Genomic DNA, 144,179 nt, shown 5'->3' on the forward strand with positions numbered 1-144,179 from the left:
CAGAAAATTAACATGAATGGAAGGAAGAAAAAACAGGAAGAAATCCCAGCTCCACCTTTGTACAGTTGTTGAAGCAAACCTAATAATTATGTTCAGATTCTCTGCAAGTGTGTGAGCACTGTGATTGCTACAGACTGGCTTCAGATTTGGCCTTTTGCTGTTGGAAGGGAACAACAACATGAGACGGAGTTCTTACACAGGCTTCAAGTAGATTAGGGGTTTGCTTTTATTGCACAAATTTAATGGTACAAAAATCACAGCCACACATTCAGGATGAACAGTCTGCTTAGGAATACTGAAGACTTTCATGGGCAGCTTCCTGTGTGGTATTTAATTCTGAGTATGTTATGAGAATCTTTTTGAAATGTTTTAAATATTGATGTGAAATAACTAAAGAAATGAATGAGATAGGACTAGGTTTGGTCAGGTGATGCTTGATCAGTGAGTTTTGCTTGTTGGTCTCTGCTAGGAGGTGTGGCAAATTTGTTATCAAGTTTAATATTGCAGGGAGGTTTCTAGGTGTCAGTAGAGAGGTATTGGAATAAAATCCCAATATTGCTGGGTGGAATGTGCCTGGGCTCGTCTGGCCCTAGTGCTCTGGACCAAAGGCAGCAGCTGTGGTGTTTCACCTCAGAGACACCTTTGGCTGGCTGGAAGTTGCAGTCAGGCACTCGGAACAAGTCCAGGCATGTTAGAAACTCAGTTTACTTCTAGTAGAAAAGGTTCAGGTGATAGTGAAGAGGAAAGAGAGCGGATTCCGCCGGAGGGTTAAATCCAGAGTTTATTCCAGGGTCACAGAGCTCTGAATCTTGGTAACAGCTCCAACAGAATCCCGATGGTCTCTGTGTCTTTTAAGCCCACAGGGAGGGGGGAGGGAAAGGATAGGTGAGCCACCAACCAGGTGGGAGGGGGAGGGTCTCAGGGGACAATGACACCTGGACAGGCCAATGACCCCAGGTCTGAGAAGCATCTTTTGAACTCCTGCCAATCACATGACATCCTTACTGGAATGTGGAGCTTGACGGACATCACTTTGGAAAGGGGGCAAGGGGATGGGAAGGGAGAGGTTGGCACACCTGAGAGGAACTGGGACAGGATATTGCTTCACACCGCAACAGAGAGGATCACTGGCTCTGGTGATAACCACCTGGGAAAGGTGATAGAAACTTGGAAAGTTTTCAGGGTGCCTCTGCAGTGACTGTTTCTGTTCTGGATGGCTGAACAAGGCTATTTAACCAATAACAGGATTTAACCTAGGAGTGTTGGTGTTCCATGTTTTGTGAGACTAAACCAACCAATCCAGAGTTCCTTGGTATGTCTGAGATGGATATGGTTTTGAGTCCAGGAGACTTTGAGGGGAGGAATGTTCAAAGAGGCATTGGGTACAGTTGTTTGGGTAGAATGGGATGGCTGCAGCCAGCTTCAGCAGGAATTGTCAGTCAGTTCACAAGAGGACACTGTCAGAAGAGAAGGGAGGTTTGGCTGTGGTGAAAGCAGCTATGATTAGCTGGATTAGACATGTGAGAGGAGAATGTTGTGTAATTAATTTCTCTCCCTTTGTGCTTGTCATGGAAGATGGCCCTGATCAGAACTTCTCTTGGGACTGGGGGTGTCTCACTAAAATGTGAGCTGACTGGGTGAGTATTTCTGTTAGGTTTCAACATGGAGTGAGACAAGTTTGTCTAAACTTCCTTCATGATGAGCTCCAGGCTGTAAATCCCTAAAGTGGAAGGCATTAAACCAGTTGTTTTTCTAGACTATAACTGTGTGTTACTTTGGGGGTAGAATTCCACACTGGAAAAGGTAAGAAGATATTTAAACAGAAAAAAAGCTATACTTGATGTATACTGGGCAGTCCTAGAGCAGATGCAGCAGTCAGAGGTACATGTCTGTGAAGTTTTTGAGAACTGACTGATGTGGTCACTTTTCTTTTTCTCCAGAGGAGAGGAATGAGATACAGCTGGAATTTCTTTGCTGATGTTGAATAACATGGCAGGCTTACAGATGTTTAGGTTGAAAGAAAAAGATGATGTCAATGTTACACATTTAAAGCAAACAGGGACTGTTCAGCTGAGGAGAGGCATCCGTAGGGTTCCCTGTTTATGAGCTGTCACCATCAATTGTGTTGTGGAGTGCCTGAGCTCATGGTGAACATCAGCCTAATGTTAAACACATTGACTGCTGCTTTGTGAGAAATTCCCAGTAAGGCTTTCTTGTTGTCTGGGAAGACTTAACCATTCTAAGACACTCTTAGAAAGCATCCAAAGGAGGGCTACAAAGATGGTGAAGGGCCTTGAGGGGAAGTGTGAGAAGTGGCTGAGGTCACTTGGTCTTTTCAGCCTGGAGGAGACCGAGGGGAGAGCTCATTGCAGTCTGCAACATCCTCACAAGGGGAAGAGGAGGGGCAGGCACTGATCTCTGCTGACCAGTGACAGGACCCAAGGCAATGGCCTGAAGTTGTGTCAGGGAAGAGTCAGGATATCAGGAGAAGATTCTTCACCTGGAGGGTGGCTGGACACTGGAACAGCTCTCCAGGGAAGTGGTCACAGCACCAAGCCAGAGTTCAAGAAGTGTTTGGACAACACTCTCAGGCACATGGTGTGACTCTTGGGATGTCCTGTGCAGAGCTGGGCCTGATCTTTGTGAGTCCCTTCCAACTCAAGATATTCTGTGATTCTTCATGTAAACTGAACCTGTAAGTCTACAGAAATGTGCTGTATAAAACTGTGTGTGCAGGGTTGTGTGTATTTGAACTTGTCACATTGAGGCTGCCCTATCTGTAAGACCCCTGTCCTTTATTAGACTTGCTGTCAGTGTCAATGGGTCACCAGTAAGACTGGGTTTTAGAAAGTGAAAAGTTTTAAAGAGAGGCTGATTTATTAGGGCTTAACTGTAATACATCCAGCTGCCAGGAAGTCCAAGGACTTATTTAATGTGGAGACAGTAAATGAAGGATTTGGAACAGGACTGAGGAGGCTTTGCTGTGAGTGCCTCCGCTGAGCTGAGCAGCTGTAATAACCTGCAGTACCTTTGTAGTGAGTGCTTTGGTCAATGTCATCCAGTGTTTCCCTTCTCTTGTCACAGTAACCAAGTCAGTGTGTTAGGTGCATCATTTGCATGAGCTTTGTTCAGGGTGCTGCCGATGAAGAGTAGGTGAAACAGGTGTACTTTAATTTCCAGCTGGTGTCACTGTACTTACACTAACTCTAAAGGTTTCATGGGGGTGTAATCTGAAGCTGTGGCTTGGGGTTTGCAGGACCTTCCCGGATTGCTGCTGCCATCCCTTCCTGGGGGTATCCACTTAGGCGGTCCTTATAAACGTCACTGGCTAGCACAGGTGGAACACAACGTTAAGGATCTAACCATTTGGGTAGTTTTATTTAAGTAAAATAACCTGTGGAGGTAGGAATGACTTCTGGAAGTAAGGTTGTGAGACATGAATCTGGACTAGTGCCTTCAGCTCAAAGATGAAAGGAATAGCTAAAATATGGGGCAAGGGCACATGTTTTGGAGGCTGGTCTGCAACTGTGTCTGAAGACTGGGTGAGTGGGAACAGAACAGCAGCTGGATTTGCTGCTATGCCACTGGTCCTGTCTAGATCACCTCTGCAATTATAGGCATGAAAGGTTTCTTTGGATCAATGCAAGTAAATTTGGGGAGTTTCAACCTCACATCTAGAGCATATAAAGCCTTGGAGGAGTTGCTGTTACTCTGGTCAGGCTCAGAGTATCCTGAAGTTCTCCTTTCTTTGGTAAGGGTGGTCCTTACTGTGAATAAAGTTTCTGGCATGTTTGGATGTAGCTTGCCTTGCTATTTCTTTTATAGGTTTCCAGAGGACCCCTTTTCCCAGACTTCTAAGTGTAAATTTGATTAAATGTCAAACAGAACTTCACCTGGAGCACAAGGGGAATAGAAATAATAGTTATTGACTTGGCTCTTTTACTGTACTGCTGTCATGAGTTAAACAACTGAAAAGCCCACTGAACCCACACAGGCTCATTTCTGGCAGCATTCATGATGCAGCACTTGTGTGCTTGCATCTTTGCTCCTACAGGGATTGTCCCATTTGCCTGTTTAGTATCTGGATGATACATCAGTTTGTTGCTCATGAGGTTTACCACCAGATGCTACCACAGATTCAAAAAACATTAATAAATTATTTTCATGAGGGGTGGTGGGAAAGAATCCCTATCATTTTCATTTGGTTTTTAAAAGCAACATTTTTCTGAGTGGCTTTTCTTCCTTTCCCCACTTTTCAAACCAAATTATTCTGATGTAAAATGCATTTGGCATCAGAATCTTAAATTGTTCATTTGTTGTGCTTTTGAAAACACCCATTTGTGTATTTCTGAAAAGGACAGTAAAGCTTGCTACTGCAACAGTTTGCACTGGAAACAGTACTTGAGGCTCCCAACAGGAAGATGATCCTCGGGGTCGATGCTATGAGGTGTGTGTGAGAAATAAGACAACAAAGGATATTTGCTTTCACAGGCAGGAGAAGAGTTTCAGTTTCTGTTAATATTTCAATATTGTGGGAAACTTCTTCAAGGCCACTAGTGTTTTCCCCTTCAATCTGCGGGGCAAGAATCTCTATCTCCAGTTCAACCTGCAAGCCTGCTGCCACCTGGGAGAGACAGAGAATGACTCACAGGTAAGGTGCACGTTTCGTACATGGTCCCCTCCAGCAGTCCTTGGAGCTGGTGGTTGATGCTCCAAGCCTGTCAGTGTTAGAGGTGTTTGGACAGTGTCTTTAATAGTATTCTTTAGTTTTTGGCTAGCCCTGAAGTGGTCAGGCAGTTGGACTAGAGGGTCGTTGTAGGTCTGTTTCAAATGAAATAAAATACTCTGTTCTAAAAAGAACATAAAGGTAGGGAGGTACAAAAGGGGCAGATGTGAGGAGAAAAGAAAAGAATGGAAATGATTCCAGCCATCTAGATGGATTTCTGTAAGGCCTTTGACACAGTCCTCCACACCATCCTTCCTTCTCAGTTGAGGCCTTCAAAGATTCCTTCCAACCCACACTATCCTATGATTTCAAGTACTGAGTTGTGGCTAAGGCTTTGGACTAGGAGGTTTGACTTGCATTCTGGCATGGCCTCTCTGCACAAGTCTTTGCTTCTTGATTCCATGCATTGGCAAGATATTGCCTGGTATTACGTGGATGCTGTGGGGACCACACTGTGTGGCCAGCACTATTTCTTCAGAGATAGCATGCAGGTAAAAAAAGAGACTGAACAAAAGCAGAAAGAATGAAAGCTTCTTACTTAGTGAGACAATGTGCTATGGTGCTTTGCTAGATAAAAAACTTAAGGTGGAGAACAGTTGGAAGCAGGAGAAGGAAGGATTGAGGCAATAGTTTACTAGGTTCAAATCCTGAGGGTATCAGGACAGGAAGTTACGTCAAGGCATAAGACAAAGCAGATATAACAAACACCCTAAGCAGAAGGCAAAACTCAGAGGCAGTGGTAGAGTAATACTGTTTGCTTTGAAAAAGCTCTCTGTAACTTCACTGCTTGACTTGCTGCTTTCCACTGAACTTAACATGTGTATCCCTCTGCACTCTGGCACAGGCTGAGACTCAAGTGCATGGCATGCTTAGCTGAAGGCGGCAGAGGGACAATGGAAGACAGCATCACTTCAAGTAACCTTAAACAAAACTGTGTACCCTGGCAGCTCTATTCCCAGACAGCTGCTGTCCCAGAAGGGTGCCCTGACTAGCCTGAGGGCCAGCTGAGTCTAGAAAAAACCCCAAAAGCTCTCCTCTGTGACTTACAGGTCCTGGTGTGTATATCACTCTCAGTCCTGTGTGTGAAGGTGGCTGCTTCACCCGAAACCTGTGAAAGAGAAGAGAATCAGTCTGCCAGAAACTGTTTGAGGCAGGAGAAATCTCATCTAGGCTGCCTGCTCTTCCTCTGTTTTTTTTTAAATGACAGCAGAATTTCTTAGCTCATCCTTTCCATCATAATGTACAAGCTGGATACAGCAATTCCTGGGCTTCTTGCCAAGGCTCAGGTTTCTAACAAAAAACCCCCAAAGGAGCAGATGAATGGGCCAAAGTAAGCCTTCAAAGAGCTTGTTAACACTGCCTGGTCCTTAGAATGTGAAACAGCAGCATTTTAATTCTGCACATTGAAAGGTAGCTGGAGTACAAACAGCTTCTTGGCAAACACCTGTGTGTTGCAGACCCAAAAGTCCATAAAAATCTTTATTTAATATCCTCTGATGTGATTCTATTGCAGAAAGCATGATACTGGTATGAATTTTGTGCAAATAATCTTTAATTAAATGGTACCAACTAAAGCAGAAGTTTTACTCCTCATTTCTTACTGATTGTTTCACAGCTGAGATTCAGTCCTTTTGTGAACTTCCTACTGTTCAGATTTTTAAAGATCATTAGATCAGACATGACCTTTACTTTTGCATTGCTTTGGAATGATCCCGTAGATTTCATTCCCCCCTTACCAGCATGCCCTTGCACCAGAAGCTGTTAAAGGAAAGGCAGAAGGAGAGGCATTCCTAGGATATGGCTCCATCTTATGGAAAGCTCTGGCAGACCTATGAAGTGGCTGTCAGAATTCCTGTGCTTTCTCTGAGTGGTGGGTCCAGAGAAACTGTACTTGACTTTTGTCAGGATCTATTTGGAGAGATAAAAACCAGGGTACTAAGAATTCAAACTAACCTTGAGAAGTTCACACCAACATTCTTCATGATTACAGTGGTTGAATAGGTGCAGCGTTCCTTTAGCACTCCAAATACCACCCTGGGTGGGATGAGATGGAAGCTGGTAAGATCCTGTCTTCTTGCAACAGAGGATGTCTTGACCTTTCCTGAGGCAGGATCTTCTATCTTTGCAAACAAAATATGAGACAAAGAGAAAGTTGGTGGCCATTAAGTCAGGTAGAGAATTACTTAACCTATATTTAACCTCTGTCCACTCACCCTGAAGAATTGCAAAAAGACATCCTAATATGAGTAAAAACTGAAGCAGTACTTTGAATACTGTCTGGAAATTTATATTGGTTTGAGTTTTCAGATGCATGAAGCCATTGAGGTGTCTCAGGGAAAATGGGGGAAGCTCTGCTCTTTTGGAAACAGAGCTTTCAAGTAGGTGCCTGATGCAGAATGAGTTTTTCCTAGCAGTTGAGAGGAAAGGTACTTCTAGAACTGCCAGTAAACATAAATAAATTGCAACAGCCATGTTAAAGTAAATACATTCAAAAGGCCTTCCAGTATTGCTCCAGGGTGAAGATTTTATGGAAAAGAGATCACTCAGAGGATATGAATATTGACAAGAAAGATGTTATTTTTTACCTTTTTATGTGGTATGGTGTTTGGTTTGTTCACCTGAAGGTATGATGGTAATATTACTTTCTCTTTTCTTATTTGTCCTGTAACATCCACCATCACACTTGGAACTTTCTGTTGAAAGGCTGTCTCTTCTGCTCTTGCAGCCTCGTTTAAGTCTGGAAGGGAAAGATTTCCAAAAGCATGAAAAAGTGACAGATGGATTGAAATTCATATTGCAAATATTGTGTCAGAAATTATAAAAAGATTCCAAGCTGCTCCATCTACATTCTAGAAGGCAGGTGTACCTGTTGTGCTGCTGGAATCATCACCTTGTTTGGAAGGATCCTGCAGGGGAAGGCCAGATAAAAGTGACGAATCACTTGTTGTACCAAGAAATTCAGCTGCTAAAGGGAAAATAATGGAATACTGAGTCAAGTGTTTTTTATGATCACCATCATTTTCATAAACATGTGAAAAACAACGTCAGTCTTTGGCACTTTAATTTACACAGTCCTGGAAGTCATACATAAGCATGACAGGCTGGGAAAATTCTGCATGCAACGTTTTGCTCTACTGGGCCACAAGGATCTCAACAATGCCTAATGTGTGATTAGTCATTTCTTGTTCTCTTCCTAACAGAACTATAAGCCATGAAGGACTAAAAGACAATCCAGCACAGGTCTTATGGTGATTGAAAATGAGGAAATAGGGGAATTAGTGGGGGTCTGATAAAGCCCCACAGAGGACTATTTTTCCTGATATGAATCTTTGCTGTGTATGACTTTTAATCTCACTGTATGATTTCTGTAACTTGTCAGCCTGCTTTTTAAACAGAACTGAAGTATTCCTCTCAGATCTGAAAAGCTGAAGCCTAAGATAATGATCCCTCCTCCCTTGCTTCCTGTCATGGAGTCACTGCTTTCCTCCTATCTTTAGCCTGCATGTTTCCTAGTCCCTATTGCTTTTGCACCAGTTCCCTCTTACCACTGAGTTTCATAAAGAAATCTCCCATATTTTTCCTACAGTCATACTAGTTATTTTCTAAACTTGGCCTCCTTGGTTCTTGCTCATCCACTCCTAACTATTATTTATTCCATTCAAGTTTTTCTTGAGCATTTTTTATCTATCCACTTCTCAATCATAGCACAATTCTTTAGCTTAGCATCCAAAGCTGATGGCTCTTCCACATTCAATGATGTCTGCAAGGGCTTCTTCCTCCTGATACCAGACAGTCAATTACCTCCACTGGGTTCCCTTATCAGCCAGAGAGGACCAGTGTCACTTGTTTCTTTTCGAAGTGGAGGAAGCTCCTTAGACAGTGCTTCCAAATCAGGAAACTGGGGAAAAGGAAGAAAGAGGGCTTAGGTTTCACAACTAAACACCTAGGAAAACCAGACAGCAAACACCCTCTTCCCCTTGCAAAAAAACAAAGGAAAAAAGATTTAAAAAAAGGAATGTAAAGGAAACAAGCAGAAACGAAGTGGTGCCTATAAAAGAGATAGAAATAGTTACATCAGATTACAACCTACATTTCTGAGTAGGCTTTATGCACTTACAGCATTTACCAGTAGAAAAGCCCCCAAGATCATCTCTAAATTAGGAGTGTTAGTTTTACTTTTTCCCTTTCTAATAAGCAAGGAGAGGGGTCTGAGGGGTAAGTAAAAAAATCTGAGGTTGAGCTTTGCTCTGAATCAGGCTCTCTCCAGAGTTTATGTAAGGAATTTTATAGAGTTTGTACTCAGTGAACATATACCATCTTCAAGATATGTTTCCTTTATAAGGGTGTATAATTTCTAGTATTAATTCTGCCTTTTGTAATGGTTTGTTGAGATAAACAGAGGCTGAGATATAAGCCCAAATTGTCTTTGGGAGCATGGGAGATACTAGCTGGCCTAACAGACTTCATCCATTTTTCAGCTGCATTACCTTTTCTTGGTAGAAGCTTTTGCCAAATTCAGATTCAAAATATGGAGCAAAAATTCCATTTATCAGTGCTGCAAATAAAGCCTTCTGTTTATCCAGCTCTTTCCTAGGGATGTTTTTCATGTTGTTGGTAAGGAAAAGAAAGAAAAAAAGCATTATAACTGACTTCACCCTGTTTTTCAGTATTGTGCATCAAGAAATGGATTTGGTAAAGGCAAGTGACATTTTCTTTTCTGGTTCATCACATGAAGCAATATTCTTGCAATTTGCAATTTTCTTGGAGGTGAATTAAGAATTGACTGGTCAGAATGCACACGGACAGTGAGTTGCCTGCTATGGGGAGCTCCTCCTGAGAACATACTCCATTTCTCTAAACCTCATGGAACAAGTCTGGGACTGCCACTGGTGTCTTTCCAACCTTCCAACAAACACTTCAAGCTAAGAATTGGTATTCCAGATGCATTGCTAAAATTTTGAACACAAAACTCATCTAATGTCACTATTTTACCACAGAAAGACTTGACAGCTCTGTGGATACAGAAGAAGCTGTTCAAACTTCTGAAGGTAAGGTTGACCAGAGTAAAGATCAGTCATGTATTCAGCTTGATATAGCCCAGTTTTACACTATTAGAATTTCTCTGACTTTCAGGATCTAATATCAGCTATGAAATGATCAGTCTTAATCATACTGGAAGTTTTAACACTGGTTTTAGAGCCAGAATTGCACATGATGTCTTGGGTGTTGACTGCTCAGATTTATATATTTAAATTATTTTTTTAAGAGGATCCAAAACAGTGTGAAATGCTATATTAAAATGTAACTCTGAAATTCTAAAAGGCTTTTTTATCTCATGCAAATTAGAAAATAATTACAAAGGAATATGGAAAGCCTCACATGGAGTGCTGTGTCCACTTTTGACCAGTCTGGTGCACAAAAGGGCCACAAAGATGATTAAGGGTTTGGAAGACCTTTCATGTGAGTAGAGGCTGAGAGAGCTAGGACAGTTTTGCCTAGAGAAGCTTTGAAGCACCTCCATGTGAGATATGTCTTGGGTTCTATTTGAAAAAATCACCTTTTATTTGTGGAATACCTGAATCTTAACCTAAAGCATCAGCATTTGAAAATATTAATATACAATATTTTTTACACTAGTGGCAGAACCAGAAAACAAAACACAGGGCTTCTGACTTCAGCCTTGGTTTGCATAGTGTTAAGTTAACAGTAATGCTGCTGGGTATTGGAAAAAAAAAAGACAAAAGAAAGAGACTCAAACCATTTATTCAGCATTTTTGTTGAGCAGAAAATACCCCATTATTTGCAGGCAAGCCATTGCACCATCACCCAAGACCTGGTGAAATCAATAACATTCTTTACAAAAGCAGATTAGGCTGGCTCATAAAAGAACTTGATCCTACTAATATTATTACCTGTTCTGTTCCAGTTTGCTTTTCCACTTCGAGGCTGCTCCTTCTGTACTGAATCACCCAGAAGAAAAAAAGAGACGTGGGAATGAGAAAACTAGTAATCTTTTATAAATACAAAAATATTTACTAGATAAACCAGAAAGAAAATGCTTTTTATGAGAGTATGTTATGTAAACACTTAAGGTGGCCTCTGACTCAGACTTGTATGGTTTGCACAAAAGTGTTTGCTCATATCTGCATTTTTATTAGATCATTCAATCCAAGGAACATGCAAAATCTTTTCCCAACAAACTTTGAATTATCTTTCAGATATGTAAAGAGAGCCAAAAAGGGACAAAACAATCACAGGACAGGACAGTAAAACACTGCCATATGTATCTAGGGATCTAGATCCCAGTCCTAAATGACAGCCAGTAAAGCACAGTGCCTTCCCTGTGTGCTTGGCTTCACCCTTTGTGTTATTTACATTTGCAGCAGTCCTTGCTGTTCTGTCCTACCTCTGCTGCTGGTCCTCTCTTTGTGCACTGCTTGCCCTCCCTGTGTGATCCTGGGCAGGAGGAGCCACTGCCTGCTCATACAGCTGGCTCACACGGGCTGCAAGGGGAAGGGCATTACTGAATGGGTGTGCTCTGCTGCACAGTGTTATGAAAAAAAACCATCAAAGGATATTTTTAAAATGCATCTTTCTGCCACTTTATGGAAACCTAACAGAGTCTTTGTTACTTATGAGGGAAAAGGCAGAAAGAACTTCATTCCAAAATCAAGATCAGAACGTTAACAGAGAAGAAATTGAATTCAATATTGAAAGGACAAGAAGCAGATTAAGTTCACACTCTCACTCTGTATTTTATGACATATCTTTATATTCTTTCAAGATACAAATACCTGTGAATAGGAAAAGTTGCTGACATTCAGCCACTCTCTAACTGGGGTGCTCTGAGGTCTCTATCCACAGCTGAAGAAAATAACATGGGCTTTCAGGGACCCTTATTACATTTAGCTTGCTTAAGCTTGCTTGTGCTTAATTGAGGCTGTGAAGCAGCCATAATCAACATTCTCATGGAAGGAACTGCTAGCTCAATATGTATAATGGAGAAATGCCAGCTTTTCCACATTTAATATTGTGACCAGCTCTGGGGCTTTATTAAAGAGTTGCCCTGTCCTCTGACATATTTTATAAAGTGTGTTGTTTACTTTATACCTTGAAGCTAAATCATGGGTCCAAAGAAATTTCCTTGGCTGAAAAAAAATTTCTGTGGCAAAATTTAGGAGATGTGAGTATTTGAGAGATATGGTCCTATTAGACTATGACAATATCTCTTAGAGTTCTGGGAATTACATGAGTTCAAACTTCAAAATGTGGGGATTTATTTTGGTCAGCTTTTTCACCGCTAAATATGATTTTATTTTGCAGCTTTTTCTATTTTTACCTGTTTCAAAGAGCTTTTCTTTTCCACTGTCTTCTTCATTAGCAATATTATATTAAAATTGCAGCTTCATTTAAGAGGAAACTGTTCAGCAAGCATTTGTTGCAGCAGTTTCTGTTTATTTTGTACAGTATGACGTTTTTGACAAGTAGAAATACTCTTGACAAGGAAAATAACACTTTAAAGATGAGCACCACTATGGGATAGAATGTAATGAATTTTTCTACAGAAAAGGCTTATGGGTTTTTATAAAGAAACAGCTTTTATTTGTACATATTGGAAATATTAATCAATGTTACTAAATATCTTGTGAAAACTTTAACCAAAATCTGTGATACATCGCTCCATCTTTTCCCTTAGCCAGGTGAATGCAACCTCAACACGTGATGGTTTGAGATTAGATTTTGAAGTGTAATAAATAACCAGGATTTACTTAGTTGCTTTGAAAAACTTGTCTGAAAAGTCGTTAGTTGCATAAAAGTAGCCAAGTATTGTCATAGTTCTTACACCTAAGAAAACTCACTACGTGTGAAAACGTGAGTAAAAATGTCAAATACACATGCCTAAAACCAGCAATTATTTTTCAGAGGTACTGGATCATTGATGATAAGAAGTCCTAATCACCTGTGAAAGTCACACAGAAGTATGTGCATAGTACATAGAAGAATTCACCTTTATATTGCCTCTTTAAAAATAATAGTACAATACCTTTAAACTTATTATGATACTTTTAATTTTAAAAGCACAGGTATTCAATTTTTTATTACCTCTATCACTGAGCTTTTCAGTTGACTTCTTCCACTCAGGGAAGGACTGCAATGAAGAAGGAATAACTGTGACTACATGAGAAATAAAATTCACAACAACAACATCTTATTCAGAGAATTTATATTATAAACAAGTGCTATCTTGTTATCCCCATTCTTGTAGTCACATTGTCAGGTATTTCATTGTGTCAGAAAACATAAGCTGGGAAAAAAGGATGTGAAGTACAATTTCCCTGTTCTAAACAAGTACGTGTTTCCTTCTTGATGACCCACTGCATAGATAGCTTTGTATTTTATATGGTTACTTTTTATTAGGTCAACTAAGCTAATTCCTAATCAAATTCAAATCCTTCTGCAAAAAAATCTGAACAAGATATACTTATATTGTATTAAACTTAGATTACAAACAAGTCAAATGGAAAATGTGTTCAGGAATTTGCAGGCTTAGTTACTGAGGAGATCTCATGTGGCTTGCTTACAGTAAAGTGAATGAGGGTTAAGAGGCTCTAAAGTGTTTCCTTTATTCTCATGCTGTCTCTGAAGCAGTTAACTGGAAACCAGAGCTCCTGACCAGGCAGTCTGGGTTGTAACAGAGTTATTGGAGACTTGGGAGCAATGTGACACTGATTCCTGGGTCACAGCAGGTGCACACTGAGACTGCTGCTCACAAAAGAGTTGTCCAATGTGAAATCTGTAACTGGAAATGAAGGTGCTGAAGGCAGCCAGGACAATCAACAATAATCAGTCACTAGACAAGTTCACTGGATCTGAGCAGCATGTGAGGTTCAGCACCTGGGCCTCATTGAAGTAAATAAATGTCTGCCTAGAGGATAGATGCAGATGGAATTACTGACAGATCGTTTCTTTGTCCCTCTTTCCAGAAAAGCTGTGATCCTCTTCTATTTACCCACCTTTCCCATTACCTATTCCTCTCCTTTTTCTTTTTGTGCTCTAATTATCCATGAAAATTCACAGATTATATTTAAAAAAACAAAATGCTGCTCAGCAGTAATAACAATATTCCTCCAGACTGTTTTTGTATTATCCCAAAAGCAGGGCTTAAATTCTTACTATGGAGGTGGCTGTGGTTGAAATAAAAGTCTCCCATGTGCAATGACAACAGACTAGAAACATTTTTATCCTGATGTTGGGGGATATTAAAAAAAGTAAATTACTGGAAAGTAATTTTGGTCTGTGTGTTTGGGAACATAGCATTCAGTAGAGCCAGACTCTTGAACTCTTTTGAGCATTGCTTCCCCAAATGGCAGCAGTGCCCAGCTGAACTCAGACCAGCTGAAGGCTGAGTGTGGCTCTGCTTTACCATTAACCTACACCAGAACAGGCACTGTGCTGCTCTGACATTTGCTGGCTTATTAATAGATAATGTGTTTCAAGGCTCACATTTCCAATGCAATACAAGGGTTTTGTTGAAAGAAATACTTAAAAATTTGATTTTTCTCACTGTAACCTGTTCAAGGAGACTTGCAGCATTCTCCTTTTCCTCTTCTGTTCTTGGTTCTTTCACATTCATCTCTTCCAGCTCATTTTCCTGCTTTAAGATGTTCTCTATATATTCCTGGTGGAAAAATGAAAAAGAAGAATAAAGATGTAGATGTAGGCTTAAAATAGATATTTACATTGACATAATCATACCAACTGCTACAGAAAAGAAGCACATTTTTTTTCCCCACATCTCTTTAAATCAGTTGGAGAGAAAAAAGGGTTTTAAACCCACCACTCTGCCAGAAAGCTACATGCAGTAGCTTTACTAACAGACAGGTTTGTAGAAGCAATCTGTTTCCAGTGCCAGTTCTTTTTCACTTGTTTATATCTCTTTAATTTTATAGGAGATGGAGAAAGGAAGCATATTTTCCTTAAATCTTGATTTTGCTCTGACAAAGAGGAGGTGTGGCTAAAGATTTAAGATACTTCATTCTGGAAAAAAAAAAGAATTAGTTAAATATTGATTTATGAGCAATGAGGGTACTTTCATTGCATATTTATGCAATTATTACAACTGTTTTTTCAGTGCTAATTAATTGCAGTTCTTCCTTCCCAATGTAATAAACAGCATTCATCTTTCTCTAAAAATCAACAATAGATCTGGGTGATGAAGAGACTTCCCTTGCCATTTTGGTGTGGAACTTTTCTTACACTGTTTGCCTTTGAAAGATCAGCATGCATATTAAAGAATAATTTTTATATATTTATAGAATGAAAAACTGTAACATTTCATTCTGATAGACTTGAATATCTCAAACATGTCTGGGCTGGCCAGCTGTCAGTGTTTTTCTATTGCAAGCATGTTTTCTTTGAAATGTAATGTGGGGAAAAAAAAAATTATATAAATGGCTACAACATACTACTACCTTCACACATGTCACACGCTGTTAACTTACAAATTCAGTCTGCAATGCCATTATCAAGATAGGTTAAATGAATAAATTACAGGACACATATATTTTGTTATTCTCTAATTCTTAAGTAATAATGGGGTTTTGACTCTAAAATCTCTTCTAAGAGCATCTTCACAATGTGAATTAAATAAAGGAATGTTTTATACCAACACTGAGAAGGGCAAAGCTGCTCACTTTTGGACACAATCTCAAAACACTGGCATGGGAGGTCTAGCTTGTACCCTGCTATGAACAAGTCACTAATGAGGGATGACCACAAACCTTTTCAGAAGGCTACACAGCTATTTCCTAGACATGGATAGAGTAACAAACTCAGACTGAAACCTGGAAATGCTCAACATATATTTATGAAAAAAATACATAACCAAGACCAGAATGTGTCTCAGTGACCAAGTTAATTGCAGAATTATGGTGAGCTAGAAATTCTTGTTCAGATTTATATATTAAAATTTTTAAGGCATTTTGAAGGAAAACAACCCCTAAGTAAAATAAAAGCGAAGTAACAGATATCAATGTTGACAGCAAGGAAATTACATGTTAGAGTACTGTCTGTGATGTATGCTGGATTGGATCTCATGTATTTGCTCAGAAAACTAGGTTTCATAAGAAGTAAATGAAACAATTGAACTTTTTCAGAAAAACACTTCCAGCACCTCTCTATGTATGAAATAATTGTACTTCAAGCATAGTAGATTTCTTTTTCTCAGGTATATACTATACATTTATCACACCCAATTTGTCTACTTGTTTGTTCTTTATTGCTTACTGGAGGAATGAATAAATGTGGTCAAACTACCTTGAGGGAAAGATGCAGCTTTTCTCTTAGTTCATCATAGAGTGGCTTATACTGGAATAGTTGGCGGATCTGCAGTTTTTTGGGACATTTTCGCACAGGGACTGGCAAGGACACACGTGCTGCTCCAATGCTGAGTCCCTTCCAGGCACACCTTCTGACTGGGTGACCTGTGATGTCCCCCTGAACAGAGAGGAGCAAACAAAAAGAGCAAGAGGCTTCTTACATTACCCAAAAATGCACCTACTGGCAATATGTCTCAGTTGAAAGGCATGTGCTCTCCTTATAGAATCATAGACCTAGACAAAAAGCCAGTTGATTCCTAGGAACAATTTATCTATCCTAAACCATCTTCATCTGGTAAGATAAACTCCCCTTAAAATTGCTATATCCCCTCACTAAGTGTAAAAGAATGGGACCATACATTCCCTGACACAGCCTACTCTTTGCTCTGTCTGCTTAATAAACTGAATTTAATATTCACACTGTTTAGGGCTTCATTTCCCCACAGAGACAAACATCTATTGCTTTAACATGAAAAGACAGTTTTGAAAAATTATACCTCAGGAGGAGAAGATTCTTTCTGAGTGTCTTTCTGTAGATATGGAGGAACAATACTCTCTGGTTCTTTCTTCATTACCCAGGGGGATGCTTCAGCCATAGGGCGGAGGACAGTAATACTTAAAACACCTGGTTTAAAGACACATTTTGCTAAGAATCAGTTCAAATTAAAAAACCACAAGTGTCTCAGACTTACAGAAGAAAACACCTATCTACAAAAAAAATCTTATTACTAACAGATAAAAGTCCATGTATCCATGGCTACAGATAATATCAGATCACTGAGCTGATTATAGAATAGTGGTACAAGTTCAGATTACTCAGCCCATTTTTAACAACAAACTGCTTATGCTACTTGCTTTGATTCTTGGTTAACAGCTCAGTTGTATAGTGTGGGGAGTAGCCCAAACAAGGAAGAGCAGAGCATTGACCCATGTGTACTGAATACTAATCTCAGAATTAGTTCAACAGATTCACAACATTCATAATTCTACACTGTATTTTATACTTCATGCCCTGATCACTGGATGGATTCCATTAGAGACTATTTATTTGTATTGTTTGCATAAATTTTAATGTTCTTCAAAATATTTTTTCCAGCCCAACCCAAAAATTACTTAATCTACTATTATCTATTCCACAGGTGACCTTCAAAATGGATATCACAGCTGAGGTACTTTGTCACAATGATACAAAATTGTGTAGCTTTGCTGTAAAGGCAAATAGAGCCAATATTGTGAAAGGTGGAGCAGGAAGTCTGGAAAATCAGATGTGCTACTATTACAAATGATTGCTGGTTGTAAGTAAATTTTCTTGACTGGGATTTTTACTGGGTATGTATGCTCTCCATCTTTCTGATCTTTTAATCTTCTGCATTTTTCTGGCTCTCTTCGTGTCCCTTCTTTTTTTCTTTTTTTCCCATGGCAGAATGACTTCATTTGGTTTCTGCAAGGGGGAACCAGTCATTTGTGTGAAAAAAAGTACATTTAAAAATGTGCCACACTTTATAAGAGTAGTAAGTGGGAAAGCTGTTTTATGTCATATGCTTATGACATAAATCTGTGACAAATTTCTCTTAGGACTTTATGGCTTGAAGCAAACTTAACTTATCATCCCCTCATATTCAGGGGAACCAAACTTTCTTCTCTTTTAAAGGTATTTTTTTGTTAGCATCTACCTGTTACACTCAGTGTCTTTTATAGAAACACAGCTGATCAAACTACCTTTACCATGAAAACCAATAATTCCAGGACATAATTTCTTGCATTGCTACTCCATGGTGGTTGGTACCATGTAGTATTGGCTATTCCAGTAATATTTTTTCAGCTTTTTAATATGTATCCTTTCCAACTGACAGCCTAAAGGTCAACATCAGGGCATCACTGTCCTCATTGCTACATCATTAATGAAGAAGGTGATATATTCAATTGTTTAAATGACAAACACAAAGAATATATTTATTTGGCAATGACTTTTATTTGTATGACTGGGAGTGGATAAAGATATGCTATTTTTTTGTTCGCTTATCCCTTACCAGTGTCCTTCAGTTAATTCTCTGCTTCCCAGAGTTTTTCCCCAAACTCCTTTCTTTCACTCCTAGAAGTGTGGATCCTTATTTACAAGGGTAAAAACATTTTCTGCTCAAATAAAAGTTTTGAAACTTTTCAATTCTTTCTATTAGTAGTCTGTCAGAGAAGAAACATTTTCTACCTGGCTGTTCTTGTACAGGATCCTGCAAGACTGCAGTGGCAGGATCACTGCAGGCCTCAGCCATATACTTGTGTACATCCTTTGTTCTCAGGAGCTCCGTTCCAGAACCGTCCGCAGAGATGATGAAAAACCTGCGCAGCCAAACACACGCACGGGGCTCTATCAAGAGGGCAGAACTCCAACATGATGGCATCAAATGTGCTAATGCAGAGTACTGAACAAAGGGAGCACAAATCCATGAACCCTGTAAAATACTGTGTAGTGAAGAAAAGAAAGTGTTAACCTATGAATGCAACACAGTTTACCTGGGGACATGCTCATTATCGGTGATAGATTTGTTAACATCATCTGCTGCTGAGCTCTTGTCCTCCTTGTCATCATAGCCACTGCTGGGAATGCACACATCTGTGCTGCCATCAGCCAGGACCTACAGCAGAAATAATGTGAAATTACTTGAGCTAAAAGATCCTTTTAAAACAGTGACTTGCTGAAGAACTTTAACATAACCTAGCCCAGTGAAAGAGACAAAAGAACACATTTCACACTGAGCAACTGGAAACTCACAGGAAAAAGAAATAAAGAGAAAAATTGAAAAGACTGTAAAACCTCCAAAACATTTCTCAAAAGACATGCTGTATGATAAATACTAATATCACATGCTGGTATTTAATAAATTCCCAAGAACTGTTACACAAAAAAACTCACTCACTGGTCAAGCCAGGTAACTGTATACTCAAGACAGACATTTATGTATACCTACTGAGTGAACTTCTACAGTATCTTCCTTCTTGAAAGTACTGTGTGCTTATTAACTAATGTGACATTAACATATTCAAACAAGATAACTAACAATGACCTAAGAAGGAATGATAATGCCTTTTTCAAGATACAATTTAAATAAGGGTGATTCAAAGGACAGTCCATTAACTGAATCTGACACACCTAGTTTTTAATCCTCACTTGCAGAGCTGATTATTTGCTATAGTACAAATCATGCTAATTAAAGGAACTTTAGAGGTGAGCTAAATTGTAAACCGTGTATTCTGTTTCAATCTCTCTAAAGAGGGATAAATATAAAAAAAAAAGGATATCCATCACTTAGTCAAGAAGATATCAGAGACCTGATTCTGGCTACTTTAAATATTACAATGTTACAATTTGACTTTGAGAGAAGTTTATAACAGAATGCAGAAACTTGTTTTCTTCCATGTATTTTACCTTGAAAGTATTTCCTTCAGGATCCATCATCTCACAAATAGGGCTGGAAGTGTGTTTCATAATGTATCTCCCTGCTTGTTTCTCTTCTTCCTTGCTGCTGAAATCGAAAACTTCATGGCTATAAACTGCTGAGCAATCTTCATCAAAGAAAAGAAAGCCTCCCTTGCTGGGTAAAACCTGTGACAGCAAAAAGGGAAGAGATTCAATCCTCAAAGGTGAAAAATTTAATTTAAAGATACTGTGAAAATGAAGAACAGATACAAATCAAGTGGACAGCTTCCAGATATTCAATATTGAATCATCCACTTCAGAGGAATCAAAGGGGAGAAAGAAGGAAGATGAGGTCCAAGAGGTAGGCTGATCTGAGTCTCTGTGATATTTAACTTCAGGAAATTTAAGACTGTGATTTAAATATACTGTACATTTGTGAGTAAGTACCTAAACACTGTCAGAGTATGAAAGAGATAGAATAATAGGGATTAGTGAAGACTATAGAGAAGGGAGGCAATGAAGGTGAGAGCTGCTAATGGCAGGGGACTTGGAACACAAAGATTAAACGTCACTGTCACAAACTAAAAAGAATTCCCACCTGATATGTTCCCTGTGGCTTTGCTAGAATAGATGTCCCATCTCCAAAGATAGTACGACAGGTCCCATCCTCACAATTTGTCATAACAGTAGCAAACTCAGGATTCTCTACTCGTGTTCCTTTAAGCTTCTTTGTGGTGACTTCTGAGGGTTCATCTAAGATTTAATGCAGAACAATGAGACAGGAACACATGAATCATGGAAATGTCTTAGGATTCCATTTGCTTTTTCTCTCATAGTGCTGGATCTTTATCTTTTCAGTTCAAGACCTTAATAAACTTCATAGCATCTTTTATCATATATTTTTATGTTAGGTAAACAATATGCAATCTTTTAAGTTCTGGACTGTGAATTCAATATAGGAAAACCCAACAGTAAAAAATATCTGTAACTATCTGTAGCTGGCCAGGAAAGTACACTCTAATGTATCAAGTATGGTACTAACCATAATGATCTGGATACTTGTAATAAACAAGGTGGATCACTGAAATTCTTTGTGCCTGTAATACAAACTCTAAAATGAGAAGAAATTCCTATTCAGCAACACAAATCTTGGAAAACAAATGAAAACAGGCATGTTAATCTGGTTATTGCCTTTCCATTGAAGAGATGGGTCAGTTCAAGGGATTTTGACTTTTGAAATCCCACAGGGAGATGTCCCTGAACATTTTCTGCTAACTCAATAATGATCTTTCCCTACACTGTGTTTGAACAGTCCAGACACTCACACAGTAAATGTCCCCTTCATTTTAATTAAGGAGGACAGGACTTGTCTTGCAAATGAAGCAGTCATACAGAACACACCACCAGCCAGAAGAATCACAGATGACCTTTAGCCTCACTTGTTTCAGCCAAATACAAGTTTCACTTTTCTTGGCAGGACATTTTCCACAGCCATATTCAGATATTTAGTATCTCCAAGGTTGGTGAGTCCATGGCTTCACTGGGAAATATAAGGATGCCTTGGTCCTTTCATACCTCTTCAATTAAAACTCAAAGCAACTTCCTTGTTATTATTAGGGCAGGGGAGAGAGGGCAATGAACACACTAAGACTCTGTCACTGTGGTCTCATGGTGATGGAGTACCACATAGGTATGAAAGAAGGAAATTTAATTACTTGCAACAGTATAATTTTTGCACTGAATATACTGCTGAAAGAAAGCAAACAAACTAAGCCTAGACTGCACTAGTGGATCTGTTATCTAGGCTGCTAGTATAAGCCACCTTTAGTATATATTTTGACAACTTTCTGTTTCACAAAATATGTTAAGTGCAAGAAAAGTAAGCGCTCCCCTTTAGATGTTACCTGTTTCCACACTACCCTCTGGTACAGAAAGGTCTTCACATTTTTCATAAAAAGTTGTGATCCTGGTACCATCAGCATGCTCTACTACTCTGTTACCATCTGGCTTCTCAACAATTATCACTTCATCTTCTCGTACAGTCATAATCTGAAAAAATGAAGGACTACTCATTTATATTGGCACTGTGATACTTGTGACAGCAGCAACAACAATATAAGGGATCAGGACTGAAGCTCTAAAGAATCTTGCCTACCACATGGTCATCTACTTGAGAGACAGAGGAAACACATTTTCTTCAAAATCTAAAGCCACTGCATTTCTAACAGTGCAGTAACACAACCTGTAGGATGTTTTTAAAGAATAGATCCTACAACTTATATGATGGTAGCCCTGTCTCTTAGCTTACAGACGGTGCTACAGTATCACCAAAACAGTTAATACCATTCCATCAGCTGGGTTCGTGGCCTGATACATTAAGAGTGGCTTCAGATCCATTCTGGTGGCACCCTCTGTGCCCACTAGAATGCCTAATGGAGTTGTTGTTATCCAGGTTCCTGCCTTAGGTTGTGTAGAACTGGCCTTTTCAAACTCATCAGACTTCTGTGACTGTAATGATATCTTGTCATTGCCTTTTCCTGCAGAAAAAAAAATCTGTATCAGACTTGATTTTCTCTAAAGCAAAAGACAAAACCAGTAAAGTTCAGAGTTTGTGAACATTGCTTTTGACAGAATTGCAAAATGAACCATTTAACAGGCTAGAAGAAAATTACAGCTCCTGCTACTCGAAGACATGATCCTGAACTAGCCTTATCTAATGTGCTTCCTCACAGAAAAAGTAAATAGCATGCTAATGCCATTAGTCCTATGGTGCATCAGAAGAAAAGGATTTCATTATGAAAGGCAACTGGAGAGATCCTATTAGGAATGTTATAGAGAACTCTTGTCTCCCATATTCAGGAAAAATAGACACAGTGTATGCAAAAGACAAGAGTGTAGTCCAGAGAGCAGGCTGAAAGACTTAGAGCAAATATCAAGCAAAAAAGCACCCCCGAAACCAATGAGATGAAACTCTTTACTAGAAATTTGTCAAGAATAAGCAGAGGAGAAGAAAGGTGGGGAAGGTGAAAAAGTGATCATAAATAAAGGACAAGGAATAAAGGACAAATACTGAGAATTCATATTAGAAAACCATTTGTCAGAGTTGTTCTCATCTTTGCAGATATCTAAAGGAATATCCTAAGAAAAAGGACTGGACTTGACTCAAAAAGTCTCTTTTTGAGACACCTTTCTCTTTGATGGCAATTTTTATTCACCTATTTCCAATAAATTTTATGTTAATACGACAGGTCAGAATTATTCTGTGTACTAATTAATACTGACCGTGATCTTGGACTATACTCTGAGGTAGGAAGAAAACATTATTTGGTTATTTCTCAATCAAACAAAATACACTAAGAATGGCTATATTACCACCAAGCACATGTCCATACAACCAGTTGATAATAACCAATAGTAGGTGCCTTGGAATACATGGAGTGAGAAAGAAAAATGTATCCTCTGTGAGAGAAGCATTTCTTAATGCAAAGACTAAAAAGTAAGACAAAAGTAAGGATTTAACACTACTGTAGTTACAAGGATTTCTTTTAAAAGACTTTGTGTTCACTCTGATACCAATGAAGTTCTTACACAAATTTTTACTATTAGAGTCCTACCATGTTAGAAGAAAAATAAATTTGGAGTAGGAGATGATTTGCTACAAAGGTAACATAGAAGTGTGCAGCAGCTGAGTACAGATAAAATTGCATTTTCACAGTCAGAATTTTCAGATTAAAGAAATATGCTCTTTATTAAGTATCATCAGCCCTACTAACTTTATATCTGTCCAAAACACAAGAAATATTACCTTTCTTAGCACTGGTGTCAGATAAATGGTCTGATTCTGTTAAGGGAGTTTTCCTCCATGTTTCATCTGTAGGTGGTGGTAGGACAGGACCAGAATCAGGGCTATTACTCACTGCGCCATCAGCAAACAGAATCTACAGAAATCAAGGACATACTAGAGGTTAAAATAAATTCAAACACCAATAGAAAGTCTTAATGTGTCACAAATGCGATAGTCATTAGAATACTGTGGGTGATGAAGAGGAAAAAAGTAAAATCTCTCAGAATGAATACAAGAAATAAAGAAGCTATCTTGAAGATAATTAATAGAACAGACTCTTTCATTTGGAAGGGACCTACAATGATCACCTGGTCCAACTGCCTGACCACTTGGTCAGAGATGACCAAGTTAAAGCATCTTGTCAATGGTGTTGACCAAATGTCTCTTAAACACTGACAACCTTGGGGCATCAACCACCTTTCCAGCAAGCCTGTTTCAGTGTCTGACCACTCTTCTGGTAAAGAATGCTTCTCAATGTCCAGTCTGAACCTCCCTTAGTGCTCCTTTGAGCCATTCCCATGTGTCCTGACAGTGGATTCCAGCGAGAAAGGATCAGCACCTCCCTCTGCACTTCCCCTGTGAGGGAGCTTCAGAGAGCAAAGAGGTTGACCCTCAGTACCTGTCTCTCCAAAGCAGACAAGCACAGAGCCCTCAGCCACTCCTCTCAGGATGCACCTGCCAGCCCTTCCACCAGCTTTGCTCTTCTCTGGACTCACTGCAGGACTTTCCCACCCCTCTGGAGTGGTGGTGCCCAGAGCTGCTCCCAGCACTCCTGGTGAGGCCGCAGCAGCGCTGAGCACAGCGGGTGATCCCCCTGTGCCCGACTGTGCTCTGTGGTTGATGCCCCCAGGACACGGCTCCTGCCCTCTGGGCTGCCCGGGCACGCCCTGCTGGCTCTCACTGAGCTGCTGATGCTGCCCCCAGCACCCCCAGGGCTCTTCCTGCAGGGCGCTCTGCAGACACTCCTGTCACAGGTTGTACTTGTGCCTGGCATTACTCTGTCCCACAAGTAGCTTCCAACAGTTGGCTTTGTTAAATTTCATCCCATTTTTCACTGCCAGAAAATTTCATCCCATTTGCTGCAGTCTATGGCTCTAATTAATGGGGACTCTTTTAATAATAAAAAGGCGTTGTAAAAATAAACAGTAAAGATTATTCTTTGACTAAATGGTCACAGGCTAATGACTTTTTTTTGGTAGCAGTGATAATGCATCTATATTGGCATATTGATCTGTACTGAAATATTCCACATGTCTAGGACTGCTGTGAATTTTTTAGCCATTATGGTAGTCAACAAAAAGAAGTCTTGGTTGCTCATCAAATTATATCTGGTTTCTGAGATCCATTACACTCATCTCTTGATATGCATGTTCTCTGTGTGTCAGATAAACTCTAGAATTATTCCAACCATCCCTAAATTAATTTATAAATACAGTAAAATGTAGAAAAGAAATGGACAACATATAGAAACAACTCTTGAAATTGTTACTGTAAGGAATTATTTATTTCTTCTTTTTTGAATGCTTATCATATGCAATAAATTTCTGATGACTCATAGACATTAAGTTAATATAAAGAAGGATGCACTCGTAATCTGTTTAAGCAAAGACTACTGCAAAATCATTTGAGGCACGTAAGATCTACATTTTTTTTTCTCTCAGGAAACAGTATGCTGTGAATATACAGACATACAGCAGCTATTTCTGAAATGGATACATTTCTCAGGAATCCTGGCAAAATGTTTTAACATCTAGTGTGATGAATAAATGTAAAGAACTTACACTGGACATTGTGGTCTCCTTAGACAGGAGAAAGAAATTCAGGAAATTAGGAATTATTTTGACAGATTCTGAGTCAAATTAGATGACTCCTCTTTCATCTGTTTGCTAACTACATGTAGAGTCTTAGAGTTTAAAAAAAAGTTGCTTGCGGATTGATTATAATATTTGCAAAGATAGCCTATATCACCTAAACTGTAACAAAATTCTACACAACAAAAATATGTGTAAACAAAGCAGGTACTTAGGAATATACAGACTTTCCCCCTGAAAATTTAGGGTATGTAAATGTGTCTGCAGGAGCTCATGTCTTTTCTAGATCCCATATAAGTGTTTAAACTAAAGAAAAAATATGAATGCTTTCATATTGCCAAAAATACTCAAAGCTGAACTAATCCACACTTCAGAAGCTTAAGTTTAGGAATGCAGTTCTCTGAACCATATTCAGCTATTTCCTAATCACAAAGTTGCCTAAAACCTTTTAGTGCCTGAAATTTTCATACTTAAATCTCCCTAAGTTCTGACTCTGAGCAAAGCCAAGAGTACTTTAGTCTTGACATGGCTGCATAATTCAATATTACTTAACTCCATCATCTACAAACCGGACACTTCTTGATCCCAGTAGACAAAAACAAGTTTAAGGGTAATCACCTTCCATTACAATGAACTGTACTAAATTGTACTGCTTGCAATGAATTCTACCAAATATACCTGGGTAGATCCATCCATCAGGTGCTTTATGACAGTTCCTTGACTAGTGATGACTCTTGACACCTCTTGTTCTTTTTGCCTCGCAGGAGGTAAATAAAGATGAGAGTCCTTTACCTTTTGGGGATAACTCTGTCTAACCAGAATTTCCAGAGGAGGCTGCTTAGCCTGTTCACTTTTGGTGTCTTCCTGCTTCATTTCACCTTCTGTAACCTGATGTTCCTCCTCCCCACCTGACATAACCTCTTCCTTCTCTCCACTTGGCACAACCTCTTCCTTCTCTTCTTCATCTGCTTTGGCCTTACTTTCCTCTACCGTCTCTTCCTTTGCTTCAGTGGCAGTGGCTTTACCTTTCAAATCTGAAAGCAAACTTTGAATTACTTAGTACTGCACAGCACACATTCAAACAGTGCTACACACCCAGCATCATGGTGTCAACAGAAGATGTGCAACTCTAGGTAAGACTAATCCTCTTTGCCTGAATCTGTAATCCACAGAGTAAAAGACCGACTCTGATTTCAGAGCAAAGGTCAAACCAGTCACCTACTCAGAAACTCTGCAGCCTCTTGTGAAGGTGGCTGTCTTTCCAAATGAAAGCAAGGGGAATTTTAAGATGGATTTCTTATGGATGCCAAATTTTTGTAAGACTAACATCACATGAGAGGAATTCCCTAACAGCCCATAAAGGTGACAAAAAAAAAAACCCAACAGAGTTTCATCATATTTGAATTTGTATAGAAACCCAATGAATATATTCTGTCTGCTTTAGCAAGTAAATTTCTTATATTAAATGATGGCAGTGTTTTGAGTATGCTAAGGGGTATAATTATGGTAATTTTTTTGAGAGACTCCACGTAAGTGTCTGTAATTGCTCTGTTCACCTCAACTACTCAGCATTTCAACTTATGCTTCTTGCCAAACTATGTATGTTTGAGAACACTCTGCGTGTTCTTTACTTCATACCCAATTAATCAGATCACATTTACTGAGCTTTACAGATTTGTTGTACATAGGTATTAAATGACATCTGTACATGGCTGTTTTTAGAACTAACTAGATAACAACAAAATTCACATTTCTCTGCTTCAAAACCTAACAGCAGGACTAAAAACCCCCAAGATTTACTACAGTTTAGAACATGCATATATGAACCTAACAGTGATTTTCAAAAACACTGCAGAAAAAAATTGCAGAATATTTGTCAGGCACAGAAACTTTAAAGTATCCATATACCCTATCAGTCTTCTAAAAGGAAATCCAAAGACAAGGGCAGAAAGGCTTATTCTGGGTGTTTTATCTGTACGTACTGGATGGCATAAACCAAAGGGCTTCTGTGAAATAATTTCTGTTTGAAACAGATTGCATCTTTTAGAAAAGCAACAAAAAACCCCCTGACTGTAAAACAACCAGCAGCAGAGACTCCATCACAGCTTTGGTTAGTTTTGTTAATCATTCTTACCATTTATGAGTGTAACATTTTTACCAAATGAGTATAACTTAAACCTAGCATAAAGTCCTAGTTTTCAGTTTCAAGCCCCTGAAAATTGTAATAACTTTGTATACTGTGTTTACAAGCTATCACCAAAATTCTGTTTTCTTGTACTTCCAGGCTGGCACCAGCCTTTGACCTTTTCTTTGGTGCTTAAATGGAGTTCTCTGGTGAAATGAGCTCATTATAAGATATATCTTCTCCTGCTTTAATCATTCTTGTGATTCTTCCCCGAATCTTTCAAATTATTAACATTTTGTTAAGTACATATGCTTTCAAAGGAAGTGCAGACATGGGTAATGTAACTATCTTCCTGCTATCACTCAAGATTCCTCAATATATATGTATTTATTTATTGAATTTGCTTGTTCTTCTTTAGTATTCCAATCTATGTGCATATTCAAATGATTATCCAACATGACTCCCAAGGGCTTTTTATGGTTGCTAAAGGGCTTTTTATGGTTGCTACTTCCTTCCCCTCAATCTTTTATGTTCAACAACTTGTGATTCTCGATTTCATATTTGTTTTAATAAAACCATATTATTTGTGTTGCAAATACTATGGAATAGACATTATGACAGACAGTATTCTGTCATAAGAGTTACATCTAAACCCAATCAATGAATAAATAATTTTCTTCTGTAGTCTTAGCTTCTCTGAAATTCCTTACTTTGCAGCGTCTCAGAAAACTAACCTCGAAACCTTTCACCAAGGAAAGTTAATACAAGTCCATTGGGACAGGAGACATTCAAACTTGGAAAAGCAGGAGCATCTGGTATCTCTTGTATTTGGGGAACTGGTTCTTGCATTTCCACCTACAGAATGAAAAATTAATTAAGTTCTAGTCAGCATTTTAAAATAATAAAGAAAAAATTAAAGTACAGATTTAGTCTGCACAGATTCTGTTTTAACAGTACTTTTTTTTTAGTGCTGTTTACCACTCATATTTAACATTTTCAGAGTTTATGGATTCAGAAGTGGAAACATTAGTTATTTTCTTTGATTATGCTATCTTTCATTCACCTTGAAGAATCATCCCCTCAAAAACCTATGTTACATCGGACTACACCATGCCAGTAGTCATTAGATGAAAAAAGTTTTGGGTTGCAGACATAGGTAACAGAGAGAACTTGTCCTGGTATTATCCCATATTCTTGCTTTCCAGGAATAGAAATACAGGGGGGAAACGGCAGATGTTTTGCCACCTGTTTTTCAACACAAAAGATGCTGTATATTTTACAGTTAATTTGCATAATATTATTGGTAATTAGGCTACTCTCAATACCCTAAGATTGTAGTCACAGCATCGTGAGGTAGAAGTCACAGAATAGGGCAGAAGTAACCCTCAGTTGTCATCTACTTCTCCCTGTCTAGTGGTAAAAACAATAATCAAGTATAACTATACTGTTAATGAAAAATTCTAATGTAACGCATTCTAAAAATTTCCAGGGCTGGAGGTTTCCTGGTAAACTGTTCCAGGGCTTTACCTTGCTTTGCCTTACTGACATTTTCCCAGAGATTGACTTGAATCACTACTGCAGAAAATTAGTTTACTTCTAAATACCTCTGATGATACAAGCTCACATAATAGATGATGGTTATTTTTAGGTCTTTACAGAAGGCTATTCTGTATCTCAACTCAAGATCAAAGAAACCCAAACTAATTATTTTAAATCTTTCCCACTGGTTAAGTTTTCAAGACCTGTAATCTTTCTTCATGCTTTCCTTAAAGCTTTCAGAGTGGCTCATATTTTTCTTGCAGTGCAGTATCCACAACTGGACACAATACTCCAACTGAGACTCTACCAGCTGTAAAATAAAAATAACTGCACATGTTTAGCAGGCTCTACTCCTCTGTATTTACAACTCAGTGGTCTTTGCCCTTCTCACAGGAAGATGGCATTGTTGACTTACGGATAGCTTCTGATCCATGACAACTTTCAGACCTTTCTCTACAGAACTGTTACTGACACAACTGTTATCCATTCTGATTATTTATATGTAATTGTAGAACCTACCTCTTATTCCTACTGAATTGCATCCTATTTTACAGACCATGTCCACGTGAATTTGTCAAGTCCGATTTGGATTCTAATCCCATTCTCTGAAATACTTGCAGACTCACACAGACAGGTGCTGCATGCACTAATATGAATACTCTCTATGCAAAGTAATTCCAAACCAAGTAGTTAAAAACCTTTTGGTTTAGAAGTCATCCTGACAGATTTTTAATTATAGGATAGATTTTTCTATAGGGTTCATTTGTGCCATACAATTGGTGTATGTTATGCTGAGTGCTGTTTGGCAACTCCCTACACCACTTTCCACAATGAAATTAGGTAAGGAGCCCTTTTTGTGGATATGCACAGAATCTGTTTTGCAACAATAGCCACAGTGTTACTTCAACCATGAGGCACTAAAAACTACTTCAGAGCAGAAATTCAGAATGCACTTTCCAAAGATTCATCCATACTTTCCAAAGACCTGTACTATGACAGAAGTACTTCAGTTAAAGGCTAAAGTAAATTCCTCAGATTGCTGGTCACTGGCTTGTTACCAGGTGGAAAGACCAAATTACAGAGCAAGATACTGCAAACTGTCTTCAGTAATTTGCTGGTTGGTTTGACTTTTGAATATTGGTTTTGGGAAGCCCAAAAAAATTCTACTTGGTTAAACTAAAAATTTAGCTGAGATATTAATAATGAAACTGAAATATTAATAATGATAGAATGGTTCAGGATGGAAGGGACCTTAAAGATTGTAGAGATCCAACCGCCTTCCATGGACAGGGATAGTTTCCACTAGACCAGGGTGGTCAAAGCCCCATCCAACCTGGCCTTGACCACTTCCAAGGATAGAGCATCCACAGCTTCTCTGGGCATCTGTTGCAGTGCCTCAATCATCTTCACAGTTAAGAATTTCTCCCTAATATTTAATCTTAATCTTTCAGTTTAAAGCCATTTCCCCTTGTCCTGTCACTACAAGCTCTGGTAAAAGTCCCCCTCCAGCTCTCTTGCAGGCTCACTTAGGTACTGGAAGGCATGTTCTAAGGTCTTCCTGCAGCATTCTCTTCTCCAGGCTGAACAACCCCAATGGTTTCAGTTTGTCTTTGCAGGGAAGGTGCTCCAACCCCCTGATAACAGCTGTAACTGTAAAGCCAAAATTGACAAAAGAATGTGGGCCATGGCAGACTCACTGCTTTACATCACAGAGCCATAAAGACTAAGTTCATTAACAGCTGCCAATATGTACATATGAGAACTGAAAGAGTAAAACCTATCCTTAAGAGCACCACAAATTGTTAGGAATTTGTAAAGGCACAGCTCAAAGCCCTCTGAGAAGAATATATGTTCCTTTTACAGAAGTTCATGCCTTTGAATTTTTGTTTTGTTTCTTTGGATTGGATATTGTCTCTTCTCTCACCTTTTGTTCTTCTTTCTGTACCAGGTTATCAGGTGGTGAAGGGGCTAATTTGCGACGGTTTCCTTTGGCAGAAGCTTTTACTGATTTTCTTCTGTCAAACTTATCTTTTTTTCCTGAAGCTGGTGTAATAGCAGCAACTGTTGGAATTACCGTCGGAAGATGAACAGAAGGGACGTTCAGAATTCTTGCTAAGACAAGACCTGTTTCATCATCTAAGGAAGGAAAAGCAGGATTTTCAATGTAATGAAACTTCATAAATGTAGATGGCCACATTTTATTTTTTAAAAAAATTTTGTACACTGAATTTTACCTTAGAAATAATAACCTCAGTGGGAGAGTTTGTTATTTCAGATAGAGGGACTATATATATAAGAGTATTTAGAAAATCTTTTCACAGACTGACAACTTATTAGCCTAAAAGACATCTTGAAACTATTGCTTCCCACAAGTTGTCACTTGGTTGTCACCTCAAAAATAAAAAAAATACTATTTAAAAATTCTTTTTACTTCCAGAATACTTAGAAGTGGAGACATTCTGAATCTAGTATCTGATAATCACTGTGTTCTGCTTTATCATGGACTGATCCAGCACAGATGGACTCTACAAATTTTGTACTACATATGTCTATTTTGCTATAATTCCTCAGAAAGATTCTAATGATCTAGACTTGATAAGACTCTTGCAATTCTTCAAGCCAAGCACTAGGACAGCCTTCTAGGCATGTCAACAGGAAGTAGTCATGTTGCCTTTCAAAACAATTTCTTGAAAATAAAAGAAATACAAATTTACATTTTTGGTAATTATTTCTACAAACTGACACTTCACTTTCATAAAAATGTCACCCATGCCTTTATTTTGGTTGCCCCCCAAAATAAGAACATGGTGTCTGAGAGTAACAATTTAAAAGAGTGGATTGTCAAGACTGAGATAAAGTGCCTTTAGAAATCTTGAGAGAGACATAAAATTCCAGAAACTCACATTCACATGTCTAGGACATGAAATTGTGCTCTCATGATTTTGTCAAAATATAAAGAGCAAGTGCAGAGGTTCTATAGTATCCAGAATCAAAAGCCCTGCAGGTGCTCAAGCAGTCCCAGATTCATAAAGAGACAAGAAGATTATTTCTAACATAAATGTAAGGTGATTGGAAATTAACCTTTGATAAGGCTGGAGAAAACAAAGAATAATTCAAAATTTGAAGAAATATTAACATCTGCCCCCCAAAAGAAAAAAAAGTTGCATAAAGCTGGAAAACAACTTGAGTCCTTTTGTCACTTTAGCTTCCCTAAAAGGAAGATGAAATAGGTAAAGTATGAAAAACAGTAGGAAAAATGTGAATTAGAGAGTTTCCAGAAAACTATTTCAGTACTGCACAGAAAAAGGGTAATTTGCATACCATTTAACTGATCAGTGGGGAGAAACTGCAGTTTTCTTGGTATACCTTTCTGCATTAGGGATGGATGGCATATGAGAATCATCTAAGAGAGTATTTCTGGTCAGAATTGTTCTGAGCACTTGGAATACAAAGACCCATGGGGGGTTTGGCATAAGCAATGATCACAGAAAAACTGCAAGCAATCAAAGAATGCCAGTAAGCAGTGCTCTAAAGCTCAACATGGCAAGGATTATTCTAATGCAGAATACGATGATTATGGGGAATGTGAATAAGCCTAAACATCACAGCTGACATGTAGGTGTTTAATCAGACATGTCTCTCTTTTATGCCAAAATCCAAGTTTTTGCAAGCCACTATTGTGAATGCCCTTTTGACCCAAGTCTATTTTTTAGTAATTAATTTGTAAAATATATTTGAACAATTAAAACTGAGTGTAGAGTTGAATGGTTTACCACAGTCCACACAAAGATGCATTCAATTAAATGTTTTCATATTTTAAGAGCTGAAAAATGCTGGAATTATTTTCTGATCAGAGAAGGGTTTCACTTTTATCCATATGATGGTTTCAGTGGCCTTCAAACGTAATGGAAACAAAAAGCCAAAAAGCTCTTGGTAAAAGCAGATGCTGTTTTCACTGTGGTTTTCTGAAGCAATTGCTTCCAGTTGGTGAATGTGTTTATTGAAAGGCTGAGAGAAATCCCTCATTATGTCTGCACAACTGTAACCTACAGTCCAACTCCTAAAGTAAAATGAAAGTTCCATAATCGCCTATATAAGTTTACAAAAATATTATTTCTTGGAAAACCAAGAAGACTCCTCAGCAAATCACATTTTCTTTGGCTCAAATTAATTGGCTGATTTTGCTTGGCTACTTAATAACAATACTTGCACTGCTCTGTTTTCACAGTAAGCAGAAAAACTTGGAGACCTCCCTCCATTTTGAAAATTGAATCATAGAATATTCTTGACAATGTAATCTCATTTTGAGCCTTGCTGAAAATTCTCTACCATGTAGTAACAGCTGCTGAGAAAGGAAGAATTGCATGCAACAAATTACTGGGCTAAGAAGTGTATGAAGGAGAAAAAAAAGGGGAAAAAAATATTCCCTCTATGGTTCTCAAATATCCTCTTCTATTTGCTTACTTTACCTGCTGCCTCCCCTGTAGGTCCATAATAGCTCAGAGACAGCTGGATTCCATTTTCCAAGGTGGCTGAAAAAGATCCAAACTTGCTCACAGCTTTCTTTTTATTTTTCAATTCTTCTAAAAAAAAAAAAAAAAGAATTAATTTTAAGGACAGAAATACATATCAGAACCACCTGACCTGTAAACCAATGGCTGGTGTGAGAAGTGGAACCTTAGTGAGGATGACTAACCTAAACAGACTAAATAGAGCAGGGAATACCAACATTCCATTCTTAGGGTACAATATAATAGTCAGTTTTGTGCAATACACTTGTGGTTTTTTATCCAGAAATAGAATTCTAATTAGTTAGGTGTGTAAAAACAGGTTTAATAGCAACAACTAATGTGAACTCTTATGGAATTTAAGCCGCAAAAGGACCCAGTTCTGGAGTTATGGATCCTTGTTTCTTGGCTGATAAGAATGTTAAACTGCCCATTTCTACTGCATGTGGCCTATGCACTAATAAAAATCACAGTCCCTCACATGATGTCACAGGGACAGGAGCTGAACTTCAATTATCCCCGACGGTATCCCTTCCCTTCCCTCTGGATATTCTATGACTCTCTGTGTGTACTTTGAGGAGAAAGTAAAAGAAAGGACAAAAAAAGTTGCAAAATTAGATTCCAAGACAGGTCTGGGATTTGTAAAAGTGGATCAGGAGTCAAACTCACATAGAGGGGCAGATCAAGGTGCCATGTGATGAATATGTCATGGTGAAAACCACATGAACTAGGCAAGATACACCTCCCAGACCCTTGGTCCTACCTTGCCTCTACTTCAGCTGCTGCTGCCTTAAAGAAACATTCTATTGGTAAGAGAAAAACTTGGGATTTCCCATATGGGGAACATATGGGAAATATGTTAAAATGGTGAGGAGTAGCAGAGAAGACTACAAAAGCAGGTTAAGGCAGGCCAAGCTATCTCCCAAACTCAACAACATGGGACACATCCTGAGACCCTGTCTGCTCCAATTTCTTGTCTATCATTGCAATGCTTATTGCTGAACACCACCTGTAGGAAGATGTTTTGGAATTTTGACCGCTTCACATATTTACCATTGTTCCATCCAGCCACTGTCAATATCAGGGTGGATTGATTCTTGTCTTCCCTAATACATTTGTATAAGGTGCTCCTGTTTACATGGGAGGAAAGCCTTGCACTTGTGTCCAGTGAATACAACTTGTCTCAGATACTCACACACTGGTTATGCCAGTACAATCAGGCAGACCCCACAATGATACAGCTCAGCTGTCAGAAGTGCAGACAAAAAAAATCTTTTCTGAAGAAGGGATGAAAATTTTGTATTACGACAACCTACAATCACATTGGTGGTAAGCCAAAGGGAGAAGCAAGAGCAGGACGTTTTCTAACACTTGCGAGAGACAACTGCTCACTTTGAAAATTAATAAAGGTCTATTAAACCTTAACAAAAATACAACAAAAGGACTACATAAGGGAAAAGCTGCAGCGCTGGGAACTGCCCCACACGCATACCAGGTAGCTGGTTCATCTTCAAGACAGATTCTCAGTCTTTTATACCCCTGGGGGTTGCATCAGCCAGCCCTGGCCCCTCCCCAAGTCTGTCAGTCAGTTCTTCTTTGCCATTTATCGGTGGAGACTGCTTTCTTGTAACTTTATTGGAGGTCAGGTGTTGCCATGCCACACCCCCTAAGCACTCCCTGAGCTTTTCCATTGCCAACTGCCCCATGCAAGGGCCACATGTGCAGCCTTCTTTCTACCTGACCTAGACAACCCCAGCTGTCTGATGGTCACAATACGGGGGGGTGGAAGGGAACTATGGGGAGAACAGAGGACATCTAAACTATAACAACATAACTATACATCACTAAAGCTTTTCTTAATATTTACACAATAGCCATCCCTTAATTGCGAGAGCAAATCATCTCATTATTCATCTCTAACACACTGATAAAGAGAAAAAGAGCTAATATGCATAAGTTAACTTTTTCCAATACTCTTCAGTTTGGTGACAGGAATTCCATAATGTTTTTGGCAAACATATACACAAATTATTATAAACTGGCTTGCTTCTTGGAAACACTCTCGCCTGGGTTCAGAAAAGATTTGGATTCAATGCTTTCTCAGTATGAACAATATATCAACCAACAGCAGAAGCTGCTGGATTGCAGAAAGATCTGTTTTCAAAGCAAAGGTCTTGAGGAGGCAATAATGCTATGGTCATCTGACCCACAAAAGGAGGTTCACAAAAGGGGAAATCTTCCCTTTCATTGTGACTTTGGTCAGTAATGAGGACTTTACTGACTTTGGTCAGTAAAGAGGACTCATTTACTGAGTCCTCCACTAAAGAAGAAAACTATTTTCTTAAGGAATGGTGATTTCCTTGCTTTGGAAAAGAGACTGGTTTGCACATGTTGACCTGCACTGTGCTTCTACATCTTGCTAAGACCTCTTTATACACTGCTTAAGTCAGCCAACTGGATTTTTACTTTATTTTATGGAACACTGACTTTTCTTACTCTCTGCCAATAGTAACAATATATTTTCTGTTAGCTGGTAAGTTTTGCATCCAATTATTAAATATGTCCAACTATTAATTCTTTATATCAGTGACATCAATCCAGTGACCTGAGGTAATTTGCTGTTCTTCATTAATTTCTTGTTCTTCAGCTTCTTTGAAGTTTTCCTTGGGGTCTGTGACATGAATGAAGAAATTGTGCTTGTCTTTCATTACTTTCACCTTTATCAAAGTTTCTGTAAAGCAATAGAATACTATTATTGCTTCCACTAGGCTTCAGAACTTATTTGCACCCAAATAAATGGTGTACCTGCTACTTTAAAGCACTCAAAAAAAGAAAATTGCTTATAACTGTACTGAATCATGTAGTAGAAAACCAAGGCGACAAAATTAAGGTTATCTGAGTTAGACTAAATATTTTAAAACTTCCTGATAATTAAATCAGAGAGTCTGCAGAAGACTCTGTGGCTTAGATATATTGCATTTGACTGGAAATATAATTTGAACTGGAAATATGATGCATCAGTTGCCATTGAACAAATAAATACGAACTGATTTTTCTGCATTTCTAGTTTTCTGGTACTTCATTTATCTAACAACTGTTAACATATTACAGGTAACTGTAAAGATTAGTGGTGATACAGCCTAATATGGAATTTCTTTAACTGAATTTTTACTGCTGAGACATGAAAATGCATTTATGGATTAAGAAATTATTCCTTTAGTTAGCACTGAGTCAAACCAAAGCATAAAGAAAAAAAGAATCACTTTTTACAAACTCTATCTTCTCTACTTGAATCTGTCCTCCATCGGATGGGAAAAGATATTGATTGGTTCCTGATACTTGAATGATATCCTCCCCTGTATTGTAGCCATGAAACTGGAAAAAACAAGATTTAAATTATCTGTAAATGAGAAAGGCAGTACACATGAAAAAGGTAAATGAAGGACAGACCATCAGGATCACACTGTACTGCTCAACATCTTTTGCTTAGCTATTGAACTAATATAAAAAACCTTGAGCAAATATCTAGCATGCTATAGTGATATCCAAATAATTTCCCAGTTACTAACTGATGTAACTTGTTTAATGTGAAAGCCATCATGGAAACTGAAGAGCAGCAAGTAGACCAGTGGTTTAACATACAGTGTGACAGAATGAGAAGTTCTGATCAAGTACTATGCCATGGGATCACATAAAGGTCAGGTAAAGATTCAGCTTTCTACCCTCTAGGTTTTGGAATTCAGAAACTGTAAATCTAATTAGACTGCTATGCCTTCCAGAGTGCTACAAGATGGAAAAAAATACGTGACCGTATTCAAATAAGTCCAGACTGAAATGCCATCTATTTCTGAGTTTGAAGTCTGTACTTAAGCAAATTTAGACTGAATTACATTGATGTGTGCAAGTTTTGGATGCAAGATAGACTGTACAAATATCAGATGGTGCAAACTGCTTAAAAACTGAACAAAACTAGTGAAGAGCTCCCTCTGTTAGTGCAACAGGCAGAAAAAGGAGAGCTGCTGTGTCCATTGAACTGTCTAGACAGGAGTTCCCGGGACTGCTAGGGACATGAAGCACAATTACTGTTTAGATTTCATGTGCCTTAATCTCTAAGAGCTGAGCTCTACATTTCCTGTGGCACACATGCCAATGGAGTTACTTTATGAAATATGGGAAAAATATGTATTTTAGATTAGGGCACTTCAAGAACATGAATTTTGAAAGAGGAAATGTAAGAAATGGTGATTTCCAGTGTAGGCAGTCAAAATTTCAACTAGGTCTAGTAGTTCCTTACTATGGAAGGTGGGAAAAATTCTTATGTTCCCTTTTCCTATACTCTCCCACAAAAATCTCAACATGATCAACTTATGTTTGCGTTCATGTCATATTACACTAAAAAAAAATTAAATAATCTGGTGTAAGGTAATCTTGAACATCAAGAACTGCTTTTTAAAACTTTTAGAAAAGGATCTGCTGCTGAAACAACAGAGGTAACAAGACCCAGTTAGGCTTAATTTGCCCTGAACTCAAATTTCACAATAGATAATAGCTCTGCTGTAATCTTGACTCTGTATATAGTTAACACTTTTCTAATGTGGTATAATAATACAACTCCTTACCTTATAAACTTTCTCAGAACATGTTTCTGGAATGCTATGATCCTCCTCAAGTTCAGCAGCTTTTGCTGACTCATTTTGATACTTCTCTTCAGAACGTCTTCTGTTTGATTCTTTATTTCCTTTTTTACTTCCTTCTTTACTTCCTTTTAAATCCTGGCTTTTCCTTCCACTTTGCAATTTTTCTTCATTTTCTTGTTCTTCTTTTTCTTTTTCTTCTTCCTCTCGTAATCGGTCCTGCTCAATCTTCCAAGCCTACATTCAACATTAGGAATTAAACAGACTGTGTTTATCTTTGTACTACAAGATATTTCATATGTGCATGCTGAAAAGAGTAAAAGCAAACAAAACCAAAGGAATCAAAGTTCTAAGCTAAAACATGTTTCAAAACCTGTCAAAAGTCTCACAATATTACGCACCTAATTTTGGATAAAATTCGTGATTCATTCAATCTACAACAGCAGCCATTGTTGACCCCACAGGAAATGAATCAGGTGATTATTCATATCTTACATAATCAGTCACAGGAAAACGATTTTGTTGAATACTTTTCCACAATGTTTACCACCAAACCACAATGCATCATTGGTATTGGTTTATTTATCAAATGCAACTGTTAGATAAAATTATTTTATTATTTTACAGAAAGAGGAATGGCTTGTCAACGCCAAAATTATCAGCTTGCATTAGAAAGACATTTGAGATTTTCTGGAGTATTTAGGGTTTTGTAGCACTTGATAGTCTAAACATATTGAAGGAGAAGTGTTTCTGGGGAAGAAACGGCAAGCATGGAGAGTTACAAGTCAGGCATCAGCCTCGATTGAGCTGTGACAGTTAACCTCATTTCCTGTCTACATTCCATATCAGGACTTGAATTGCACAGCATTATACACTGTGAGGAAGATGAGACATAATATGTCTGTGAGGAGTTTAAAAAAAAGCAGGAGAATACAATATCAATAAAACTAGATTTGTGCAGATTAATGGATAGTACCAATGCTATGACCAAAACAACTGTATACTTAATCCCTACCTCAGCCAGAAATTTATTGTGTAAAGCTGCAAGTCAATTAATCTGTAGTGAATGGTCATGGATCCATCTATAAAATGGGATTCTCTGACATAAGGGAACTCTGAGGTACCATACTGACATTCCCTAATTTCAAAGAGCTGTAGACAGTGAAAGTACAGTTGGGTACACAAGTATTTCCATGAATCTGGATCTTATCTTCTCATACCTTTAAATCAGAAAACTTCAGTAAATAGTAGGATATTATTCATAACTTTCACTTCCTAGTACTTTAACTATAAATTACTTTGGAATGCCTAGTCTAACTCTAAACAGTCTTCTCTTAAGAAAACAACCTAACATGACTCACAATCATTAAGAAATAAATTAAAGAAAATAACATATACAAAAAATAACAAAGAGCAGAAAAACAAAGAGGACTCAGCCAAGACTTACCTTTCTAAGAAAGCAGTACTATCTAGTCCATTTCAGAAACATAAATAATTTTGCCTCACCTTTAGAGAATCTTCTCTGATAATGGGACTTGCTTCATTCTTGGATTGAGACTCTATTACATTCTCAAGTTCAGTTGTGCTGCCTTTTAAAAGTGAAAGGGAGAATAAGTGAGGTTATAAATACAGGAAAATAGAATAACTTTTAAAAATGGGGAAAAAAAAGATGTGCAAGTAAATAAAAATGTATATTTAAAAATAGGGAAAGCATAATAGTACAATAAAGCAAACCTTAAATATATTTAGAAATAAAATAGAAAGTCTGTTTAGGTTTGGAGAAACTTGATTCTCATACCTGGGGACTAAATACAGTAAATAATATACCAACAATGTGTCTAAAGACTGGCTCTCTGCTTCTTGCTATTGAAGGCTTTGCTCTGGCAGCATTTGTTTGTTTTTAACTGAGCCAGAACAAGCTCAATACCAGAGTCATAGACATTACAACCTTTCAGGAGAAAAAATCCCAAATAAATGCTATCTGAATCTTCAAACCTTCACTAAAGAAACACTCACCATATCCTTCGTTTACTATTACAGTTTTACAGCATCTATGACTTATGAAAAGAGTATCTTCTATAAGTGTAGTTTTTTACTATCATTGGATACCCCATATTTACCTTCTAGAAAAGGTAATTTAAACTCAATTAAATTAACGCTATCAGAAACTTCTAGTTAAATGACTTTATATGATAAAGTAGAAATTGCAGTGTCAGTGAAATTGAAAACACCTAAGAACACTGTTGCCCATCTGCGTGTTCCAGCCAAAGGTGATTATGGCCTTTCAGCAAGTACTCCATGAATCATAACTGTCATGAAGCACCACATGAGCAAGATTCAGTCTAGCTCCTGTGACAGCTAGATATGTACAAATTATGATTTAGTAGTCATAACTGTACTTTTAGTTTCCAAACTATAATCAGAGGTGTTAACTGAGTTGAGGAGTAATGTTTCTATTTTTGTAAATGTTAACTGCTAGTCCTGGGAGGCTTCAAAGTGCATTCTCAAGAAAGGTAAGAAAGCAAAGGTTAAGTATAAACAAATCATTGTTAATACCATTTAAATATACAAGTAGAAAATTTTGACAGAAGTTCTTTTTTGTCAGTAGTGGTTTTCAGATTCTGCTGCCTGCTGAGCAGTTATTGTATGAACTGCTTACAATTTTCACTACCAAAATTGTTGCTTGTAATTCAAGTTTGCTCTGCAGTCTTGTCAATTCAAGTTTCCAGTTTTAGCTTCTAGCCCACAGCTTCAGACTTCCAGCTTTTATCCTGCCCTTTAAAAAGGAATTTTCCTGAACCATGTTGCCAGCTTTAACTTCTGCTCACCTCTTCCTATGTTCAGTCATCTGAACAGATACATATTTGCATGTAATCCTAATCTCATTAGATAAACACAGCTATCAAAAATGTAAATTGATACTAAAGCTGTCAGTTTTCAGAACAGAGAAAGATGTAGAATATATAAATATATACATTTAATTCATTCCAAAACACATTTATGCCTATATAGATGTCAAAACAGTGTCATCCTATGAAAAAACATGTGCAATTCTGCTCTGAAAAAATCTGTGTCTCAGCACTTAGAGTGAAAAATTAATTTCCTAGAATACAATAAAAAGATACCTACTTTTGGCTAAGTAAAGCCAATTTTTTTAACAGCACTGACAGACAGTCCTAGAGGGCCTTCTGCCATGGCTTTTTCCAGTTTAAAAGACTCTATTTCCTTACCCATCTTCTCTTTTTGGTATTTAGCTTCTTCCTCTTTCACCCAGTCTTCAATTAAGTTGGCCACCAGCTCAAGATAGTTCCTGAAATGCAGAATAACCCTCTATATAATATAATACAGTATTCACTAATATGATTTCAAGTCAAACAAGATCACTTGGCTTCTCAGTTTCTTATACAATTATTATTCTATAATCCTTGAGACAGGACTTGTGTTTGAAAGGATTACTCTCAGTTTTTACAGGAACTAGTACTTTTGCTTGTCTGGTATTTGCTTAGTACATGTTACACTTGGAATTCTGGTTATCCTTTCTGCAAAGAAATGTAAGAAACTTGTCTGCCAAAGAACACCCGCTAAAGAAAAATCCAGGAAATCAGAAAACTTAAAGGCATTCAGTTCCAAAAGTTACTGACTCATTGTCATCCTAACTGTTTTGCCACTGAATAACTTATTTTCTTAGTTGTTTTTGATTGATGTTGATTTTTAAAATATGCTTTACTTGTTTATTCAGAAACTGAAGTACTGTTTTATATAATGCAAGCTCTTCTTTATTGGTGTGTCAAGAAAGGTGTTTGAAAATTGTCATCCAAATCCAGATGAGAGAATCAGTGTACCATAACCTGCCATGAATTAAGAATATTCACAAGTCACAATTAAGTTGAAGTGAGAACTGAAAGACAAACTGATCCAGAGTTTGCTGCTGGCATCTGCACTTGCATTGTCTCATTTACCAAAGGTGTCTGAAATGACTACTAAAGTAGCTCACTGTAAACAACTGCTTTCAAGAAAGGAGGAAGCTTGGGAATCTTTTATGCAACTGCCACTCAACCCCTCATTTGGAGTTTTATCACAATTCTTGAAAGTAAAATTCTTCAAGTGTGCAAAATTGAAAGGAGCTTTTGAAGAATGCATCAGATTCACTTGCTGAGTATATATAGTATCTTCATGATATTTTGTATTTACAAGTTCAAGATGATTCAATTGTATTCAAAAACTCTGTGGAGTAGAGGCTTTTGGGTATGAACATGCAGACAATACAATCAATTCTTGAGCTCATATCAGTTTTAAAGTTTTTCTTATTGCAGCAAGAGAATTAATCTTTCCAAGAGACTTAATCTGTAGGTCATGCACACAGGCTGGAATGCACAGTACAGGTACAGCTACAAGATATACAAGACTCTCCCAGCTTCTTCAATGTAGGTGGAATCTGCTTTGGGAAACTTGCATGGAGAAACTGGTGATCATATATATATACTGAGTAGAGAGAAGGTTATTCTGTTTGTATCTGAAGAAAAGTGCACAAGCTATAAAAACATATGGTGTTGAAAACAAAAGGCAGAACTAGTCTGGAACATAGAGTTGCCAGTACTGGAATAACTTGAAGATGAATATATATTATAAATAAAAAAGAGACTATTAGTGTGGAAAATATTTTAGGCCAATGAAACAGTCATTCAAAGTCTAAAATACACATTCTATTAATATGTATTCTGATGTCACTACTGCCAATGTCTGACTCAGAAGCATTTCTCAGAAAGGATTATTCTTTTCCAGTAACTTGTGTAATGTGTTTACTATGAAACTATAAACAAATGTCATTAAGATTAACTTTGAGCAAAATAATGGTTTTGATAATGCCTGAATTCATTCGGCTTCCTGATAGAGCGACCACTTATTTCTAATCAGAATTAAATTGTTTTATATACACACCTATCATTGGAGGTACATGTGTCCATGCCTTTGGATTCCCTTACTCAGTGGCATCCATTAGATTTCACATGCAGACTCCTGCTGCCTACCCTTTAAACAGAATAATTTCTGAATTTTAGGATGTTCTACATGAACTACAGGACCATAAAAAAGAAGGAAGGCAACTGGGATCTCCAGGAGCAAAAGCTGCTGCAACATCAGAAATTTTATTTTCTCTTTGCATGAGAATTTGCTGTAACAGGACTTGCTGTAATCAAAATGAAATTATTCTGTGATTCTGTAACCAACTGATTAGCAGATAACAGATTTATATTCCAGATAGCAACTATGAGCTGTCACTCTACAAAGATAGTCTGGAGTCTATAAGCTGTCCCAATAAAGAAGTAACAAGTGAACACAGATAGAGAACTCTTATCAGAGAAATTGTCAAGCACTGCATCTATTGTGCATTTGTAACTCTTCTGTGATGAAAGTGTGATTCTTCAAGCTATACTGAAAATTAGAATGATAGCAATTGTAATAAAATCAAAATCAATAAATTGTAACTAAACTCATCAGGAGTCACTTATTTCATACAAAGGCAAAAACAAGTAATACTACTCTTAATTAATAAGTAGAGTTTGTGCCCATTTCTGGCAACTCAGCAGGATCTGGAAGCTAACTGCAGGCAATAGCTTGAAGCACTCCAGGTATTTAATGAGTGTCTTCCACAGAAGTGTTATGTTGCTTGGAAACATACACTAGCAAATATTTATGATACTTTGTCTGGAAATCTGAAATGATCTTTAGAAGTAAGGCTGAATAAAGTCTGAAAATGTGCTGATTATTTTGCAGAGTATAGGCAGGTATCAGTAACACATAACAGAAGCAAAAGAGGACCTATAGCTCTGCAAAATTTCTAAGTAGCATATATAGCAGTGATGTTGAATATCTCTAGGAAACAAGAGCAAAGCCAAACCATCTTGTCAGCGTTCATGCCATTTTCTTTCGGAACTCCTTGTGCTTTGAAACTGAACCTGGTGAAATGTCACTGGACAAAGCAGGCATGCCCTAAGCAGAAGTTATCTTTAATGTCTAAGCCTTGTTTCCAGGGGATGTGGAAGAGTAAGAAGTAGAAAGCAGAGAGTTATTTCATCCTCAAATGAATTATAATGCAGATAAAATGCATAATTTCTCCTTTAGATGCAAAATTAGCAGCTTTTCTTTTGCAGGTATCAAGAGTCTTTCCCGTCTCAGTTGCTCTTGACCTATTTCAATGAATGCCCTTTCAAGGTGACCAGCCAATCAGAGGTTTTACAACCCCAGAGATGATCAGTGGTTGTTTCAGGGACAAAAGGTTCCTGAGGAGGTCTGGTACCTCCCTCTGCTTCTACAGCACCCATATGCTGTTGGCATGAGGCGTTACTCAGCGTATGCAAACACCAGGTGACACTTTAGATGCTCTGGGGTGTGTGACCTGCTCTCTGGTGTTTGTTCCAAAAATGTACAGGTCTCTTATGGGTCTCATGTCATATGTGTCAACTCTGCCCAGAAAACTCAAATGCACCAGGCAGCTTTTTGTGGCACCAACTGTTTATGTTTAGGAAACTTGAATTAGGCAGCTAAAGTCCAGTGTCACAAAGAAGTGTAAGAACTGCTGGCAGAGTCAAGAGCTCTGGCTGCCAACAGACTGCTGTGTAACAGCCCTTGAGACCACTGACCTTATGCTTGGGTCTGTCTGAATGCAAGACCCAGCTTTACTTGAACATACCATCTTTCCCTTATCTTTTGGGGAAGATTTCAGTTGCTGTATAAATGCAAAACCACTGACCACACATTTAGTCGATCTGCCCAACAAAACAGCCAGCATTTTCTCCAAGGAACTTTGAATTTCTGCTGGTAAATACCTTATGGCTCTAGTCCTAATCACTGCTAACCACAACACCCTGTTTTCATGGCAAATAATTTAAGTCCAAATGCCTGGAAAGCTGAGAGGGACCTACAAAGAGTTCCTTGACTGAGAGCAAACATACAAAATACAATACAAAATACAGCTTCAGGAAGGTACATTTTCCCCATTTAGTATTCAAACCTTTCAAATGTATACAGCTATCAACAAAAGTTTATTATAAAAATTCCCATAATATGATTAATGAGGCACTTCACTCAGAAAAGGATACCTGCAGACAAATGGTGGGGGGGGAGGTATTTTTATACTGGATAATTTGTTTGAAATTTTATTTGATAAATCTAATTAAGTCATAGAGCACCAGAGTGACATTGTTAAAGATACCTCAGCTGTCTCTCCATGGAATTGTAACTTTTTTACATATCAGTACATGGACAGTTATTCTATTTTCAGTCAATTATTTGGAATAGTAGTTGCATCTACATCATCATTTATATCACTGCTTCAGTGCAAAAATGTGTTCCAAAATAAATGATCTACTAACAAAAGGGCTAAAGTGGACATATCAACCTCTTGCACACCTCTAACTGGTGAGCAGGTATTGATAAGGAATTAAGAAGTATGTGTCATTCTGTGGGAAAAAAATTTCTAATATTAACAAAGGGATTTGAACTTTTCTCAAAAAAAAATCCCACTAAATCATTCAATTTATGTGAGTGATTAAGTTTCTATTATATGTATATATAATAGAAAAACCTGATAAGCATGTACTTAGAATTATTTTTTTAATATTCTTCACCTGAAATGTCCTACAATTTTCTTGATGTGGCATTTCTAATAAAATTTTGCATGTATGTATACATTATTTACATTTTTATACTAGATGATAAGGATCTACACTCTGCATTATTGTCACTCAGAAAAGTTCAACAGAATTCTGTTGATACAGCACTGTTTTTGACTCACATGACTTTCTTTCCCATAAATGTGTCACAAAGCCATATCTTAATTTCAAAGCTTTGCCCTAAGCACACCCATGGAGGCTTTAATTAAAAATTACTGTGGAAGAGACAGGGAAGATAAAATCCATTACCTGAATCCCACATCAGAGTGCAGAGCAATATTCCAAGTCTCTTGGCTCAGACGATGTTGGTTCATGGGATTGTGAAAAACCATTAGTAAAGAGTTATCTTGGGTATGATAAAAGGAATCAATACACCTGTATTCTTGGGATGCTGTATGAAGAACCTGAAAAGGAAAGAAATAAAGGTACATCCTTCCTGCAGAGGGTAGCATGTGTTCGGAGGCTACCTAGCACAGCTTTGAGCAACAGGTGCTCCAGAACACTCTCCTGCAAGATGTACCCAAAGCATTTGGATTCCAGCAACCTGAATTGTTCAGGTAGGTGGAAATTGAAACTGCATTGCTATTCATGTTGAGCAGAGATATCAACTATGCTCCACCTTCTGATTAACCATGAATGAAAAAGTTCAGCTACACAAATTACAAATAAATTAAAATATTAAACAAATACTTAAACAAGTTTAAATAATAAATAAAATACTTAAGTAAATAGCAAATAAAACCAGAATTATCATATACCAGATAAAAAGAAAACTAATTTACTTTTTTTTAATTTCAGTTGAGTTTACTTGGTATTCTATTTGCCTTGTCATGACCTGCACATCTCTGAGATTTGCTGTGATCTACATTATTCCACTCTGCTCTGTACTGCCCCATCATTTTCAATATTTATATTGCCTGCAGGTTGAAACTTATTTTATAGTCATAGGTAGAAGAAAGCCTTCTTATAAATTATTATTTTTCAGAACTATGCAACTGAAGGTTCTAGAAGGATTTGTTCTATGATCTTTCCAGGAACAGAGGTGAGGCTGATTAAGTTGGTAGATCCCAGGGTCCTCCTTTCTATCCTTTTTAAAGATTTGCAAAATGTTTCTCTTTATCCAGTCATCTGGGACTTCACCTGACTGCCATGACTTTTCTTTCAAAAGGTTATTTGCAGCTGCAATAAAATGCTATTTTTAAATTTTCCTTCAGTATATTTTTACTAGACTCACTAATTATTGGTAGTTGAAGTAGTATTGGCTATTTATGTTGCATAAGAAGGCATTCCCCATGCACTGAAATGCGTGACCAGACTTTAAAATTGTCACACTTAAGTGGTGCTGCAAAAGTCCAGGGAGCATTTCCTTCACCCATGTATAGCACGTGTCAGGATCAAATAAGAATTACAACCTATGAAGCTCAAGGCAGCACAGGAACTACAAAATCCACTCCTCCAAGAGGATGCCTCCCAATTCAAGCCAACTACACTTGAGCATATCTTTCAGATTTGTCCTTCTGTCTTTCTGCAAGATAAGTTTTTAGTGTTTAGCTTGCAAGATTTCTAGAAATAATGTTTTTAGCCCTTAAAGGGTGAAGTACTGTAACAACCAAATTTTCTATTTGCCCATAAAACATACACTGCATAGGCATTTGCAATGTATGTTTTCTCATCCACTGCACTGAATCTCAAAACTGCTAGAGAGGATGACCCCTAAGGGCAAGGGTATTGTCACCACCACACTTTCAGCTAAGAGACTTGCTGCCAAATAGGACAGCTCCAGTTTGGCCAAGCTGGGAAATAAAAACCTGTTACAAACTAAAATTCACACAAAGAACTGAAAAGTAGCTAAAGCACAATGATTTTTGGTAAAAATGAAAGATAAAACTGAATCAATTACTGAGCAGAAAAATACTCTGAACTCCACTACTATTACTCTATATAGGGTTCTGAGGGAGAACTGTATAGATGAAGTTGTCAGTTCAAAGATACCTGATGAAGAACATGTGGTTGAAAATGCTCTTCCAAACTCCAGTCTGTCAAGCAACGCCTCTGTGTCTTTTTTATTTCTTCTAAACTTGGTCCGAGGCCATGATTTTCCAGACTCACCTCAAAATGCAACAAATCAAAACAATGAATATCAACATTTCAGTGTCAGTATTAAACTGACTGTAATCTTGTTGGATTAATAGACAGCACCCCATGTTGCATCACAGTTAACTGCATAATGATGCATATGTGCAGACCCATATGGCACTGTTTAATAAAAAATACAATTACTCCCAAGCTGATCTGGTTTTAGACTTTTTATGACAAAATAATCTAAATACTTTTATTATTAGCTTATATGTTTTTGAGTTCTGTAAGCAATCATGAGTATTCAAACATGTCCTATGATGTAATTTTAAAATTGCTATGTTTATTATGGGATGTATGGCAAACAGGTGATTCTGAAGATGCCAAACTACACAGTCTTCTAGTGTGACACAGTTTGACAATTTCTTTTAGACTTTCATGTTTGTATTTGACCCCTGGTATTCAGCAAAACTAACACAGAATTATCATTAACGTCTTCATCAAAACCTGTCACCTTGGAATTCAAAGAAAGTGATTGCACAGTTCCTAAAAGTTATGTCAGTATTTTCCAACCATCACAGAATTAACATTTGCATGCAGCATTGCAAAGGAATCCCCAGCAACATGGCCTGGCATTGAGCAGTATCTTCTGTTGCCTCATATAAAGCCTAGTTGATTCCATTTCTCACACTTGCCATTTCAGAATAAAGACGATCCAATTCTACGTTCAAAAGAGGATGAACCAGATCGTCTTCTTCATCTTCGTCACTTGTTTCTGTATAGCCTGCAAATGAAAGCAGAACTTAAAGAATTGTTCCAGAAATTTCAGCCCTACTAAGGTTGGAGTAGTGCAATTTCCTTAGTCTCCCTGATGAGATTGACATTAAGTTGAAGCTTTCTTTTTTCACACTTGTCCTAAAATTACATTATCAGCTCTGCTATGCTTCTTTACTAAGAGAGCACTTTAAAACCCAGTGTCAACAAGTGCCAGATAATAAAATAAAATTCAAAGAAAAAAAAAAGACTTTATAAAACCCATTCAAATCATCCTTTCTATCTGACCCATGCTGGACCACTAAAAATAAGTAGCCTCCAGAAGAAGTAGCCTCCAGATTCATAAACAAAGAACCATTTTTCTTCATACTTTAAAAAGCATTCCTTTGCACAGACGGAATTAAAATAAAAGGGAAGAATAATTGTTCTGGTATTTTCACATATTTTTGACAAATGGAAATTTAAAAGTTTAAATTAATTTGGTTTACAGATCCATAAGCTACTGAATATTAGCTCTCCTAAGGATCTGACCTGCCATTCCATTGTTGCAATGAGTATCTGATATGAACAGTATCAAATGAGGACTTTAACTTCTATATTCTCTTAATTAAAAAAAAAAAAAAATCCTTTCAATAGAATTCTTTATTCCCTAAGTTAGGGCAGAGGTCACTAATATTTGATCAAAATTCACATGTACAGGAAAATTACTTTTTCTGGTGGAAGATATACCACAAAATATTTGTTTGTAAGTGTTTTATAACCAGCTCAGCTTCCAGATATACATCTTTAGGCTCTGCTTCTCTTGGAAATTACTCCTGTGTACTGACTGCCTTTAGAAGATTGAAGAAACCTGAAAGTAGATGTTTTATCTTCCTGGTATTTGCTTTTGTGCTGCTGAAGTGCTGAAATGTTGTTATGCTTGTAACTGCAAAATTTAATATCATGACTAGTACAAAAGCAAAATAAAATAACTCTAAAAATGTTCCCTAGATGCAGAAGAACAGCAGATAAGCAGGACTCATTTTTGTCTGCTCCAGCCTTCTAAGGAAAGGATCCCGTCTATGCTGCTTGCTTAGACATCTCTATTAGGAAAGCATGGACTATATCACAAAGTACTGCATCCAGCTCTGGGGCCCTCAGCACAGGGAACACAGGGACCTATTGAAGATGGTCCAGAGTAGACTCAATGAAGGTGATTGCAAAGATGGAGAACCTTTCCTGTGAAGACAGGCTTAGGGAGTTCAGCCTGGAGAAGAGAAGGCTCTCGGGAGCTCTTATTATTGTGGCCTTAAAAGAGACTTTCCAGTGAGAGCTGTAGTCATAGGATAAGGAGTGAAGGTTTGAAAGGAAAGGAGGATGGATTCAGACTAGGTATAAGGAAGACTTTTTATCTTAAGGGTGGTGAAAAATGGGAACAGGTGTCCCAGAAAGGTGGGGGATGCTCCATCCCTGCAAGCACTGGAGGTCGGATTGGACTCTGAGAAAGCTGATTTAGTTGAAAATGCCTCTGCTTAATGCAGGGATATCAGAACAGATGACCTTTAGTGGTCCCTGCCAACCTAAACCATGATTCTATGATTCTTTGATCGTGAACCTAAAGGTATAATTGCTTAAAATCACCTAGTTTCTACTTTTCTTGTGTTCTGAAAAAATAATCACTTTATTTTAATGTTGCTTTTTGGCCAACACACCTCCTTTAACCAGGCCAACAACTTTTCATTATGCTAGAATCTGCTGGAGAAAATGCAGAACTTGAGAAAATTCATTTTGCATCATCTACAGTTTTTAATGCTGCAGTACGAAATAACTCTTGTCTTTATTCTAGTACTCCTATAGAGTTATACAATATACAGGATATACAATATTTGAAAATTTGGTGACTTGTGCAAGGAAGAAAAATCACATCCCTGCAATAGCAAATGATATGGTAAGACAAATAGTGGATTCAAATTCTTCAGGAGTAACGTAAACAGAAAGCTTTTTACCAGAGCTTCTTGGAGTTTTCCCATTAAATTTCTTTTCCATAAGGAAGAGTTGTCTCAGCTGTCTTGCAAACATGGCTGGATTATCCCAAGGGATATAAGACTCTTCAGAATCACCTCCAACCCTAGATCCAGAGCTCTCCAGGAAACCAGAGTCACTTAGCTCAGTCAGCTTCAGGCTTTCAAAAGTAAACACTCTGAAGGCTCTTTCTACTTCAGCCCAACTCAGAAGTTCTAAAAAAGAATTACAATCATTAACTGAAAACGTCCTTACAGCTCAGCAGAAAATAAATACAAGACTATTTAAGTGTATTGTTCTTGGCAACTCCGCAAAAGCCAACAGCAATTTCCTTAATGGTACTGGATCAACTTATGTGGGCTACATTTTACACTGCATTCAAAGTTGAATGCTTCCAAATTGCAAAATGATATGCCTACCTATTAATCCATCTTAAATGAAGTGGTTCCTACATCTGAATACCTTCTGGCTCATTAACTTTATATAAATGATGGTGATTTTAAAATACTGAGTAGACTTTATCAGGTCAGTTAGCAATTAGTTATTTTCAATTCATGAAATGTTTCCATTATCTGTAACTTCTCAAAAAAGTATCAAATTTTTTTCCTCTTCAGAAAGACTTTTACACATAACTTAAACATAATTTATAGAAGTATGCAAGGTGCAAAGGCAATAATAAATCCTGTTTATGCTTGTATGCATCTGTGTCCATGTAACAATGATAATCATGCAAAGGACTGAAGGTTGACAGGTAGTACAATGCCCAAATCCCACAAAGAATATCTTTAGTTTGAAATGTTTTCTTTTTAGGGTGGTTAAGCACCTAAGCGCATCATGTATCTTGAGAATGTTGGATCGCTCATCTTCTCTTCAAATTAATCACCTCCTTTGATAAAAGCAAAGGCTTTGCTAGCTAAGTTACCAGTTGGGAGAGTCTGGCAATACAGTATGGCCCAGTGAGGATCATCAAATTCAATACCCATCAGCCGGAAGACTGTAGCAATAGTGAATACTTTAATAGCTTACTGTCCAAAATGTACATACCAACAACTAGAAACAGCACAGCAAAGTGTAAATTAATCCACCACAGGGAATTCAGGATGAAAGAGCTGGGAAAGTGCCTTCAAATCCTGTGCCTTATATGATGACATGAATGTAACCAAAGGGATTTAGATGTTTATATTTCTTAATAACCTAGAGCAGACTTTTGATACTACCTCAGGATATTTTTGTAGTCTTGGGATTGTTTCCCAGCGTATGTCATGGTGGGAAGCACACTCCAAGAAAAGGTAACTGCAGAAGTGATTATGGTCGGAGAAGTGAGTCTATTTTTGGTTTGATAGAGGGACTGTTATGAAGCAGTTTCATTATTAACACCAAAAGCTTGCACATGAATAACACTATACACAATGTATTTCAGAATACATTCTGAAAGTTGTGTATTGTTCTATAAAAATTGTCTACCTAAGATACATGTGCTTTACCTCCGAAAGTGAGTTGATAAATCAACACAGTTCACATCAGTGTCTCTCAAAATGCATTCTACATCCTAGGACCAAAATTGCAATTTTTACTGCTGTTTTTTTCCCCTTAGAATGAGTAATTGTTCGTATGTTTGCAAATATAAATAAATAAAGTACTTCCAAGATAAGTTCCAGCTCTTAGTTATGCAATATTTAACACTCATACAGTTGTTCCCATTAACCATGAAACTGAGGTTTGAAGTTAGGGTTAACTTGTATAGGAGGCTATAATTATATATAAGCAAGAATGTGAAAATAGGAAATTCTGCAAAGGTTTATTTGGCAGCTTTAAAATCTTGCCCCAAAATTCCTGCTATTTGAGAAAATCATCAACCAGAAATAAAAGGAATGGAAATTATATCAATGAAAATCATTTTACCAGTAGTAAAATAATGCATGAGCTCATGAACTCTGGCCAAGCGTTTAGTGTTGTTTTCAGTTGAAGGAGGGGTGAAATGGATAAGTTCTGTAAGAGGCAGTTTATCCATCATTTCATGCTCAATCTTTTCTGGATTGAAGTTCTCTTGGGCCTGGAACAAAAATCAAAGTACCAGAATTAAAGTAAACTTTCACACTATTGACTTTCCAAAACTTATGTTTGAATAAAGAAGTCTTTCTACAGCAGAAGACATTAGCTTGTGCTTAAGCCAGTTGGACATAAACTTATATTTGAACATGTGCCCACAGTGTGGTTTTGAATCATGGTGTCAGATACTGTAGGCAGAAAAGTATTAGACACATAAGAGAATGACTGACAGCATAATAACAGACATTTGTTAGAAATTATTTGTCTGTGCTAGCTAGACTTAAAAATACAGAAATAGATACTGATCTGTTCAGACTGGCAGCAGGTACCTTCCATGCATCTTTCAGCTGGTCTGTGCTACTTCTTACAGTAATGAAATCAATAAACTTATTGATCAGTCTGTGATGAGAGGCATCCCTCTATATCCAAGAATTTTTTTTTCAGAGGTAGTGGTATATTTCAGTTTCACTCTTTTTAGTATTACACATTTATGGTACCTTTTTCTTCAACTGCGTATTCCAAATGTTTGTACTCTACTCTTACCTCAAACTTTGTGCTATATCCTGAATTTCCTCTTCAGCAAGTATATAAAATACATCAAACTTATGTCTCCTAAGAGCATCTCTTATGTTGATTACTCAGCCCTTCCTTCTGCTTGAATATCGCCAATGTGTCAAACTTCAGTTGTTTCTGAATAGTTTTAATCAATGGTTGTCAAAGTATTCCCCAGATAATTTGTAATCCAGGAAGCCAGGCAGATACACCTTAGCTGTGAAATCTAGAACTATTATCACTTTTATTATCCTCAGTGAATTTTTAAAGTTTAATGGTAAGACTACGCCTTGCCTTTGGAAAAATTCAAGACATTCACAGTGGTTTTTTGATTCAGAAAGTCTGGGACCTGTTACTTTGCAATAATCCCAAACTATGCAGTCCTGAACCTTTCTGCCTTTGTTAGAATTTGGCAGTATCTTGATTACATGCTATGCTGCAACTGTTTAGCCAACCTGAATACATTTGTTGTGTTCATTAATAAATGCTATGCATTTTCTTCTACTTCTCAACATTTTAGTATTCAGTCCAATCTCCATGCTAAATAACCATTAGCAAGTTAGCAGCTCATTTCCCATAGTATCATCAGTGTTTAACAGCGAATCAACAGTTCTGTAATATCTCTCATCTATCCAAACATTCTCATAAATAATGCAAATAGATCACTGAAATCAGTATGTTTGTGCTCCATGTTTGTGAGGTGCCCTCCATCAGTAACTCATTGCTTCTTAAGTAAATTAACTTGTGTTGGTGTGTCCACCTCTGTGGAAAAAAGCTCTAGGATATGCTGTCCTGTTGTGCAAAATCAGCCCTCCTCCCCTTCTTGAGCATTCATGGCCGGTGAACTTTGGAAATATTTATATATAAACAGGTTGTACTGTACCTTCAGTCGGTGCAACCGCTGAGCCAGGGCATCGTGGTAGTTAAATAAGAGAGGGTACTCGGGGGGGACCGTCTCTTGTGCATTGTGTTTAGGAGAAAAGTAGTCATACAGATTCTGTTTACAAAGAAAAGGAAGAGGTATTAAACGCCACTAATGAGATCTGTCATTTTAGGAAATGAATGAATGAAAGACAACACAAACCTTTTTTTCACTTATAGGAAGGTAAAGAGAAGGAAGGACAGAGATTATATGATCTGCAATGGCACGATGAAGCTCATCTTCCTGAGGCTCTAGTGACACCAGACTTGGTGGTGGAAGGTCTTCCTCACTTGCAATAACCTGGCAAATACAATATATGTTAGCTTTCATCACAGTATGACTGCTGCTTAACTTTACCAGAAATACCAAGCAAATCCTGCTATAAGCTAAGCACACAACCAAAAATTCTGTGAGGGAAGAAAAGCCTAATTTTTTTCTACAAGTAGCAAAAATACAGTTTTCCAAGTTAGTTGCTACACAAAGCAAGGATAGTGGAAAACAGAATTAAATGGTTTCCCTATTAGCTGCTTTTGCAAGGATAAGAAGAAAAATATTTCCAACTTGAAATGTTAAGGATTGTTAAGGAACTCAGGTAATTAAGAACTCTTTGTCTATAAGGTGCTGGACTTTATTCTTACCCAGTCTATTTTCAGGACAAGTTACAAAAAGAAAAAAAATCCAAAATTATGCTGAAATGTTACTCCTAAAAGAAGGATTTCCAAATCATATTGTCTGTTTCTTCTAAATCATAGATTGTGCCTGAATTAAACAGAAGTCAGATCTGTCTAGCACTAGCATTGATGCTCTTATGTTAGGCTCGACCTAAGACTTTTGAACTGAGTAAACCAACAAAAGTTCAGTATCAATAACACTGCTGAAAGACACAAAAACTTGTTATTGACTTGGATAAGAAATTGTACCTTTCTCCTAATTTGATTATATTTGTAGTCTTTAAAAATTAATTATGGAGTAACACTATATATATACACACATTTATATAAATATATAAATATAAATAAATAAATAAATAAATAAATAAATAAATAAATAAATATATACACACACATATATATATATACACACACACACATATACAGGCTAAGTGGACAACATGAAAGAAAATAAAAGTTTGGAGTTTTGACCCCTTGGTATTGAACCTCCTTGCTCAATGCCTCAATGTACAGTCTCATAATTTAGGTTTAAACAGATGGATTTATTCATCTTTGACAATTCATTATATTAGGTCTAGGGCAAAATAGCCACAGAAACTAAAAAGAGAACATTCCCACCTGTTCCAACATGCAGCTCAGCATTAAGGGTACAGAAAAGTACTCTTCAGGAATTTGATTCAGCAAGTCATTGTAATACCTCATGTCCACAGCAGGAAACAGAATAGAAGTTTCTTCTGCTATATTAAGAGATAAAACATTACGGTATGTTTGTTTAGAAATTCCAATTTATAATCCAAGTCAGTTCTGCATGTTTGCAGATAATGCAAAACTTGGAGGAGCTGTTGACTCTCCCAGAGGCAGGGAGGCCCTGAAGAGAGACCTTGACAAATTAGAGGGCTGGGCAACTATCAACCTTTTGAAGCTTAAAAACCAGAAGTCTTGGATTCTGTGCCTGGAATGAGGCAACCCTGGATGTACAAACAGACTGGGGATAAGATGCTAGAGAGCAGCACCACAGAAAGCAACCCGGGGTCCCGTTTGATAGAAAATTGAGTATGAGCCAGCCATGCACTGGCAGCCAGGAGGGCCAGCTGTGTCCTGGGGAGCATCGCACACAGCATCGCCAGCCGGGCAAGGGAGGGAATTGTCCCGCTCTGCTCTGCACTGGGGCAGCCTCACCTTGAGTCAGGGGAGTTTTAGGTTGGGTATTAGAGAAATTTTCACCCAGAGAGTGGTTGGGCACTGGAGCAGGCTCCACAGGAAAGTGGTGAAAGCCCGAGCCTGACAGTTCAAGAAGCATTTGGAAACTGGTTTCAGGCACATGCTGTGATGTTCTATGCGGGGCTAAGTTGGACTCAGTGATCCTTGTGGGTCCCTTCCAACTCAGAATATTCTGTGATTCTGTGAACCTTCAGACAGTATTTATTAAAAAGAGTCTAACAAAGTTAGAGATTGGACAAAATTACTGAGATCTTTTAAATCTGAATTTGACTAGGAACAGATAGAAAATGTGATTTTTCTAAAGAACTTGGTTATCACCACTCAGACACTTCCACATGCGTTCACCAGGATACACAACATCTTCAGCTAACTGCACAAATAATTTTGAGGATTTGTGCTGTCAGATGAATGAATGGTTTGACAGAGGGATCAACTACAGATGGGTGCTTTAACCCTTTAAACATACTTTCTGACAAAACTATTGTTGGTAGAATTTCTTCTGGTTTCCCCTTTTTCCTTGTAGGTGACATCTGTGGTGCTGGTTGCTCCTAAGTGAACAAAAGTTAACATAAAAAATCATATAAGAAACCATAAAACAAATGGGTATTGCACAAATAGGTGGGAGAACTTAATTTAATTTAGCTTTGGTTACTCACCCTAGACTACTATGCTAAACTTTTAATTGGAACAAGATAGTAAGAATGTAGTGCATGTTGTAATAAGCGACTTTCTTCTGCCTACAACATTTTGCCTACTATAAATAAAATAAGGAAATAGATCTTGCATAGAACTAATAATCTTTTTTTTTGGCAGTTCACAGATCTGCAACATTGCATAGTAGCTCTGTGCAGGCATATTGATTTTTTAGACACAAGAATGTATCATCAGACACTATTTAAGAAATTTCTACACTTATGATACATTATGCATATAGGATCCTTCCCATTTCCCTTTTCTGTTTCCCCAATGCTCAGCTATTTTTTCAATTTTTTAGGTTTTAAATGATAAAAACAAAAATACAACTTTCATTCACTGAAAATTATTCACAGAGTGATGGTCCAAGATGAATTTTTGAGTCAAAGACAGGCAATTCTACCCTATAATTAGTTATTCTCAACAAGAAGAGAAGGGTCCTTGCCTCAAATGAAGATGGTTGTGTTGATTTGGTCTCTGGTAACATAGGCACATTAATAAACTTGGTGTTTTCCAAGTAGTTGCAATGCTGTCTTCTCCAGTCCAGGCAGTCATACATCAAACAAGCAATGTGTTCAAACAGCACAGTACCAAATGCAAGCTATGAGAGAAAATCAGAGACAAAGGATGAAAAGTGTCTATAAAATGTCATGTAACTTAGTGACAGCAGTCATTAGCTCTTTAACCAGCAGATCTGCATCTGTTTATAAATTTTCCAAAAGACTTTTTTTCTCCACCAATTCAGTATGTTTTATAGAATTATTCTAAAACCTCCTTCATTTTATTTGCCTTAACACTGCCACAGCAGAGTATGGACTGTATATTGCCAAAGTGCTTTAGTTGTTATAAAGTCTTACTTGTCCTAACAGTAACTGTTCAAGGTCTGCTATCTTGCAGATGGAACTTTTTTTGGATGGGAAGGAATGGAAGAGAAAAATTAATTTTGTAACGTATCTACATTTTCACTAGTGATCAACCTGCAGCATATTTGCAAGTTCAATCATTTCCCTGCTCTAGAAGAATAAAAAATAAAACCCTAACCAGGTAATTAATATAATCTCATATTATTTTCTTTCTTTCTGTTACCCTTTGGAAACAAAGAAAGCCTCAAGAATGGCATTCTGAAATCCACAGTTGTGGGTGAAGGAGTGTCGGCATACTGCCCAAATCTCCAAAAGGAGCGCGTTGTATCTGCAAAAATCTGACAAGGTAAGAGTCATGGTTCTTGAGGTCATGTACTGTGGTTTTCACCAAAGCTTGGGAGGAATAAAAAGAATAATAGCAACTGCTATTTTAAATATTAAATGTTCTTGTACAAATACTAATACCCTGTAGGAGACCACATGAAACACTCAAGTTTCAGCAGCTTTAATGGATGTATTCTTCTCCTGTACATCTTGAACTTTGTGGAAAGGATGGAATTATTATAACTCTTAGATGATTTCCGTAAAAAGCCCTTTTTTGAGTGATTTTTTCACTTTTGTGAATTTAGGGCAAGTCTCTTTCACTAAGAAGTTTGCCTCTAAGAGGTGGCTAACAATATTGAATGTCTCAATTTTAAATTTCCTAAAATAGAATATAGCAAAGAAGCACAACTGACATTAGGCACTGAGAAAAATCACAAACCCTTGAGAAACATGAAACATCTACTTTCCTCAACTCAGTGCCTCTTTATGACACTGGGAAACAGGCAATCCCAAATCACTATAAGTTATGGAATACTTGATTCCATTTTCATAACATTTAAAGACTAGAAGAGACACTTGGGAAAGAAATTCTATTTGTGAAAACAGAATGTTAATTAATATTCTTGCACCTTTGTTTTCCCAGTTCAATATTCTTCTGAAGAATGGGTTAGTATAACACCTTTTCATGCATATATTTGTATATGTAAGGTATCACTAGAGCACATAAAAGTTTTATATAAAATGTTGGAGTGTTTTCAATGCAGTCTTTTAAACAAAACAAGATTTTTTACAAAAAAAAAATCTGCTACTCAATGGTATCCAAGCAAAGTTTAACATAATTACAATTTTGTAATTCAATTTGCCTGGTGTGTCCTCAGGACATAGATTTTTATCAAAAGTTTTTAAGTCTAACCAGACTACAAATACAGTAGGTTGAATTATAGCATGTTGCCTTATTTTGTTTTAGCAGTTTTTATTTTTTACTGCTGATACTATAGATTGAGAAATACTGGACTCTTTTACTTCACTATATGTGAGAATCTAGGATAAAAACATTTCTAATTATTCACTTTCTCCTTCAGTGCCTGGTAACAGTCCTGACTCAGCAGGCTATAATAAGTTAGAGCCATTATTTTTGACAAAAAGTAGCAGTACTGAGTATGATAAAGCAATATCATATATCAAAAGATATTCTTGCATTCAGGTAATTTTTTCTCATGTGACTATTCTGAGGTGCAGTAAGTAGGCCTGATGTTATGAGGACAAAAATATAACTTCTGCGTTATTTCATACACACATATGACTCTTGAACGAGATGGAAACATGTTCAATCACTTTAAAACCTCAAACTATTTTACAACTCTTCTTCTGTGGCCTACAATATAAAGAAACCCCAAATCAGGCATTTTTATTCAAAGGACTCCTTGTAAACAGATGCTGAATGAAGTTGTTGGATACATAGGAAATAATTTTTGTTTAAGATTACAAATATAGTAATTAATGTGGTTGTGTTTCAGAGAAGACTTGAGATTAAATTCCTAAAGTGTTCTTAAAAGTTACAAACCCTAAAGCATGGCATGCACTGTAAAAACCAGAGTGTACTGACCAGCATTTCGCTGTCTGACCAGTCAGGGGGAAAGTCACTTTCCTTAACTACGTAATGAAACCTGGCAACATCAAAGAGACTTGATCCATGCTTTCCACTGTTCAGAACGGGCTCCAGGAATTTCCAAAATGTTTCCAGGTCTTTCTTAGCTTCATCTTCCTTTCTTTTCTCTGCTTCTACATCTAAAATATATAAGTATTTGACAAATCATCATACAATGTCTCCCTTTAACGTAAAGCACAAATCATGTATCAGTCTTCTCTAAGTATTGTTAAAGTATTTCCATTCTTAGAGTCTCAGCAAATATCTGACACCCAACTTGGGGATTAAAAATTATCCCCACTTATATTTTGCCATCATTTACTATTCCAAGTACAATGACTGATCCTGAAAGGAACCTGAGGGGCTCATCTGGCAAAACGCCTCTGCTCAAGCAGGGTCACCAGGAGCAGACTGCCCAAGACCATGTCCAGATGGCTTTTGAGTACCTTCAAGAATGAAGACTCCATGACCTCTGGGCAATCTGTGACAGTGTTCAGTCACTCTCACAGTAAACAAGTGCTTCTTTGTCTTCAGGTAACACCCTCTGTTTCAGTTTTGCCATTGCCTCTTGTCCTGTCACTGAACACAACTGAAAAGAGCCTGGCTTCCTTTTCTTTGCACATTCCTTTCAGGCATTTATAGACATTGATGAGTTTTCTCCAGGCTCTTTCTTCTCCAGGGTAAACATTCACAACTCTCTCAGCCTCTCATATGAGAGATGCTCCAGTCCTTTGAACATACTTGTGGTCATTTGATGGACTCCCTCTGATAGCTCCTTATCTCTCCTTTACTGAGGAGTCCAGAACTGGACACAGAACTCTAAGTATCACCTCACCAGTGCTGAACACAAAAGAAAGCTCAAATCCCTTGACCTGATGCAGCCTTGGATACCATTAGCATTGTTTGCTACAAAGGCACAGAGCTGGCTCATATTCAGCTTATTGCCACCACCCCTGAGTCCTCCTGTGCAGACCTGCTTTCCAGCCAGTCAGTCCCCCTCATGAACTGGTGCAGGATTTAGCCCTTGCCGAATTTTATGGGGTCCTGCCAGACCATTTCTCCATCCTGTTGAGGTCCCTCTGAAAACAAGCACAATTCTGTGGTGTTTCAGCCATTCCTCCCAGTTTTGTATCATAAGAGTACTTGCTGAGGGAACTCTCCTGATCACTAACAAAGATGTTCAGCTGGACTCATACCACAAATCCCCTCTGATACCCTCTAGGCCAGGACATTCAGCCAGTTTTCAATCTAACTCAGTGTTTGCTTACCCAGCTTCTTTATGAGAAGACAGTGCCAAAGGTCTTACTGAGTCAGAGCAGACAATATTCACTGCTTCCTCCTCCTCTACCAAGTCAGTAATTTTGTCATAGAAAGTTATCAGGTTGGTTAAGAATGATTTCCATTGACAAATCCATGCTAAATGACCAACTCCTAGTCCTTCATGTGCCTGGAAATGTTTCCAGGATTAGCTGTTCTATCATCTTCCCAGAGACTGAGAAGAGTCTGAGTGGCCTTTACATTCCTGAGTCATTCCTGCCATTTCTGAAGATAGGAGTGATGCTTTCCTCCAGTTTTTTCAAAAGTAATTAACAGTGGCTTTGCAGTGACATCACAGCCAGCCCCTCCTTACTCCTGAGTGAATCCCATCAGGTCCCATGGACTTATGTGTGTCCAGTTTGTTTAAGTTATCCCTAACTCAATCCTTTTCCACCAAGAGACTTTCTCCAGACTTTCACCCTGTCTCTAGGGCCTGAGAATTCCAAAGGCCATTCATAATGACAACTTTTTTTTCTTTCACGGTCCTTTAGCCAGTCCTTATAGGGAGGCTGTTTGCTGGATTGAATAAAATTTATTGGTTTTTTTTTTTTTTTACTGTAGAGTCCATAATTCTATTCTCATGACAGCCAAGTAGCAGGGAATAACTGCCTCCCTTGACATAACTGCTGGCTATGTCACTACAGCTCAGGATAGCCAGCCATCACTGATGACACATATTTAGATTGCTGCTTACCAGCATCCCAGTTCAAGAAAGGTGTTAACAGACTTGGGACAGCTGAGTAGAATTACAGAGCATTATTCTGAGGCATATTCTCCTGTGGCTGGGGCCACAGTCCCAAAGCAGCCAACTGTTCACTTTCCTTGAAATTACCAAATGAGCCAAGTTTTCTTACCAGTACACTTCCTAGCAATTCACAGAAGGATGCATTTGCTAAAACGTTCTTTGGTGGCTACTGTGGCTGCAAACTCTGCCTGCTGAGCCAGTCCCTCTTTCTACTGTCCAGTTTTTGCACTGGCAAACCATTTGGTTTGACGGCCAACCAATGGCAATACTACTTTGGCACTGGCAAACACAGCTGCTCAAAGGTAGCAAGCACAAACACAAGGCAAAGACAGGGAGAAAAACATAGCCGGTACAGTCATTTCCTGGATATAAAATTATCTCCTTTTTAGATATTTTTTTAAATGACCAGATTACCTTCAAGTGAAATTGAAGATTGTTTTTCAAGTTTAGTTGCTTCTAAGTATATCTGCAATGGCTGGTAATTTTCAGAAGAAATTTGAATTACACTTGAAATGTTAATCCCAAGGTCAGTCAAGACAGGCAACAACTGAAGATTGGGAAAACCCAGAATGATAAAGTAATAATGAGCACCATCATCTGGTTCATCATCTGTTCAAAACACAACAAAAACAAATTGGAGTAAGAACATTCATCAGCTAAACAAAATAAATCTTTTACTCGACTATATGGGGTTATGCAAATGAAGGTAAGAGAAACAATTATTTTATACTTTAATTGGGAAAATTACATATAAATTCAAAAATTATGTGCAGAAGACTCCGGTCTTCTGCACCAAACCACCTAGAACACAGCAGGAAGAATACAAGTCAGAAGTAATAATTGTTTGGAGAAAGACCAGGAGAAAAACTGCAGAAGCTGATTATATTGAGAATGTTGTAGCAGCATTTCTGTAATTGCTCCTCTCAAAGGAGTTTAGTGTCAGGACATATCCACATGCTTTAATGGTAGTTTAAACTATCCTATTTCATCCTGCATAAAGCTGGACATGGAGCATACAAAGAGTAAGTTACTGTATCTTACATGAAAGATTACCTAAGTCCTAATAATTTTCAAAGGATTAGCTGCAGGTATCAGCTGACTCACTGCTGACTCCTCCCTACCCAGCAGGTTCATGTTCACTAGATGGAAATCTTGGCAAAATCCTCATCAGCTGGTAATACCAGCACACACTAGTCCTTTTAGGTGGCAGGGGCATATCCAAATTCATATTAAAACGTAGATGAGGAGTTTCATTGAGTGCCTGTTCTATCTGGGTTTATAATTTATGTAGAAATATGCATAGCAACATTTCAGTACCAAAGCAAAAGGTTAAGCATGATATAAGTAGAAATGAACTCTCTAGAAGCTCTAGAGTTGTGTAGTTTTCTTTTATTGCCTTATGGAGAAATACAGGCAGTAAGACAGGTATCAGGTGATTTAATTCATCCAGTACAGTTATTTATCTTAAGTTAACAGAAACTGTCTGCTGGAGGTCCTGTATCTCTCCATCAATGCTGAAACACATAGAGTTAGTGCAGACAAACCTACACTAAAAGCAAATTGCAGCTTTATACTCTATTTAGCATTGAGATCCTTTCTTACTAACACATCACATGTCCAAGTGCTTTACTGACTCCTCAGCTTGTGGGACTCATTTGTCCAAGGCAGGAAAAAAGGTAGCCTGGCACTGACATCTGCCTGTGCTCAGACATATGGCCAGGGCTGTGCAAATGCTGCTGCCACCTGGACCAGCAGGCTCTCTGTTGCTTGTAATATTAGCTAAACATAAAATAACACAGAAGTTTAGAGAGACTGACTGAGGAAGCAGCCACCACAGTCCAGCACATATATTGCATAAACCAAAATCAAAACCAGAAGAAAACTAGCAAATTATTTCACTCCTAGTACCGAAAATGAAGTACTTAAATTTATGTCTCAGTTACTGCAGGAAGAAAAAGTATGAGCCTATACAATTACTGAATGTTAATTATTTTTAACAAAAAAGACAGGTGTCTGCACAGTCACTTACAGAGATCCAAAAATTCCAATGCGTACATGCTGAAGACTGCCTGCCATTTAAAAATTATAATTATGATTATGCTAATAATCATGACAAGTGCATAACAATCAGTCAGTTCTAATTATCAGTGACTAGTCCATATGCAAAAGAGGAAAGACATCAATGCAAGTTATCTCAATATTACTCAAAAGCAGAAATATTTAATTTCAGAAAGGTGATAATGTATTAGGGATGAATGATAAAATGACTGCTAGCTACCAGAAACAGATATAGACTGTCTTTGAATTTAAGGTATGTTCTTTTTTTCCCCCTCTTTCTTTATACAGCTATATTAGAACAAATATAAAGAGGGGAAGCTTAGATTGGATGTAATGAAAAATTTCTTCACTGACAGGGTTGACAAATTTGTCAGCCATGTCAGAAACTATAGTACAAGAAGAAAGCCACCTTTGGATACTGACACATTTAATTATTCTGAAATCTTTCTCTAGCATAAGTTTTCAGTAGGATTTGCTTGGCTACTTTATTTTAGTCTTACATATGCCCAAACACTTTGATGTTGACATGCCACAAATAACTTATCTGTATTTTACTTCTTGGACTGCACAATACATCCTAATACTGAGCAGAACACAGTGCCCTCTTCAAATGCAAAATGGCAAAATTTTGATATTGCCAAATAGATCTTGAATTTTCAACATGGAACAAAACTAAGTATTCCAAAGGTTTATCAGGAGTAAATCATCATATTTTACATACCAATGTATTTGCCTTTCACTTCCACTTCTCCCCGTTGTTTGAATTTGGTGTCCTTTTTAACAGGGGATGATGACACTGACTTTTTTCCTTTACTATCTTTTCCACTTGTCTTATCAGGAGATTTATCTTTTTCTCTCGCTTTCTCTTTTTCTTTTTGCTGCTGTTCTGCCTGACAAGATGAATAAATGAAGTTCTCATTAAAGCCTTTGTGCAGAACAAAGGTCAGACTGTTGTAAAACTTTAGGTGTTCACTTTTTTTATTTTCACTCTTTTCCCTCTCAGCTGCTATAATATTCATGTGGTGGAGCTGTCTTGTTTCCTCCTCAAACACACATTCAATTATTCATATGCTCTTACTCAGTCACAATGCTAAGACTTCACATTAAAAAGGAACTGCAAGAGGTAGGTAGATAAACTACCAAACTAACAAAATGCATATGGGTAGAAAGATGAGTAAAAAACCCCTGTGCTTTAGTTACTGCCACTAGAGTGCTTGCATCAGCCAGAAACCTTCCTTGGGCTGAAGGGAAATATGGCAAAAAATCAGTATCTGTTAATATCTTTAACATCTCTGTTAACACTCTTGACTATGGTGTAAAATGGTACCAGCACTATTTTTCTTTGATGTAAATATCTGTCTAATGTAAACTAGAACCAAGAGTCGTGCGTTCATTTCACACAGGATATTACTCAGCCATTCTCATTTTCTTCAAACAAAAACACCTACATCAAGCTCTTCCTAGTAATTTAAAATACAGGACGAAAAATGGTATGTAAGTGTCCCAAAGCCTCACACTATAAATCGAAAAAAATTGAGACTTGGTCTGAAATGAAAACAATAAAAAAAAAATTAGGCTAAAGTAGGTTCTGTAGAGCAAGAAAGTGTCCACCTTATTTTTGCCCAGCATAAATACTACATTCAAACTATGCAGAAATTACATTTCAGGATTATAAAACTAAATAAAATAAAATAAAAATATTAACTTAACTTACAGTTACAATTCTGCTGATGTCACTTTAAAGGCTATTAGAGCAATTAGGAAAGCCCTTCATGCAAATTAGAGAGGGCAATTAACTCTATATAGTTGCTTTCCCTAGATCCAGCTGAAAAGCAGACTTTCCAGCTGTGGAAGTTGTATTTAGTTCAAATTCAAAATCAAAACAGGAAATCTTTTCCTGCTTTTCCCTTCCTTCTTGAATTTCCTTTCTGTAAAATTCAGAAATGTCTTTGACAGAATCTTGAAACTATTTCCACTGTGTAATGAAGGATTTGGAGGCTTTCATTATTTTCTTTTAAATTTGTTCCACCTTTGACATTTCAAATTAGAAATTTTGATTGTACTTCTTTGAATTCTAAGCTGATGAACACATCAAACAGATGATACAATCATCATGCCACAAAGTTCACAATCAACTTGATCTATTGCATCTGCATAATTTTAAGTAATTCTTAAATGAGCAGAGACATTTATGGACTTGCCAAGATTCTAACAAAGAACATTACTTGACCTAAATACTTAAGAGAGTAAGAGTCTCTCCTTTCTTGGACTCTTGCCTTTTCCTTTCAATGTCATATTTCTCCTTCCCTACAAGGTGCAGCTTTTTGTGGAGTTTCTAATAATCCATTAACTTCTGCAATTTTGTTATTTTAAGCTTCACATTTCAAAATTTTACTACCTCAAACAGTTTTCTAATTCAGAGACACTTCTTCTCTTCTGCATAATATTTATGCCTGTCAATTTATGACAAGCTCCTGCTCCTAATGAAATACAGGATGCCTTATTTTTGGTTATTTACATGTTGTATTAGTTCTGCTGATCCATTCTATTAACTGGTATCTATTTAAGAAAAAGACCCATGGACAGATATGTTTGCTTTCTGAGAACTGATTTGTGAGTAAAATCCTGTTTTCAACACCCAGATTGCTGGCAACAGAACTTGTACAAGCTAGTTGGAAAGGATTAAAAATTCTGTGGCAGCCAGTTTTGAGATAGAACTCTAAATTAGAAGTCAGTTTCTGCCCACTCTGTATTGCAGAGCATCCTCATATCTAAGAGCCTTCCAATTCTTGACTCTGTCCTTTAACGGCTCCACTTGTGTTTGCCTGTCACACATTGATATAGATACAATTCAAAGGAGGTGACAACTTTTGCAGACAGCTTGGCTAAAACAGAGAAGTAACTGTAAGTGCCAGAGACTCTTCAACCCTCAACACTGACGATCCTCCAATTAACCAGGGAAATAAAATTACAGTCACAAGACTAATTTTGCTAAATCAAAGCTCTAAAGACTCCCTTTTAAAATTGAATTGCCATTAAACTTCAAAGTTTTGTTTGACAGTTTACTTACAAGAATTGACTGCTGTCTAAGAAAAAAGCCATTTTTTCTCAATTCACTATTAACAATCTATTCTACAGCTTCAGCCTCTCAATTTCTTTTCAGATTGAAAACACATTATTTTTCTCATATTTTTCATATATTTCTATGGTTTAAATGATTGTTTCCTAATAAATTGAATTCTATGGGAACAGGGCACAATTTTAATGGAGTCACCTAACATTTAATGTTCTTGCGATTGTGTGCTACACTTCATCCACCAACTTCTCCCACCAGTAAAACTACTGATAAAGAAATTTACAGATTTTTCAGCTATACAAAACACATTAAACTATTTTCTGCTTTCATTTTTTACATGCACAGACTGCTTAGGTCTCCATATCATCACACTCCACACTATAGTTTTTGATCAATTAACAGGGTAAACTTACTGCAGCAATTGTATGACTTTCTGATAATTAACTGACTTCCTTCAGTTTCATGAGTGTTTGTTGGAAAAGGACTATAGCAAAACCAACTGTCCAGTAAGTTGTTGAAATGTACCAATGACAACTCCAAAAGATGTTAGAAATAAATTAGAGGTCTGATCTGTGATTCTGTGCAAGCTTGGTGAAATTCCTCCTAGAACAAATAAGCAATCTGTCTGAGACAACCTTGGAGCTAGTAATGACGACCTCGGAGACAAATGGAAGCAAGTTTTAGGAACACTGGAAAATGTGGTACCTGATTCTGAGAAGTGGACTTCAAAATATGCACTGTTTTGAGAGAGTTCAGAGCAGAGGAACATGCATAATCAAAAATGAATAACTATGGCACATATTTGGGTTTGTTTAGTTAAATATGTAATAGATTTCTGTAGAATGGAGTGTAGTGTTGTCCCCATACACAGGGAGAACTCAAACAGATTTAAATGAGAGTAGGGTTGGTAGGATCAGAAACCTTTTTCAAATGCTCACGTTGCAGAGATGGTTCAGAAATAATACTGGTTGCCATGGAAAAGCAAAGACACATCACTGGAAAGTTTTAAGAAAAGGTTCAACAAACATCTGCCAGGAATAGTTTATGTAAATATTATCCTGCCTTAGTGCCGGAGGATGGAAGAGATAACTTCTCCAAATTCCCTCCAGAGAGGAGATTCATAACAAGAACTCTGTCATAGTCTGCTCAGTGTCTATCCTTGATACCTCTACAGTAACAACCCCTCCCGCCTTTACCTCAGCAGGGATACATTCAGCAGAAGCCTGTTCCTAGCTCTATTTTCTATTGGTCCTAACATTCAGCTAAGATATACGAGCTCTCACTCTAGCAAAGACTTCTTCCATAGTGTTTTTATTTTCTTTTTTCCCCCGTGTTCTCACTGGCATTTGAGTAATTGAGAACTTCATGAACAAAATCTAATCAACTTTAAAAAATGTTTCTAATCACATTTCTCCCTAATTACAGTTTTAGAAAGCCAAAGATGAGAAGAAAGCTGGATTTATGGAAGCAACACCATAGAATAGAAGCGTCTTCAAAAATGTAATGTTCCTAGGGCATACTATAGTACCTTCTTTTCCTCATCTCTTCTCTGAAGAGCCTTCTGTTTGAGACAAAGCAACTGAAATTTCAACAGCTTTCCAGTTAGTGTTACAGGAATTTTCTCACCCTGGTCCAGAAAGGCTTTGGCTACTTCCATCACCTGCAAAGGAAAAAAAAAATCACAACAAAACTACTACTTGCATAGTTTTAATACTGCACTTGACTCATATATATTTGCATGCTGAAATGAGGAAGTGCTATTTCACATTGTACCATGTGTGGGTCGAAATGGCCACATTTCCAGAAGAAACAATGTATCAGTAAGATACACCACTATTCTTTGGTTCCAAAGACCTCAAATAAAGTTATTTCAGCTATAGTATGTGATAAAACTAGAATGGAAAAAAACTTCTATGATTTATGAGAAAGTCAACAGACACAGAGTTCTCACAGGAAAAGGTAATTCTCTTTAGGTTTTAAACAAAGAAAAAACATTAAGCAACTACATATTATAAAGCAATAAATTAAAAAGCACATAACAGATAGCAAATCAAGGGGAATAGTTTGCAGTACTGTTTACAAAGTGACCAGTGTCTGAGGGACCAGCCCTAAATGAAAGATAAAAACTTCTTGAAGTGAATTTGAGAGGGTCTGTCTTGGTGCAAACACACCCCCTCCCTGTGTAATTCTGATTCTGTTGGTATGCAGCCTAATTGGGGTGAAATAAGGCTATTGAGTTTTTTTAGGGTGATGACAGCAGCGGGAACATACAGCTGCATTGTCCAGATGTGTGGCATTGACAGGCTGTTTTATGACTATGTTTTTTACAGCTTGTTTCCACTAAATTTCATACAACTCACTAACATCTGGGCCGTTTTCCTTGGAGCCTCATAACCACTTTATTTACTGCGAAAAAAATAAAATAACATAAAAATACCGTTAAAAAGTTGTTATATGTTTCTTTTCACTTGTGTTGTCTCTGTAATAAAGTTCACCTATGTAGGAAGCGCTGTTGAGGAATAATATAACCATAATATTTTCTTACTTTTGTTTTTAAGCAACCATCAGCTTTATTTATAACCATGGGCTGAATTAGGTGTTACTCAAATGCTCTGACATGTTTCTCTTTTCTCCTCATGGAGCAATTACAGTTGGGCACATATGGTGTCAATTTTGCTTGCTAATACTGAGACAATGAAGGTGCACACTGCATCTCACTGAACTGTGTCTTGTCTAATGCAAACACCACCATTAGCTTTGAGCTTTTGTAGATTCTTGCCTAGTTTAGAAACTTTCACTTCTCACCTAAATGTAGCCACTGAAATGCTTCTCTGAATAAAGCAAAGCCAAATCAGAATCCAGACCATTATATGCCAAATCATTGTTTCATGCAAACAAAAGCAAGGAGCAGAAAAAGAAATGTTTTAAAATTCAGATCTACTCCAAGTTGCATAACAGGGAGACAAACCAAAACATATGCATTTCAAAACCCTTCCAAAACAATCCTGCTCCTGCAACACAAATAAATCTAATGATCTTAACATACACAAAGGAAGATACATCATGATTAAGATGAGTTTTGCTTTGCATGTTTTGTACTCAAAGTAAGACTGGTCACTAGCTCAACAAGCCAACCACAGAAGGCTTCCGGAAAGACCCACTGACATCAGAGCCACAGAAGAAAATCGAGGACATATTAAGAACAAGACTTAAAAATTATCACACACTGTGGGCACACTAGGAGCTACTAGTTATTCCAACAAAAAATAGTCGCCCAGAGCTAGGCACACAAATTGGTGCTCTGAAAGAAAAAGACATTGGTAGAAATATCATATCAGTAGTTTCCCTTAGAGAGAAAAATTCTCATGCATTTTTTTTTCAGAATTGATGTTAACAATGCTTAAGTGATGCTTCTCACTGGTCTAATGCAGATGAGTTGCACATTTCTTGAAACACAGTAGAGGGGAAATGGAGGGATTCTGGAAGGATTCCTGTAAAGCGTATATATAGTAACTCAGCTCAATGGCAGTTTCTGATTTATTGTTCATGGAAGAAGAAAAAAGTGCTTAGATTCTTAAACCCCACTCTTCCTGAGAATTTTAAAGCATTTTACCAGTCAAAAGCAATAATTATTACCATAATAATTATTCCTATTTTGTAGATAGAAAATACAGGAATGAAGAGCCTTGCTGAAGTAGAGTGGGTAGGAAGGACAAATTGTCTTATGTGAGCCATGAGAAGCATAACCAAAACTATTTAACAGGAATACATTCCATGACTGTGGAAAGAGGTCACACAAATAAAACAAAGACAGAATGAGTGCACTACATTTGGCAATACAAAGAAAGCAAGTATCTTTTCATGCAGAAATGTAAAATATGGTTTATACAGGAGGAAATTAAAACCAATCCTAAGGACAGAACATAGATCAATCCATGCACAGTAGATAAAAAGAAATTAAATTTATTACACATCCATGTTTACTTCATCTGTGGTCCTGTGCCTATGCAGGCACCTGGCATAAACAGTTAAAAATCTACAGAGCCTCAAGTGAAAAAAACCCAAACAAACAAAAACCTCAAGACAAAAACTGGGTAGGAATACAGAAGGAAGTTTTTCAGCTTCTATGAAGTGGATTTGTTACCGATGGGCTATACTTCATCCCACCAGTGATGATCTTTTTCTTATGTGAGAAACCATGGAAACTTGGATGGATAAACTTAGTTAGGTAGGGCCTCTTTTCCTCTAAAGCAAGAGGAAACGTAGCATTCCTCACACAGCAGGGGTCACACTGGTGAAGTGCAGAAAGGCTTTGGTGATGCAGTATTTGATCTCATATGGTGGCAGTATGAAGCACGCAGAGATTTAGCTGTCTAGTGCAAAGGGCATGTATTTGGAGCCACCCAAACACTGCATGAGTGCTTGTAAGTGACCCTACACTACTGACAGATGTCAGCGCCATTGAGATAGGAGATAGGTCTTAAAAGTTAGGGAAACATTTCAAGCCAGAGTCTTTGTGCTATCTTTCTTTGAAATGCCTCTTTTTCAAGATACAGAACAATTGTGGCTGCCAAATTATAATCAGAAAACCTTCCAAAAAGATAAATTAGATTATAAACTTTCACAGCTTTATTACTACCTGGCAGCAGTAACATGTGAACAGTGGTCAGCCCACTTCACAGTGTAGTTCTCCCATACCCAGAGTGAGCTTTCTAAAGCCCTGTCTTCCCTCTTGTTCTTGAAATTGTAAGAAATCCAGACCATCACATATGCCTCAGACTCATCAAACACTTCCTAAAAGAAACCTAATAGTTCCTAGAAGAACCAAATAAGTAAAATCCCTTAGTTGCTGACACATTTCAAGTTAATTTGAAGCAGGGTAGTCATCAGTCAAGAGGGTCTATGGATTACACAACCAAGCTGGTAATTGCTATTCAGATGTATTCTCCTGAGCAAAATAATAAAAGCACAGGAAAATGTGATCTTGACTTATTATAATCCGCTGTCAGTCTTATGAGTCCTTCACAAGCAACTTTTAAGACAGACTAGGAGACAAAAGCTGCATGCGTCATACTCATAATTTGTTTTTCTAAAGAAGACTTCTTTACATATACTATTAAATACTTCTGACTCTGTCATTGTCATTTCATTGACTAAAGCATACCACAAGCAATCATTTTGAAAGAATACCAGGAAGGATCTGAGCTAACTGAAATAACTTTTGTTTTCAGATGACACCTCCAGTGTGTTGAAAGAATTCAGTTTCTCATATTAGACCATTCACCTGAGTTCATTTTAACTCTCAGAACCTCTTCCCACCTATGATGTCAAAAGACCACTTGCTTAATCATTATCTTTTACTACTGACTTAATGACTCACAGTACAAAGAGATCTTAAGGACTCACATAAATCAATAAATCAATTGCATATCTGAGCAGAGCTCCATGTAATGCTTATGTATCCACAAGGTAGACTGTAAAACCTAAGATAAGCCAAATGAGTCATCTTTGTTACTCAGTGAAGATGTATTCCAGAGAATGAAAATAATTAAAGAGGATTTGATGATTCCTTGTACCCCACAGAGTTCTTTTCAACTCAGCCTACTAAAATGAAGCAATACTGAGCAAATATGAATGCTGTTCATGTGCTAAATATCTTCCTTTCTATTGTGAGAACATTTCTCAAAGCAGAAGCAAATGGCTGCTTGTACTCTAGAAAAATAACTTGTCACTCATATGAGTGAGTCTGTTTTTTGCCAAAACACAACACAGCTTGATCTGGTTAGCAGAAACCTATTAGAATCATCCATTGTTAGAAACTTTGTTCTCTAAACCTCTCTCTACAGAAAATCTGCAACCTGAGGGGATATTTTAACTGATTTAATCTCAGGGATGCTCTATGAGAATTTTTTAACACACATGTACAGCATTATGTCAAGTACTTATATAGTGTTTTAAGAAAAACAGAAATGGTGAATAACCTAATTTCAGTAAAAAAGAGAAAATACATTACATGAAAATAAGCAACATAACAAGATTAGAGATCTCATACAGGAGCTCCCACTTGGGATGTGCACCTCCTATGGCTCCCTGACCATTAGTTCCTATGAAAACCTAACTGCTTTAAGGGATACAAATATCCAGTGATTGGAAAGATCAGGCATAAGCACTGCTTTCTCAGGAAGGAGTTCTATGCACAGGGAAGGTTTTCTCACATGACTTTTCATATATCTGTTTTCTTTTAACACTGATTGGGAGGCAATAGTTGAAAAAGCATTTAAGTGATTTCAGAAGAACCCCTACAGAACCCAGACCCTTTTAGAAAAAGAGGACAGGCCACTCTGTTGTGATTTGTGTTCAGATGAAGGGATATATTGCTATGAACAAATACTGAAATGTTTACATTTCAGTGGGATGAATCTGCCCAGTAAATCTTTCCATTATGGCACAGAATATTTTAAGCTTCTGAGAACTAAATTGTCTCCAGCAATTTCAGCCAACTGAATCCACACAATGAACACCACAAAGCTAAAAGATTTAGTCATGCTTCTCTAACATTGCATCTGGCTAGGAAGAGAACCCAATCAGAGGTGGAACAAAAAGATTAAGAAACAAAATTGCCTCATCAAACCTCGTGCTGGCAGAAGCCATCCAGCTACATCTTGACAGAATTTTCTAAGCCACGTCAGAATATTTGGGCCAGGTATTTCCAATGGTCTTGTAGACTGGGCACCAGAAAACTGGATCTTTCCACCTTGGTTGGTCCAGCTTTGCAACAGGGCTTTGAGATTTTTTTGTTTAATTTGGAGACAAAGGATTTTATGATTAGTTGCTGTACTTGAGAAGAATGTCATACACGTTATTGTCCTTAATGAATCTATTACAGTCCCCCAAAAACTCTGAAGACAAAGAACCAGAAGACAGCATTGCCTTTGGCTACTTCAGAGAGTCCCTCTAGCACTTCAAGGATGACATTCTCACAGACATAATTGCTGTTTCCTCTACTTACACAGAGATCTCAACAAAACCTGCACAGAAAAAGCAGAAATTTGATATCAATTTGTATGTAGGCAGGAACTCTAATAATCTGTGAAGGAAACCCAAAGTCTTATCAGTGTTCTAAAGCAGATTTTAAATAGGTTAATGAAATTCAAAAGTTTATCAAATGTCTTCCCTAGAAAATATATTTCTAACAATTTGAGTATTACGAATGGCCTCAGGTCAAATAATTACAACTAACAGTAATAAAATAATAATGCTTGTTTCTAAAATCCTAGCTTTTGGACTATGAAGAGTCACTACTCTGAAATGAAACTAGAAGATGTGCATGTCAATTGCCTCATTTAAATAACAGAACATGACCGCTAGGACTTTAGGAAACAGAATTAGAAAACACAGGTCGTTTTCCTGCTAAAGCTCTAGACTTTTTTCCCCCAGTTTTAACATTTAAAAATGTTGGTACTTCTTAACATGACACATTGCTCCTGGAAAGGGATACTGAACTGGAGACACCCAAACTAACTGTGAACAGTTACAATTTACAGAACTGCCTGCTTCATAGCAGCAACGGTTTCCTCTCATGGAATAATTAAATCTGAAGGGAAGCCATACAATTTGATAACTAAAAGGACTACACAGGCCACCTGATCATGCAGTGGCATCAGATGCTCTGACAATGGCAAAGGCTGATGCAAAGACATCTTAAACCAAAATTAACAGATTCTTTCCCCAACATCCTCTTAAGTAGACTGACCTAAATACCAGGAACCAGCAGACATAGTAGATAAACCCTCCTCAGAAGATAAGACACTAAATAATTCAGGTAAATACACCACCTCATTTAGTGGATCATTCATAAAGCATCCTATATTCTGTAGTATAAACTGGTAGGAGCTTGGTAACAGATAGAAAAGAACTGAAAACAGATGAGTAGATAATGCCCGCAGCAGGATTTAAAGTCCCTTAACCTTCCCTGAAGCCAGTACCTCCCTAAAAGGCATATTCATTTAACAACAATTCCCAAGTGTACACATTAAACCCCTGCGTATCCACACAGTGTAAGGGCCAAGTCCTTGTGCAATAAAATTCTCTTCACTTGCATCCACACAATGCCACTTGACAAAGGCTGACTGGAAAACTGCTCCATTTTATTATGACATTTAAGAGTGCAGTATGAAATTTATTTTGTACTGGAATGAAAAATAAAATTAAGTCTTTCTATCCTTCTAACCATTCAGCATGGCTGCCAAGGTTGTTTCTGTCAAACCCTCTCAAGAAAACAATGACACCAGATAAGTTTTGGCTCCTGAGCTGTTCCATTTTACACCAACTTCTACAATTATTTTTGTTCAATTGGAATGAAAACAAAATCTTTCTAACTTGGATTAAGAACAGAATTCTATTGGCACGCATATATAGAGTGAGGTTTGGTTTTGATAGGGCTATCTTTACTTTTAAGAAAGCCTAATCTTGACCACAACCTTTTTTATGGTGTTGTGTCAAAATCTATACACTTACACAAAAATAGGAAAGCTTTGATTATATGTTTCCACACAAAATTAAAAGGCTTTCTTAAAAACACTTCTGACTAACATTATGTTTGAAACAGTTTTCTTAAGTGCCCTATATCCTGGCTACTACTGGGTTTGCTTTTCTGCCAGTGGCAGACAACTCTTCTGAGCTTGTAGTTGGGTGAAAATATTCCTTCCCATAAGTGTTATGTTCTGACATTAAAAGTCCCCTTTCATCAAGCTAAACCCAACATTTTTGATTTTTCTACCCTAGGAGTTTATTATAATGAACACAAATAAATGCATACTCGATATCCCTAGTGCTACCCTCCTTATTCCTTTTTCTGAAGATATTGTTAGACACAATGATGAAAGTCTAAAAAATGGGCATAGACAATAGAACAATATAAGGTAATAGAAAGGTATAAGGTATATAAGACCTACTGAAGAAAGGATATGAAAGATATTTAGAAAGAGAACATCTATTCTTAACTTTTTTAAAAATGAAATTCAGGCCATTGGGGTGAGTAATAGAAGGTAGTTTTGAATAATTATACACATGCATGCATATTTAAAAACATATATTTTAAATATATCTATTACCTAACAATAATTACATATAAAAATAATATAATTATACATATTACAATATACAAATTTATATAACATTTCATGCTACATCAGGAGCACCTATCCCAGGAAACACACACTCAGTTCCAATCTAAAGTGGACCTTCTCTCTACATCATAATGTGATCAGTGCTTCAAATAATCTTACTACAGTGACATTTACTTCATAGGTCTACACTCTACACATTCCTAACAAAGCATAAATTCACAAGATTGCTTGAAAACTGCTTTACATCCACTGCTTCCTGGCCAAACTTACTTAACTTTTTTCAACTTGGGCTTGTTAATTGTTATGTTTTACGGTCCTACAGAAGTTCTTCATATCTTGGTTATATATTTTGTTTTGGAAGTGACAGAAGAGGAATCTGTTTCATGTACACCCAGAAAACTCAAGGATTCTTCTGTATCTGCTACGGTCTATTGGCTATTAAGGCAAGAAGTACTGTGAACAATATGCAATTTCTCAAGGATTATGGCATCACAATCTTAGGGGGAAAAACAACAATAACAATAACAAGAAGCTCAAAGGAAAAAAACCCAAACATGTACAACATAAATAATTTTAAAACAATAAGATTTTATTTCTAACCAAATACCTTTCAGTCCTTTAAATGAGCTGTACAAAGCATGAGCTAATTAAGATTTAAACGCAAGCACTCAACTGAACTGGATTTTAATAGCAAAACTATGCATATTATGCTTGGCAAAAGAAGGATCTAGTTTGGGGATCTCCTTGGTTTGTTATTGAAACTGCACAACTAGTTGATATCTCAGTATGCCTAGTGATAAGGGCTGGCTGTAATGTATCTTGACAGTAAGCCTGGAGCTTCTCCTGCTTTTATCCATCCAAAGGTTTGAAGTTTCTGAGCTGACACTGCTTCCCTGTCAGCAAGGAGGTAAAATAAAGTGAGGCTTTGTATGATAACAATCTGTCATGCAGATCTGGAACAGGAGAATCAAACAGGTCTTGTGCACACCCAGTGATGACAAAAAGTAGAATGATTTGTAGTCAAAATTTTGTATTATCTTCTGTTTAAATATTTAAAGTTCCAGCATGTGATTTGAAATCTTATGTTTGCTTGCTCATAACATGTGAATATCATAGATAATTCACATAAATCAGGTGGGATTACAAGATCCTGGATAACTTAATAGTAACTTAAAAGTCCTTACTATTTCAGATTCAATGAAGAAAGAAAAAAAATAAGAGACAACAGATGCCAGCAGATATAAGGATGAGTTTTTTTTTTTTTAAATGTATCAGACAAAAAAAAAAAATTAACATGGCATTGGTCTGGTATTGAATCAGAACACTGATCCCAGAAACCCACCGACTCAAAAGAAGAGAAAGACTGAGCAGGCAGACTAACTAGCATTAGAGGTGAGGTATAATTTAATCAATAGCATAAGAGAACTGTGTAGCCAACAAGCATTAATTCCTTTGTTTGCTAAAATGCAGAGATAATGAAAAGCTTTGAATGATCTTGGGACCTCCCACTACCAAAAAGCCCAGAGCAAAGAAGGACTAACAGGGTGCTGCTGGATCCACGGGTGGTGTTATTTTCTACTTGAACTCTCTCTCTCTCTCCCCTCTCTCTTCTATTTCTAATTAATTGTTAAATAAAATCTGTACATATATTTTTAGTATTGCTAGATAAAATCTGTACATATACTTTTAGACAAGTAGGTCTTTTTAGAAAAATTGTACGTTAATAAATTATGAAATCTGTTCATGTATTACAGGAAGCATAACATTTTCCCTTTCATATATAAGGGAAAAAATTATTCCTCAGCGTCTTTATGAGAGAATCAGCCTATCATCATTCAATTAAGTGCTTAAGTACAAAATTACCAAGCAGGACTCCTACCCCCATCAAGTCATGTAAGAGTCAGAAAAGGTGTTGGACACCTACTTCTCCTGGATTTGGAAATCTTTTAGCTACATATTTATAAACCCTGCCCTGAGCCTTTTCACTTTGTACAGTAAGAGTAATATGAGATACGAAACAATGAAATGATAGAAAGCTTGAAGGGGAATAACTTGGAGCAGACAGCAGGAAATGTTTTAATATGATATAATTAGCCTGCAGTGTATCATGAACCATTTGTTAAAGGTTCTTGACTTCAAAGCACTGCAGACTGCTGCACTGAAATTTATTAAAACCCCTGCATTTCAGTGGATGCAAAGTGTAAGACCAATGGCATGGGTAACTACATCACTACTAATACCAATAATAACCACATTACTATGCATGTAATTAGCCCCAAATTCACACACATGTTACATGCCAGATGTTCAAAGACCACTGAATGTCATGAAACTCACAATATCTCTAAAAATGAATATGGAAACTTTTGGAAATGGCAGCACGTTGAATCCTGCCACAGAGAACAGTATGTGGAAATGATAGAAATGCTGCTCTCAGAAGAACTTTTCACAAGCCTGTGTTTGGGCCAACCTTGTATTTGTTTATCTTTGCTAGTGGAAGCAGTGAAACTTTGCCTGCTCAAACTGCACATAGAATGTATGTGAATATTCAGGAACAAACTCTGCCCAGAGAGGTGGGATCTCAATGCTGTGGCAACATGATCGATCTTTAATTTGCTACAGCCTGAACGGAAACTGAGTCCAAGCAAAAGGTCAGAACAGGCATTTTATATTCTGTGTTAAAGGAGGGGAGGAAAAAAATGTCTTTGAGGAGTAAAGTAAGTAGCTAATGAGACACAGCACTGACAGCTGGAATTTAATAAGTGTCCACTTCACAAGTAAAATTGCTCTTAGTAATTAAATGCAGGTATCATACAAAGCTTCTGCTTAGAGCTAGACTTCAAAATCCTTCTGTCAAGTAGGACTGAAGAAGTTTTACATACCAGGTAATATAAGGGTGAGTTTGCCTGGGAGGCTAGTCCTAAATGAAGAGGGTTAATTGCATAAAATTCACAGTCCTTTCAGTGGTAAATAATTCCAAAGGGACTTGTTCAGATAGTAGCCTGGCATTACTGGAAAAGCAGACTGTCGCTAAAAAGTACTGTTATAAAGTCCACCAAAACCTGAGACACATAAAAAGTTTATTAGTCATTGCAGAAATAAAACACAAACAAAGTCTTTTTAGAGGGATCCAAAATTCTTTACGCTCCAGGTCTGTAAGGACCATAAAACTCTACCTGAGAAAATTTTAAACAATCTTCTAATTAATCACAGGATTTTATCACCTCTCACAAGCTGTAAGTAAAACATTAACAGGGTAGGAGGAAGTACTCTTTGTGCTAAGCATGATTCCAAACCCTGCTGACATAGCCCACTAGATGAATCAGGTTACATCAAACTGAGATTTTCATGGGTACTGGCACACAGAATAGTGTTTCATATAGGGGACTGCATATCCATAAATGAAGGTATAAGTTTCTAAATTATTGGGAGGGTCTGAGACAGAAGAGTCTGACAGGTTTTCTGTAATTTGAGATATCACCATCAAAATATGACCATGTAACATATCCTTCAAAAATTAAACTCTTATCCCTGAAACAGATTTTGGTCATCACTTAATCAGCAATCTGAAAGAATATTGCTGGTATCCCAGAAACAAAGCAGTTTAAGTATCTAGATGGTTGAATGTTTTTACCAGCTAGAGCAAAAAAATTTGCATTTACTCAAGAATGTATAACAAAAGCACACAGCTCTACACACTTCAGTGTAAAAGACCACTGACTCTGCAATACCTGTTTTAACATACCTCATAGTACATAGGCACATCCTTAGCCTTTTTTCCCTTTTGACGCCCAGATTCTGCGATCTGCAAGTAAATAAAGCATTCATTACCCAAAATACTTTACTCATTATTCCCTTTTGCAAACACTACACTCACACTCCAAAACAGTGAGGAATCATCTTATGGCAACCCTGTACCTTAGGGAGGGAGTTTTTTGTGATCAGCACCTTGAAGAAAAGTCTGTAACAAAACTTCACTTACAGGGAGCAGAGCAGCTTACATCATAAGCTTTTCTTTTCCCATTTTTAACTCCTATGAATTAGAGCAGTGAAGCTAGTAAGAAGAGAGTAAGTCCTATGACAAGTGGATGAGGGAGCTGGGGCTCTTTAGTCTGGAGAAATCCATTTCTCAGGGGAGACCTTATCACTTGCTACAACTCCCTAAAAGGAGGTCATAGCAAGGTGGGGATCAGCCTCATCTCCCAGGCAACAAGTGACAGGACAAGAGGAAATGGCCTCTAGCTGCACCAGGACAGGTTTACGCAGGACATCAGGAAGAATTTTTTCACAAAAAGGGTTGTCAAGCCTTAGAATGGGCTGCCTAGGGAGGTGGTAATGTCTGTCACCATCCCTGGAACTGTTCAAGAAATGACTAGATGTGACACTTAGTGCTGTGCTTTAGTTGATAAGGTAGTGTTCAAAGGTTGCACTTGATGATCTCAAAGATCTTTTCTAACTTTAACGATTCTATGAATTTGTGTAATTTTTGAAACTTCCACAGAGTAGTTTATCATTACCACAGACCAAAGAAGGTGGGATCTAGAAGTCACATCTACAGTTTGGCTCATTATTAAGAGTTACTATCTTGAAATACCTGTTTGTAAATGTCTTCAGATGTTACCACACTGAAGAGTTTTCGCAGTGGCACCTGCACAGCAAGAGCCAGGGCGTGGGTGTGGATTTCATCCTCAATCTTGGTCCCAACAACGAAAGTGATGCTAGGCTTCCAGTCATCCTACATTCCAAAATAAAATATTTAAGGTATTAAAACTCATGCCAACAAAAGTCCGCTACAGTTTCAAAGAGTAATCTTGTAGAGACGGCTTTATGTCACTTTAAGACAAATTAAACATCACTGTATCAACCACTGAAATTGCAGGCAACTCGAAAAAGCCCCTATTACTTTGTCCCAATTCTTTCTGCCATCAGGTGGCAGCATTATGCCACGGAAAACAAATATGTCTACTAACAGCCTTAAACCTTTTCGCATGCAAATGATTCATTAGCATCGCACAAAGATGTACTAACTTTTAAATGGGATTTGCAGATTAGACAGTTCAGGCAACAAACAAGAAGTGAGTTTTGAATATATGTATTATTGTGATTATTCGATGTAGAGAAAAATTAGCAATTTTCAGCTCCCTCATCCTGTGAATTAGATAATGCCCAGATACTATTTTCAGTACATTGTAGCATTATTTTAATGATGTTTTATGAAGGTATTTTTATGCATAGTATGGGTCTTGCATGGTTTCACTAAATATTCGGAATAAAGAAAAATTACTTACCAATGGCAAGTTGTACACTACAATATTGATAAGTTAAAAACACTAGCAGTTTTCAAACATTTGCGGTAGCATACACATCATGTAATGTGAAAAAAGGTTTTCAGCACTATTAAAAATGCAGAACAAGAGAAGACAGGAACACTTTCTTTAGTGATGTACATCCACAAAAGCTTAAAAATTATGTAACTTAAGCAACTTTTACCGGTTACTGTCTTTCACATTCCTACTAGAATCCCTTTCACAGAGTTGCTATCTCCAGCAATTCTACATCTCACTCTTGAGTATTCTTTACCAGCATTAGTGGTAGCTGAACTAGGAGCATTTGTAATGGTTGTGATGTACAGGAATCACCAATTTTTAATTTTTTTCAATGCACGTCTGCATGTGTAAACTGCAAGGATATCAATGCAGCTGCATAAAGGTAAACATGGAAGGGAATTCAGTCAGATCAAGGCAGTCCCAGGACAGTCACATTAATCAGAGCAGTCACAGTCCAGTGTGCATTATAGCAAAGAAAGATTTTAAGAGATTTAAGATAGGGTGGTGACTTTAGGATACTGAATATTTTAATATATTTATATTATGTACAATGTCCTTGTAGAATAGGAACAAAACAGGAGCTGAGTTATGGTAAAGTGAGGAAAAGGACCATTCTAAGAAAACGACTCAGATGGTAAAAGAAGCATCTTCTTCCAGTTTTATAGTACCATTCTTCATCTGTTCCTTTTCTTAGCTGGTAAAAAGCCTACCCAAATGTCTACAATTTGAGTAACTGATGGCTTGGGATGGGAGAAAGCCACAGGTGACTCAAGTTTCAAAACAGTGCATGTTTGTATGATGGGAAATGGTTTGTCAAACACTCAGGGTAACAAAGGATAACATCACATGACTATGCCCCATTTTTCTAACCACAGAATATTCAGGAAAACAAAAAACGATGTAAAGATCACCTGGGTCATTAAGTGAAACTGCAAGTAGCTACAGATCAGATAACTAATCCAAAAGGGTGCCTACAGCTCCAGACATCATGAACTTCTTTGATGGTTTATTGCAGCACAAAATAAACCTCAAGTTTTTTAAATTATGAAGTGCTAGAGAGATCAAGCACATCACTGATGATCTAGGAGTGTGCAAACGTGGTGGAATTTATGAGTGTCCAGCTGCACTGGGGCAGCAGACACTGCTCACTGGCGAAGTGGCAGCAGTAGTGGGGACTGCATCAAGTGCACTGAATTTCATTTTGCTCTTTGAAGTCTTTCTGCCTAAAGCTGCAAGGTAGCTACTGGTGCACAGCACTGTGAAAGAGCTCTAGGTATTCCAATATTGTTAACATGCACAGGAGTTGCACCTGATCTGGATTAAAGCTATCACTGAATACCTGACAAGAGTTGGACAGTAAAACTTCAGCATTCTTTGAACAGAAAGTATTTAGATGCCCATGCTTGTGTGGAAATGCATAATTTTCTAGGCTCTCAGAACTGAGATTGAAATGCTCTCATGTGGCAGTATCCTGGTGCTTCCAGTGCTGACCAGCACACACAGAATCTTTAGAAAAACCATCTACCTGTGGCATGAGCTAATGGAGCAATTATTATCACTACAGTGATGACCACCAAGAGAGGGAAACAAGGTCCAGTAAGTCTCACAGAGAGATGCTGACAGCTCAAGAGCAGCAAGAGTCAAGAATGTCAGGTTCTACTCAGGATCCTATGGTAAGCATGGTCCAGCAGTAATACAGAGCTTACTCCCACAACTTCCTGCAGTTCTTCACATATATATACATAAAAATCTATCAGAGAGTTCTAAAATCTTGCCTTATGCCTTCTTTAGTTCCTCCTTAAAACATGCTGATAGCTTGCTGCCCACAAATTAATCCTGCTTAGCACCGCTTAATAACACTGCAACAACAATGTCTGTGGAACCTCTCTTCCTTATTGTCCTCTCTTATTTTTTCACCCCTTGGTCACAACTGTTCCTAGTTAATTTCTCCTTCCTTTTCCACTCTCTTTTCCTGAGTCACACCACTTGTCTTAATGTTTCCCCCACCTCTGACTTGCTCCCCAGCTCTTGTCCTCTGTCTCCTTGTTCAGCTAGTCTCTAGTTTCATTATCCAATCCCACTTCAAACTTTCTCCATCCTCAGATTCCTTCTTCAAATTCTTATTCTCAAGCTCATATAATTCCCAGACATTTTCAGAGTTATTTTCAGGTTGAGCAATGAGGCCTTCCTTCACAAAAGTACTAAAAGCCTTTCTAAGAAAAGAGAATTTTCCTTATTTCCACTGTGGTGCCCTCCTCAGCAGCCAGTGACAAACCACCAAAGCAAAACATAAGGGTAGGTCCTGCTTGTGCAAAATGAGTATTTAAAAAAACACAACAGGACTTACACAAACAAAATTATCCAACTCCAGATTTTTGTTGTCCAAGAAGAAATTATCATCAGTGGGCCGTATGTTCTTCCCACTGAAAATGCTCTGCTTCAAAGAAACAAGCTGCTCCACAGAACAGCTATGAGAATATTTATACTACAGGCAAACCATTGGCTAATACATCAAAATAAAATACATGCAATAAGCCTCTATAAGATAACTGAACTGGTAGTGAAAATTATAAACTTACTTAATTCTACAGAAGTATATGCGGCTCGATACAAGAGTTTTGCACAAAAATTTAATTATTATTAGAGACAGCCTATACCTCTGTAGTGCTAAATGAAGAAAAGAAACAGCTTTTCTTTAAAAAGTGCAGCACCTGGGAATGGGAGCTGGAAGTAGCTAGTAAATATCTGAAGCAGCTACACACATCTTCACAGCTAGTAATGATCTGGACTTCCCGGAGTCATTAATAGCATGTCATCTATTTCTAGACTGACCAGTTTTGAAGCCCTTAAAGATCATTTTTCAGAAAAGCTGCACACTGAGACCATGAATTGAAGTCAATAGTCAATGTGCAGCATAAATACACAGCTCAAGGTGTTTAATTGATTAGACTATTTTCTGAGGTTAAAAATCTAATATTTTTGCAATACTGCGTTTATATTATCGATCCTGTAACAGTATCCTTAATGTTCAAGGCACTGAAAGGACAGAGAAGAAACAGACCCTGCTTCTACAGCTCACCACCTAAAATCACAACATAAAAATGTGAAGGAAAAGTAGTAAAATGTATATGGTTACTCTAAAAATATTTTCTCCCTCAATATACAACTGCTCCTCTACTTAGTTTTATTCTTTCAAATGTTATTGTAGTATGAAGGCTTGAGAAAGGATCTGAAAGAGGATAGATTAGTGAACCTAAGACTACCTCAAATGACATTCCCAGCTTAATGAACAGGATAGAAAAAAACATAAAAATAACTACTGGAAAATCATGGAAACAGTCCAGAGAGGCTGTCACTGAGAATTTAACATGAGCACTACAAACTGCACAAAGAAGACCAAAATGCAGGGAGCAGATATCCCACAAAATCAACAATGCTGGTTCAAATGTGAATTTAAAAGAAAATTGAAGCTGGAAATGTGGCATTGGCAACTGAATATTGCTTAAGCAATCTGAAACAAACTCCAATTAAGGGCAGGCCAGATCACTTTCACTGGAAAACATCCAGTGGCAACCACTGCTACAAATGACACTGTCCTGGTTTTAAAACTCCTAGCCATGTCAAGAGCTGAAATGCACCAAAGTCGCTTGGTGTTAGAAATAACCATCTGTGTGGGAAACTTCTATGTCCCTCAGCTGGAGAGGCTCCAAATCCGCAACATCAACCTAATTCTGGAAGCTCCATGTAAGCAGCAAATGGCTGTTCAAAATCCTTGCTTTCACAAAACACAGAAGGTGCCTTATCTTCTCACGATTTTGCTCTCAAGGCTCCATTGTGTTCCTCTGTAATGTGATTTTTCCCAGCTCTTAAAAACCAGCACACATAGCCTGTATATCTTCATCACAGCAGTACTGGAATAGCATAGGTAGGTAAAGAAAATATCTAATTTTAATTCACATTGAAGAAAAAAGCAGACGCAGCACACAATTTTTTTTCCTTCCTTTTTATACCTATCTTGTTTTCTCTGCCTCATTTCCTAGACACAAAAGGCCAGCTGTTCTAAGGAAGACAGTTTAACAAGTCAGGTATATTGTTTATTTTTTCAGCACCAATTTCTAGATCTCTTTGGCCAAGGAAAGCATCAAGCAGCCATCTTACCCTCCTCCTATTTCCAGACAATCTGGGTATATGTCATTTTATTTTCGTGGTACTTACTGTTGTGGGATTTACTGTTTTTTTGTTTCGTTGCTTTTTTGGTTGTTTGTTTGGGTTTCTTTTTTACCTGCTGTGTGTTTGTTTTGTTTGATTGTTTGGGCTTTTTTTCCTCTTAGGACAACAACCAGTAATTTCATTTCATTACAGCAGAATTTCAAATTTACCTGTAAGGGCTGAGAAGAATAATTTGAAAACTCAAACTCAAAACATCTGAGCATCAAGCATATTAGTGATTGATGAACAATTAGAGTAGTAACAACTCTAGCACTCTTTACTTTCAACAATGAGGGAGCTCGTAAACCAGTAAATACAACTGGCATTACTAAGAAAAGTTTTTTATCAGGAGTTTTGTAGCCTTAAGGTGACATCTCTGCTTGGAAATCTGCAGACCCACTTTCATGGCTGATGACACATCCACATTTACTAATGGCTTTTGTTCTTAAGAGCCTGAGCTTTTGCTGTACAACATGGGCAAGTGAGAGAATATCAAAGCTCAACAGAACATTAATTTTTCTCTGAAGAGGAAGTAGTATGAATAGCAATCAAAAGAGGAGCCATCCTATTCAGAACATTTTTAGAAGTTTCACAAGATTTTAAGTTCAATTTTCAGGCCCTAAAATGCCAATGAAATGAGAGGAATCATACAGATGGAAAGTCAGCACAGAACATGGCTTACTGCTGCTATGCTCAGTTATACTAGTTAATAAGAACAAATAATAAATGACAGTTATTTCAATTAAGGGCTGTATTTGCCCAGAATTCACCATTTACTTAGTAAATATCACCCTTTAGCTACTTAACACATGCAAAGTTTAAAACTACTTAAGAATCTTAATTTATATTTTGCAATTTAATTCTGTAGTGAGCCCAACCAAAATAGATTATAAATATCTGAAGGCAAATACAGTTTGCAACTCCATGTTCTTCTGCACAGCACATTACAAACAAGAAAGATATACATAAACTATAATGTGAGGCTCTGGAAAATCCATATTTCCTCCGTATGTATTTTCAAGTTGTGTGTTTGCCAGTTTTCACAGTGCATTTAGTAAAAGCAATTATTTGGTTAGTAAATACCATTTAAATCATATTTTAGTTAGTATACCCGTTCATAAAAATCTTAACAGCACTGGTAAAATGCTTTTCATAGATCGAACTAATAAAATAGTGTAAGTCATAAACACATTAAAATGTGAAATTTCACCACTCGGTCTATCTGGTACAATTTAAAACCAGTTGTAGTAAATTCCCTTTGCCTTCAATAAAGGAAAAGAATATTTTTCAAATTGGTACAAGCAGATCTAAAAATTCTTTACATATGAATTATGAGGAGAGACATTTATTTACTTGATAGGAGTTCCTGTCATCTCCCAAATCATTTCCAATTCATATGGTATTTCATAGACAATATTGAGGACGAGTAAGAAGTAAGTTTTATGCACTATGTCTGGTGAGATTTAAAATTGAAGCTGTTCAACACTCTCTTTTACAGACTGCTTTTAGTTCCTGAGCTTTATATATTCGAGTTTAAACTTTGTATGTTGCATGATTACTGGGGTAGGGCGAGTGGGGAGAGGGAAAGTGTGGTTAGACTATTTGCAGAATGAGATGTGATTTTTAAAAATCATGTTTATCCTTTAATAAAAACCCCTATGTGATTAAGTAGTTAAGATATTCAATGCTCTCTGTGTTCAAGAGGAAGGAATTAAATTTGGCAGCAGAGCCGTACTTGTGTCAAAGATTTGCTTTTACAGAGCATGTTTATTTACATTATGTACACCCACATTTGGCCACACTTGATGAATCTTGATTCACACATGCTCAGAAGAAATTTGCTGGCATTTGACAGTTTTGCACCGAGTGTGCTCTTGCCCATGACTGTAAGAGCTGAATAAGAACACTCCTGCAGAAATTTCTCTGGCTGCCCAGCACCTCAGAAGCCTGAGTTCAAGGTGACCACAGCAAGGGGACAGTTTTTCCCAAGTTCCCAAGGCTCTATCTATGAACAGCATGGCAGAGAAAATTAAATTAGCTTAACTGGAACAGAAAGCAGCCAGACAATACCAGAATTATGGAAACAAGGAATCTCAAATCAGCCCCCATGGGTACAGGAATTAGGATAATCTTTAATTAGTTGATCACATACCTTTCCCTACAGAATTCTTGCCCCATTCAGTGAACATTCAACTTTTTTTTTTTCATCTGCCTCAATGAGTGGTCCAGAATAATACCAACTTTAACATTTCCTAACTTCTGAGCATTTTATTTCCTACCTTTAAAAATACTTCAATATAATGGTTTGCATTTAAGAAATGTAATAAACTATGTGTAGAGGCAGTAGAGCATACAAAGCACCTTGTTCAGTGAATTCACTGCACAATATCCACAGCCACAATAAACACCACCATAAAAAAAAATAATCACTAATTGGCACCTTGCTAGTAAGCACAGGAGGAAGACCAGGAACAGAGTAGGTGATGGAGATTGAACCTTCACCTCATTCTTACGCTTCAGGGATGTTTCCCAAGAGAAGAGACAAGATTCACACGTCAGAAAGGGCTCAAGCATCTTAGAACTCTACTTAAAAATTTGTGTCCTAGTGAAAAATGGGAAACAACAGCCTAAGCTGTTCAAAAAGTGGTCTTGTTTGGTTAAACTTGAATTAAATGGTTACTACCAAATAAAAGTAAAAGCGAGTAAATATTTAAGAGATTTTTGGACAACTGTGAGCTTTTCAGGAAAACCAATTAGCCAGTTTAAAAGCCACCTCCTGAATTAAAAGTTCCTCATATTTAACCAGTGCTGCTGGCATATTAAAAGAAAAAAACCCAACAAAACACAAACGTGCATCAGCTAAAACACAAAGTTGCTCTTTTTTTTTTTTTTTTTTTTTAGATAGGGCACAACAGGAATCCAGAAAACAAGGAAACCATGGAAGCAATTTGTCTCACTTGCAGAAGCCGTGCTAGATAAACACATGTGAGATAAATATTATTGTTTGCAAAACTACCGCCCTATTTTGAAACCAAATTCTCTCTTGCAAGTCAAGATTTATGGGAATTACATTGCTTACATAGAACCTGGAAACCTAAATATGCCTTTAGATCCTCACACTCTGTAAAAGAAAAAAAAAAAAAAGGAAAAAAAAGTGCCTTTTAGCTGCACACACTCGGGCAGGAAAATTACAGCCTCACATTTTCAACGCTACAGTTAATGCTGTGTCAGCACCTCCATCAAACCTCGTTGTTCAGCAGTTTATAAAAAGTTCACTCCGAGCCGAAACTTGGCACCCAGAGCCCAGAAAGGAAAGTGCCGAGGAGAGGAGGAGCAAAGAGACCCGCAGGGCCACGCTCGGTGGCGGGGGGCAAAGGGGCAGGGGGGCTCCGCCGCACACCGGGACCATTCACGGCCCTCCCCGGGGCCCCCCGGCGCTCCCGGCAGCTGCGACGCCCGGGCCGGGTATTGGGAGCGGCCCGAGCCGCCTCCAGCCCGCTCCCCCCTTCCCCCGGGCCGCCGGCTCTGCCCCTCGGCTGCCTTCACCTCCTCGAGGCGGGCGGACACCAGCGCGGGCTCCCAGCTCGGCAGCATGGACACCGGCGTGTCCCGGCCGGACTTAGGCTGCTTGGGGCCCATGGCGGTGCAACGGCGGCGGCGGCAGCGGCAGCGGCAGCGGCAGCCCCACCGGCCCCACCGGCCCCGCCGGCCCCGCGGGCCCCACGCGTCGCCCCGGAGACGGCGCCCGCGGGCGGAGCCTGCCCGCCAGGGGAGCGCTGGGCCCGGCCGGGGCGGCCGCCTCAGCTTCGCTCCGACGGGGAAGGCTGGGGGAGCTGGGGGTGCTCAGCCTCGGGAAGGAACATCAGCAGTGTCTGTAAACAGCTAAAGAGGGTGTCAGAGCACGGAGCCGGGCATTGCTCGGTGATGCCGAGCCACAGGACAAGAGGCAGCGGGCAGAAACTGATGCCCGGGAAGTTGCACCTGAATATGAGTGCGAACTTTGCTGTGTGGGTGGCCGCACACTGAAACAGGTTGCCCCAGGAGGTTGTGGAGTCTCACTCACTGGAGATAGGCAAGAACCATCTGGATGCAACTCTGTGCCATGTGGTTCTAGGAGCTCTGCTTAAGCAGGGAGGTTGGAGCAGATGATCCACTGTGGTTCCTTCCAACCTGATGGATTCTGTGCAATCTCTTGGGGCTTTTTGGGTACTTTTATCATCACTTTTGAGACAACAAGCAGCCCTCATCACAGCCCCCCAAAGGAGAAGCCTCACCGAGGCTGTGCGGGGAGTTCTGGGGTGACACGCTCACAGGGATGCCAAGTGACACATCTCGTCCCCGGGCCACATGGCAGCACCCATGGCAGCTCTCGGTGTGCCCCTGAGGAGGGTGAAGGAGCGAGCTCAGGCCTGGTGCCGGAGCGTGGCCCGAGCGGCGAGGCGGGGGGCGCGCAGGTGTGGGCAGCCAGGCCTGCTCCCAGGCCCAAGTGGCTCTCCAAATACTACCATATGTTACGGCGTTGGGACCAGAAGGGGAGAGGGAGGCACTGTTGGGAGAGAACAGGAGAGCTGCCAAGATAAAGAATTCATTACAGAGGAGTCATGTCGTGATCTCACACTGGAGACGAGTGAAATATTCTGTGTGATTTAACATTTGGTGAAAATACCCCAAACCACATGCTGCCCTTCCCCCTCCTCCTTGTATTGACCGGGGTTGCTCAGAGCCTCCAAATCTTTATTTTATTTTCGTCAGAGCTTAAAACCCTGCTGTGCGGTGCGTTACTGCCTTAGAATTTCATTCTGGGATGATACTGACCTGGACTGTGTGCTGTATAAAACACCTTTCATTACAGAGCTTCAGTGAAGGAATAGGAATTAAGCTTCATAGGGGATGTAACAGGCAAATCTCTCATCTTTTTACTTTGCAGAAAGGTATCTTCCCAGCGTTTCTAAATAGTGATACAGTTGGTAACATGGGAAAGCTACACAGTAGATTTGCCAACATCCATTAACATTTCCCCCCCAACCCATGTCTTGGCTGGTATCCATTTTTCTCTTTTTGAATTTTTTCTTTTATTGTCCACAAAAATAAAAAGAAAAAAAAAGAAAAAAAAAGTCAGGCTTCACTTGTTCAAAGAAACAGGCTGCATGACATTATCACCATATCCTTGTTCTTCACTAAAGTCTTGGATACACAGCCTGTGCCTGCAGAGGTGCACTGACAGGAGTATGGAAAAGAGAAATGGGGCAGGATCACCAGCTGATGTAGCAGAACAATAGAGGGGTTTGGGGTTGAATGCACAGGTAATGTTGCTAAATATCCTAACTATGAACCATCCTTCAGATTTTTCATGGCTGAGTTTTCAAGAATAAGAATAAATTTTGGGAGGAGTGCCAGGAGAGGGTTGTGCACCCAGGTCTAGATGGTGTGGCTGGAATGTGCATTACCATGAATTTGGTGGGAAATGATAACTGTTTAATGATGCCCATACCTGGATCTCTGTGCTCAGATCATTGGAAGGTTAAAAACCAGAGAGACTGATGTTAGCCAGCCAGCAGCTCAGAGAGCATAGAGTAGCTGTGAGAACCATGAGCTGGACTGTTTATATCTACTGTGGTTTTGCCTGATACATGAGGACTATTTGAAGGAAATGGCTTTGTTCTGCTTACCACCTTAGTAATTGCATCTTGATAACTTGTTTGTTGTTGGCTGCTGTGGCAGATAGCAAGTCCAAGTGAAGTAGGACTGCTGATCACTAGGACTTTATACCAGTTAATTTAAAATTACCTCCCCCACTCTCACAAACAAAGGAGAGGAAGAAATTGTATTTATGCTCTATTAAAAAGGGTTGTAGTGTATAGAATGGGTTTTCCATCAGTGAAGTCAGCTGAAGACATGTCCTGTTTGGCTGCTTGTCCTTGTCCATTCTGTTGTGCTGCCAAAGATGCTTGTAGGCCAAGCTGTGAACCAGATCACTGAAACCCCCTTGGTTTAAATTGTGAAACAGACAGACAAATCAGAAATACTGGGAAACTACAGCCTTTGTTTCCTCCAAATGGTCTGGACTGCACAGCATCCAGCTGCATGTTTTGCAGCTGAGCCATCTGAAAAACTTCAGCTTCCTTCTGATAACTAAAATATGAAGCTTCTGCAATCTCAAAACTTGTATTAGCAAACCTGAATGTAATTCAGCTATACTGATAAGCCTCTGGTTAGAGGAATAGGTAAATTTCAGATTTGGAGAGACAGTATGCAGTTTGGGGTACCTTCAAAGAAAACAGGGATGTGCAGATGTAAGCTGGACATTTCCAAGAAGTGAAATTTAGTCTAGGGCAAGAGTTAATGGGACTATCTGTGATGACTTTGTTTGTGACAAAAATATTTATGGTGAGATTTTCAGGGAGAGTGGCAACCCAAAAAGTTCAAGATCAGCCTTTAATTTTTTGCCTTATTAAAAAACACCATTTGTGAATACATGTGTGGAGTAACCTAAGACATGAATTTACAGTACACCTGCAACTCTGAATAATACTCTGTGTAAATAAAGTGTATCTCACTTTTCCCTGGGAGACAGGTTAACAAGCCTGTGTGTTGTGAGTTTTTACAGCAGGGTAAGAAAGCATGCATGGTTAATACTGGGGCACCAATACTCTAGTGTACTGTGGAGTAGCTAGACACAATAATGTCTGCATGCCCACACTTTTCATAGTAGTATAGAAGCAGTGTTTAGAAACAAGGTATTCTCTTTACCTCCTTCAGGAAGAGGAGGAACATTGGTTGCCTTTTCTTTTAGGGCAACTTAAAGAACATTTGCACTTCCTTGTTCTTCAGTAAAGTCTGGGGAGTGGAAAGGCATTACTAGTTGTACATGTCAGTTTTTCTCTACTTGATATTTTCTGAAAGACTATGGCTGACTAAAGAACCAGTAAAGGTTTTGACTCATTAATTAAAGCCTGATTAACTGAGAGGGGAATTAATTTAATCCTGCTTGTTTTGTTTTAAAAATGTGCTTATTTTAAATTCTTGAAAATTATTTGGAAAAAATAATCTTTTTAGTAAGAACCATCACCTTCTTAGCTTTAGTTGGAAAGTAAGCAGAATCTCTTTGCTTGAGTCCTTAAGAAAACACTTAATTGCTTTTTACTGCTTTCATAAGATTTGAATATTGCTGAAACTGGAAGGCTTCTTGAATTATGACTTCAGAAAGCTGTTTCTGTTTTAGAAAACTGGCCAGAAAAGTTGTCTAGAACAGCTAACATGGCCCTCAGCACTGCTAAGGAAACAGCCTTTCATCCTCCTTATATTTCTAAAAGAAGAAAGGTATTAAGAAAAAAGAAAAAAGCACACTTCCTCCCCCTTAACCGTCCCACCCCCCCAAGAGAACACTGCTGAGTCCTTTTTACCCTCAGAAAGGAAGAAGAGGAGGAACATAAAACTCATTTTGCTTTCCTTCCCAGTTTCATAGCACTGCAGCATCTGGGCTGGGAACAGCTTTTGCTTGAAGTTTGCAACCCCCCAGGACACAAGTGTCTCACAAGTTACACAGATTTGACAGCTACAGCATGTGTTACCAAAGCCTCCCTGAGCTCTCACATACCAAGCTGGATGCAGGAGGTCTTTGCCTACAGTTGCTGCTCTGGCCACCAAATGATTCTTTATAATTTATTTCTTCGTCTCTAAATTTGTTTATGCAATTTGCATAAAGCTTCCCACATGGGCTGAATTGGCCCTGTGGATGTGGACCAAGTATCTGTTTTGGCTTTAGGATCTGGAAAGGTCATTTCTACATCAGAAAATTGTAAGTGCATGTGCCCTGAAAGGGGTAAAGGTTAAGCCAAGTGTAAATATATTAACACATTCCCCTTCTGAATATGATGTGTGCTCTTATTTTTCTAGTGCCAAAGATCAATAACTTCTTCATTAGACTGAGTTCTGATCATGAGACAATAAAACAACCTCTCCTTCTCAGACTATAGTGGGCCTTCCTGATAAAATAAGGGTTGCTAGATGTTTGCTGAGCTGTGAGAACTTGCAGGGATGGTTAGAGGGGAAGGGAACAGCTGGATTGTGAAGACAATACGATTCAGACAAGTCCATCCACCACCTGGCAGGGCCTGCCCTCCAGTGCTGGGCCACTGTCTGCACACTCTGGGCCTTATCTATTTAAGCTGGTCCATCTAATAACATGGCCAAAAGCAAAGCAAGTTGTAGATATTCCCTTCTCCCTCCAGCTCTTGCATTTAGTGGGTGCCTGGCCAGTCAGTGTATTTTTCCCTTCACTCAAACATTTCCAGCCACACTGAGTTGTAAGTGTTTGTAGCCTCTGTTGTTTATCAGCACTATAACATACAGAACATATCAAACTTTCTGTAAATAAATACATTTACATTTAAGAGTCTCCACCAACTTTGTTTTACCAGGAAAAAAATCTCAAAACCTGCAAGGCCCTGTATTTAATTTTGGAAAAGATGCTTTCTTAGTCTGCTCTCCCACGTGCATGCATATGCAAGGAGAATGTTTTTTTCCTCTCTGTAGCAAATGGCATAAGGATTCCTGGCAAAGCTCAAAATGAAATCCATTATCATCTGTCAGTAAAATGACTTCCAAATTCCAGCTGGATGCTGCGCAAAAGTCTCATTAAAGAAAGATTCCTGCATTTGGTATTGTAGTTCTACTGTCTGTAGGTAACTGAATTTTGGAAGTAGGTCAGTGCTATCAGCCAGAAAAAAAAAAAAAATCCAAATTGAGGTATCTCAGATTTTAATCCTGACCCTTTCCAAAACAGATCACAAGTTGTTATATTTCTCCCTAAAGGAACAAATCTAAAGAAAACATTCTCCCAGTCTTCCAGAAAGCCAAACTCCCCTTCTCCATTCAATTCTCCAGCATTTTCAAATCCTGCATCATTGTGTGCTCTCTTCTGGCACAAAAGGAGTAGTTGCCCTAAGGTAATAAAGTCTTTCATGGAGATCTGCTTCTGTAGCAGTCCTTACTTCTACCACCGTTCAGAAAGGGTGTGACTTGCACGGTAGTGCTGAGCACTAACTGCTAACATTTCTCAGCAGCCAAACAAAGCAAAGTCTAAATAAGTAGGATTTGAAATATTATGCCATTACTGGTGCAAAAAAAAAAAAAAAAAAAGTTTCTAATCCATTAAAAACAAACATTAGCACCATAGAGGGTAAACAGACTTAAGCTGTATGCCAGAGTTTGCAATGAAAATATTGATGAAAAGAGGTGGAAAGACATGGTGTATTTATTTTTTTTTAAAAACAAGAGAATATTTTTAAAAATAAGTGTATGCTGTACTAGAATTGGAGTAACTTAATGGCTAGGGCTATACTTCTTTGGCCTTGGTATTCTCATTCAGTGAACTTTTAGTTTTTAGCTGGATTTTCTTAAGGTGATGTCTAACGGCAGAATAACTAAATTGCCATATTATAGACTATAGTGAAACTGTTGCTTTGACTTTATTCCCCCTCATTTCTTTCTAAACCATTTTCCTGAGCATATACACCCCCCAATAGATCTGGTTCAGTGAGCACATTTTGGAAAGAAGTACATGGAGTAATGACTATTTCCTGCTCCATTTTGGCTCTCAGTCACACTAGTGCCTGAAATCTTCTTTATAGAACAGCCATGACTAAACTTCCCAGTCCTAGGGCTATATCACGAAACACTATCATGCCTTACAGTGTCACCCACTAAATCCTTTACTCTTTCATGACCCTGAAGTGCAGCTACTGTCTCCTTACTGCAGACTGGAAGAGCATCCTGTGCTTCTCTCTTCTCCACCTGCGTCATTTCTACTTCACCAGCTTTTCTTATTCTGCATCTCCAGAATTCAGACTGGACCACACACTGTGGCACCATAAAGAATCAAATCCAGCATTGCCCAGCAGGAGCTCATCTTTCACCAGCACTTCTCTTCTGCCAGTCCTTGCTTCTAGACACAGCTGGTCCATGTGATCTGAGCTACACCTGCCAAGAATCCCATCCTGTGAACTCCAAGCACAGTGCTCCAATTAACGTATTTGTGTAGGTGTGGTCTTCTTCCTCATCAGCTGTGCTGGAATGCCTCCTCTCTTGTTCTTTATTGGGCACCTCGCTACCACCATTTCCCAGGCAATTAAATGAAATAAAAGAATATGGAAAGGCTGGCTGCTGTGATAGCTGGTGAGTTCAAAGCCTAACAGTTGTGAGCCCTCCTCTAGAAAGTCCAGATAATTCCAGAATTTACTTAGTCCTAACGGCATCAGGATCTAGCTCTGAGCCTGTGCAGTGTCATCTGCAACTGTTGTAGCTCCTGTTACTTGGAAAAGGATGGTGAGAACCAGGCAATAGAAATGTGCAGGCTGTTGGCAGTCTCTGCCTGCCAGGGCCTCATCTTGCACCATCCTACCAAGACAGTGAGAATTGGAAAGTACTATGAAATGTGGCTTACCTTTGTGGAATTATCTGTAAGGGAGTAGCATTCTTCAGCTTCTTTGGAAGGACACTATGCAATTATGTAAATTAACCACGAAAAAGGACAGTTTTCTGCTCCACCAAAGTCCTCATATGTATCCTTTGTGTAAGATTTTAGCGAGTCTTTAACAATATGGGAAGTTGAAATAATTTGTGGTGTCTTTTTTTCTGCAAATGACAGCAAAACCAAGGCTCTGTCAGAGTGATTTAATTCTCAGAGAACTATTTATTTAAAGATGAAATTAAATAATTTTAGGAAAGAGAAACAATATTTTCATCTCTATGAGATGCTAACACTTGCTTTAATGTAAAAGCTCCACTTATTTCTGACAGATGCTGTATGATAAATAAAAGTTAGAAAGAAGATTTGGTAATGCTTTATCATCAGCATTGGTTAGCTTCTGCCATGACCAGCCATTCATATGGATTCAGTAAGCTTTAGGCAAATAAAATGTGGCAAGTTTTTATATTATATCATTGCAGAGATTGAGTTCAAAAGCATTTCTAATTAACACTTTTCTTAGTTAACAAATTGTGTTAGCACTAATTCCCATCAGTCAAATTCCTTTACTCACATTAAGATTTGTCAAAATGAAAAAGCAGGCCTTTTTCCATCCCTCTCCATCTCATTACTTCAGACAAAGCAAAACATTTACTGTGGCAGGGCTGCAACATGTGGAGGGCCATTAATGGTGAAGGTACAGTGCATAACTAAAATCTGGCCATGCTCCAGATGCATTGACTTGCTTGTGCCAGTGCTTTCAGATCATGCATCCTTAATACTTGCTTTTGTATCCAGTGATTTTTAAGAGAGGTAGTAGTCAGCATTTGAAAATAATGTGGTTAGATTTGAGATAAACAGTTGAGCTCAGCAGTCTGGCACAATGTACCAGCTACAGTGTCTAAAGTCTAATTCTCAACTGTACACTTAGGCTTGGAGTATGTAAATGTTGTAATGTCATTGTGTTAGTCATTGGGTATGTCAAATTAGGACTGTGAGCAAAATGAAAGAAAGCAGACTTCTTAGTTTTCTTTAAAATATAAGTTACATGCCAATAGAAAGCTTTTTTTTGGTGAAAACATATTTTTTCACTTGCCTTGAATTATCTTCGCTTTTCTTCGTCATCCCACAAAATCCTCTGATGACTAAACAATAATAATTTAAAGAAAACACTGACAAATTAGTTATTTTTACTGCAAACTCTCAACAGTAAACCCTGAGTGCCATTACTACCAGTGTGGATCAATGAGCTGCAACTTGTCTGGTTTGCATTTAGACAAACAGCTAACATTTGCAAGATTAAATTGATCTTTTAATTTTTTTTTTTTATTATTTTGTAACAGCAAATATTGTCTTCCAGAACAGAAGGTTAATTAGCTGAAATTAAAAGTTTTCTAGTGTAATGTTGCTTAGACAACACTACAAAGACAGAACTTTGCCACCAAAAAGTGTGAGAGTTTGGATGGAATAAAAGACTGCTCTGAAAATGAATCACTCCTTGAGTGGTTTTCATTTCTGAGGTTATGGAATAATATTTTGGAGATCATAACAGCTTTTGCACAAAAGGTTCAATCAGCACTTTCTATTCCTTTCTGGAGCTCAGTACTTGAGATTCCAAGCTGGAGCAAATATATCTGTGTTGGTTGTTTTGGGGCAGTAAGTTAGTTCTGGGAAAAGCTGATCAGTTCTGAAGTAAGGAAATTATTGACTACTAAAGCTCAACACTTACCTCATTCAGAGCTTGCCATCAGAGTTCAAGTAATTCTAGATGCTTTGAACAAGAGGCTGAAGCCCAGATCTTTAGGCACTGAGCTCCCCAGACACCTTGAGTGACCTGAGCTTTTGTACCTGCCTTGCTCATCTTCACCCACACGCCCTGGGTCACTGGAGGTATCCTTACCTCTGACCAGAGTGCTGTCTGATAGGGAAAAACCAGGGCAGACTGAGGAGGATTACCCTTCTTTTCTGCCCAGAATGGGTGGATTAGCAACATACAGTAGGTATGATTGGCAGCACTTCTCATCCAGTGGTTCTAATAGATTTTAAGGAAATGTTAGTCAGTTGATTCACTACATGTACTAGGATCTTGTTCAAATCAGAGACTTGGAGATCTTTCCTGCCAAGGACAGTGGAGTGCCCTGTAGAAAGCACTGTCCTTTTTTGCTTTTCAGAACATGGCAAAATGATGGAAGGCTTCACAGTGCCATAAACCAATTTTTTTCCCCTAGTGTTCACGATAAAGGACTATTGATGCAGCTTAGCCTTTGGGAGGCATTCCTCAAGGTTTCATTAGATCATCATTGATATTTCATCAACTAGCCAGGAACAGAGTGATCTGAAAGAATGAGTACATTGCTGATCCTGATTTTATCTATAGAAGTAATGTGAAGGCAAATGGAGAAAACAATGGAGTGACAGAGCTCAGAACCCTGGGAGATACTGCATCACTGCTCCAACACACAGACAAAGCAGTCTGTACAGCTCGAAGTGTGGTGAAGGGTGAGAATGCACTAAAGGAAGGCATTTAAGGCTGAAAAGGCATTTAAGGAAGAAAATAATTCTAATTCTCTTACTGCAAATACACTACAAGTGAGGAGGCATGGCAATATTATCATTTGAGACTGTGATATTTGTTCAATGTCTTGTTAAACTGAGATGTCTTGACCAGCCTTAACCCATTCATTTGCCTATTCTCCCATGCTGGTAACTAAACCTTCACTTATCTATTTAGAATTTAAAGAATTGTTGAAAGGAAGAAACATTATGCATACACTTTAATCTGTTATTTTCCTCAAGTCAGTGGGGAAATAGAATATTTTAATTGCATTTTAAAAGGCTCCTGCCTAGATGGGAAGCTCTGGAACTCACTTGCATCAGACCTTTTAAAAGACCAGCTTATCAGCCTGATAAAGATCAAATTGGGCATATTTTGCCCAGCTGCTTTCTGAGTTATATATGAGAATCTGAGGTGATGTTTTTTGAGTGGTTTTTCCTGAGTGCATAAGACACTTTTGTACAGTAGTATGTCTAAAACACAAATTTAAGAAAGAAAGAAAAAAGCAAAGCTAGTTGTAATGTTAAATATCCATATTTTCAGTGTGGTTCAGTATGCATTTGTAAAGCTGGCACTGCAAAACTCAGGAGAGATTCTTGATAGCAGTGAAAGAGCAAGACTGTTCTCTAAGCTAACAAATGCTCAGTACTTTGTATCCATGAAAAGTACAAACATAGGAAAGCAAACATCAGTAGGGATTCCATCCTTCAGGAGCAGGTATACGTGTTAGAGAGTTAACCTCTGCACTTCACCTGGAGCAGAAACAGTGGGATCTGTGTACATGCTGAATCATGAAACTATAGTATGTCCTATCTTACCATTTGGTTGTTTCAAACTTACACTCATGACCTAGACCTCTGCAAAATACTCCAAATTATGAAAATATTCTGACAAATCTGGTGAAAGGTAGACTTGTTACCTGAGATAGAGCTTATGGTAGAGACCTTGATTATTGGCTAGATGGCAGTAGAGTTTATTTATGTTTTGATGTACATGTACACTGTGTATCATAGCACTTTGAAATTCAGCTTACTGTACTAGTGGAAAAGTTTCCAATATCACAGATATACTCATCCCTGTGCTAATGCTACTGTGTTCTGTTACATTGAGCAGAACCCAATTTCCATAAGGACAGTTCGCTGTTTGTCTTGATACTTCCTTCATATTCGTGGAGTGCAAAAGCAAGCATTTGTCCCTTTTCAAGAATACATTTCTAATGAACATCATACAAATCAGCCAGATGCCTGTTTCTCCAGGGCAGTGAAAGCTGTTTTCTCTCAGCTTCTTGGTAGACTCCCAGTTTATGTGTTTCCAGTGGTCCCTCTGCTTGGCTTGTACAATAGAGGGTTTGGGCAGGATATGGACATTGGTTTGTTAATGCAGTGATGTGGGCTATGATAATTAATCCTCTTCATGGTGGGGACAGGAGTAGCTGTGCATGAGGCCTTTTGTGTCCACTCAGGGAATGACATTCAAGATGGTGGTTTAACTCCTCCAGCAGAAAAATCCTGTTGGGGTGGGAATCTCTTTGTCTCCACAGAGTCTCCACAGGCAGGGTGGCTGCAGCTGGGAAGATCTGAAGTTTAGGCAACACAGCATCTAGGGAAGCTCTGGCAGCCAATCCCTGTGATTCCCAAGAATGCTAAGAAAACCAGTGGTTTGCAGACCACATAAAGTACACTATGGCAGGATCCCTGGAGACTGAACTTATACAAGCCCTGTGGTGCAGTACCAGTCACTAGCCCACCAGATGCTGGCAGGGCAGGGGAAGCACAGACCAGCCTGGCCCAAATATCTTTCAGAGAATCAGGCAACATGCTGATGCCACCATTGAGACACAGACCTCTAGGTCTGGTCCCCTAAACAGGTGTTGATGCAGCTTGATGACATTATGCAACCCCTGTCTCTTTCAGAGAAGGAAACTGCCCTGCAAGGGGGCTTTTCACAGTGTCCTTGGCCTCACTCTGTAGCTGACTGGGACAGGTTTCCTGGGGCCTCAGGGAATGAAAACACTGAGATTCAGGCTTGGATCTGAAAAACCTGAGGCCCAGAGGAGCTGTTTTACATCCTCCACCTCCTCTTTGATCCACTGTTCACAGTGTCCTGTGGAGCCCTGTGCTGCAGCTGAAGCTGGTGCCCCTGCAGCAACAACTGCTTTCAGCCCCGCTGCTCTGCCCTTGCCTTGCCACCTGTTGGGGGACATGCTCTCCCAGGCAGCCTGAAGCCCAAGGAGATTAGACCCATTCATATCTGAAATGACAGGGGGGTGCGAAATTTTAAAATGGCTTGTTCTCCTTAGTGCTGCTCCCCCACGGAACCCTGTCCCCCCTGAGCAGCTGCCCCCTCCCACCTCCCAAAGCCCCTTGGAGCAGCTGCTGTCCGTCTGGCTGCCTTGGCCTCCTTGTCAGCTGTTTGATGTCACCCATCAATCTTCCATCTTTCCTGCAAATCTCTGATGATCAAGTTTCACGTATCCAGGACTCTGGCCGTAAAGCCCCTTTCACTGGTATAATTAGTAATTAGAGGAATAATGTTAGCAAACTCCTCTTGGCATAAACAGACACTCAATCCCCATCTGTCAGGTCAGGAAATTCACATTAGGGTGAAGGCCTAATACAGATTTTTCTATCTGAGGTGAGTGACCGCACACGCTCCGCACTACTTAATTAAGCTGGCCACATGACATCAAGTGGGAGCTATTTATAAGTGACCACATCGATTAGAAACAATTTTCAGTGTTTTGAAAGTCATCGTGTCTTTCCTGCTACGAATCCCCATGGGCTTTGAAAGGAATGGTCTCTCTCAGCAATGCTCTGTAACACTCTGTAAGGAGCCAGGGGGTCGTTGATGACTGGTGTTCAAGTCCATGGGTTTTTTGGAGCTGCACTGCTGAGATGACACCATTCAGTGGAGTTATCCTGTCATTCAAGTGTGACAGGTAAGGCAAACTGAGGACCAGGTCTCTTCACTGTAAACCTTTTCACTGCAGCTAACAAACTCCTGATGTTCCATGGTGGACAAAACTCAAGACAGACTGGTTCAGACTGGAAGTAAGGCAGCATGTATTGAATGTGGAACAGGCAAAATGGAATGTTTTATTATCCTGTAGTAGACACTGTAACTCAAAGATAAGATAATTTAAGGAAGCCATATGCCTTATGTTATGCAGGAGACTGGAACAGATGATCAAAATGGCTTCTTGTGGCCTTATCATCTGTATTGTTTGGCTCCTCATAAGAACTACTGTTTTCCCTTCTGCAGAGGGGAAGGTTCATATATGACTGAGGATCAAGCTTCTGGTCCTTCCATAATTATATGAGGGAAAGCCAGAAGTTGTACAGCTGGGCAAAGGCTCAGCAGCGGTTAAGATCAGAAATCCTTTTCTGGGTTTTTTGTTTCATTTATAGGTGTTGGTGCAACCAAAACAACGATGAACAAGCCAAGTCTGTGGCTGTGTTCCATGCCTGTAGTTGGGCAGACTGTAAATACAAAACCACAGCACCACAACCAAGGCAATTCTTATGTGCCCATGGGTTTGTGTTGTTCTGTGACCCAGTCCTGCCTGGTCTCTCCAGGAGGAAAGCAATCTCTTTTCAGATTTCTGAGCTAAATAAGACATAACAGCACACAATTGTTTCAGGAATGGGCAGAGGAGCTTGAGTCACACTCATATGAGAACCCATTGCTAAATGGAAATATATGATCTGATTTTTCAAGCAGTATTTAACTTTAAATTACCAAGGCCACTCCATAGCTAAAAGGGACCTACCTTTAGGAGCTTTAGAGGGGCAGGGTGAACTACAGCTGCTGGAGTAGGAAAGGAGGACTTTCTAAAGAAAGAGAGGACCTCTGAAAGTTATATGTTTCCTGTCATAGTAATTTTCTTTGCAAGATGTGTAGCTGAAGAAGGATGCAGACAATTATTTTTCTGTTGGAACTATTTCCAGTTGTTTTGAACACCGTGTCTCACCATACTAAAAATCAAGCTGGAGATTGAGTTCACTGTTAGATACAAAATAGAAATTAATACAACAGGACAGGATAAACTGTATGAAAAACAGGGTTAAATTCGTACAGTAGCATAATCTCATACTTTTGACCTGATACATACCTCAGAATGCTGTGCTTTTTTTAAACAACTTAAGAGCCTTTGACCTTAACAGTTCAATAGTATTGTCTTAAAATATTTTTCTCAATTATGTTCCTAGGCCTCAAAGAGGAAAGGTGAGCTCAAGGGAAAATAAACCAGTTATGTAGGATCACACTGACATCCCTAACAACTGATAACTTAAGGTCACTTTCTGAAGCCCCTGTCACTTGAGCTAACTGAAATAACTGGTAACAGCAGAGGTTTGCTATGTGATGGTGAAGGAGCATGAAAAAGAGATGAGGTCATACAATTTGTACTACCCCAAAATGTTGGATTTTGGAGAGAATGTGTGGCAGGAGAGGAGTGGTCAGATGCAGACTCTGTTCCCATGGGGGTTGTGATCACAGTGGATCCCCTCTGCCAGCTCCAAACACACTATGATCCTTTTGTTCCATCTCAGTTCCCTGAACCTTGCTGCAGTTCTTCCTTTTTCCAGTTCATAGGTACCTATTGAAGTTCAATCCTTTCTCCCCCATGCCTGCCCCAGGTTCTAGGCTCAGCTTGTCTCTGACCCCCTTCTCTGATTTGTGTCACTAGCATTGAGTAGTTCACTGATCAGTGTTTCTCTTCCATGCTTTACAGTAATTTCTCCCTACCTGTGTTTCTCACTTTCTCTGTTGCTCTGTCCCACTCCAGCTTCTCAAAATCTTCAATTCAACCCCTTGGTGTTCACCCTTTTTTCTGTCTTCTGTATGCTCTGCTCCCTCTCCAGCCTCAGCTCTGTGTAGACCAACTCTTTTACCTTGCACACAACTCTTACTAGAATTAATCTCTCTCTTGCACATCTGTTCATCTGACAGGTTTCCAGATAGCTTGTGACTCTGTCCTTCTCCCCAAGCCGAGTCTTTCCTTTTCAGATGCCTCCTTCTCTACTCTTCTGAATGTGGCCCTTCCTCTTACTCAGATTTCTGTCCTGATCTTTCTGGTCAATTTCCTGCTCAGTATCAATTGGGTTTTATTCCTTCCCTCTTCCCTCTCCCCTCCACATCTGCTTCCACTCAGTAGGTCTTCTTCACCATTTTCTCTGATTGCCAGTAGCAGATCATCACAATCCTGAGGGAAGTCTGTCCTACCACTATTAACTACAGGAGCAGAAACTATAAGAAGCAACTTACTTGACTTATGCATGCAGGGAATGCACAAAATCCTCAGTGACTTCACATGCACTGCTCTGACCTGTGCATATCAAAATGTGACCTGTGAACCTGGCCAAGCGTTGATAGTTTTCACAATGAGAAAATGAGGAACAGTCCTGACTCAAAGGCCATTCTTTCTGCTAGGACTGCATTTTCCTTTGAACATTAATACTACTAGAACTTTAAAAAAAAACCCCAAAACCTCAGAATATGATCAATATGAGAAAAAAAAGTCTATAAATTAAGTGGGTTTTTTTTAAAGTTAATTTTTCCAGACAAGTCCCTTACCGTGAATATGACCATGATCAGGCAGGGAAGGCTAGGAGCAGAGAGGGAGAGGAGAAGGAGAAGTGAGTAGAGACCTGAAAAGGAAAAAAATCTATCCCAAAGGTGTCTATCTCTTCATTTCTTTAGCAGCAGTTTCAGTAAGTCTTTAACAGCATATGGTTATTAAGGTCCTCTTTTTCTTCTCTGCTGGTGTTGTCTCCTACTACTTCATTCAATCCTTTCTCTAATTTCCTGTCCCCAACATTTTTATTCTTCAGTTCTGTACCTGTTTGGTCTCCTGCTGTATCTCCTTATGCTCACTTTGCACATCATTTTGGTTTCTTTCTTACTCTGCCTTTTAATTCTCTCCTGAATCTCTTATATTGGCTCCTCTCTCATGTCATAATTTTCTTCCCCCCCTCAGTCTACTTAATGGAATAATTCTGGCTATGAAAAAAAAAGAAAAAGCCAAGAACAATAGCTATAAGACCAGATGTCTGGACATCAGCATTCACTTGTGCTCTTACTTTTGGTCATACACAAAATGTGCCCAGCTGTTGCACTAAGCCCTTTAAACAATCAACAAATCCCTGCTCTGCCTGCCTGACTATATTAATGCATAGAACTCCATCTGGAATTGCTCATCTCTTCTCAGGTCCTCTTAAACTACCTTATACTTCTGGGTCTGATTGAAAAAGGATTTTATAAAGAATATTTTGAGGAAAAATTAGCAAATCCTGTCAGTTGGAAATCTCTTCAACTGACACTATGTTTTCCACTGTGAAAGCAGTGTGTGTTTCCCCTTCACCATTCTCTGTCCTCTGTTTGTCCCTCTATAGTTTCATCTCCATTCCTCCACACATCAGTGCTGTGCTGCAAATTGGCTGGAGAATGTGTCTGGTTTGAAAGCCCCAGGCTGCTTAGTGATAACACCTGTCCAACCAGTTAGAGAGGGTACAGATCTAATGGGGACTGTGAAGGGAGGCAGAGGCAGCTCTCTCCATTCAGCATGACACTGAGGGTTAATAGAAGGAAAATATTGATGTTTTATTGAATTACTCCTATAGGTCAGATCATATAACATGCCCAAGATCTAAACAATGATCCTGTTCTGGAGGAATGTGTGGTTCAGACTGATGAGATAAACCGTTTGCTGGAATATCTCTCTGAGTTCACTAAATTGCTTCCCTTATTTAATTACAAATTAATTGAAAACACTCCTTGCCCAGTGGAACAATACTTAAATTCTGATTTGTTGATAGTATCCTAATCCTGCTTCATATTCTGTAGACTCTCCCACAATTATGTCATCAGTTTTGCACATTTTTAGACTTTGGCAAAACCGTTTATGCAGGACTCATTAACATAAATAAAAGAAAAATCTGCAGCCCTGTGGCACACAAAACCTCATTAGTCCCAGCCAGGGTGATGCTGACATAAATAACAAAGTGTACACTTGCATCTGATGTAAATGTGGTAGCAGAGGTACCATCAGAGCTCGGAAGAGAAAGCTGTAGCTCTGTTAGCAGAACAAGGAGATGAATATTCAGACAGGAAGCAAATTAAATCTTCCTTGCCAGTGAAATCTTGCAGGAAGAGGCTGAGTTATGGAATTAGTTGAATTTAAAGCATCTAAAGGGTCACATGCCCTCTTCCTGTTGCATTTCTAATCTTTAACCATTACAAGATTACTCACCTAGCTGCGCTTTTCAGTACTTAGCACAATCTTTCTCTTGATATTTAAGGGGAGGGAGAAACTACCTCGAAGCAGACAGCTCCACAGTGTGGTAGAAAAACCTGGCTGTCAAAGAGAAAAATCAGAGTTAAACCTTCAGTCCACAGGAAGTAGGATGCTAGTTTTGCTGTCAAGTCAATGGCCTCTCTGGGAACATAATCTGTTTGTCTACTGCTTTGTAACAACAATAGAAATCTGAATACAGCATTTATAAGGTACTTACCAGATTCTTACAAAACATCTGTCAGTCAGCATCACAAAGTATTCTTACTCAGATAACCCAACACTTTAAATTCAAACCACTATCCCCTTTCCTTCACACAGATAAAAGCTCATTCTTTGCCTTTTATTCTGTATCTGATCCTTTTCCTGCAACATTGGTCATAGAAGCAATTTATATGGTGTACCAAAAAGGCTGACAGATCTGGGGAATTTTGGACACCACAAAGAAGAAAAGATATGATATGATTGATATGATATGATTGTGATATGATATTATATGATTGATATGATATGATGATATGATATGGAGATTCTGGGTCTGGATTTGTCAGCCATCCCTAGCTTCAGTGAGGACAGGATCCTGGGAAGAGGGATGTTTTATACATATTGGTTCTACCTATTTTGCGTCAAAAAGAGAAAGTTGGAGCCTAATAGGCATGTGGTACAAATCCTAGGGCTGTGGGGACACATTATCTCAGGAAGAAGCTCCTTTTAGAAGGCAATTAATACTTCCCACTCCCATCTTTATGGAATTTACTTCAAGTACCAGCCCCTCCCTGGTACATAACAGTGATCTACTTGTGAAGTAGTGAAAGCATGAATTGTAATGGCACAGTGGCTAAGTCCCCACAAAAGTCACACCCTAATGCAGGTGGAAAGGCTGAGAGTTACTCCCATCATACAAATGCCAAACAGCTACAGAAGACGTTTAGTTAGCTCACAGATGGGCATAGCTCAGAGGCCTCTCTGAACTATGCCCATCTGTGTTTTAGATCTGAAGGATAAGACTGCATGTGCTGAGTTTTCCAAATCTCTGGATCTCTTATCATAGAGGAACCAGAAGGTCTGAAGCTCTGCATTTGCTTGGGCTATTTAGCAAGGGTCCTGGGAAAATAAGATGATAAATACAGCCTGGGGTGATGTATAAGCAAGCAGTTCCATATTTAATCAGCCAAAGCTTATTTCAAGCTGGCACCACCCATTCTGGATATAGCTGGGTGTTCTGGTAATGGCTCCAGGATCCATCTGGACATCTGAATCTTCACGAGCAAAACAGCTACAGGGTTTCTGATGGTTCCAGTCTTCCAGTGAGGTGGGGAGTTCACCTTCCTCTCTGATGGGGGTGGGGGAGATGGATATGTCCAGTCCCTGTGTGATGGGTGCTCTCAGTTACCTCTTTTATAATTCCCAATATTCAATGTCCCCATCCATTCCCGATATTGTATCATCAGTCAGAGAAATTTTAATAGTGCCTTTTCCTGAGGAATACTGTTCAGTGCAAATATTCTCAATTCAGTTCTCCAAAATAACCCTGAAATAAAAATCACAATGTACCCAAGAAATAGGGATCATGAATCTGGGATTGCAAAAAATGCCCAGGCTTGTTAGGGTAATCAATTAACAGAAGTATGAATGTATTGATGGACATAGTGAACAAAAGGCTGTATCAATGAATATAGGTAATGGACTCAAAATTTTCAAGTTATACAGTTTTTTTTGTGTCTGCAGTGTCCCTGGAGTTTTCAAGATAAGGAAGACCTAGCATAGGTTCTAATGAGTACAGGCAGGAATGACTGAGGATTTTTAAAGATCATCTGAACATGCAAAGACCAGGTACCTGCATCCCCGTCTATGTTTTTCTCAAAGCCAATTTACAACTTTTCTAACTTTACTTTTCCTAAAGCTAAAACAATCTCCCTGTCTTATTATTTTGACACGGTTGAAGTCAATTTAACAAAAACCAGGAGGATTAGTTTCTCTTTAAATACAATGAGAAGTGGGAATGGAAGAGAGCAAGAGACCCAAAAGTCATGGACTGCTTAGGGCAGAGAGGAAAATGTTCACAAACTGCTGACAAGATTAATATGGAGTTGATGGGAAACGCTTTCACACCAGGGTGCCAACAAATAAACACAATTCAAAAATATCATCCCTGCTGCACTGGGTAAGGGTGGATTCCCAGCAACAGAGAGGGAGGGGGAGACATTTAGAGAAGGCGGGAGACCTGTTTGCTCTGTGAAGCTTCATGCCCAGAATTCCTCTGTTGGAATCTGATAGCGGGGGGCTAGCTGGGCCAAAGGGTTACTGCTTTCTGCGTTAAAAAAAAAAAAAAAAAAAAAAAAGCAAGGAAAGAAAGCTTGGGCAAGGGAGGTTGAGGACTGTGTGTGAAAACCTGAAGATCACTGAAGATCAAGTCTGTGCACAGCTGCTGCGGGGCCGGGAGCTTCCACCTGCTGTGAGGGCTGAGCTGACTTCACGAGTGCTGCAGGATTTGCAGAACCTGAAGATGAACCAAAGGATAGAGCCCTCTCCCTGCTTGGCACATGCTGGGAGGCTGTGCCTGGTTTAAGTAACACATATATGTCTTGCTAGTGTGGGCTGTCTCAAAAGAAAAAAAAACATACTTGGGGGGAGGTAAGCTGGAAGAGCATGAGGAGAGGCACCTGCACAAACTGAAAAATGTGCTCTGAGACTAACAGTTTACAATCACTTTACCAAATTAAAAAAAAAATCAACTTGATTATTTTCCTTTTCCCTTCGACCTTTTCTGTCTTTGTTCTCTCCTTCCTCTGCCTTTTCTCATCTCCCTTACATGCTGCCATATTCTACTATTGAGGGAAATGCTGCTATTTCACTGCCAATCACCTGTTTAAAAATGCAATTTAGATAATATTTCAGTTAAGCTGGGTTGAAATTGCCAGGCTTGAAAATTGAACAGCACTGGATTATGTGTCTATATATATCAGCAGAGGAGATTTAATGAAATTGTTCACTAATGAAATCTTAGCTTTAAGACTTCACATCCCTTCAGAGAAATGTGACATTAAGAGCCCTCTGCCTCTATGACAGCCAAGAACTTTAACTGACATTTTACTCAGTAAAACTTTACAGTAGATTTACAGTAGTCTACAGTAGATTTTACTGCAAATAAATAATATAAAACATTGCTGAAGTCTATGTGATTGCCACCAGTTACTTAAAAAAGGAGTTTTTAACCCCTGTGTTCATGTCCTTATGGTTGAAAACACAGACATCTTAGTCCTGTCCTGCAACTCTTCACTCTTGCAGTCCTAAAACCTCCATCCCATGCTACTTATTTTCCCCAAGCCTTTCTACTCCTGCCATTTCCCCTGGGCAAATTTACTTCCCATTCCCTTCCAGCCTCCAGCCATTCAATGTCTAGTGCAGGCTTTGCACCCAACAAACCACGCAATGGTTTAGTGATGTGCAAAAATGGGGGCTATGAAAGGCAATAAGCAGAGTCCCTCTCCTTGCCTGTTTGAACGGGAATTTAAATCTAGGTTTCCAAAGGCAAAGGGCACTGGAGGAACTCTGTCACACTGCTCCACCTACACCTCTATTGGATGAGGAAGGATGGTTTTGCTTTTGGAGCTGGTCCAATTGGTCTTGTAACCTTTGGGTTCCCACAGGAGCATGACAGCTCTGTCTGTGTAGCAGCTAATGCCTCGCAGTTGACCTCCAGGGTCAAGGACATTGTGCTGATCTGATGACAGTAATAGTTCTGTTGACAGATGCATTTCAGCAGCTGTACTGCCACTTGGTGGGACTTCAAGTTAACTCTTCCTGTGCCACCTGACACTGATGGCTCAATTGTAACTTGCATGAGACAGATTGTCTACAGCCCCTTTGCCCTCCACAAAGTATAAACCTCTCCAAAATAAATTGCCTCATCACTTTAAGGAAGAAATATGCAGATTCCAAATACCAAGATCTCTTGGCAGCCTCTCCTTCTTGAATTAGTCTGTCCAGCTTTATGCCTCTTTCCTCTTCTCTCTATTTGCTTCCTCTCAAATCCCTGCTTGATTGTTAAAATTCTCATTTAGACCTTGTGATCTTTTTATGGTTCTACTCCCTGTCACTGAGACCGAAGTTTTCCCCTGATGAAAAGCCTGACTCAGCTGCTGAACTGAGGATCCTGAAGGACTGTTTTTGAAGAATCTCTTCTTGCTTTGTCTCCAGTCTCTCTAATTTCTTTCTCTGAATTTTTTATCTGTCTACCTCTTTCTCCTTCATTGATGGCCAGTCCTTATGTTGAATGACATATCTGGTTGTACTAGTGAGGTTTTGAACTTAGATTTCTTTTCACTTTCATCCTCTTTAATGTTGGTCCAATATTCTTATGCACCCACTCAGATGTTCTTACAGCATGTTTTCTGTGACACCCTGCCTTCTGATAGGTCTCTAAGTTTCTTCCTCTTTATTTAGTTTCTTCTTCACTTATCTCTCAGTCCTTTTAGCATCTTGGTGGGGTCTGCTTGTCTATCAACATCTCTAGTATCTGTGCTTATACCTACTCTGCTTTGTTTATCTTTGACATGTTTTTTGCCTTGTTTTCCTGTTGACTCCTTTATTGCCCCAAATAAGCATGTTTTCAGCCCTGTTCTCTGATTTCCCCTTAGGACTTGTGTAGGTGACTTAGGAAAGGAAAGCTATTCCCAGCTTTCCTCACCCATGGGAGGCTGCAGTATCAGCTTTTATGCCTGCAGTGACCTAGCTGAGAAGCACCACAAACATTGCAGGATGCTGCATGGAGGCCACAGATCAGGCCCAGCTCCATCATCCCACAGCTTCTTGGAATACTCCTGAGGTTTCATGACAGCTACACTCAAGCCCAGACCTAATTATCCCATGTACAACTCGTTTGTGTATGTGGACAGCAAGATGAGAGAGCCTCCCAACAGAGCTGCAGCCTTTGGATCTACAACTCTGACAGGCCCAATTTGCAACCCCGTAAGATGGAAGCATGTCCTTTGTGTTTCAGGACTGACCTATAAAAGTAGAAATAGATGGTTATCCTGCATCTGGAAAATAACAGTCTGGTGCTGTCTGGCCTCTCTCACTCCTAGACCTTTTTTTCCTTTCCCCTCCCTCTCCCATATTTTAAGACTAAATATTCTGACACACTTGAAAGCTCCTTCTTGGGTAATAAAAGTGGCTTTGGAATCCAATTCTATAAAGGTGAAAAAATACACAACTGAGGAAAGAGAAAGAAATGTAAAATGTGTAAGATTTTTAAGAACTTTTGCAATACATACAGAATTAGAAAGGTCAAAATGCTTTTTTTAATTTGCTTCTGCTTTTGACATCATGGTACCGTTGTAGATACACATTTTAATTTTTACTTGTTTCCGTTACTGGACTGTTTTTTCTTATGCTTAGTTTTCCACTGTCTTTACTGAACTTCTTTGACTGCTTGGGAGCTTTTATGGAGTGAACTGGCACATCTTTGTCCAGATCCTAGCAAATAGAAGCTGGTCATGTGCCTAAAATCACCAGCACAGCTTCCTTTGGCACACACTTCTCTTCCTGTCCTAATCATAAGAACAATCTACAACTTAATTTCCCAGTGAGACTGCAACACTGCTTAACACCCATTTTGATAGAGTATTTGTGAAGGGTTTGAACTACCAGAATGATATGGATCAGTACAAGCACCCTCCTGCTGCCTCTCAACTTTATTAGATTAAGGAAAATTGATCTATCTCCAAAGTTACTCTCTAGGCTTACTATTGCATATGACTTTTTCCTGCTCTGGATTTAAAGAAATAGTGCACGTGTCTTCATTATCATCCCTTAGCCACAGGAATTGTGTCAAGCTTGGAAAAAGAAATAGTCAAAAAGAGATGAGAAATTTTGAGAGGCTTGTATTCCTGTGTTTCACATGTATTGGATACATATTTTTTAGTGGACAGCAGTGAAGTGATAACTTCCTTCTAAATGTGATATTATGTTATTCTGCTAATAACCATGATGCTTGTACACCCCTCGTTATCATGACTGTAGTGAGTAAGTGATAAAAAACATTATGCTCTCCCTTTCCTATTGGGAAATGTTAAGTTTGGCTTGATTTTCTAAATGAATGCACCACAAAAAGTATTATTACTTAAAAACAGCAACCCCCCTAAATAAATGACAAAACCCAGCCTTTCCAAATATATAGATATTGCATTTGTTTCTAAAAGTGGCGAGACTGAACATTTGCTTTTCACCAGACAGAAAAATTCTGCAGCCTGACCTGGGTCCTGGCCCGGCTCCTGCTTCCCGTGGTCAGAAGCCTCCCTCTATCGACCAATAATCTCACTGTTCAGGAGCAGGGAGCTTTGGCCAGAAGCAGGAGCAGGACCTGATCTGCCAGGGATCTGGGACCTCTTGTGAACGGTCTTCAAATCTGCCAATAAAATGAAAAAAGTAATACTTTTATCTGCACAGTTTTGATTAGTCTCTACACTGACTAATTTTTGTTGATTAAATGTATGCTTGTGCTGTTGAATGAGTTGGTCCAGAGGACTAGGAAAATTAATTATTTCTGTTGATACCAAATAAATTCTCTTTCTGCAGTTGTGTCTCTATTCCTAATGATAGTGAAGAAAGGAAAAACTTTGGCCATGTTTCTTGCCTGAAGGCCCTTCAAACAAGAGCTGTGGAGAACTGAATCAAGAACTATGTCTAGCATTCAGGAATGACTGCACCACCTTGGCTGTATTAACACAGTTATCATTTGAAGCCACTCAGAAAAACTAGAAAAAAATTTACTGAACATGTTGTTTCATACTTCTTGGGGACAAGCACTCAGAATGCATTGTTATGTATAAAAATCCATTTTCCTGGCTCCAGTAATAATTTTTTTTAAAAATTATAGTCAATAAATGTATGCTCTGGTTTTTGGTTGTTTATTCAAATGAGGTTATCATGGGAAAATACAAATTTGCAGAATTGTACTTGCTAACAAATCCCAGTGTACCAGGCAACAGAGAACCACACTCAGGCAGGCAAGTAAGCAAGACCCTTTCTAAAATGTGCCTTGCCCTGAGTCACAGTGATGATGGAGCAAATCCTCACACAGTGTAAACCAACATGGTGCCCTTAACTGCAGTGGAGTGGTGATGAAGTGCCACTGGATACCTAAATAGTCTGGGGGAAACTGGCATGGTTCTGGGCTTTGTTGTGTGTACTGACATGCTGAGTTATTATTAGAATTTAGGGGTGCACAGGAGAACTGGACAACGTACACTGTGCTGGTGTTTTGAGTTTTTTAGAAAGGCTGCAGTGTGCACCCAGAGATTTTAACAGAGTTGCTCAGAAGGTGCCACTGGGGAGCATGAATTAAGAAAATGGAGAGAGTGAGAAAGCTCAGGGAAAGAGGAGAGATTGAACATATTTCTAGGCTTGCGAGACTACAGCTGTGGGAATAATTTAAAAAGCACATTTTTTGGATAATTTATTTTTGAAACTCTGCAGAATTTGTCAAATCATTTATTTGATGAGCATTATTTGACCAGCTGTACAGAGAGCCACACTGGAGTGCTGTAATGAGTGCTTTGGAATGCGACCAGCGTTAATGTGCCTGTGATAGTTGGATAATTCTTTTACCCTGCTCATTTCTGCGGTTTGCCTGTAACTATGGCCCCACTTGATTGCTGTTATGATGTGAGCTTTGAATTCTCTCTCTCCTTTGGCCTTTTCCTTTTGGCAGTTCCTGCCGAGCTGAGCCCTGATTAGAACCACAGCAGGTCATTTGATCTTCAGATGGCTATAAAAGGTCTGTGCAAGTGACCATCTCGCTCCTGTCCCAAATGGATGATCACGCATTGCGCACATTGCCGCGCTCCTGGCAGCACTTCAGCGAAACTGGCGAGTTTTTCCTTCCAGAGCTAAAGCATAACACAAGGTACAAGGAGCAATTCCATTAAATGTCCCTTTCAACTGTCAAATTTAGCAGGAACTTTAAAACAGATCAGACTTAAAAGTGATGAGGGAGAAATACTGTTCCCTTGCTTGAAACTGCAGCTGGGTTTGTCACCATCAGGTGTGATATGAAGTCAGCATTTTCCTTGATGACTTTTTCCTTTGCCATTGTTGCAATCTGGCACTGGAGATCGGTGCCTCATTCCAGGTTTTTAAAGGGAACTATAACTTTCCTGAAGGATTTTATTCCTTGTCTCCTTCTAAATGGATTTCTTTATTTTGTAATTTCTCAAAAATGAGTGAGTTTGATAAAATCCAGATATTTGGAATCAAGGTGGAGAGTTCAGATAATAACCGTTTTACTGCAGAAAAAATAGAGGTTTAAATATTCATGCTATTAAGTAAAGTTTATAGTAATGGGCTGTTCTCTTTCATTCATGGGGTTCTTCAGAATACTGATGCCCTTTCTTGAGAAACTTGTGCTGTTCAAGTGCTGGTGGCATTTCCAGGTGAAACAGCATCTAGATTATCTTACCACCTTGGTGGGAAACTCTCACGAGAAGATCTCCATATCTCAGTATCTGCATGTACCTTGCTTTGTTCAAAGACATGTTTTCTGGAGTACAGGCCTTTGAGTGCTGGACACAATTGTTTCTTTGGGAATCTCAGCCTCCAATGCAACTCACAAAAGACTGTTTTGGGAGCTCACTTCAGTCAGACATTGAAACAGAGAGGGAATTTTTCAAGCACTGTCCTTAGACACAGATGATATCAAAGGCTGAAATTCATAATGTAGAAGATCTGCATTTAATTAAAATGCTCCCTTCTTTTGCTAATTGCAAGTATTGTCTGGGATGCCTGGTGCAGGAACAACACCAGTTTTGGTTTCATTATTTGTTTTCATTATTTCAATAATATTCAAATGGTGGACTTATAAAAGTCTGAAGTTTCAATCCCAGCTTGAAGATCAGCTCATTGACACTACTTTGGACTCAGTTTGTGGCTAAAGGTCCCAATAGGAAAGAAACATTAATTTGCTGTTCTGTCAAACTGTCCTTTAAGATCTCTCAATACACTCTACAGTTCTCACAGGACTGATCTCAGGATTGAAAATATTGATAGCAAATGGCTTATGAGATTGAAGTAGCCCATTTTCGTTTTTATGCCCCCAAAAGTTATCCTTATAAATACTTTCAAAAATTACAATTCTTAAAAATATAATTGAAAGAAATGATAAAATATAAAGCTTCTTGGAACATATGATCTCATTTTTGGTTTTGGTCATTTTGACTGATCAGGTGATATGTGAGTGTTCAAACCAAGGAGTTTTTTTACTTTATCAGTAAAAAAACACAGTAAAATATATTGAGAAGAATGATCAGCTAGGAAAAGAAATGAAGTTCACAAGGTGGCCTATAGAAAAGTGATTCAGCACTGAAATAAACTCTGACTGTTGAGTTAATCTTATATGCAGATAATTATCATTATCATTAACAGGGTCACTTCGGCATTTCATGATAGCTTATAAATATAGAAAGGATATTCTAATTGTCAGTGAATTAATTTAAAAAATTGTCAGGTATATTCTGTTTTCATATTGGAAGTTTTTTAGCTCATTCCAAATATTGGTGCAGAAATTAAAAGCTAAATACTGGAATGCCCACACAAACTCAAACCTAAATTCCTCTTTTATTAGTGTTCAATCACACTTACATTGCACGAAGTTTTATCACAGAGTTCTGCCAGATGTCAGGGAACAAAAACTCACACACTACCAGGTGAGGAGAGGGCGAAGAAATCTGTGTTGCAAAACCAGAGGCCAACCACAGAAATATTTTGGCAATAGCTTTCCTGTGAGGGGATCATATGTGTCTGCTGGAATGCAAGTTCAGCAGTACAGCAAGCACAAGAACTTCATGTGCTGAGATGGCCAAAGGTGCCACTTTCCCCTGGCATTTCTGCTTCAGTCCTTTTCTGGAGGCATCACCTGTTTTAGCAGAAGTGCAAGGATGGGAAGTACATCTGTGCTTAACTGCTGCAGCTCACCATTTCAGCTTGACCCAAAAGCTACAAAGCCACTTTGTGGTGGGTGGTAGGAGCAGACATAATGTCTGTCCTCCCATTTCAGCAAAATTCAGCAGAGCTTCTCGGTTGGTTACTAGTGAACAGTTCCCATCAGAAGGAACTGAAACAGGACACAATTTATTTACATGGCATGACATTCTGAGAAATTCTGATATTTCAACATTCATTTCTGATCCCAAATCAAAACACAAATCATAGGATCACAGAATATCCCGAGTTGGAAGAGACCCACAAGGATCATTGAGTCCAGCTCCCGGCCCTGCACAGGAGACCCATCATGGTGCCTGAGAACATTGTATAGATGCTTCTTGAACTCTGTCAGGCTGGGTGCTGTGATCACTCTCCTGGGGAGCCTGTTCCAGTGCCCAGCCACACTCTGGGTGAAAGAACCTTTTCCTATGATCCAGTCTAAAACTCCCCTGACACAACTCAGGCCATTGCCATGGATCCTGTCTTGGGTCACCACAGAGAAGGGATCAGTGCCTGCCTCTCCTTTTCCCCTCTCAAGAAAGTTGCAGACTGCAATGAGGTTTCCCCTCAGTCTCCTTCAGGCTGAACAGACCAAGTGACCTCAGCTGCTCCTCACAAGGCTTCCCCTCAAGGCCCTTCACCATCTTTGTGGCCCTCCTTTGGATGCTCTCTTAAAAAAAAAAATTAACAACCAAAATTTCTCCTTAAAAAAAAAAAGTGATTCAGAAATAGTGAATGTTTATATATTTATTTAATATCTTGCCCAAGCTAAACCCCTGAAACTGATGATGTTGTTTTGAACTCATATGGTTCATCCTGTGAAGCATCAACCCATGATAAACTGAATTCTCCCCACTAAAGCCAATGCTCTCTGGGGAGGTCCTTGCCTGATGCCCCTTTGTCATAGCTCTGAAAACAGCTTAGTAGCTGGGTTGCAGCCTGCCCCTATGATCAGTTTTTGGTTAGAGGGGAAGCACTGTGACATGAAGGGGAAGGTAACTCACTGGGAACTTGACTGACGGAGCAGACACCTCGAAGAAGCAAACAGAACAGACAATCCAAAGAGTTCAAAGATGCAATGGTCTGAGGGGGAAATACGATTCAAGAATGTACTGAACTGAGGTGCCTAAAGTTGTAAATAACAAAGCCTTGAAGGAGCAATCATCCTTACATCATCTTTTACAAAGACTGAGGGAACAATCATCCTTACACCATCTTTTACTAAGTTGTAGATAACAAAGATTGAAGGAACAATCATCCTTACATCTTCTTTTACTAAAACAGAGGCTCCCAAACTTCCCCCATTGCTTGTCTGGGAACATGTGAAGTAACAGAATTGGCATGGTAGATTTCATTCTATATATATCACTGTCATTACTGTGCTTGTAACCTCAGAGGCCTTTGTGATGGGATGAAGATCTCTCCATGCCAAATGTGATACAAAGAACACAAAATAATCCCCTTCCAAATAAAATTATGATGGAGACAAAGAGAGGAGGCAGAAGAAGGCAGAAGAGGCAGAAGAGAAAGAAAAATAGCTGATACAAGTTGCATGTACTCTCTCTCCCCTTTATTATAGTATCAGCCATACTCACTGCATATGCAGCTCCTTGCACCTTGTTCAGATAGGACCTGTAACTGCCCCCCAAAAACCAAAATGAAGATACCATCTTTTCTTACACAGAAGGGATGTGGATCCAAGGAGGCATACCACAGACAGTACTGGAGATGGCCCAGAGGATACATGGGTGAAGGAAGTGATCCTGAGACAAAAGTGGAAGAAGCTGCTGCTGGAAGACAAATGGTTGCTTCATGAGGAAAACCCCCTGGATTGTAATATTTTATTATTTTAAAATATAAAAAGAATATTCTGCTACATGTCTCTATTAGAGAAGAGTATATCAAAAAGCATGGTGGGCATGTGGAGGAGCAGATGGTAAAGAAGATGTTTATCCTAATTTCCTATATCCTTATTCACATTTTGCACATCTTTGGAGTACACACCCAGAACACAGGGGGAATCAGACATCATGGCTCACCAACCTGTATGGATGAAATGATAGCCTGTTCCCCTCTGTATGTAACCAGAATTTCCTATGGGTTAAAGGCTTCTTCACAAAGTCTGTGACCTTGGTGTAATTCAGCCATATGATGATGAAGACACAGCCAAGGCGTTCTCTGCTAGGACAGCCTCCCAGCTGCTCATTAGTGGAAAGAAGTGTCACTTGAAACTGTTTTTGGAGGTGGCTGAAGAGGGAATGTTCTGCAGACTGGAATATTTTTTCTGTTAGTTTTTTTTGTTGCTATCAACTTTTCCAAGTCCCCACAGCCCTTCCTTCCATCAAGTGCCAGGGAGGGAGATGAGCACCTGACTGAATGTTATTCCCCATTATGCCACTGCATACGTGCCCCTCACATGATGTGGGGTGGTGGCATTTTTGGCACATGAGCTCTGTGCATCTGATCGTATGTCAAGAAAGGAGAAAACAGAGAGCAGCTCTCCCATATGAGGTGGTGTAGCTGGCCCCATGCTTTCCCTATTTAAAACTTTGCCTTGGTTATCTGATAGGGAGTGGAGCGTGGAATTTTGTGAAGCAAGGTAGCAAGGAAGTCTCCTGAAGGGGATGAAACATTCTCTAGGAGAAGAAGTCAAGAGGCTGTTTAATTTATTCAGATTTTAAAAACCTATTTACCAATGCTCAAACCTCCAATATAAATACAGAAAGCATAAACTGGACCCCAGTGAACTTTTTTCAATTTCTTCTAAAACAGAGGCTCTTGGTTTTCTCAGAAGATGCATGAGAGAGATGGCAGTCCTATTATCAGAACCTGACAACAAAAGCAATTCCAGTGGTTCTTTCAATGTTCTCACTATGAACAGAAAATCTGTTTGATACAGTAGGCCTTACTAAAACTATTTCCACTACAGTTTACATGAGGCATCATTTTACCTGTCTGCCATCTAAAGAAAGGAACAGTCTTCAGCTCACAAAGACACCAGATTTCTATTTCAATTACTTGTGTCACAGGATCTGATTTACTGCTGGACAGAGGCTTGATTGAGATCAGCACAGATCAGTTTAGCATCATTCTGGAGAACTCCCTCCCTTCCCCCACCCTTACGCAACCCTTCTGGACAAGTGTGACCTGCTTAGCATGACAGTGAGTCATCAGGTTGGCTCAAACTGTCTCCCCATACCTTTGAGATGGATGATTAAGATCCAATTGCAGGCCAATTGAAAACTTAACTAACTTCAGCAGTGCCGGTGGTTAAAGCTGAAATGAATTAATCAGTGAGGCATCCAGGGATTCTATCAGGGGTCATGTATGAGTGATCATTGCTGTATCAATTTTCCACCCAGACACATTTATTCAAGTTGTGACTACCTGTCAGAAGGAAATAGTGGCAGTATTTCCTAAGGCATCCTCTGCTAAGGTTTTGGCTATTCTGAAATAATGTGCCTTTCATCACAGAAGAGCCCTAAATGGAGCTGTATGCCCGTTTGTTTTTGCAGAAGGCCAGGTATCAGGACTACAGTACTGATGAGAAGGCACCAACATCTGATGTTCAGAATCAGGAGGTGGGAGCAAGGCTACAGGGCATTTTTGCTTTTCTCTAAGTCGGTAGGAAGGATGTAAAGAAAATTATGTTCCAGAGTCTACCTGTCCATGGAAGTAACAAATAGTGCCTCTTTATTATGTGTTAGTTATATGTTTGTTAGTCCCCACCCTACCACTCTAACTACATCACTGCTTCCTGACATGATGGGTGTCCCACTGCAGCCCTTCTCAGCATGCTCATAAAATAATCCTGATTTCACTTATGTAGACAAGAAATGTGAAAATACTGACTTTGTCCTTTTCACAGAAATGTCAGAATTTCTCACTTGAGGTTAACTTACAACACGGGATTACAATTAATTGCATTATTTGCTTGGAAAAAATAAAATAGGAGTCTCTCCCACTATGTCTGATGAGAATAGAAATATGGAGGAAACATGAAGATGAAAAGCTAGCAGCATGAAATGATCTTGAGAAAACAGAGGGTTTTTATTCAGGCTCTCCTTTGAAAGTTTGGTCATGAGGTGAGAAAAAAAATCTGATATTTTACTGGGCAGACTCCTCAAATTACTTTTCTATAGCTTAAAGTTTCATGGTATCTGCAGTACCAGCTGGCAGACCAGGTATTTGTCCTTTGAATAGTGATGTGCAAACATGAACAACTACCATTTACCTTTTGCACATTCTGTGAACACTGGTAAGAGACAGCTCTAGGACAGGCAAATATAACTGAGCATCTGGATAAATCCCAGCTTGGCAATGTCAGACCAAGCAGGTCTCATGTGTCTGGAAGCTTCCTCAGAATTTAACAAAACCTAAACTTAAATTGCAATGCAGTGAAGCTATTCCTCAAACTTCCTGTGAGGTGAAGGATTTAGACCTGTTATTGAATCAGGGAACTGACTTTGTGGGTCCAAGAACATCTGAAACGCACGAGAGAAAGATCATAACACTGAGATAGTTCCTGCAGCTGGATGGTAAAACTTGTTTAAATTGCTCTGTGGTATAATGGGGAAGTTTTCTTTGGCCATCACTGATGCTCCAGGAGTTTCTTGAAGGGCTTCTTTATAGGAACATCTGCGTTGGCTGCAGCAATTTCATCATCGGCTCTCTAGCAGTATTTGCAAAGCTGGTTGTCTCCGTGGTTCCAGGATGAGTCATGTAAGAGTGCTGAGCTTTTCCTGTGTCAGAGCCTCCCATGTGTGACTGATCCCCCTCTGCTAGCTCACACACCAGACTCCATTTCATGGCTTTTCCTCATCTTTCATGGTTTAGTCACATCACAATATTCCTTTACTTGCATGGCAAAAATAACATCTGCAGGAGCTTTCCAATGTCCTGTGATTGAAACTAAGATACAGCAGGGTTTCTGTGTGGGTCTAACATGCATGTGAGGATAACACAAAAGAGTGCCTTCTCACAGCTTTCCCAGCAGGTCATTTTGATTGACATATTTGTAGAGGCTTCAGGGTGGATTGTAGATTCAGCTGGCATGTCAAACCAGATGGGAGAATTCCACCAAATGCACAATGAAATGAGAAGTGCTGTTGGATGGCTTTCTCTGCTTCTAATAGATGGATGGGAAAATAAAATACCTCTTCATAATCTCCTTTGCATTCTGAGGGCCACCTCTATTCCTCTCATCACCTTCCCCTCTTCTCCTGTGTTTGCCTTCTCATTTTGTATATCCCTTCAGCTTCTTCTGTCTTTGGGCTTTCCCACCTAACCATTATTTTTCTTTCCCTCCCCCAAATGTTCTTTGTTGCTCTTATTTTTCTCTAACTAGAGGTGTTCCCAGCAGAGAAAGAGCAGACAATGCACAACAATTTGTGCAGCTCTGGGAGGGGTCAGTGAAATTTTCTATCCCAGTGTGGAATGAAAAACACCAGATCAGATCAGGGAATGAATGAACCTTGTGGTGTTAGAGGTTTGGCAGAATTTTCTTGCTATTTTGGGAGCTCATTGAACTAGGAGTCAATAAGTCTTTTTCTCTTGTAATTTTATTCCCCTTTTTTTTTTTTTTCATTTATTTTGGTGATTCAGCTAGGGAGCCCAAAGATGTTTTCCTAGCCCAAAGGAATCTTTTGTATATGTTAAGGACAAAAGAAATACTCCATTTGCTGGGCTGGTACAAGTAGTTACCCTATATTATAGCTTTCAAAACAACAGAAGCTATCATCAAGGTTATGTCTGGACTTTTATTATAATCTCCCATTTCAGTGCGTGGTCTTAGCTCTGGAGGTAAAATGTTTTAGAAAGTTTGACCACAATCTCATTGTATGTTTCTTAGTAATGCTAGTGAAAAAGGTTTCCCATCACATGATGTGTTTAGATGCTTTTTAATCAAGGAATACTTAAAAAATATTAAAATAAAATGAAGGCACTTTAAATATGAAGTTAATCCTAAATCACACTAAAACAATTCTCTGCAGCAAAAGCAATTATCATGTTTTAAAACTTAGCCTTCTACCAACTGGATGCCCTTCTGTCCTCTGGCTGTTCATAATCATCTATATGAAGAAGGTAGCTGAAGACAGCAGTAAAAACATCCTTCTCTTTTCACAGAGCTGCACACAGTCTACATAAGGCACCTTCACAGCTGCAGGGCTGTCAGTGTACCCAGCACATTTTGCTTTCAAGCTCAGACTCCCCTAAATGTAGCATTGCAGTCCTTCAAGCTGTGCTCAGGAGTTTGACCTGTAGAAGTGAGGCTGTGCACAGATACAGGGGAACACACCCTCTACCAGCCATTAAATGCAGCACAAGTGAAAGAAAAATAAAGGTGTTCAAACAATTCTTATCATCAGGGACAGAGTTGTTCAAAACAGGGATTTCTTTGGCTACAGATTGAACAGAAGGACCTGGTTTACATTATTTTTGGCAGGGGGGGACGTGTATGGTAGAGCTGAGTGCAAGTCTTCTGGGAGAAAGGTAATGCACAGAGGTCTCCTTTGCCTCTGGAGAGCCTCAGTGGTCAGCTGTGGGTCAGGAAGGATTTAGAGAAGATGGTTCCTTTGGGCTGCTGAAATGCACATGCTACAGGTCGTGAACTAGCCTCAGCTGAGCACCCCTGACATTTCCCACAGTCATGTCCTGCCTTACTTCCAGCCTTGGCTATTTCAAAAGCTTCTCCCTTCAACCACTATCCAGTCCTTTGTGGCATTCCATGTTTCTTCTCAAAAACTGACCAAGGTGCTCAGGCCCTTCTTACCATGGGGACAACACGAGTCTCTTGGCAATGCCAGAGGGAGGTCTTTGGTGCATGGCGGGCACTGAGCCATGTGGGCTGTGCTGGAGCAGGATCTGCACACTCATTGAGATACCTGAGAACCTTCTGAGTGTGAAAACCTGAGCTGTCTCTGAAGCTCAGACTTCAAGCAGACCCCCGGTTTTCATCCACGGAGCCTTTCATCAGTGCCCTCTTTGCTCTTCATATCTGTTAAACACGACAGTATTTGTGAATGTCCAAGCAGCTGCTGTAAGCACGAACACGAGGCAGAAGTTCCCTTACAAACCACCAAAGCCCCCAGCTGCCCCTGGCCACACACTTCTCATGACATCACAAGTACAAAGGGTGTGAGATCAGGCATGTGGTGACAACATCACAGCCATCATTATTTGTTTTGAAAATGGTTTAGGGATGCACAGCCACCTTGCTGTAGCTGCCCACTGATTTGACATAGTTGAATCTTTTTTTCTCACCCACTGACTCAAACTAAACTGTCTGCCTGCATCTTTTTAGGGGTTTGCCTCCAAAGCTAATGGCTGTCCCAAATGTTGTTTAATAGTTTCTACTTCCACAGCAGAGCAGTCTCAAATTCTGATAGGGTTTTGCAGAGTTCATAAGCTCCACAGGAGGGAGTCTTTACCTATACTTAAATACCACACCTAGTTATTGAAGGTATTTGCCACCTACAGTAAATGGTAAAGGCTGATTTGTGCTTTTTCTGTGAAAGGGTTGTGGGTCAAATGGAGTGCACCCTCTTTGGTCAACATGGCCCATGCCTTGGGATTCAAATCTGGCAAACTTTGGAAAGTCCGTGAAAAATATTTCACATGTATATTGTAGCACTGCTGATTGTTTTCCAGTGAAGCGTCAAGCTCAGTTTTCTTCTAGAAATTGTAAAGTGATTGCTTTCCCTTTCCCCTGATATGACTTTATGAAAGTAATTTAACTTTGCCGTGTGTTATGTAAAAGAGAATAAGAAGATCTGAGGTCTGGTAAAAGAATGCAGGAAATTTAAGTAAAAACAAAAACCACCAGGGAGATAAGAAGCAAAGCTCCTAAATATAGACAGTCCAGGATATTTTGAAGAAGACAGCAGGGTAGGAAAGCACATAAACTCCTGAGGATAGAATGCATTTGCTGTTTGCAGCGTTCGACAGCATGGCACTGCCCTGAGCTGGGAGGCTGAGTTGTGTCACCCACTTCAGGTGTTTCAAGTCTACATACAGTGACAGACAGGCTTCCTCATGCACCCCATAGGTCAGAGTTTATCAAACAGAATCTTTTCTGATTTGTCAATGAGACAGAATTAAGAGCAGAGTTATGAAGGTGGAAATAAAGCACATAGACTTACTGTGGAAAAGCGGAGGCAAAAGGTGCAAGGGTTTAGCCTGAGAAGGGTACTGCAAACAAAGGACATGGAGTGCAGGAACCAGGAATGACCGCTGCAGCCTGCAGTGCAGCTTGGGAAGGGAATAAGTGGCGGCTTTGAAGGACTCCTAAGGCACCCAACACAGACTGAGAACCTCCAGGTAGGCTTGGCTGGGTAACGGGTACAAAGCAAACATGGACTTTATGGAGCATTCCTGTCTGCCATATTTGAAGTTTAAAGTTCCTGGTGGTGAATGCTTTGATACTGCTGCCTTGATACTACTGATTTGAGAAGGGGAATAAACCTACCTGTTTTAAAGGCAAAATTCAAGTCCTGAAATTTTTACCTGAGTTTTCTTTGCCTTTACTGAGACAATAGTAGTGGAAAACTCATTTGCATGCACATTCTTGCTGTGAATCAGAGAAGGACAGGAGTAATCTTAGTGGTTCATAAGCTTCTTAATCAAGAAGTGCAAAGGAGACTTTCCATTTCTACTTCCTCTATGTTTTGGATAAACAAGTGGCTTGCTTTCTAGATGATCAGAAGCTCCTTTTCTACAAGCAGCTTGGAAATATATTTGTTGTATAAAACCACTCTGTTCCTATTTTGTATGCTGTAAACAATGGAGTTTTCCATACAGGGAAATTATGAGGGGTTGACAGTACAAAACAGGCTTCTTAGAAGGTTTTTTAGGCAAAGCTTGGAACAGAGTAAGACAAGAATCCCAGAAGCACAGTCTGGTGGTCCCTGCAGGAATAGCTCCTATCTTAACTGCCTACTCTGACAGCCAAGATTTTTCTTCCTCAGGCATCCTATTGCATGCTCTGATAACTAAGCAGAACAGAAGTGGTATTTCTCTTCCCTAAAAGGCCTCCCCTGCTTCTGTCTCATTTCTCCACCTGCAGCTACTCTTCTGATAGGCGCTTCTCCTTGAGCAGAGTGCTTTCTATCAGATCAGGTTTTGCTGGATGCCCCTGAGAGCAGCGTAACCCCTGCCCCGTGCTGATGGATTGAATAAAGCCACTAATCGTTAAGTGAAAGTCACACCAGACTTTGTATGGAGTGAAAGCAGGGGGCACAGTCTTCAGCCTCTGGGGCTTGGCAGGTTTCACAACAAAACAGCTGGCTGTGAGACATGGGTGCTGATGGAATACATTAATTACTGTCGTCAAGGTTTTAGACACACTTGTGTGTTGCTGGTAATACCAGCATGCAGGATTATCAGAGGAATCACTTGTGAAAAAGAAAAAAAGTGGAGAAGGGAAGAAAGGAACTCGGAAAGAAGGTTGTCTGACAAAGGTCCACACTGCATTTGCGTGGGCAAGACAGACTTGTCGACTTTGACCAGGGCATCCCATGGTATCCACAGCAGATGCATGGAATTCTTCTGAACACAGTGATGCAGCTCAGCCCTGTTATGACCTGTAATAGGTTTTGCAAACCAGACCTGTTTGGAGCATTCTAGCCAAACTCAGTGGCAGTTTGTCCAGTAGTGATAGCAGGCTCTAGGCTTCCTCCTGCAGTGTGTAAGAATTTTGTATTTTCATCTCATATCTACTGTGGTCTTGAAACAATGGAGGAAAGTGGTTTTACTTTCAGTCTACACGGAAGCAAGTGGAGGCAAGGCCGTATTTGTGAAGCAATTGAATCAGCCAGTGGAAGAACCAGGATGAAATGTCACTGGTTGCTAGACAGGATGCCTTATCTTTGAGTTCAGAGGTGAGTGATGTTCTCACTGTTTTCTATCACAGAGACAGGCACCTGGTGAGGCTGAAAGGAGCTCTTAGCTTTGTGGTTCAGGGCACGGGTGCCTCTGGTGCCCTGTGGACTTGTTCATTACTAAGATGAGCCGCCAATTTTAAGCCCCACCAGCCACTTCACGTGCAGTGGGGTGGAGGTCAGGCCGCAAAACTCCAACTAGTCATTAAGAGAAAAAGTAAATGACCTTTTCTTTCTTGCATTAGCTTTGCTGATCTTCAGCCCTGAAGTGTTTATTTTGCAAAAGATTTCATCACTGCTACTGCACCAAGGAGACAGAATAATGCCATTAATATAGTTTGTTTTGGTTGGAGGAAAAACACTCTGAGCCTCTAACAAATATCCTCTCGTTAGCAATTGGAAACATATAATTAGGACAGACTCTCCTGTTACTTTAACGAGATTTCAGTTCCCCCCCTTGCTGTTGCTCTCTTTCCCATTTTTAATGAGATACCAATTTCCTCCCTTCTCATTTGCAGATGCCTTTCCAATAAAACAGACAGCTTTGATTTTCATCTTAGTGTGCATTCTTAGCCTTAATTCATTCCTCTACATAAGCTGCCCACCACACTCTCCATGTGCTAAACGGCTGTTAATCGCTGAAAAATTAACAAGGTATTTAACACCAAAAAAAAAAAAAAAAAGGGCTAAAAAAATCCTTTTCTTGTTCAGTGGAAAGACTTGTATTTTTGTCACCTGCCAAAGCTCAAGTAATTCTAGGCACAGAGGGCAACACAGGATATCTTTTTGCAAATCCACCCAATCTCTCTTCTGCTACACCGCTTCTACTCTGTATCTACTACTCTATCTTTCCCCAAACCTCTAATCCAGTCTTCTTGCCTGTAAGCTGTAAAGAAACCCTCCACTTTCCTTTTGTGAAATTGACTGTAGGCCAACATATTTAAGTTGCAGAAATGCTGTCAGCTTGTGGGCAGCCCAGGAGGCCCTGGAAGATTTGTAGGTGTTGAAGGCATGAAGAGAGGGACTTTTCTTAGTGTAGCTGATTCAGTACAGTCAATTCTTCCCCTGAGGTTTGGGGAGATGCAGCCTTGGCAAGTTTGGTCAATAAACTATTTATTTATGAAAATTTATTTTTATTTCACTTAAATAGCTCTTTAAGACCTGCAGAAATCCTGAAACAACACAGAGTAGACATCACCTTGCAGCAAAGAATCTAGGCCTTGTTTTAGTCAGCCCAGCTACCAGATGAGATTTTCTGTCGGTCTTACATGTTGTTTCTGTTGTCTGATATGTACCGTCATGGAATGCTAACTCATTAATTCTTATCTCTGTGGAACTGAGGTGGCTCCTTGTTTGGATTTTGCCTCGTGTCCAAGAGAGATGGCAGCTGCTGCAGTCAGTAGCTGGCAGTGTGCTGTACACAGCTCCTGATACTACCTGATGCTGGAAGTATTGCACTACAGAAAATGGTCCTGTTTACCCATACTGGAGCTTTTTCCCTCTCTTGCTCAGCTGGAAATGGAAAAGTGGCTTATGCTTGCTGTATCTCAGTTTTAGTTAGGTATCATACTACTGCAGTATCAGAAAACCTTCTGCTCCCTTTGTGCTAGACTTTTCTTGGCAGGTATGTCTTAGTCAAACCAGTCACTGAGTAGCAGTGCCAAAGGGCAGCAAGGTCATACAATGAAATCTAGCAAAATTCTCTGCAGGAGATGGAGGAGCTCAGAATGGCCTCATTGCTTTCTTGTCTGAATTCTGTGATTTTGCATTGACGTTCTCCTGACTTTATCTTAAAACGGAGGTTGAATCAGCCTGGGAGGTGAGCCACGAGCAATCTCTGTGCTTCTACCAATTCCCTTTGTGAAGAGTGGATTTATTGTGCAATCTCCTTACTTAGAGATGATTGTCCTGTTTCTTTAGTTAAACATTGCACCCAGTCTCCCACTTGTATCCATCCTCTCCTTTGGAAGGCAGAGTGCTAATAGTTGGGCAGGATGGTTGGAGGAGGTGACTCTGCCACTGCATGGCCATTAATGCATGTGTGATCCAGGCCCAAAGAGACTGCAGGTGATGCTTTGGAGAGCCACCTGTGGTGAGAGAATCCACACCTCTTTCCATTGGTGTAGCTTAGCTCCTTACTAGAGGAAGATAATCTATGCCAAGATAAACATGAAGTGTGACTGTAATAACTCAAAGGTAAAAATAAAGTCAAGCCTCAGTTTATGCTGGTACAGAAATGAAAGTCCAACAAGGCCAAATGTGTAAACCACAGTGAAAGATTATTATTATTTCTATTGTCAAAGTTTTTTGGGTGCTTAGGATAAATTCCCTTCTGTTCTGCATGTTGAAAGGCTTTTGGGAGGAATCCTTAAAAGCCAGGATCCTCTTTACTCAGGGTTGGTGTTAGTCTGAAAAAGGCACGTGAAAGTTTCTATAAAAAACAATTTAACTGAGTAACAATAGTATTCTGGGGAAAAGGGTTGCCCTCTCCTCCTTTCTGAACTGGTGCAAAAATGTATCAGACCCTTCCCTTCTAGCTCCCTCTCTTCATGAAAATGAACTCTGCATCTAATTGTGCTCCTTACATAATTTGGATCTTCTGATTGAAAAATGTCACAAAGGTAGGATAGAAAAATTGGTAATGATTACTTGTTCAAAATGAATTTTCTTTCTTATGGCCATTTTGACGGAAAGATTGGAGGCTGGAAAGGCAGCAGGCACAAAATCTGATCTGTTAAGGTATGGGAGAAGATCCCTGTCAGTCATGAGTGACATTTGCTGGGTAGTTCTGAGTGTTCTGGAGATCTCTGGTTCTCTGACAACTGCAACACCATAGTCAGACAGCATGAAACTCACAATTGGCATAAGCCAAATGAAAACTAATGTGTTACTCAAGCAGAGTTGAAAATAGAGAATTCTTTAATGGCAAAAGTTTTAGCAAGTGTTGGTGACTCAGCGTTCAGGTCACTAAAACTCAGAATTAAAACTGCAACCATAAGAATAACGATCTGTTGTAGCGCTTTACCCAGGGACATCATAAATTCTTTGCCACTTGAAGTCTCTTAATGGGGACTCATTGTCTTTTAAAAAGTTATGCTTTGATTCTGCCAAAAATTAATGGCTGAGATGGAGCAATTGCTTGACATTTTTTTTTCTGTGTTATGTAGAAGTCAAACTAAATCATCACAGAGTTCTCTTCTAGACTCTATAAATCTGTGTGAGCAATCCACATGTAATTCCAGCATCAAACACCAAAGAGGGTAAAGTATTACGGTTTGACTAATGAGATAAGAATGAAGAAACCTAAACATAGGTGGTCTACTAAGGGGAAAAAAAAAATTTCGGTGACATTTATTAGCTGTGGAACTCCATCTGCAAGAGATGGTGAAAGCCAGTTCTTGAGTCATTTGAAACAGTGATGCATTTAAAAGTAGTACAGAATTGCTGAATGTAGCAAAAGGAGTATGCCTTCTTTAATAGTCTCACAGACTATTAAAACAATGGACTTTTCCAATTCTCCTCCCATGATTGTTCCACAGTGTGGAAAATTTGGAGAATATTAATGAAGAGCTAGCTCATGGGAAAATTATTGCTAGTGACTGAACATCCATGGACATGTTCATCCTATGCCTGTAGTGAACCTTTGTCAGCAGCATAGAAGTTAATATCACCAGTGGTTTATTTTCCTGCCTCATTTCTTTTGCCCCAGTAGATCAGTGAATGCTGCTGGTCACTTGACTACTGTGGAAAGACAGAGAAATTGGTTGCTCAGTCTCTCAGCAGGTCAGTACCTGAGACTGGCAGGCATAACCTTTGTAACTGAGGGCCTCACCACATCTAACCATTGCTTGGTGTCTAGAATTTAACTGGCTGAATTGAGGCCATCCCTCAAGGCAATGTTAAAAGGGATTCAGATGGTAGACTTCAAGTGACTTCCGCACTTTACAATATGTTTTACAGGAGAAGATAATTCCTAGGTTTGAAAACTCTGTAAGCATGGCTAGGACATTGATGTGGAGAGAGGGGAACAGCAGGGTAGGATAAGAGAGTAATTGCAATGGTTGGCTAAAATTGTACCTTACATCTCATATTTTGGAGGCTTTTTGGGCACACCAGAATCACTAAAAGGAAGAGAAGTATAATTTCTGCAAAGGTGGCTTCAAGCCTACTTTTTTCCCTAGAGTGACCCTCAACTGGTTGTGTCACTTTAAGTTGTTCTGTGCTAGTATTGGAAAGGTCCAGGTTTTCATTAACACTTAATTAAGCCACAGTTGCCCTTCCTTCCCACCAGGGGCTTCCCTCATTTGCAGATTTAGTTAAAGGGGCTCTGTCAAGTTGGTTAGGCTTATAATGTGACTGATCTTTCCAGCTGCATAGTCCAGCAGGAAATGCCCAGAACGCACCCCTAGGGCTCTGTCTGTCTCTCTAAACTAAAGGCCATCCTTCAAGAAGCAGAGAACTACCATTTTTTCAAGCAGCATTTTATAGCCCTGGGTGTGAGTCAGGATGTGATGGATGCACACAGGCTGCACCCCTGTGCTCTGAGTGCAAGCACTAGCCAGTATTTACACAAGTATGACAGGCAGGCCAAGCCTATGCTTGCCTTTCTATGATGTGCAGAGGAATACTGAGACTTGAACAGGATAACCTGAAAAGTAATCCTGCAGATGTGTGCAGGAGACACAATAGAGACAATTATATTACTGAATGGGTTTTCAGGCATACAGCCACATGCAAGCTTGGTTCAGGCTGGGCTGAGAGGGGCAGAGGTTCAGAGGCTGTGTCATTTGAGTGGGCTATTCACTGAGTGTACTGGCCACAGCTGAGGCTGCAGGCAGGGAGCACATCTCCCCCTTTCTGCTGCTGGTTAATGCTAATGCTGGCAGGAGAAGTGGCCACATGACTACCTCTTTTGCAGAAGTTCATACTTGATATGCCTCTGTATGCCCAATTGCTTAAAAATATTAAAAGGATGAAAATTCTAAGGAGTTACGTATACAAAAGTTAAGAAATCATGGGATCAAAGTTGTCTGCCCAAGCTTAGCTCAACCTTTTTTGGAAGTGTGTTGCAATGACTTTGCTGACTTAATTGTGAATTTGCTTTGTTTTGCTCCTTTCAGTGCTCAAAAAAAGGGTGCTCAGGGACTGGATCAGGGTGAGGTTAAGGAGGTACAACTGCTTGGGCCTTCTTAGAGATGGTGGAAGGTGGACAACAGATTTCACAGTCTTCCATGTCAGCCATTAGAATGTTGTTGAAAAGGGGAAAGCAGGTGTGGGTAGGTGAGGAAGCACTGCACTAGTAAAACCAGGAGTTTGCCTCAGGGTGTGGGCAAAGATTGACAACTTTGTTGTTATCTGAGTTTCTGATAAGTGGTTTGGGCTTCCTCCATTGTGCTCATAGAAGTTTCTCTCTTATGATGAGCATCACCACCAGCACAAAAAAATATTTTTCAATCAATAGCCATGTTGTCCCTAAATCTGAGAAACCCCTTGCAATTTTAAATCATGAGCTGTTTCAAATCATGTGCAATTTGGAGTTTGTAATTCATTAGGGCACTCTCTGCCAACATTTTCCACATAACAAGAAGTTGCTGGCGGTTCTCTGAGCACATTGTGGAAAAGGGGGCTTCCTGGGAAGGCAAGAGTTCATGGACACACACTGCCTTTGGTAACAGCCAGCTAACAATGTTATTCTCCTGTGGTGGTGAAGATAATCACATGCACTGGAATCCACCACACAAGAAGCGCCATGCCGTCAAATATGTGAGTGGCAGTACTGGCTGCCAACAGCACCATCCTCCTGCTACTCTGTCAAATCTCCCTGCCACTTTTTTAGGCTACCTTCTTGTCACCCCCGTGACCTAAGCATTTGTTTAATTTGTGTCTTTTGCATTGATCTGCAAGGACTGATAATTTCTCTAAGAATCACGCATGCATCACAAAGTTTCACTCACGTTTGCTACAAATCCATCTGATGTCATCAGTTATCCTAACCCCAAGCAATCCAGGAGCATAGCATGTTGTTTTCCTGGCAGTGTGTCAGCAGATTAGCTCAGAATGACCAGAAAAAATATTTAATAACATAACAGTGACCAATGTGCAGTTCTGGACATTCCTCTTTTAGTCTATAAATCAAACAAATGACTTATCAGCCACCCTAGACTTAGTGGGTTTTTGGGTTTTTTTAACATATTGGTAGCATCCACATATTGGTAGCATCCACCATCCATTCAAAGAAGCTTAGCATTGCTCTGATGATTTGTATGAAGTAATGGCTGTAGGACATCTGTGCTATCATATGACAATGTGACAAGCTTGAAAGAATTTTTCCCCACCATGAAAGAGCATACTTCATACAGCTTATTTCATGAAAGGTTTGTGAATGCTATTTCAAGAGAGAGAATTGAACTTACAGGCAATACAGTGGGTCCCAGAAAGAAATAAAACAACCTCCTGCACTCTACTCTGCTTTAGAGGTGCTGCAATGGGTAGGGAATTGTCATAGAGGGTGACTTGTCACAGCTATTCCTGGAGAGTAGCTGTAGTTTGAGATACACTCTAGTAAGTGTTCTTCCCTCAACTGTAAGAAATCCTGGTCCATGCAGGTCCTGAAAAGTGGAGGTGTTTCACTGTAAATGTTAACATCTCGCTGTAGGTGGGAGCATCTGTGTTCACAACTGGTTTCTGTGTGGGACTTTGTCTTAACTGACGTGTACCAGAAACCCTCATGTAGATCAATACCAGTTAGAGCTGAGAGACCCAGTAACATCTTGTGATTTTTGTCAGATGTGATATTAGAAACTCAGGAGGTCATACAAAGCAGAACTAATCCTTAACATCAGGACTCCTGGGCTGACATAATGGAGTTGGATGAAGGCCATGCTTGCACTGGTAACCTCATACTGGCGTGTGCCTTCTCCTCTTTCCTACCCCAAGTGCCCTCCTCACCCTCAGAGAGGGACCTGGCACAGCTGTTTACAAAAACTGGCAAGGACAGACCTTTCTAAAATTGTATTCTTTAGTGCCAATTGCAGAAAAAAAAAAATTTCTTCTTTTCGGTATGAAAACCATATCCAAGTGATTCAATATTTTGGACTTGAATGTAATTTCCTCTTTTGGGCCAAATGACTACCACATCATCAGCACGTTTGTTCTCTGTACAAATGGTATTTTGAGATGGAAGTATATCTAAGGAACTGCTATCTATTAGAAGCTGAATCCTCTTTTTCCTGGCTTGTTCAACAGCATACTTTTAGATGATTTAAATTCCTCTCATCCTTGTGTTCCTGTCACTGTTTGGAAAAAATATGTAGGAAATAATGAGTGACAGGTAAAAGTTAGTAAAGAACAGGTCTCAAGGCCAGTGGCACCCCTGGCAGTGACTATTTATTACTCCATAAAGAGTCCTGCATGAATGCTGGGACAGCCTGATAGTTTTGGTTCATGGACAGTAAAATGAAATAATCAATGATGTAACCATTGGAGCACAATTCTCCCATGACTTCACCGTCTTCATTGACTCCTGACTTCAACAAATTAGTACCATCTAATGATTCACTGAGAGTTCACTTGCAGACTGACTTGACATCTGTATTTTCTCCCCAGGTTTACTAGAATTTATTATTTTAAACAGAATTATTCTGCTCTGCCTATCTGTGCACATGTACTTTCCTGGCTGATCTCAGTGGTGCTTTTTGAGCTGAGACTGTAAGTCAGACACAGCAAGTGTATTTCAGTATATACCCCCTCCAAATGATCGTTCTCTAACAATCAGGATGGTTCCTAAAACTCTTATTTCCTGAAGTAGCCTAATTAATGAAAAAGATACCAGTTAGATTTGCCTGAAAAGGTTTCTCTCAAACTTCCTAATTACAGAAAACACGTCACTTAAAGGAATGATTGCAGATTTAAATATGTGCAAAGAAGATTTATATATGCTGCTACTTTTAAAAATTTTTTAAAAATATTTCACTGGGCAGACTGCCTTATACAAACATGAATGTTATAAATAAGAACCCTGTAGCTTGCTTGGAGAGAGCTACTGTGAGTCTGTAAAAGGATTTCTTTTATTCTTGAGGCAAAAAGAGATGAGGCATTCTGAAATGAAAAGTTTTTTCTTGGTTACTGTTTTATTTTCTCCTCTATTCTGGAAAATTTACTGTTTCACAGTATTATATGTTTTTGAGTCTCTTTGAGTCAGTGCAAATATCCTTTGACAGTAGCAGAGACTATGCAATGTGTAATCACATAAAACCTCCCATTTGTGTCTGCCCGTTTCTTGAATTTGTACTGCACACATGTGACTATTTAACCATTTCTCTATATGTTTCTGATTTGCAAAAAGGCTTATTCACACTTTTGACAAAACAATCTTCTGAATTTATTCTAAGCTGTGCATCCACAAATCTCTAAAGCAGAATCAATGATTTTTAAATGGGAACAATTCTTCAAAAATCTATGTATTGCAATGTAAGAATGTCTAAATTCAATATGCGTTTGTGTAATCTTCGTGTTATTATTAGCTCCTTTCACTTTTAGCATTAATTGTAACATCCTTTGTCTCTTTTTTGTAAGATTACTGACCAACACTTAATGTTAAATCAAGTTTAGGATAAGGTGTTTTCTTCTAGTAAACATTTTAACAAATATCACAGCCTGAATCCTCCGAGTGACCAAGTTTGTGATTTGAAGATTAGTACAGGCACTCTGGTTATTCAAGGGGACTACAGACAAGGAGCCAAGAAGAAAAACAGAAGCAGTTCAAATGATTTTGTTCTGAGGTGGTGATGAAACCTCTGTGTAGGTTACTTCCTACTCGGTGCTATGCTTGATTTTGGTGTTGGTTCACAAAATAATGTTGGAATATTGAAGAAGATATGAAAAACAGAAAGAAAGAATTCTGGAAAATATGCCTTAAAATGAGAGATTAAAAGAGCTTACTTTTTAACCCATAATTGGGAACATTAATGGGTAAATAAATCATTGTCAGTAGAAGCCTACAAAAGGCAGAGATATATGTAATTTTGAGACCCTTTAATCTAGCTGAGGGTGGTACAGTAAAATGTGGCATCTGGAAACTGAGGTTAGAAAGATGCAAATTTGAATAAAACATACAGCTCCTCAACCTTCATTATAATTAATCAGCTTATCAATCAAACTTTCAAAAAGCTGAATTTGTAATGGATTGGAAACTTCAAATTAAGAATGAATGTCTATTTTAAAGTTGCTTTCCAGACCAGTCCCAGGCTGCTGAGCAATTCATCATGAAATCCTCCTCCAGGTCATGGAAATGAGAATTTTTCGCCCATTTCAATAGAGGATATTACATAAGTAAGGAAACAAATCTTTGAGTGAGGATGTGATTTGCATTACATCAGATTCAGCAGTAACAGTCCTCTGGTGTTAACATCTATGAAGTATCACAATAAACAAATTGACAGATACATATTTAATTTTGCCCAAGTTTAAGTTTTTCCAGTTCCATTTACATAACTGTTCAGACGTAACCCTTTGCATAGGCCATATTTTGGAAGAAAGCACCAACCGTTTAGTGGAGCAGGGAATAAAGAATGTTTCCACTTTTGAACTATTCTTGCAAATTTTCCTCACATCTAGAGCCCTCACCTGATTCTGAGATATGGTGTGAGGAAAATAACTAATGTGGTTTTCAATGCTGCAGTGAAATTCTGTTTTGGCTGATCCACTAAACCATCTTTGATAGAAATTTGTCATCGTGGCAGTGCATCACATCCAGATGCCATGTGCTACGTGTGGGTCTGATCTATCAGTGTTTAATGTCCAACCCTCCACCAAAGCCAGTGCAAATTGATTTCTACATTTACTGATGAGCATTTAATCTCATAGGCTTCCTTCCTGCTGAATTGCCTTGGCTAATGACAGAGGGAAAGGCATGAGGAGGCAAGAATGTTGGACTCAAATTCTGGTTCTTCCATTAATTTATTGTATAAGCAACTACAAGAGATGTCCCGTGTATGGTTTTGGTTCCTTCAATGGCCATGCCACTTGTTCAAGTTGCTTTTGATTCACAAAAGCTGAGAAAGAATGTATTCTTTATTTCCTCATCTTGCTCTCATGTTCTTATACTATTGTGTAGACAGCAACTGAGTGTCTTCATGGGCTTCTTAAAATACAGGAGACATCATTGTAACACAGCTTAAATGAAGTATGTAAAAAAAAAAGTAAAATCTTATACCCCCCCAAATTCTAGTTTATGTATAACTCAGTCTATGATGTTTATAAAGTAGTAACATGTTCAACTGAAAATGCCTTGTCAGAGAGATTTGTGGGTTTAATTGTTTTATTTTAAACCTTAGGAATATCATACATAAAAGTTATTGTTTATCATGCTTGCTAAAATGCCTTGCTGGAAATACCCAGAGATGCTGGTTCGAAAATCTTAATAGCGAAGATATGTTGAATTGTTTTCTTTGCGCTGATAAAAAGAGCTCTTCAATAAGGTGGCTGTGGACAAAATCAAATAAAAACTAATGTTCTATAGCCTAAGTAGAAACTACTTGTCCTTTCACCCTTTATGCCCAAGTATTTTAAGTGCTGCCTTTGCTTGGCAGATGTCTTATGTCAAGCCCACAGCCACTTCGTGGGACATGAGGGTCTACTGCCATCTCTTCCGCTGTGCCCCGCTGGCTGTAGGACAAATAATTGACCCGTTACCCCTGGCTGGAAAGGCCCCTGAACAATGGGCTTACAGCTCCCCATTCTAGCACCAAGCTGTGACACTGGGAGAGTTACAAGACACCTGTGTTGGACGAGCACTCCTGCTGTCCCTTAAGCCCTGCGCAAATGGGGGGAAATGTGCTGCTACCACTGTTTTAAGCAGCATGTCAATTAGACTTGTTCCAAGCAGGGTTCAATGACATGGTACATAAATTGGCAGTAGCAGCTGGTGACACAGCTATCCCAGGTCTCCACCTCAGCAGTGAAGCAGGACAGATGTTTGCAAGCAGTGGTCCAACCTAGTATTCAGGGAATAATTTCTCTCCCTGGTTGCCTACTGCCACACTGTCATCAGAAAAAGACCCAAGGCAAATATGCATGGTGCCAAAAATGAGCTACTGGTCCAGTTTTTAGGAGATGGGAGGAAAGCCCACTTTGAGCCCACACCCAGAAACATGGAAGCTAAACATTGCTGTCCAGACAGAAGCTGTTGTCCCTCTCTCTTCGTACCTTGTTCATAGCTTGTAATCACAGTTTGCAGAAATCATTTGTTTTAGTTCGAGTCTTTGTTCCCACCCCAGCAGGAAAGGTTCTGTTGAAGAGGCTTGTACGCCTTTCTCCACTCAGCACAAGGTGAACATCCTTCCCTATTGCTCTCACAAAGTGTTAATCCTTCCTACTGCTCTGTGCTGACTGATCTGTCAGCTGCTCCTGCTGTGTGGTGACCACCTCCAAATCGCTCCTGCTGTGCTTCTGGATTTTTCTTAGAGGTGAATGAGTGACAAGCAGAGTCCTGATGCAGCAGAGCCACAGCAAAGGTGGTGCAAGAGAAATGAAAAGAGGAGGCTCTCTCCTGTGAGTTTTCTCTCTGCAGGAGTCCTCAAGGATCAAACCCCATCACTTAAAGCCCATTTCCTTTCCTCTGCTCCTCACTACTACCTATTGCCACCCCTTTGATTAGCAGGACCAACGAATGGATACAAAAAGGTCAAAAATGGAGTGTCAACTCTCATAATTTCTCACAGGAGGATGCTCTCTGGGGCGAAGGAGGAGGAAACAAATCACCTATGTTTTACCACAACAGGGAACTGCCCGCTGGGGCCTGGGAAAAGGAAACCCAGGTAAGCACTTAAAAATCACTTACCTGCTGCTCCCTCATACTCTTATGGCAGCCTATCTGTTCTGTTTTACCATGGGAACATGGTCAAAACCCTGATGTATCCCACAGAAGCCCAAGTGTCCCTTTGGGATCCCCAGCTGCAGGGCAGGCTGAATGCCTGGGGAGACCCCTGATCCAAGGAGCTCTGACTGGAGTGGACTTTCATTGCACGGATATTTCCCATTTCAAGCAAATTGGAAACAGCTTTAATGGGCATTTCCTGATACCTACTTTCTCCCAGTTTTTCATCTCTCTTGTCTTTGCTACAAGCCCATGAATCCAAGTCAATTACATTTCTCTATGACACCTTTATTTTATTCATTCTGCTGCCAGAAATATGCAAGGCCCCTTACTCTGCTGAAGCTGTGTCTGTCCTCAGCAGACACATGTAGAGAGATTCCAGCTCCTTTCCCCACACTGCAGTGTACCCAGAGCTTATGGAGCACACATTGCAGAAAAATATCCATTTTGTAGAAGGAACAAGAATACATAAATGCTTCCTTCTTTGTCCTTCTTTTTGTCTAGCTACCCACCAGATGTTTCAGATTCTGTGGTTCACACATAGCCAAGTAATGCTCTTGTTTTTGCACAGCAGGAAAGAAAGGGATTTTGAAATGGACACATAGCAGTTCCTTAGGTCTGCTGCTTATCAAATATTTCCTGGCAACTCTCTGTAATCCCTGATCCCTCTTTCAGATTGTCTCTCTGAAGAAATTGAAGCCTTCTGTTCTACAATCAGCTCCCCTTCCATTTGATAAAGTTTAAAATGGCCTTTAGTTGCAATCACTTCACTTGGTAAAACCAGCTCTGGTGTGGCCCCCTGCAAAAGACATCTAACCCTACAATCAAGCCTGTGATATAAATGAACTTCCTACTTCATTCACTACTAAACATCTTGTCCTCATCCTATTTCACATTTTTTCCGGCGGCATTTGTCAGTGCATTTTTTTTTTTCTTTATGAAAATTTCTTACAGGAAAGCCACTATAACTACATATCTTTTATTTTTCAGATGACTAGATGAACAGAATGGTTTGAGTTAAAAGGAATCTTAAAGATCATCTAGTCCAACCCCCAAAGATCATTCCTCTTCAAAGTCTCATCCACTGTCTAGCAGCAGCTCACAGACACACTTGATTTTTATCATTTAAACCCTTCAGTTTTTAACACTGAATTATATCAGGGAACAAGCGTTTGTCCAATTACCAAAATAGGATTTTATGCTTTTTCTGTTGGACATGAAATGCTGATTTAGAATCCCATTCTCAGATGTCTATTCTTGCAGAAACCATGTATATTTTAGGCCTTCTTAAATCTCCAATGTCTGCCTTTATCCAGCAACTCCAATGTCATTCTAAATCCTCTCAAAGTATTTGACTGGCATTATCTACATTTCTGCTATGTGTTTTGATTCAGCATTATATCATGATAAAGTCTGCAATATTTAGGTTTTATTCAGTCATGCCCACATAACACTTAAACACTCATTATTGTCATCTAGAACTAGAATGCAATTTTTATAGAAATAGTCCTGCTACAGATCATGTTTGGGTGGGGTTTTTTTGTGTCTTTTTTTTTTTTAATTTGGTGGGGTTTTTTTTCAAAATTACTTGGAATAAAATAAAACACAAAGAGGATAATCTGTTCACATATGTAACGTGGGTAATAGTCCCATAAAACCTATTTTGGCTGATATACAGAAAAAAAGGGGCAAAATTTCTCTCATGTTGCGCTGACAAATGCAATGGACTTTTTAATTCTGTTCTTGTTTTGATTGTGCGTTTGAGTTTTAGCTGTGCTTCCAGGGGAAAAGGCCATCCACTCTTATATTTCTGAACAAAATTTTGTCTGTTTGACACCTGGGATTTTTTTTTTCCCAGGATAAAATTTCTCCCAAGAGAACAGTTTAATCTGGGACGGTTTTTGTTCAGATATTGCACCTCTGGGACATTTATTTTCTCTGGAATAGCTTAGTGAGTAATTTCTGCGACTTTGAAAGAATTTTAGCAATTTTAACAGTGTCCCCATTTGATTTGATGGAGATAATCATTTTCATGGACAATTTCTGAAAGAAAACCAAACTATTTTGCTTCTTGGGTATGCCATGCCTGCTGAAATACCTCTTTGCTCAGTCTGTGATTGCTACTGCTGTAATGTCTGGCAGTCCATTTAGCTGCCAGAAGTCTATGTAGCCATTAACAAATAGCAAAGTAGTTTGCATGGATTCCTGTGGGGGAAAAAAATAAAACCAGCAGCACATAGCACGTTTCTTCTTTACTGCAGTACTCAGAATGATACAGTATGTTTCCTTTTTTCTTTTTGCATGAATTCCATGTTTGTACACTGACCACAGCTCTTCAACATATCTCTGGTATTTATATTTTCATTTGCTCACTGCATGGCATATGAGACCAGCTTGTTTCTGCTCCTAGTTACATGCTCCCAGCCTGACTGTTCTTTTTCCTTCAAGCACTGTCTGCTGTGTGTGTACCTTAAATTTTTAGATGTTGTCATAACGCAGTGACCTCTCCTGGAGATCCACTATCACTCTTTCATTGCTGCTTCATTTGTGTGGAGACTTTTCCACTGTCACTGAAGACTGATTTTTCATCCAGCACATGGAAATACTGCATTACATGTGATTCCAGTTTTGTTTAATCTCACTAGATCTTAATTTTAATGACCTATTAGCAATTTGTCTCACCTTCTTTAATTGCTGCAATCCCCAGCTTGTTGTGTAGGTAAATGTCTCAGTATTCTCTAGTCCTTTCTCTTAAATGCATGGTAATTGTTGTTATTTGACATTCGGCAACTCTAAAGGTTATAGTTAAACCAATTGCCTCCTTAACTGTGTTTAGGGCACTTAATCTGCTCCAGAGAATTCGGGGATTTTCTCAAGTTCTCCTAACACCTCTGGCTGGGTGTAAAAACACTTTATGTGCGGAGTCTGCTGCATCAGGCCCGTGTTGTCTCAGTTCCTTGCAAACTCTCTCCAGATGTTAGAGCAACCTCCTGCTTCATAAAACTAATCAGAATCCGCAGTGAAGCACATTCCCCCTGCACAGGCTCCAACTGTTGCTTTTTGTGCTCGAGTGGCCGATTCCGCCCTCTTCCCTGCCTCTGGTGTGCTGCCTGGCACAGGTAACAAATGCTTCGGCACTGACCCGTGCTGGTGTGAAGGCCCCTGGGTTCCATTAAATGGAGCAAAAGGCAGTAAATAAACCGCATGGGCCGGGGCATTAAATCACTCAGGGCGGGGAGGAATCAGATGCCGAGGAGGTTTGGGTTGGAGGTGGGCCGCCTGCACTTGCACCCACACTGCAACTTAATACCCCTGCTGCAACTTAATGACAATTGCAATCAGGCAGGGTGATGTCCCCTTTCTTCCTTCCACTCCCGCTCTTTTTACATTCCCAGCGCTCTCCCCAATAAATTAAAGCCTTTCTCTCCCTGCCCCTGCTGCCTCCTCCCTCCTTTTCCTATTTTGTTTTACTGCCTTCATGCTGTTCTTCTTTATTTCCAGCATTTTATTTCAAGGAGAGGGTTTGAAGTGCTCTCAGCCCATCTGCTGGTTTGGTTTAGAAGAAGGACTGGAAAGAGACAAGGGCTTTTGGAAGTCATGAACTATTTATAGCATATTTGTTCTTTCCCATTGGCACTAAACTTTGTTTATAGAATCACCTGCAGTAGAACCTGAGCCAGGGGACCATAGCTCACTTGATCTAAAATTGGCTTTATTTCTTGGGTTTCTTAACAGAGACCACATGTGTGTGTCCAGTGCGGGCTAAGGTGTGTTTGATGCTCACGCACATGTCAAGAGCACAAACGCAAAGTGCCCATGAGCGCCTCTGTGTGTGTGCGAAGGGCTCGGAGTGCGTCCTTATGAAGTATTCTTATGGATCACATGTGTATGCAGAATAAGAAGTGAGTTGTAAGTGTATGCTACCACTGTCTAAAAAATAAAGGTTCCCAAGAGAAAACTTGAATGAAAAAATTTTCATTACAATTTCTCCAGTCGGTTTTCATTTTCTCCGAACTGCATTTTTGTCTTGGGTCGGCCCGTTAAAACACAATGCTCATTTTTGTTTTCATTCTGCTTTAAATATTTTTTTTTCAAAACAAAACAACAATTTAAATTGAAACCGAAGCATATCTGTCATTTTAAATTGTTTTTTTGACGTAAAAGCGTTTCATTTATTTTTCTAGCCAAAAATTGACATTTTAATTTGAACCCAAACAAAATTTTTCATTTACTTTCAAAGTATCAATTACAAATGAAAATATTTTCGTTGCTTCTACTCAGAAAGTCAGACTGTTTTGTGCTTCCAAAATTGTAGGCGTGCGGGTTTGCAGGGTTTGTGTGTGCATAATTGTGGTGGTGTGACTATTGTGCAGGATGCCTGTTGAGTATTTGCAGGTGTTACACACACATACTGCTGCAGAATGGCCCCTCATCCGTAGAGTTTGTACATCTACATTTGCACAGCGGTGGTAAGATATGCACACATATGTTGAGTCCGTGCCAGTAATACCTACTTGTATTTATGTTTTTAGGTTTTCCTTGTGAATGTGCTTTTAATGTTCATGGGCTTGTTGCAGTGCTGCCAACAGTGTTAAAAATAACAGAAAAAGACTGAGTAAGTAACTCATAAGTTTTGAGAAACTGATAGATTTTGGTTTCTTTTGACCACTTTCCCCTTTTTTTTCTTAGCCTGTCGGAATCATGTGTTCAATCTGATCTTTACAGCTTTGATGACAGAAAAGCAATGTTTTCAGTGTAAAAGTAGATTTCTGATTCTGCAGTGATCAGTTTAAGAAGAGGCATGAAGAAGATAAGCAGGACCAGCATTAAATTTTGGGAGCTGGTAAAAAGAGTTTCTGTTTCTGTTTTCAGAGTAAAAAACTGGATATGTGCTTGTAATAACAATACCATATATTCATGCTTTGTGCTTGCATACATCCGTAGGTTAGCTAAATGTTTATGTGTTTTTGCCTCATGTTGGTGGGTATAATGTGTAATTTTAGCCATGTTAAAGTTTAGCTTCTAGTCTAAATTGGATATTTAAGTGCTTCATAGTAAGTAGAGAGAGCCTTTCTAAGTAAGGTAGTCATCCTCTCCTAAGACTCATCTGCTCTAATGGTGGGGGCATTTTGGGCATGTATTTGGGCTGGCCATCTGATTTTTGGGTATGCTGACTGTGTGTGTTCAGGATGTGTGTATGCTTGTGGTTGTACTTATGTTGGAGTTTACATGGCAGTTCTGTTTCTACGTGCAAAATGCATGTTGACATTTCTGCAATGTCTGTGCCTGTATTTATCTGTGTGAAAAGCAGCCAGCAGGAGTTTCTGCAGAGCACTGGAAGTATGAAGTTCTTCACTCATCCTTCAGCCTGGATCAGACAATTCTGCTTTGTTCTGCTTACCTAAAATATTTCAGAGCAGCTTGGTACAGCATGAGGCTAAATGCCAGTGTGATAACTTAGCCTGATAACCTTTTCCCAGAACTAAGCTCCCAGAAAGTCCCCATTTCACACAGTGCCCTACAGGTTTCTTGCTGCCCTGTTCCTCCCTGGCCCCGAAGGCATGAGCCAGCTGAGGAGAGGGAGCAGGGCTTCAAAGAGCATTGAGCATGTTCATTAGGCTACCAACCTGCAGTCCCTGCCAGGCAATTTACCATGATGAGGGAATGCAGAATCATAACAGCATTGATCCACGTGGAAGTGCTTTCATTTGGGAAACTGCGATCTGATATGTCTGCACTGAAGGATATGAAAACACAGTCTTCAATCATTTGCGTAAAAATGTCATTTTCTCTCTGACAAATGTTAACATTTCAGATTTTAAGCTGGTATGAAATAAGAAGGTGAGATGTCAGAATTTTCTGTTGGATAAATATTCTGAATTTTGCTTAGTTTTGCGTTTACAGGTAGTCTGTGTGTTTGAATAGGTGTGTGAATATTCTATATTTAATGGGAGCACTTCTGGTCAACACAGTGAACGCTTTCTGTGAACTGAATAAAAGGTATGAAAGGAGAATGTGTCTAGTTACACACCTAAGCACTTTCTAGTTAGTAAATATTCACATTAGCATTTTAGGGATCAGATCCTAAGGAGATGAGGACCAGTGTAGGTCCTCTGACTTCAGCTGCCTCTTGATTCCTGCCAGGATGGATCATGGCCTGGAAAACATGCTTACTATGAGAGATTAGAGGGGATCTGTTTGTTTCACTTGTAAAAGAGCTTAAGAAGCAATTCAATCATGTTCTATAATTGCTTATGTGAGGAGGAGATATTTGATATTACAGGGCTCTTCAGTCCAGCAGACAAAGGTATAACAAGATTTGACTGCCAAACCATTCAAATCTAATATAAGGTACAGCTTTTCAATAAGGCTTTTTTAAGTGGATGTGTTTAGCTTTGGGATAGAGAAGATAAATTCTGCATTCCTCAGAACCTTTAAAATAAGACTGAATGATTCCCTAGAAGATGTGACTCTGAGCTGTTGAAACAGAAACCAGATTACTGGGGAAGACTGGTGGTGGTTGCTGAGCCAGTGAGGACTGAAAGGATCAAGTCACAATTATCAGACATAAAACCCCAGTAAGGAGTTTTTGTAACTGGTTAACAATCATCTGATCAAGATTACCTATTGCATCGAAGGAAGAACTGATTATCTGTTGCATCAAGTGAAGAGCTGCCCCTTGCCCCTCTCTGCATGCACGCACGCAGGGGACGTGTGCATTCACACTATTTATTCTGGGCTGTGACGTGTGCTTGGTGTTTGATGCCAGGAGCCTGGGGTGTATTTTTCGGGGTGCTCCCATGCACTCCCAGCGTGTCAGTGACAGGG

General features: G+C 39.1%; 1 protein-coding gene across 1 annotated transcript; it reads right to left on the bottom strand.

Annotated features, from left to right (window-relative positions):
* Positions 1-3,058: 3,058 nt before the first annotated feature.
* On the bottom strand, positions 3,059-88,943 carry SPAG17 (sperm associated antigen 17). Its single transcript, XM_059840345.1, has 47 exons — positions 88,851-88,943; positions 80,363-80,503; positions 79,514-79,573; positions 68,169-68,300; positions 64,286-64,454; positions 61,921-62,115; positions 59,403-59,584; positions 57,055-57,210; positions 56,383-56,464; positions 55,314-55,432; positions 54,187-54,324; positions 53,986-54,099; positions 52,404-52,554; positions 50,486-50,716; positions 48,422-48,510; positions 47,643-47,759; positions 45,900-46,054; positions 41,211-41,290; positions 39,487-39,569; positions 37,966-38,217; positions 36,610-36,721; positions 35,952-36,077; positions 33,308-33,421; positions 30,763-30,974; positions 28,034-28,154; positions 25,853-26,208; positions 23,325-23,457; positions 21,863-22,056; positions 21,424-21,568; positions 20,118-20,260; positions 19,529-19,705; positions 18,616-18,737; positions 18,311-18,441; positions 16,602-16,729; positions 16,043-16,222; positions 14,292-14,405; positions 12,830-12,875; positions 11,133-11,229; positions 10,639-10,686; positions 9,214-9,316; positions 8,528-8,624; positions 7,593-7,691; positions 7,312-7,463; positions 6,680-6,846; positions 5,774-5,834; positions 4,471-4,624; positions 3,059-3,328 (listed from the first exon to the last, which is right to left on the bottom strand). The coding sequence occupies exons 1-47, from the start codon at positions 88,941-88,943 to the stop codon at positions 3,216-3,218; spliced, it is 6,384 nt and encodes a 2,127-aa protein (XP_059696328.1). The 3' UTR covers positions 3,059-3,215.
* Between the last annotated feature and the right edge of the window lie 55,236 nt (positions 88,944-144,179).

This window comes from Haemorhous mexicanus, chromosome 2 (genome assembly GCF_027477595.1).
Source record: "Haemorhous mexicanus isolate bHaeMex1 chromosome 2, bHaeMex1.pri, whole genome shotgun sequence".
NCBI classification, from domain to species: domain Eukaryota; kingdom Metazoa; phylum Chordata; class Aves; order Passeriformes; family Fringillidae; genus Haemorhous; species Haemorhous mexicanus.

Excerpts from the sequence above, each read along its gene's own strand:
- SPAG17 (XM_059840345.1), bottom strand. The coding sequence starts at position 88,943 with ATGGGCCCCAAGCAGCCTAAGTCCGGCCGGGACACGCCGGTGTCCATG. Across the intron at positions 57,211-59,402 it reads GGTCAGACAGCGAAATGCTG|CTTGCATTTGGTACTGTGCT; the intron begins GTCAGTACACTC and ends TTTCTCTCATAG. Across the intron at positions 38,218-39,486 it reads TCAGAGAAGATTCTCTAAAG|GCTTGGAAGATTGAGCAGGA; the intron begins GTGAGGCAAAAT and ends TGTTGAATGTAG.